Source organism: Motacilla alba, chromosome 7, assembly GCF_015832195.1.
Source record: "Motacilla alba alba isolate MOTALB_02 chromosome 7, Motacilla_alba_V1.0_pri, whole genome shotgun sequence".
NCBI lineage: Eukaryota > Metazoa > Chordata > Aves > Passeriformes > Motacillidae > Motacilla > Motacilla alba.
In genome coordinates this window covers 30556217-30683009 of record NC_052022.1, presented here as the reverse complement: position 1 = coordinate 30683009, position 126793 = coordinate 30556217, and the positions used below count along the sequence as shown (strand labels likewise).

At 40.2% G+C, this 126793-nt stretch overlaps 3 protein-coding genes across 10 annotated transcripts; 1 reads left to right on the top strand and 2 right to left on the bottom strand.

Moving 5' to 3' along the window:
• Nucleotides 1-31644: 31644 nt before the first annotated feature.
• MSTN (myostatin) lies at nucleotides 31645-38289 on the bottom strand. The gene is made up of 3 exons (XM_038143386.1): nucleotides 37788-38289; nucleotides 35597-35970; nucleotides 31645-33521 (listed from the first exon to the last, which is right to left on the bottom strand). The coding sequence occupies exons 1-3, from the start codon at nucleotides 38158-38160 to the stop codon at nucleotides 33141-33143; spliced, it is 1128 nt and encodes a 375-aa protein (XP_037999314.1). The 5' UTR covers nucleotides 38161-38289; the 3' UTR covers nucleotides 31645-33140.
• A 19034-nt stretch (nucleotides 38290-57323) lies between these two features.
• Nucleotides 57324-78396, top strand: C7H2orf88 (chromosome 7 C2orf88 homolog). 7 transcript variants are annotated; one of them, XM_038142638.1, is made up of 4 exons: nucleotides 63054-63251; nucleotides 63624-63772; nucleotides 68893-68964; nucleotides 72918-78396. In XM_038142638.1, the coding sequence occupies exon 4, from the start codon at nucleotides 73077-73079 to the stop codon at nucleotides 73338-73340; it is 264 nt and encodes an 87-aa protein (XP_037998566.1). In that variant the 5' UTR covers nucleotides 63054-63251; nucleotides 63624-63772; nucleotides 68893-68964; nucleotides 72918-73076; the 3' UTR covers nucleotides 73341-78396. The 7 variants fall into 7 exon arrangements, with proteins under 7 accessions (XP_037998567.1, XP_037998566.1, XP_037998568.1 ...); XM_038142639.1 differs by lacking the exons at nucleotides 63054-63251; nucleotides 63624-63772 and adding an exon at nucleotides 57324-57398; XM_038142640.1 differs by lacking the exon at nucleotides 63624-63772.
• On the bottom strand, nucleotides 76741-115423 carry HIBCH (3-hydroxyisobutyryl-CoA hydrolase). Of its 2 annotated transcripts, none has more exons than XM_038142632.1 (14): nucleotides 115210-115423; nucleotides 114098-114140; nucleotides 113136-113276; nucleotides 112062-112146; nucleotides 111104-111184; nucleotides 109071-109123; nucleotides 96468-96546; nucleotides 92153-92298; nucleotides 91427-91513; nucleotides 90219-90277; nucleotides 89406-89487; nucleotides 84762-84881; nucleotides 83571-83604; nucleotides 76741-78628 (listed from the first exon to the last, which is right to left on the bottom strand). In XM_038142632.1, exons 1-14 carry the CDS (start codon nucleotides 115323-115325, stop codon nucleotides 78513-78515), a joined length of 1242 nt encoding a protein of 413 aa, XP_037998560.1. In that variant the 5' UTR covers nucleotides 115326-115423; the 3' UTR covers nucleotides 76741-78512. The 2 variants fall into 2 exon arrangements, with proteins under 2 accessions (XP_037998560.1, XP_037998559.1); XM_038142631.1 differs by lacking the exon at nucleotides 115210-115423 and adding an exon at nucleotides 115031-115196.
• Nucleotides 115424-126793: the final 11370 nt, after the last annotated feature.

Below are 126793 nucleotides of genomic sequence, written 5' to 3'. Positions count from 1 at the left end.
TAATTGAGTATTGACAGTCTTAGTGTTCAGTCTCCAAAACTTCTACACTTACAGAAGTATGGTTCTCAAAAGTACAGTACAAAAGTTTAAAACCTTCAGATCAAAAAAAAACCTGGCCAGTTCCATGAAAGCAGAATGGATGTGAGTCACAGGAGCACAGGTTAGCACTGAAATCAGGTGCCCATGGATGTTTATTGGTGCAGTGCTATACACAAACTGTTTGGGGGTGGGAAACATAAACTGTCCTCCCTCAGGGAGAATGTGGCATAACTAGGGCATAGTCTGCTATATAGAGAGCTACTGATTTTGGTAAACTGGTTCATTCTCTTTCTACCAGAACACAATGTTTACTCCTCTATTTCAAGTAGTGGCCTACTTCTGTAAACCTACCCCATAGGCCTTCTGTGCACAGCAGATGCCTTGTCTCTGGAAGAGTATGTTTTAAAAGTTTCAAGCTCACCTGAAAATTCCTGCTTATCCCCTGCTGTTGTTTGCAAACCATGGCACTATGAAAACGTGGTAGGATCTAGCTTTGCAGTGTTTCTGTGGCTGCTGGGTAAATGGTTCAAGGTTGCTGAAAGGCCCAAGTGCAAGTTAGTTTGTGGACAGGAGTGTTGGACCAGACAAACAAATGTAGTGTTTGAATGTGTAAATCACTGATGCTGAACTGGTGAACTAATTTAAGAAATCACATCACAGCCATACATCACAACATGTAAATTCTAACCTAAAAGGCAATGATTATCAATTCTAACCTGAAAGGCAGTGATTATCTTTTTCACGGAGCCTCTTGCAACAGAGCAAGAGGTCATTGTTTTAAACCAAAGGAGGATCGATCTAGATTTGGTATAAGAAAGAAGTTTTTTACAATGAGGGTGGTAAGGCACTAGAACAGGTTACCCAGACACACAGTAGACACTCCATCTGTGGAAATACTCAAGGTCTGGTTGGATAGGGCTCTAGGCAAGTGGATCTAGTGAAGATGTCCCTGCCCACTGTAGGGGAGTTGCACTAGGTGACCTTTATGATTATTTCTTTATGCCATTAAATTAAGTTTGTCCTTTTCATAAAGAGCAAGGATGATCAAAGGGCATAAGCAGGATATCTTTCCAAGCTTAATGGTAGCAAGGTACAAAATGAGAATGTCACTTGCAAACTGGACACTTGGCTCTAAATGTCACTCAGTGCAGAAGATGTGAATTTTTAGAATCGAAGTGAGAAGGTGGATGGAGATAGAGAAAGGAGACATGACCCTTGGCTCTGATGGGGAAACAAGATCCCAGCCTTGCATGGGATATAGAAGGTTATAGTTTGTTTATTTATATTCTTGTTGGAATACAAATTCTGAGAGTTTAGAGAGGTGCCATTACAGTGAGAAAAGCCAGAAGCAAGCTGCAGAATGGAAGTTTATCTCCTAACTAAGGTTATTGGAAATTAAATTAATATGTGCACCACTTTTAGTCAGTTTGGAGTATATTATACAGTATTTAATGAGATTAATAATTGCTGCTTCTTTTCCGAAAGGTAAGATAGCTATATCCTAATTACACTGAAGCCAGTGCTAGTACCTTCTGTAACACTTGAGTCTATGTCAAGAGGACAAGTGTTAATTGGTATTCAGGCCCTAGGCTGAGGACAAAACATGATTGGCAAATGGTATTCACAGGTGCCAGGGTGGGTTTAGTTGCTATGGAAGCAAATTAGCATCAGGATTTCAAGTGCAGGTCCACCAGGTTAGGCAATTGTGAGCTGGGGCTTCCCTCCTTTCCTTGTTGTGTTTGCTGGACTTACACCTCCGAGAGCTGCTCTGGAGTTCTTCCTTAGGTATGTGTACATACAGTTTGTTTTCTGTCTCTGGGGGATGTTGTGTGGCTGGGTGCCAGCAGTGACTGCTGGAGCACAGCTTTGGAGCTGGAAGTCTGGGTGTTCCCCCACCACAGTACTCGTGGTTGGAACTGTAAGCTGGAACTGGGAGCTGTTCTGCTGGTGGGAGATGGCTTTAGATAGGATAGGGTGGAGGTCTCTCCTTGCTTTATCCAGCGTGAACAAAAAGAAATGCTACTTTCTGTTCCTAGAGGTGTTCTCACTGATGCGTCTAGTGATGCATCCATTTTGTATTCTTTGTTTAAACAATAGAAATACCCCAGTTCTAGGTTTCCAAGTTGGAAGAAGTTAAATGGTGTGCCTGAGGTAGGAGTTCTGGAGAAGGGCTTCTGCCATTGCATCAGCACGGGGTGGTGTTGCTCGGTGAACCCCACGAGGCTCTCGGGAAAGCACACAAAGGCTGCTTTGCCTGCAGCCAGTCCTTTCCAGCTCCGCGGGCACTTTCTTTAAAAGGAAGAAGAAAACCTGAAATGTGCAACGTTGGGTGGAGTTGCACATTGCCGTACTTGACCTCTTCCAGGGAGGAAGAGCTGCGGAGCGGGCCGTGGTGAGTGCGTGTCCCAGCGGCCACCGAGTGGCAGCCACCTCCTTGTCCCCCACGCAGCTGCTTCCCCACGAGTGGCCGGGCTGGGGCATTCCAGGGACTTCTCGTATTTGCGCTGCCCTCTGCTGGCATTTCGGTTTTGTACAATTTGGGCTTAAATTGAGGTCGGGGGCTGACCATGGATGAGCATCATTCCTTCCTTCGCATCCCCAGCAGGTGAAAGCGTTATGGTTTACCTCGCTCCTCGTGGTGTGCATGCTTGCTTTCCTAAAATACGCCAAAGGACAGATAGCAGTGTTCCCTAGGGGAGGGTCAGGAGCTTTCCAGACTCGTAGGAAAACTTCCAAAGCCTTTTGGTTGTACGTAGCTTTGTATTTTTCAGAGGATCGTTTGTATCATTGGTTGAGGCAGGTTTGGTTCTGGTAGTGTGTTTGCAGCTCAGGTGTCCCCTTCACCCAAATTCTGAGAAGTTGCACATTCCTTTAATGGGAAACAGCTGAATGTAAATTTGGCTTTATAAATAGAGGAAAATCTCATTGAAAAGCAGTTATTTTTCCTTGCATGTAAATATGGGTATAAACATGAAATTGAGGTAGTACCTTTTACATATGTCTTTTCTGGGTGTAGTAGGAATCTTATTAAGGAAGTTTCTGTGTCAGTTAACCAGTGTGTGTGAAGGAATTTGGACTATTTCTTGTTTGATTTTTTCCCTTTATCATGAATAGTATAGTACAGAGAACTATAACAAAACCAGAGGAACATTTGGAGTTATTTCAGGAGCACCTAGCAGTCATTGGCAACAGTAAAATCTAGATTATGGAGTTTGGGATTTGTTAGAATGATTCTGCTTTCTTTCCATATTCTGATATGGAATAGTTGAAATACCTATCAATAGGAACAATATTCCCAAGCACTTCATTTAGTTATACAAGCAAACATTCCCTAGTCTCAAGTATTTAATTACTTTTTTTTTCTCCTGCAAACTTACTGGTATTATTTTAATGAAAGTTAACTTCAGCAAACAACTTCTTGGGTTTTTGAAAGGGTTGTAATATTTGATCTTCAGAGTTTGTTTTATCTTCTATAAAGCAGGTCAGGTTTTGGTTTTGTATTGAGGTTTGGTTTCTTTTGCTAAATAAACTTAGAATTCTGAATTTATTTTTTGGCTGCAATAGAATATTGGAGGGTTCTTGAGAATTTTGTTTCATTTGTACATTTAATGTACAGCATTACAGGATGGGTTAGCAATTATAAGAAATCTCAGGTACATCCATTCAATTTTGCAAATGGAAGGCTACTAGAAGTTGCTTTTATTTTTTTCCCCCACTCTCCTTCTCTCTGTAAGTATGGAGTATCATATCTGAAATTATGGAGAGTATAAATGTGGAAATGTTAAATCTTTTGTTAATGGCTTCGAATTAAGCACACATTGTTGCAGATGATTTGGAGGACTTATTTAAAGTAAATATACAATTTCAAGCTCAATTATCATTCATAGCTTAACCGAGCATAGTGAGATATTCAGTCTGTGAATTTGATACAGTGTTACTTCATAATTACGATGCTTTTTTACAGTAAATTTGATATAGAACAGTTGCTAAAGGAAAGCTGCTGAACAGTGTGACCAACCATTTTATGGGACACATCTGGTGCATTAGTTCAGGATGTGCAGTGCAGGAGAACAGAGCCTTTTGCCCAAAAGGAGAAGGAAGCTAACTCCACATGTATACGTTTTGGGGACATGCAGAGACATTAAACAATTATGAGTTAATTGTGTAAGCTAATAGGAGGGGTGTTTGTAATGTCATTTCAGAATAGCTAAGGAGGAAACAGAGGAGAATTATTGTTTTAAAATCTCAAATGAATGGTTTACACCTGTTAATGTTACATTTAGAACAGCTGTTTCTTTTATTATCAGTAAACAGATGCAGAAAGTAATGGAATGTTTTAAAGCAATATGTTAATCCTGTCTTCCACTACTGAATATTCTCATAATGTCATGATTGAATATTAACTGTAATACTGCTGTCATCTGCAGTTAAAGAATATTTACTTATTTTTAATCACTTTTTATCTGAAGTTGTAAATGTTTATCCAAAGTTATTGTAGTCTTTCATCAACCCAGCCTAAATGTTTTTTTCACATCAGTGATTTTATTGATGATTTCATTGGACTGAGCTACTCAAAGTAACCCTGATTTTGGTTTAGCTCAAAGATTATTTCTGTATTTGAAATTTCACCTGAAATGAAACAAGCTATAATTGTAAGGGGTGGGGTGGGGGAATTGCTCTTCAGGGCCCAGTCTAGCACACATTTTATATGAACTCCCTGTGAAGTTGATTATAGGTGAAACTTTTCCAGAGTATCCTCAGGTTAAGCACTGCAGCTGGAATAGTACCAGTTAGATGGTCCAGGAGAGGGTGGGGTTTTTTTGGGGGTTGTGGGAAAATAGCTTTAGTTCATTTATTTTCAAATGTGTTGTGCTGCCTCAGTTTTAAAGGGAAACTATGAATCTGACAGTGTCTTGGAAAGAAAGATCTAAAAACTGCAGACACAATATCGTGTATTTAGAAGACAAAACCAAAGCAAGTATTCCAAAATAATTACAAACTGATGCCTAAACTGACCTGAAGTTTCCTAAAAACCTGAAGTGGCCAGTACCTGCTCAGAGGTGCCAGTAGGAGTTCTTCAACTGGAAATGCATGTCTCAGTCTGGGAATTGCAGGGCGTGTAAGGGTTCTGAAGCGTGCAGCATTGCGGTGGCCCAGCGTGCGTGGAGGAGCGTTACTGAGTGACCCTCGAAGGACGGAAGCGCAGCAGATTCATGCTCTATGACTTGTTTGGCAGATTAGTTTTCAGGAAATGCACAGACCAACGAATATGGCAGCTGCATTATTAAAAACACTGTATTCGAGCCCAGGTCAAATTGTTCATTCATGCGTGGAGTAACTCAGCATTAATCGAATCATTGCATTTTTTACATATTTTAGATCACTGATATTTTTTGCTTCAGCACTTGAAATGCCTGATAAATTACTATATTCCCAAGGGGCAAGCATTTTGACAGGGGAATACTTTATAAAGCATTTATGTGTGTTTGCTCATCAGGTCGTTGCAGTAATGAAAATGCATTGGTAGAACTAAGATTCTGGGTTAATTCTAATGTCAGGCAGTCTATTTTTGGAGGATTTCAAGATGCTTAGGTAAAAATATCTAAAATTATACAAAATAATTAAAAGGGAATGTCTTCCTTAGTTCTTATTAGCTTGGTACTGCTTATATTAGATAAATTAGAGATGTTCCTGATGAAAGGTAAGAGAGTTTATTTTCTCAATTAAAAAAACAAAGGGGGAGAGTAGGGAGAAAGCCTCTCATGTCCATTAAGTAAATTTAAGACTCCTGTCATCTCACTTCTATAGAATGGAAAGGAAAAATCTTTGTGAAATAACTTGAGTTTTCCATATAAGTTAGTTTTTGAAGGGCTAATAATTTCAGCTTGTGAGGAGCAAATCTAGGTATGATTCTTGTTAGACTTTGCCAAAACAGACTAGTAGTAAATAAATTATTTCAAAGGAATGTTTCATTAGAGGTCTATTCTTCCCTAAAGCAGACAGAGTAGAAATATTGTTTAATCAGTTAACATTCCTGATGCTCCTTGATACCTTAGGTGTGTTTAATTTAGAACAAGAACCATTTAATAGTTACTAAGACAAGTGGAACGATAGGAAACTGTTCCCTCATCAGAGGAATTCGCTCAGTTACTCTTCCCTCAAGCGAGTTACAGAACCTTTCCCTAAAGCTCCACACTGAGCTTCAAAATGCCCTTTTCCAAAAGTGGTTGTCCCAGATCCCATTGCCATTTAGGAGAGCCATATCTTCTATGCTTTATTTACAATGACCTTTGAGCAACTGAAAATGCTGCCAGCTCCTTTAGAAACTATGGCTTTGAAATTTCAATTTTGATTTATGTTTGCAAATGAGCAACTGTGATTATGCATCAGCTATAACAGCAATAAAATAGATACTGACCTTTAACAATTATAGTGTTTTATACTCTTAGTGAGCTTCACTGTAGAATCTGAAAATGTTTAATAGTGCACCAGCCACTTGCAGGTTATGGAAACTGAAGAAACAGCTCAGTCAGCCATGAGAGGGATGCAGAGCTTACAAGGGTGAAAACTCCAAATGCTGCAATTCAGATTTACGCTTATATTTTTACTAGGATGAGCATGAACCTAATGTTTAATGGGTGTGTGCAGCTCATTCTTGCCTGATTGCAAACTTGTGGAGTTCTCAATATAATTTCTTACTCTATATGAATCCAAGTCATCAGAAGTTATGCATCTTTTCGTTATTATTGTATCCTGCTGCTTCTGAGTTTATTTAGGTGCTCTATAGCAACAAAGTGTTGTGTTAAATTCCTTAATCATATCAGGTAATGAAGGTGTAAAGCACCATGAGATTTTTTTTTTCTTTTTTTTTAAGCCTGTGGGGATGCAGAACTAATAAAAATCAAGTCCACTTAAAGAAAGGTTTGAATGACAAAATACAGTACAAGAGCTCTCTTGCCAGTTTTCTTCTGGTTACTGGTCTCAGTCTTTTAATTCTAGCTAAGAAATCTGGAGCAAGTATTTTGGCATAGCAGATAGCAGTTTGTTGTAAGGAAGATTTAATAGCTTGTTATGTCCTATTTCTATAAACAGAAGTCATTTAGAGTTCAGCAGATATATTTAGAATCAGCATTTGTGCTGGTAGTTACAAGCTGAATAAAATAATCTTTGAAAAGCTCAATATGCAGAAGGGAATATTCAGATTCAAATTTATCTCACAACACATTCTCTTTTAGGAGACCTAGGGATTTTCATAAATAGGAACCTACAAAACTGACTATCATGCTTATTACTTTATTTTAAATCTTTTTAATAATGAGGTTTTGTTGTGTGCAAATGTTCATAGTTTTAAGAGAACTGTGTGGCTACTGCTGTTCAAGAGGTCAAGTCCTGTACTCTTTACTCTGGCAAAATTCCCTAACCTTCAGAGAGGGACATAGCCCTGTCTCACAGAGTACAGAGTAAGGCCCAGTAAAATGGACAGCCAGAAGCTTTGGAGAGGTCTCCTCTACTCTCAGCTGGTTTGGGACAGAATATTAATACAAGTTTACTCTGAGTGATTTGTAATCTAACCTCTGATTTGTTGACTTCAAGGTATGCGTGATAACTGAGAAACATATGCAAAGTCAGTTTAAGAGATGAGTTTTATAGCAAATAGTAAATTAAAACCATAGTGACCTTTTAGTCTTGCTGATCATGTGCAGAAGGATGTTCATGTGGTGCCCTGTACTAATCACAGTAACAGGGCTCTTGCTCAGGGAACAGCAGGCACAAGCAGTACTCTACTCCTCTACTGCATTTTTAATTGAAAAAAATTTGCAGTTAAAATGTTATACCTTGATGCAATTTTTGCATATTCTGTTCTGAAAAAGATAGCATTTCTTTTCTTATGAAAGAGGTTTTTACACAGTGGTGCAAATTATCATCAATGCCCTAGTTTGAATTTCAGTTGTTATTGCTGTCCTGATTGCTGGTTCTGGCCATGTTTGGTGCAAAGTCTAATGATTTTTATTATACCAATTCTTGTGTAAATTTTGCTAGGCACTCCAGGAGCTTGAAAACTACTAATTAAAAGCATCTTAGATATTTAAGTTAAATATATTTTTCCTCCTGTATTTTAACACAGTAATAACTGCTGTAGTTTATTTTATATTGGGTATCCATGCTTTCAGCATCACAAAAAATTGCACCCAATCATATGATCACCCCATCCTTGAAGAAGTGTCTTGTAAGGATGGTTTTGCAAACAACAAAAACCTTCATTTTCTCTTCTCATATCTAAATAGGTTATTTTTCAGTTTTTATCGTGTTTGGATTCTGATTGTTTCAGTAAGCCTCAGAGAAGCCTTCATGTAGGTGTATTTTTTTAAATGTCAGTGCTGAAGAGAGAGAAAACAGTACTTTTTTTTTTCCTCACGTTTTCATTCTTTACAATGTTGCTCGCTGTTCACCCAGGTGTCAGAAGCGTGAAGTTGTGTACACAAATGATCCTTATGATGCCCCTTTGTCCCCTCACCAAACTGGAGGATTGGGAAGAGGACTGGCAGTGTGGCTGGCTCTTGGCAAGTCTGGTAGCTGAACACACTGGTAGAGTTTGCCCATTTTAACTACACGGGGACTCTACTTTAGGGGGAAATTATATGCTGGTACCAAATGAGCAATATGATGTGCAACACAAAAGTTTTCCTGTTTTGTGGGGGTTTCTATGACATGACCTGTGGGCTAACTCAAGAAAACATCACTGGGAAAGTGCTCCATATACAGATACAAGTGCTCCTATTGATACATTATTTTTCTAAGATTTTGCTGAGTAAAGCTCTTTCCATACATAAGCGTTTTGGCCATCTGCAACTGCTTGTCAGTGAGGCTGGTTTGAGAACACTAGCTGTAATTGTAACCTCAGGAATGTGTGACCAGCTCGCGGCCAGCTGTGCATGCCCTGACTTTTCCCAGGTGTTAAGATACATGGCCACTTTTGTTCCCCTTAACCAATGGGGCAAAATACAGTCCTTGTTTTTCTGCACCTTGTATTAAGCCTAAGAACTGCTGGGGTTTGTTAGTTTTTCACTAGGTCATAGCAAACAACTCCATGAAGTTGTCCGTGTTGTTTAATTATTGGGCATCTGTGACACAGTGTGCTGCATCTGTAGGATAGCATGTATTTTGAGAAATACAAAAAGGGCACTCAGTTCACCACGGCCTTGCTATAAATTACCAGTGCTGACCCTGCAAATCACATAAGTGCTCCTTTTTTATTGTTGTTGCTTGGAAAAGATTTTACTTATGTTTTGATGGCATAGATATTTCTGCAGTTTAAGCCTCTTGAGCCAGACTGAGTTTTGATGCATTTTTAAATTGGTTTTCAATTGGTCTTATTTTAATGATCTATTTCATGTTCAGAGGAACACTTACTAGCTGTTTGCTGCACAGAAACCTAATTAAACTCCTCCTAAATCCAACCTGGAGTTGTCTGCATAGAGTGTTCTGCATTTTGTCATTACCTGTGTAGCACTTTCATTGCTTGTGTTGCATTTAGTACGTTCAAGGTGAGGCACGAATAGCTTAAAAGCAATGTGTATGCTCACAGGTCTCCTCCTTAGAGGTGCTGGGAGGGACAGCATTTCTAGTAATCATGAGGACAAAAATTGCCCCATGGCCTGGGATGCTTTAGTTAAGTAAAAAATGAAAACATGAGATTAATTTATGTACATGATAATTTGAGGGTGTGATCATTATAAAGGGATAAATCCACATCTCAAGTCACTGCTTTTTGCTCTTATTTGCCAACAAGCTGACATGATCTCTCCATTGTAGATATGGAAAAGGAATTAGTTTTTAACTTTGACCATGTAAAGAATTGGTCAAAGTTACACATATCAGCTGTAAAAGTAACCTACCTATTCATATCAGTTTCGATATCCATGGAATGAACTCAGACCTCAGAGCAGATCTGTACTCTGTGATGCATTCTGAGTTCTTGAGTTAGAAATTTCTGCCTTTTATGGACTCTCAAAGCTTGCACTTTTGGGTTTGGTCATCTTTGGACATAAGAAGGGGACACAGATTCTAAATCAGCACTGGAATTTTTCTAAATGCTCAGAAGTCAAGGATGAGCACATGTGACAAGTTTCATGTGCCTAAATGCTTTTCAAAATCTTAGGTTCTTAGGGACTCAAAAAAGATCATGCAGTCTTGAGACTCAATGAAAAATATTAGGCTCCTGAAGAACCCTTAAGAAATACACCAGAGCTGTTTGGGGAGAAGAAGAGGAGCAATGACAAGTTCTTGCTAATAGCTGCAGGGGTATGGAGCAGCCTTGCATGATGGGCTTACATGAAAGACTGGAGGATGTGCTTTTCCCAAGATTTTTCTGTAGTTAAAAGTCCTGGTCTGTGAATCCTCTTTAAAAAGCAGGGGCTGTCCTGGGCTTCCCAGAGTGCAGGGCTTCCCAGAGCACACAGAGCTGATGATAAGACTGCATGATACAAATCACTCATGATTTGTGCCTCTGACTGACGTTCCTCCAGCAAGGACTCCCAGATATGTACGAGCACTGTGAGATTCCTGTAACCACTGGTCTTGGGTATTTCCTGTGAAACTTAAACCTAATGTTGGAAATCTGCATCAGCACTGAACTGTTCTGCCCTTTGTTTTCTGTTCGTCAAGGTGGCTTTGCTAATTAGCATAAATCACAAAGCTCCTGCAGCAACAGTGTTGTCCATGTGATATACAGCATCTCTCCTGTGCCCAAGGAGTATTTACAAGCCAAAGGGCTCTGCTTTGCTTGATTTGGAGAAGACTCTTGTTTCTTCTTTCAGTTTCTCATTATAAGATAAAACAAATAAAGGGCTTTAAGAGAAAATAATGTAGAATACCATGCTACTTTTATTATTAGCCATGTCTGAAGTGAACAAAATAAATCAGCCAAAGGCAAAGGAAATACAACCCTGGGGACATTCACAAGTTTAAAAACAATGAAGTAAAAAAAATCTGCACTACATTACATTAGACTACAATAAAAAAATTACTCTGAATTGTGTGTAACGTAGTTGAAAAATAAGACACTTCTGTGGGGTATGGATGCATAATGTAAACTATTTCAAAGAGTATTTGGCAGTCTCTTAGAATTTGCTCCAAATGCTTTTGGTTCAATGATAGTGAAAAGCCATGCTCCATTACAGCCTCACTTGATATTTTATTTTAGAGGAAAGAAGCTTGGAAACAAGTCTACTTTTTTTTTTTTTTAATTGCTTTAAGGTGACAGTGGCAAAAAAGTAAGATGAATTGCATGTTTATATTTCTTTTACCTACTCATCTTTCTTATTTTCATTGTTGGCTTTACTTTTCTTTCTCTTAAAAATGAAAATGTACATGCATCAGATATATTAGAATAATCGATGATAACTGTTAGTTTCATTTAAGAAACTAACCAATCTGTACATGTGCTTTAGTTTCATGCTCTTTCTCAGAGGCTGATGTTGGAGAGGGAATAGGTGTTTGTGATGTTGTGTTCCTAACCTGTATATCTTTATAATGTTTATTTGTTGTTATACTGTCGTAGAGGATCTCGAGTGCTTTGTGTGTGAGGAGTTGGGACATTTTGGAGTAGGAAACATCTTTTTTTTTGCTCTGTGGCTTTAAAAAGATCAATTAAGAACAACTCTGATTCTGTGCAGTTTTCATTCCTGTTGCCTTCTGCTGCATTTTCATGAAAAGTTGCAGCCTAAGTAGTATTAATCTGCTTAGTAGTTGGGTGGAAGCAGAGAACAGCTAGAAGTTGATTTTCCCCGTTTCCTGCAGCGCACAAACCCAGTTGAGCAGAGCAGTTAGCCTTGCTCCTGAGGGCTAATATAAATTAAAGGTCCTGAGCACTAGGGGTTGTTAAAATTCTCAGAGGGCTCTTTATAAGATGTTAACCCCCGTGGTCTGGCCAGGCTCCAAACGGGGTAATTACATTCTTCCTACCTAAATTCCCCCTGCAATTGCAATTCGATGTGCTGGTATTCCTCACTTCCTCTCCTCTGCCGTGCCCCGTGGAACAGTTGTTGCATTTCATCCCAGAGGTACTTGCTTTCAGTGACTGATGGAGTGATCTGTGTGTAGAGTCTATAAAGCATTTTAAGAGCCTTTTGGATGAAATGTAATTTATTATGCCTAATTTTTTTTTTAATTATCTCCTGTTTAAAATGAACTGGGTTCATCTGAGCCCTGAATGAGTGTGGACTGTGTGCAACAGATCTGGAATGAGAGAGCATCAACAACTGTTCTCATTCCTCGATGAAATTCTTCCCAGAGATTTTTTAAATAAAAATGATAAAAGATCAAACTAAAAGTATAGAAAGCCTTTCTAAAGGGTTTGTTACAAACTAGGAAGAATATGAGCTATATGAAAAGGCTAATGTGACTTTTGCCTCAATTGAAGTATAAATCGAAGTGTATAAATATATATGTGTATATGTAGATACAACATTCCTCCTGCTTAGGCATTCTTTTGTAACCTTAAGAGCAGCAACTAAAAGCTCATGTGCTAAAAGTTACTCTTTTCATACCCCTTTTTATAGTAGAAAAACTTTTTATTATAAACTCTATAATTTTCATTAAGGTATTGCATCCTAATTGTAAGTTGACTCGTGTAAATTTAAGTGCTGCTTATAAGCAGAAAAATATGTAGTTAGCCCTCAGTGTTTAACAAGATAGTGGGGAATATCTCTATGTGCCAAATATATAGAGACTTCAAATACAGTCTTCTCTAAATATGGGGTTTGCATGTCAGACATGTGCAATGCAAATAGGCTAAAGTGTGGTTGGGGGACATCTTTCTGTTTAGTTTAATTCTGGTTTCTCTCCATTCTTGGGGGATCTCATACTAAGCTTAACTGTACTACATAGGAAACCTTTGTACAGATGCTAGCCTGAGTGTGCTGAACCCTTCTTTCAAGAAGTCACTTAGTCTGGTCTAGCAGTCTAAAAGGTTGTTGATGTCAGATATTTGTCTCCTAGAACATTGGCAGATAGAAACAAAAGAACATGTTGATCTGTGCTGTAATGTTCTCACTAATTAAGGGACATGCCTGAAGGTGAGCTACTCTCCATGCTGCACGGCAAGGTGAAGGTTTTGCAGGTGACTTTTCTGGTAGCACAAGAAATGTATTTCCAGTCCCAGATGGGGAAAATCAATGTATGAGCATACACAGATGAATGTGATGCACTTTCTGAGCTCCTGAGGGGATTCTTTTTGTTGCCTTCTGAGTCAGGACGCTTGAAGATCTGCACTGACCCTGCATCAGCCATTTTCTGGTGCTGCTGAGGAAGGTTAAAAACAGCCAATAAAGAAACTGAAAAAACTCTTCTTTACATTAAAAAAAATTAAAATGCATGTCTAATACAATACAGATAGTTTGAAAGCCTGAAGCTTAAAATGTCCTTGCAAGGTCTTCCATCGTGTTTTAGTGAAGAACTACACTATCACAAACATATCTTTCTCTCTGATCTGCGATAAAAGCTGAAATAAATTTAAATATTTGACACTAGGTTTAGCTCAATGTGCTCTGCTGCTTGTTGCTTAGAAAGGAGCCTGCACTAACTACACAGCCAGATATTCTTATGAGCTATACCTATGTAATCCCACTCAGTGTGCCTTTAATGGATTTTAGCTTAGAATAAAAATTTTCGTTCTCTTGTCTGTACTCTATTCAGATATATTCTTATTTAAAAACAGATTGCCATTTAGAATGCAAATTTGTGTCATTTTATTACTGTAACCAATGTGCTTTCTAATTGCAGTGTGTGATAGTAAATATTTGCATAAAATACAGCTGTACTCTGAAGCATTTCTCTTATGATACTTTCTAATTGCTATTACCAACACACTTAAAAATACATTTAGTTTGCAAATATATTACAGAAGGAAATTTTTAATTTTTAGTTTGTTTGTGTAAATAAGTATAAATAGCTTTCTTCACACTGCTGATCTCCTGACAGGCACAAGAGTTCTGTACTCATTCTTCACATCTACCCTCACATGTCTTCCCATCTTCTAAGCATCCTAAAGTGTTTATGTTATTTTATTTGTTAGAGATTTGTCAAATCTGCATCCTTTTATTTTTTGTACTAGGTTCTGTTGCCAAGATGAGACACAAATTGCTGGAAACTTTCATGCAGAAAAAGAATCCATGTATTTTAATACCTGAGGAACATTTAATTTATTGAATCTTTTTTTTTTTTAGGTAATCTGTTAGAATAAGGTGGCAAAGGCTTTATTTAGATGGAAGGCGACTCACAGCAATATCTTGCAGAGGTGCATAAACCATAATTTTGTGCATCTTGATCTTTCTAGCTCTTTTAAGCTTTGTATTTTTTTCTTTGCATGACATGTGCAACTGTTTTCCATTAATTTAAGTATCAAATTTAATTTTTCATAATATCAAAAGCCAATTTAATAAATCAGTCTGTATTTTGAATCATTTTTAATCCTGATATTCGTTCAGCAAATAGTCTCTGCTGTTTGTGCTTTGCCCCTCAAAGCTATCACACTTTTTCTCCAATAAATTCTCTAGTTTGCTCTCCGTTGGCTGTTACTGCTTCTTTCATCCTCTCCCTCTGTAGAGGAGGAATATGCTCTTTTTTCTCCTATTCACCCATAACTTTTTCACTTTCTTTTGCTCTTTCCTTTTGTTACCCACAACTGTCTGCATGTTCTTTTTAAATTCTCCATCTACAGCTGAGTTCCCCGTAGCATTCTCTGGCCTAATTAACTTTAATTAGAAATTCCTTTTAGTTGCACTCTAAATTCAAATTTATAGCACTCAGTAAAAGCTTTCATATCCAAGGTTGAAAGAAATAGGGTTGTTCCTATTTCACCCAGTCTCCTACCTATTTCTTCTCTCTTTTTGTTTTTTTTTTTTCCTTCATTGATACCATTTTCTTCTTTCTCAACCTGTATCTTTAGTACTCCAAACTCAAATATCCTTCTGTGGCTGTATTAATTAAAGACACAATCTAATAATTAAATATTCCAAAATATGTTTAAAAATAAGTGAATTTTTGTTAAGAGGTTTTGTGTTTGTTTGGGGGTTTTTTGTTTATTTTTGTTTTGCTTTGTTGGGTTTATGTAAATAGTTTTCAGTACCAGTGTCCTAGTCTTTGCAGGAAACATACTTGAGAAATTTCAGAAAAGGCATTAAAGTGAATTTTCTCAGAGCCCCAACCTCCTCATACTTAGGAGATTATGTAGTCCACCCAGAATAATAGATTCTTATTGCAATTCATTAGAGTGAAATTGTAGCAGTATCTGTAGCTTCTCCAAAAATTCATCATCATTATGGGATGTTGTCTTTAATGACTGCTCTAAATTCCATTTCTTTACAAGTATTTCGTTAACTTGGTTGTGGAGACAGGTGGATTTTTACACAAAAAATTTGTTGTGCTCTTGGGGAAACCGGCCATGCCAGTAATACTCACTTTAACTGAAATTGAGATGAATAATCTGAGGGTGACTTACTTAAGGTTTGAAACAGTTAACACTCTCTTAGGAGGAGATGAGGAGTAGATAAATGGTGAACAACTGGGGAGCTGGCTCTGAAGGACATGCTCGTGAACTTGGACACCGACTAATCTGTTTTGGCTGTTGCTGGCATGGCAAATAACAGCCTAATGCAAAACCTTCCTGTTTCTTCCCACTCTGGAGTTTTAACTTTCCACTGAGGGCAAGCAGCGGCCACGGGCCAAAGCCTTCACTGGCAGAAGTGGCAGCAGCAACCTCCCTCTCTCCCTGTTGCTCTTCTGGCTCTTGTGCTGACCAGTGCCCAGCAGGACACAGACTGGGGAGGTTTTCCCTGTCTTGGCCAGCCTGGAGTCAAGCTGGGACCTCAGCTAAAGTATATGGCCTGGGAAGGGGTGTAAGCTACAGCCACGTGGCTGGTGTGTGGCCAGGAGCAAAACCAGACACCTGTGACTGTGTCAGGTTGTACCATCTTCTCTGATTGCTCTGGCAGAGCTGTTGGGCTCAGAAAATCACCTGAAGAGAATGGCTAGTGTGGAGATTCAGGATTATCTCCTGCTGTGTTCCTATTTTTTCCCACTGTTAAGTTCTGTCAGGTTTAGGGGTTCGGTGGGTGTTTTTCCTTTTGCCTGTCTATGATGATGAGCTGGCGAAGTGACTTGTTCAAAAAGCTCATTCACTGGAAAGAGTATTATGGGCTGCCTTGCTCTCAGGTCTGATCATCTCCTTAATGGTCCTGTTCTTGCCTTACTAGCACCATATCCCTTTTTAGCACTGCATTCTCTTTTGGCTCTGTCCCATAGAGCATCTAAAGGAAATGTTCACTGAACAGCTTCTCCTCTTCCATTTAGCCTGTTTTGGTGGATTTCTCACCCTCTGCTCAGTGTAGGTACAGGACAGAGTCTCTGCTGTCCTTGTCCTTTCCAGATGCTCCCAATGGCAGCTCTCTGGAAAGCCACAGCTCCATCAGAGTCTGGCAGCCTCTGAGGACTCTCACGTGTGTGTTGTGTCACTGGACTGAGAAACCACCTACCCGCTACTGGGAGTTTTAAATCAGTAGAGTCTTCTCAATGGCTGTTGCCTCAAATTGAAGAGATGTTATGGAAAGTATCTTGTGGAAAATATTTCATATTCTATGTTGTGATAAAATTTAGGTATGTTCTCAAGTTTCTGTCAAAGAGTTTTAGCCTTTCAATGTAACCAAATTATTTATCTTTTTTCCCTCCTCTCAAAGCCCCTGTTTTATTCTGAACCATGCTAAATTTTGTGCTTGCTTGTGGAAAGATTTTTTTTTGTTTCAATGTAGAGAAAAAAGAATTTTCATTTTTTTCCTAGAACTTTTTCCTACCCTCCATGTCTTTTGCCTACTCCATAAAAGTAGTAAGTTTTACCTATCCTGTCCTGATAAAGTCAGCCCTCATCTGTTTCAGACTCTTCTAACTATATTGACTAGCTATCAAATAACAAGGAACGTGTTAAAGTCCTGTTCCTCTGAGGCTCAGACAGTCCATGCTGCTTCCCTTCAGCAGTTCCTTGGAGTTTTTTGGGTGTTGCTGTTTAGAATCAGATTTATGCATGAAATTTTTACCTGTTGATGCAGAACTGTAGAAAGGATTTGTAGTCTGCTCTCTTCAATCTTCAATTGCACTGTTTTGCCTGAAGCTCAATGTAGAATGCCTTTGAATGCCATAGATGAGAGTCTGTGGGGAATAAATTTCATGGATGCTGAAAGTAAATTTTTCATTTATGCTGAAATTTTTGCTAAATGTCATTATGCTTCAAAGTAAATTTGTGTATATTTGCAATGATCACCTACCTCTGTCACCCACCCTGCCCCATCACCCCAGTGAGGTGAAGAAAGATAGGTTAAAAACTCTGAAGTCTAAAAAAGGGCTGTCTTGTTAAGAAAAAACCAAAAGACAAGCAATCAGCCAAACCTCCTGAAGTGCAGTCAAAGCCCTGCTACCCTTTTAAAGCAATAGGGAGGGCAAACAAGGTACAGTCACAACTAAAGGAATATTCATGCCAGGAAAATCTAATTGCAGGCATCTAGCAAATGTGCAGTTTATACAGATCAGAGTCAACAAAACATTTTCAAGACCTATTCCTCTATAAATAATTTAAGGTTTTTCTTAGCACTTCCCAGAAGAACAAGAGATATTCTGAAAAATTAGGGGAAAATAGATTGATCATAGTTGGTAAATGCTGACTGGAATTGATCAGAATCTTGGGGTGGTGAAATTCCTATATTTTCCTTGTTGTCCAATTTGCTCCTCAAATAACCTCCCATCTTGTTGTTGTTTTAGCAATGATGTCAATATTTTGGACTAAGCTTAGCAAAGGAACTCTATCAGTTTTAAGTTTTCCCAGTAGTTCTTTATATCATATCATGGCTCTAAAATAACTAAATTTTTTCAACATGTTTGGTTTATACTTCTGATTTCAATTCCTGAGTTGTGTAACTCTGTCAAAACAGCTCAAACCTGATTCAAACTTCTAGAGCAATTGTGATAATAAAAATGAGAAGAGGGATTAGTGAGTGTTGGCAGAAGTAAAACCATCCTTTGCCTTCATGCCTGTACTCGGAATGATGCTTGTGTAAGTCACTGACTCTGAGGAGTAAGATCAGGAGCAGCAGACAAACCTCAGTGATGAGGTTTCTGTTGGAAAGGGCAGCTAAGAGAAGCTTGCTTATGTATGTTTGGTGCAGGTCAGCAGATGGGTGGCTTCAAAGATCTTCAAGGAAATGTTAAATGAATGCAATTTAGGGGTTCTTTGAATCACAGAAGATTGGGTTTGCGTGGTCTTGGTAGTGGGGGTGCTGCAGTGTCCTACTCTGATTTGATTGGTGATAAATTCAACTCATTTCCTCAAGTCCTGTCTGTTTTGCCTGTGATGGCAATGGGGGAGTGATCTCTTCCTGCCTTTCGGATGATGAACCTTTAATTATATTTTGTATTACATTTTGTTTTCTCTCTCCAGATGAGGAGGGGAGTGATAGAGCAGAATTGGTGGGCACCTGGCATCCAGCCAGGATCAACCCACCACAATGATGCAGGAAAGCAAAATGGCAAGGGCCTCTGGGGGTTCCTTGTCATTGACAAAGTGAAGACCTAAGTCTTCACCTAAGTAAGAGCAGGCATAAAGCAAAGTGAGTCCTGCATGAATGTATTTAATCAGATGTAGAGTCAAGGTAATGATGAATAATGCCTAAATACATTTGTAAACAGGTGCAAAACACTTTTCCCCTGCCTGGAGAGCTGCCACTGTTATATGATAGCTTAATATTTCAGCTAGAACTACAGCTGAAAGGCAATGATATTGAGTGGCTTTCATTATCCATTCGGTGTGGTTGAAATGAACATAGCCATGTAAAATAATACTAAAATAAACTCATCAAACAGACTTTGCAACAAGCTTTGCAAAACTGGATTTTTAAATATTTTTTTTTTGTAAATAATGCATATTTGTGGAAACCCAGTTAAAGAGCTCTGGGCTTCTGAATGAGTTTTCAGGTAACTTTTTTAAACCTGTTTAAAACTCTGAGCTACAGCTATAAAAGGCTTTACCCCGAATTTGTAGCTTCTGCTGCTCTTCTATGTGCCAAGTGGAGTTTGGGAGTAGGTCACTCACCAGGGCAGTGTGATAGCAGCTCGTGATTGTGTTCTGGTATTGCTCTTACTGCACTGGGACCCTGGTGAAGATGCTGCATTAACTTGCAGCAGAGGTGCTGCTCCTAATATGGGACAGATAGGGACAGTTGCTAGACTACAGCTAATTATAAAATTAGCAATAATTTGTTTCAAAACTGCATTTCTTGGCTTTGCTAGGTTCATGCTAAAGGTGTTCATCTTTGGTGAGATCATCATGTTAACTTGGGTTTTTGGTTGTTTTGTACTTCCTTATATTCAGAGCATCTGTTTTTGTGATTGAGCATGTACAAGCCTTATACAAACCTGCAGAGCAGAGACTGTGATAGTCCTGAGGCTAGAAGAAAAGCAAGAAAGCAAAAACATCTCTGGCTAACTGAAGATTACAATTTTAAGTTCAGTATCACTTACATAAGCAAACTTGAATAGAACCACTTGGTTTAAACATCTAAGAGAGGTTCTTAATAATAAATATTTCTTCTAGCCTTGGACTTTTGAACCTGGGAAACAGATGACTTTTCAAGTGCTAAACATATAATGTAGTTCAGCTTTCCACCCATGTTTTTAGTTTCTTAGCTGTTTCTAAAGGTTTGGTTCAACATGTAACAATATGGCCAAAATATAAACATCATCTTTAGAGTGCAGGATATTATCTTGCCTTTCTGAGTTGTGTTTCTACTTGAATAGTAGAATGTCAGTCTGAGAAAGCAGGATATCAAAATGCAACTGACCAATTATCCAGGTATTTAAAAAGCTGTACTTAATTTTGTAAAGCCAAACCTGTCATAAAATCTTATGTTAATAACAGATAATTTATTACCTCGGAAAATCCGTTCTGTATTTTAAATAGGATTACCACTGGATTCAGGAGGATGAAAACCACTGTTGAAATGTATCAGATTATTCATGGCCCATAGGGGAACTGTGTACCATGGAAAAGCAGGTGTCTCCTTTCACGAGGAAGGCTTTCCATTACAGGAATAGGATTCAGAAGGACACAGGGATCTTTGAAGAATCTTTCAAGTTTCTGCTTCCTACCCCTCTACGTGTTTTTCAACAAACTTTAGGAAGGATGAGGGAAAATTGTGTTTTCTGGAGTTTTGTACTGGCATAGCAGAATTGCATTCTCTTTTAAGTAATTTTATTTGGGCAAGCTGCTTCTTTCGGCTGGTGATTTAAAAACTGGTGTGGTTTGGCTTGTTTTTTTACTGTCACTTTTTCATTATGCACAGAGTGTAGTGATAAAACCATGCAAACTTCTCCCAAGTTAACCATATTCAAATAATTTCAGTAGGTATTATATGAAGAAAAGCTGAAAGCAGTAGATCACTGTCGAGTATCTATCAGTGCTCAACATAAGACAAGCTGTGTGTCTTTGTGGAAAGGCAAGAATTATCAAACACTGCATGAAGGCCCTGGAGGAAGGCTAAGAAGCTGGCAACTGTCCAAAAACATGCCTGACTGCTCTTAGGGTAGGTCATGGTGGGTGGTGGTGTGTTGTCCATCCTTGTCCCATCAAGGAATGATTCATATTTGCTAGATATTATTCCCTTTCTTCTGTATATTACATTTGAAAGGAGTAATTCTTCCAGAATTAACATACACCTTTCCTAAAAACAATTGTCCACGTGTAGAGGTTATTCTGGAATGGCTCTCCGGTAATGTTTTATACTGAAGAAGTATTACCAGTTTGTCTTCTTGATGAGTAGCACTAATTCTCTGCCATTGGGAAGTCACCTGTGATGGTGTTCTTGAAGCAATGAGTTGGTTTTTTATCACCCGATGGGCTTTTAGCTCTAGGGATGAAAATTGAAATTCCAGTTGAATGTAGGGTGGTAATCGCCTGGTGACAAAGAGCTTCAGCGAAACGGCCAGATTGGAAAATGTCTGGTGCTCTGTGCTGCGAGATTAGGTGTCGACAGCATTCTTGTGAGGTGATGTGAAGTCTCCGAGGAAACACCCTGGCAGCTTTTTATCCAAATCACAGAGGAGTGTTCAGAAACAGAGCAAATCCTGGGGGAGCCTTCGCAGTGCTATGCTCAGAGTAGATGTAGCACTTCAAGGTACAGTACTGGGCTTGTCCCTGCCATGACTTATTTCAGGTTGCTTGTTTGGACTTTGGACTTCCACAGCTGGGGTCCCCATTGTGCACTGGTGCATTGGCTCTATAGAATAGTTCAGCTATGGTAAACTAAAATGGTGGTGGAGGGAGAAGGAAAAAATGGTTTAGGGTGTTTCACTTTCCTACTGCTTTTGAAGTTAGTTCACCTTCTGGAATAATACTTTCAAAAGCAAACTGTATTTCCATTACTAGTGTATGCTCACTGAAAGGCTTAAAATATTCTAAACTTCTCATTCAGTAGGAAATTTCTTTTTTTCTCAAAGGCATTTGGTGGTGTCAGATCCTTCTGTTATAGGAGTGTGCACATTTAGTAAGGACCCTAATTTAATCCAAGAGTATAGATCTAGTCAAAGCTCCCAAATCTAATATATGCTCTAAGTAGTACATATTAGGAGTTGGAGAAATTATTTAATATTTATATCTTTAGAATTTTCAGTAATCTGAGTGTGTTGCATACCTGTGGTGGGTCTAGCCTAGCTGGATGCCGAGTGCCCACCAAATTTGCTCTATCCCCTCATCTGGACAGGGGAGAAAAAATATAATAAAAGGCTCATGGGCTGGCATAAGGGAGATCTCACAGCTTTTAGAGCTCTGGGCAAAACAGATGGGACTTGAGGAAATTAGTTTAATTTATCACCAATCAAATCAGAATGGAGTTATGAGAAATGAAAACAAATCCCAAAACCACCTTTCTTCTGTCCTCCCCTCTTCAAAGGCTCAACTTCCCTCCCAATTTTCTCTGTCTTTTCCCCCAGCAGTTCAGAGGGGTGAGCAATGAGCCTTGCAGTCAGTTCATCACATTACTCAGGAAAGCATTGGGTGTAGTACATGAAATTGCAGGAAGATGAGGCTGTTTGTGTCCCCCCCATGTCACAGTCATCCCAAAAGAGCAAGTCTGGAGCATGGATTAGCTTCTAACCCACCTTTCACCATTCCATGGTCATGGTAGTTTTAAATGTTTTTATGATTTAGTCTTGAAGGTAGACTTTTGCATAGTTTTGGTTTAAGAGATAACTGGGAATTGAAGTGTGAATTAGGGTAACACAAAGGTTGGCTGCTTCAAATTTCATAACTCTACTGATGGGATTAAGAACAGCTATTGTAGCCAGAAGTACATTTCCAGATTTTATACTGGGTTTCCTGAAAAGAGGAATGGAAAAATCTTTCAGAGACTGTACCATTAGTGTAGGGTTGTCCTAATTTCATTGTGAGTCTTCAGATGGATATAGAAGCTCTTTAACACTTCAATTTTTCATTAAGGTTATTTTTGTTAGTTCCATCTTTCGATTGGTGGTGTGTATTTGTATTTACAATACACATTTAGGGAGGATGGAATTTCTGTTTAAAGTAATTTTAAAATATTATGTACATTAATCAAAATCTATATATCTATTTCTTTGTTTTCAAGTTTTCAATGGGGAAATTATGAGGTTAACTACTGATAAAAGGATTAATATTATTAAATCATTTGTGGTGTTTTGTTTTTTTTTTAATTATGCTTTTGTTTCTTTGTATGGTATTTCATGTGGCTCTACTATGATTACTACGAGCCATGAAGTCTGCTTTTAGCATCTGGCAACAGTCTGGGGTTTTTGAGCAGTGGCATAGGAGACAACAGGGTATCCCTTTGTGAGAGTGCATGTGTATCCCAGTCTGTGGCAGTCAGAGTTCATGCTCACAATGATATGAAAAATAGATTTTTGAAATACACAGCTAATGGTAGTTTTGATTAAGGAATAATCATTCTGCTATATGATAGACAGTTTTGGTGCAAATGTTAGTTATAAGGGACAAATCCATGGTAGAATTTTCTTCCAATATTTATTTCAGTTGATGTGTCTTTCTCATTTCTTCATTTGTATAGCATTAGTTCGGGTAACGGGAACATGGGGTTGTTGTGCTGCCCTTTTTTAGAGCAAGCCTGCCCTGTCCTGCTGAGTGAGGCCATGCATTAGCTGAGAAAAATCTGCTGTACTTCCCAAGGGTGCCAGGTCAACAGCCTCATGATAGGGTCACTTTGTGCATTGAACAACACAGGAGTAAAACTGTCAGAATTTTGTAGTCTTAAGTGTAATTTACTATAAATTATAGCCTGCTCTGTTGAACTCTCAAGTAGTAATGAAACTATGGAATAATGCTGAAGCCAAAGCTGTGTGTTAAAGCCACTTTCTCACCTAAAGGTTTATTCACGGTCAGATAGTCCTTTAAACACAAATATGTGAGATATAAAAAAGCATTCCAAATGTCCAACTAAAAATTGGCCTCTGAGCAGCCAAATTTCACTGTCTTCCCAACAGTGAGAGTGGAACTTCTTTGTTGTTAACAGGTATAGCCAAAGGAAAAGGGGCTAAGATATACACAAAAAATTCAATCAGAAATCTAGGCTCCTGGTTTCTGAATAGCAGTCCAAATCAATGTTTGTGTGTTTCCATTCATTTGCTCATGTGGGTTTCCTGGTATTCCAAAAAAATTCCTGGGATAAAATACATCTATTTGTACTCATCTCTGTAGTTAAAGCAAACCATCATAATGGCAATATTCTCTTACATTCTTTCCACATATATAGAATGAAGATTGCTTGAGTATTTTAGCACAACTGAAACCTGGTATTTAAGACTTTTGTCTCACTTGTAAAATAATGGTCATGAAATTCAGATTCCAGTCCAGGATTTTCTTATTGAGTCCAAGGGGTTTTTATTCATTTCCCTGTTTGGTTCAATATGACCATCTGGGCAGAGTGGGAAAAAAAAATAATTTCTGTGACTTGTTTTAGTAATAATGCAAATAATTCATCCATTTATTCATGCTGGTCAAGCATTATTGGAAAAGGTTCAATATTTTTTAAAAATCATTCAAGAATATAATTATTTTTACCAAAAAAAATTACATAACTTTCTTTATTGTCTGAAATCCACACAGCTCACAGAGTTGGGGTGATTGTTGGGACTCTCATGATCTCCACCACTGAAGAATGGTGAGAGAAGATTTCAAAATTCATTGGAGCAAAGCCTGAAAATAATATTCCTCCTCCACCCTGGTGAATGAGGCTGTGCCATTCACCCATCACCCCAAGTACTATCTAATTATTTATCTACATTAGGGAGTAGTACTTTATCAGGAGAATTCTCCCATAGCTTGAGAATGCATTCATCCAGAAGAAAAGAAATACAGAACTTAGAAGGCTTCCCCATACTTTAAAAAAAACCTCAAGAAAGAGAAAAGCAAACAGAAATGTATTTCTCTATGGAATACAAGTTTAAAGTGAGATGTTTCAGAGCAGTAGGAGAACCAGTGGAACAAAGGCTTTTCAGATCCAGTAAACATTTACTTTTCTGTCATCATGGTGGCAAATAATAGAAAATATTCGCAATTCAAGATGCCTGATTCTGATGTCCATGTTGATGCCACAGAACCCTATTTTTGTCAGAGCTTCTCCTCTGTTATTCTGCCTCCCTCATTTCCTTTGCCCCTACTGTGTCAGTCCCAGAATCACAGAATGGCTGGGGTTGGGACAGAGCAGTTACCCTGGGTCATCACCTCCTTACCAAGGCATAAGTAGCAGTGCCAGTGAAAAGTCTCTTGTTCCAACCATCATCCAGAAATCTCTAGGACTGCTGGTGCTCTGCTGCATTGCCTTTCCTGCAGGTGCTGGGGGTGGTTAAAGTCCCCATGTTAACCTGGAATTGTGAAATTTCATCTAGTTTTTTAAAGGAGGCTTCCTGATTTCCTGGTTAGATGTTCCATAGTAGATACCCGTCATGTCTCCCTTGGTGGGGACATCAGTTTGATCCCAGTGGCTCTGCAAATGCCTGGAAAATCCGAATTCCTCCTGCATGTTTATCTCCATGTATGACTTTGTGGTTTTGGCACTTTTTCTTGTGAAATGCAGTGTCAGGTACAGCTACAAGAACTCGGTCTCATGTGGCACAGCATTCCACCCTCCTTGCGGAAGGGAATCATGGGCAGGATCTAATATGGATAACTTCCAAATTGTGGTATAAGCAAGCTGTGGGTGAGCTGCAGACGTTGGTGTTTGCTGTAAGCTGGTGGAGAATGTGTTGCTAAATCTCTGAGTGAGATCCATGGCAACGCTGCCAAGGAACAATTGGCTTCCAAACCAGAATTAGGGTCCGTGGGAGCGGATCTGGAAAAGCCTCATGAAGGCTGCGTGGCCAAAACTGAGTAATTGCATTTTGTTGTAACTAAGCTCCTTCTTAATCACAGTCAAGAGAAATTTGCGGAACCAATTTTCAGTTGTTTTTCAACTGAAGACCTGAAGTTTCTTCTAGCCATGTCCAACCCAAACAATGGGTGCTGAGGATTACCCTGTGCCTTCTATGGACACGATTTGTTTTATCCACGAGGATTGTCATTTGTGTTCACGTGGTAGTAGCAATTACTACAACTCTGTTCAGATGAGGTCTTGTACAAGTGCAGTGGGTGTAAATACAGAAGTGGGCAGTCAAGGACAGCTACAGATTTCTGAAGCATTTTGTTAAGGCCAGTCATCTTCTCACAAGTAAACTGATAAAAGTGAGACATCAGGGGTATCACTGTGATGAAAAGAAAATTGTGGTAAAAGGCCCCACTTGGTGTAGGATCCATTTCCAGAGCAATACCCTGCTAAAAATAATGGTTAGGATGAAAAAGTGCTTTTTTGAAAAATACATTTTCTAGTTTTTTAAAATGTTCCTAAGACTGCAGTTTTAAAATATAAATCAGTAAATGAATCCCTAAGATTTGGGCTTATGATTTTGTGATAACTAGAGCTTGTGTCTAGATCTGTGTTGGTTGAAAAGTTGAGAGAGTTGTTTGGGAATAAGAAGAGGAAGATGCTCTTAGAAAACAGACGAGAGTTCTGTGAGTGTGCTTTAGTGGTATTCCCAGGTTTGGTAAGGTATTGGAGAGCTGAAAATACAGCAGTACAAAAAATTGTACAGCAGTACAAAATAATAAATAAGTCACAAGCTATTAAAAAAAAGAGTAAGGCAAGTATGCTGAGACTATTTCAGAGACAATACAGTGGCCTCAAGGGAGAATATTTTGAGTAGCTGCCTTTTCTGTCTCCTTAGGAAAACGGTGCAACTGTAAATGGGATGTGCCATGGCAGAAAAAAACAGGTTAAATAAATATTATTAGTTTGATTTATCAAGTTTGTTGGCGACTGTTGATACATGGTGTTGTGAGGACTCAGGTCTGTAAGATCTGGCTGCAGGTCAGCGTATAAAATTCTGATGCTGCATGTCATGATGAGAGGAACACTTCTGCCTTGGGGAAAAGCCCAATTTTAGGGTGCCCTTAGAATAATTCCTTCCTAAAAGGAAAAGACTCCATTATGATGTTGTGCTGCTGTTTATCAGAATAACCCATGTCCTTGGTACCTCTGGGCACACAGTGGTCATGGCTGGAATCCCATGAGATTCGTTGTCCCACCCCACGGCGGGTGAGCAGCACAAGCGAGCTCTGGCCAGCCAGCAGCACATTGTGCTAGGTGTCACCTACAGCAGCGAAGCCATGGGCATTTTGCCCTGGACCAGCACCTAGGCTGATCTTTCCCACATGACAGCGGCATACAGTAGGCAGCTGAGCTCAGCCTGAAGGCATGTGTTTGCCGTGCCTCCCACTCCTCCGACCACCTGGCGCTGCAACCTGATGCCATAATGCGTGACAGCCAGGTGTTCCGTTTGCTGCTTCGGATGTCAGCGTCGCCGGGTTGGAGGGATAACAACGGGGGGGAATGATGGTGAAAATGTTAGTAGGAGAGAAGATTGCTGTTTGAAATCAGAATAAACCTCTTCTTCAAATGCACAGATGCTAAAGAGTAAACAAAATCTTTGCTCTTCGTGCTGTTGTGTATGATGCTTAAGAATGCCTAATTGGATGCCACAAAGTGCCCTGAAATAATGCTCAAACTCCCTGATACTGTGGCTTGGTTGGGAAGGTAGTTGCTCCTCTCCTAGGTAAAAAAGAGTGCATGAATCACGAACCTTAACTGCAAGCTATTAGCCAAGATATGAGTAATTATATTTTGGATAGCTACATATTCAAATTATGATGCAACAGGTTATACTTTAGTTAGATTTGCTGTAAAACATTTTTTAATTTTGGCAAAGAGCAGACCTTTTCAGTTTAAGCATTCTTAAGATAGAGGAAGTAAAAGTTTAGCAAATGCCTTCAGTATCATCCTGGATTTGGGAAGATAAAATCTTTCTTGCTCCCTTGGTTACATCCCTTAAATTATTTAACTGCTTTAAATTTCACTTTTTATATTGCACTCAGCTCCTTGACAAGCATAGAAGCTGACCACTGTTAGCACATGACTGCTTTACAATGGCTGTTACACCTTACATGATTTCAGTATATTGTCCTGTTTGTGTTGCAGCTCTCTCCCAAACTGCTTTTTTTTTTTTTTTTTTTAGGTTTAATGAAAGCTGTCTACCAAGTAATGCCTCCATAATGGTTTCCCAGGTATTCCTCCCTTACCATCATAACCTTTAACTGCTCCTGGTAATTTTACTGGTGAAACATGGAACATAATGCCCAAACCAAGCATTTTTATTCTTTCCTAATCAGAGATGCTAACAAGATCTCACCCAAGACCATACAGGCTTCGTCAGGAGTAACAGGAAAGGCACTGCTGAGCCAGGGCTTGTTCCTCTGCCTTTCCACAGGTGGGAATCACTTGAGATGAATGCTTTCAGCTCTTGAGGGGTTTCTTGTACAGTTGTGATAAATATAATGGAAAAGCTACAGGTTTGAAATCTAACTTGGTTATTGACTTGTAGGTGAAAGACATTTCTATGTGCAACAGCTTTTAGGACCACTGACTACTTTTGATTTATAATAAGATTTAGAGCACAGAGAGCCTCTAGTTAAGAGCACAAGTTCAAGATCACAAGCTGACTCATGGACACTAAGCTATTTTGTATTTTCTGAAAGCACTGTTTTGAAAGCATGTATAGTGTCAGAGTTATGTCCACTTGTAGAGAAAAGGAACAGTTTTTCCTGTAGCCTCAGAACCTCAGTGGCTAAGGCTGGTGAGAATTAGCCAGACTTACACCCAAAATGCTGCAAGGCTTGTTGCTGCTCTTGACACCTCATCTGCAAGAGGGCTTCATTACTTGTTCTCATCTATATTCTGGAGCAATAAAAACAGGCAGGTTTTTTGTTTCATAGTCACTGTAGTAGTTCTTCATCCCTTAAATTCACTGTCTAGCCATCAAAGAGAATAATTCCATTTAATTTATCAATACACCTAGAATTAGAGTCATTCACTGTTGAATGAGCTGTACATTTGCACTTCTCCATTTCCTTTTTTGTTTTGCAAGATTGCTACAACAGATGTTAGCCCTATCACTTTTTTTTTTAGATTATTTAGAAGTGGCCAAGAGTGAACAGAGCTGTACTTCTTGCCTATTCAAATTCAGAAATTGGCCTGTAGCCCTAACTTTTTCCTTTGGATTTTGTCAGGGCTTTTATAAACTAAATTAAAAGAATTGCAGCTTTAGTGTTTCCAGACTTTGTTAACATTTTATGGATTCAAATGTGTTACACTTGCATTTCAAGCCAGAGTTATAGTCTTAATTCTTGCAGGGGAAGACTTGACAGAAAAGCAGATGCAGTTGCATTACTGGTTTTGTAGCTGGTGTTAAATCAATGTATAGATATCTACTTGCTGCAGTTAAAATTGTTGGGAGGAGGCTCAAGTGGAAGCACAGAGCTAACTTGAGTCAGTTAAAACACATTGCTAAGGTTCTTCCTGACAATTTTGCTGAGTTGCATAGGTACAGCATTGTTTGTACAGCTTGAAGCACAACTTCTAGCTTATGCCTCCCATAATGTACTGTCTCCTAACTTAATTTTTTTTTTTATCAAAAGGTGCTAACTAACTTTATAATGTGAGGTGGGATATTTTGGTTTTTAAGTTTGTCCATCCAGTGCTTCAGATTATAATAACCTGCTTTGTTATACTGCAGCTTTAACAAAATCTGTCTGCCTGGACTGAGCTGTCCAAACCTAATCTCCAGCAGATTTATTTTTTGAGACGTTTAGCCAAAATAGGTCATTCGCATCCAAGGTCTGATTAAAAAAGAAACCACCCAAAAAAGCCTTCAAAAACCCCCAAACGCCCAATGAACAACCACAAACCCCAAACCTAGACTCCGCAGAATTGAGGAAAAGCTACCTAAAGCTATGAAGGGATTTGGCCTTTAATTCTTCCTTTGAAATCTGCTCATATTTAGCAAAACAGCCCATCTGTGAAGAATTGCAGTGCATTTATGCTTAGTGGTGATGACTTCTGTGTTCAGCTGTTAAATTCCCCACAGGCTCTGTTGAGCACAGTGGAAGGTTTCTCCCCTAACCTCAGCTTCCAGCAGGAGCAGGATGCACTGGATCTGCTTAAGGGACAGGAGGGCAGTACTGCAGGGGGCTGTTTCCCCTGCAAAAGGGGCTGCAGGGCAAGAGTCTGGGGTGGGATGGCATGGGAGATGCTGTGTGAAATGAGAGGGGAAATGCTACTCAAGTTACAGTGTAACTGAAGCTGGGTAGGAGGTAGGGGTCAAACAGCCCTGGAAAAGGACTGGCTCATGTTGGGAGGGAAAGGGCTGGGCAGTAGAGCCAAGAGGAAGAACTGAAGCAGTATAGAGATGAGGAACTGCCCTGTTGCAGGTGTGCATGTGCATCTTGGGGCACTTGGACACTGCCTTGGAAAGCTGGACTCTACCTGGTTCATTCCTGTTGGGATTCTTAGGATGCTAGGCAAGGAAATGATACTGTTTCTTGCACATCATCCCTCACTGGATATTTTCCTTTTTTTTTTTTTTTTTTGATTCTGAATACACAGCTTAACAGTGAGGTTTGAGAGCTGTACAAAGTATTCACAAATGCTGCTGAAGTCTCTCAGACCTGAGCCTTGCAAATAAAAGGATATAACAATAAGAACAGAAGGAATCATTGACATCTTCAATTGATTGTCAATAAACACATTAATAATGAACTATCCAGCTGCTAAATCAACAAGATCAAAGCCCACAGCATGTTCCATGAGTAGCCACTTATCTGTAAGGTCAGTATTAAATCACAAGAGCCAAAATTACTCTATGATCATTTCAAGTTTGGCAAAATATAAAAGACGCATACTGCATAAAATTTATAAGGAATAAAATTTGTCTGAGTGTCAAGATGGGGTGCTGGTTTGAGTAGATGCTTTTTGGAATTCATACTACTTATTTTCTTGCTTTAATTTTGCTGTCATTGATTCCAGAAATAAAAAATTCCATTCCAATTCACTTTTGCCCTGCCTTTGTGCTGGGTACAGTTATTACCAGGCAGCCAGTGATGTCACTTGTGTGGGGGTAAATGAATTTGCATTAGCTTTACTTTACCTATCATGAGTAAAAACAATCCTGCAGGTGTTGTGACTGGACTTTGGTGCAGACTGGGAATATGTTTTGTTCCCTATCAACTGCAAAATCCAGGCTGCTGCATCTCTGCAGCTGTTGCTATATGAACTGGCCCAATTAAAGCAGTGAATGTTTAGCTACAGGGTATATGGAAGTTAATTGGAAGTCTCTGAATGGTTTAGGAGCCTCACGCAAGGAGATGCTATTGATAGTTCACATGAGCAGGATGGCACTGCTTGGTGCCTGAATGTCACGAGTTAAAAGTCACAGGGCAAAAGGTTGGTCTCCATTAAAGCCAATGGAAGTTTTGCCATTGACTTTAACAAACAGAGGATTTCTCCCTTAATTCTGGACCTTTGTTTAGGAAGGCAGTTGTGTTGTACTTTTAATTCTTGTGGCTTCACCAAGAGTCTGTATTCCAAAAGCTTTTTAGATTTTTTTTATTTAGTCTGATGGTGTTTTGTGGGAAACTAAATTGAAAGTGTGTTTAAGGGCCCCAGGGACCTGCTCTGGTGAACTGCATCAGGAGAAGCTGAACATCTGCTTGATGCCTGGACACAGCTTTAGCAGAACTCCTAATCATTCAAAAGAAATTGCAGAAAATCTGTTTGCTTTTAAATTTCAGTCCTCATCACTCAAACTTTAAGTTTTAATGTCCTTACATACAAATTTTTTAAAAAAGTAAAAAAACTCAATACAAAATATTTACCACCGAGGCAGAAAATATATAAAAGAGAAAGGGAAAGAAAATCAAGCAGTTTTGCAGTTTTAGGGTGGTTTTACATAAAGGAAAATTCAAAACTGATTTCTGGCATATAACAAAAACATGCATCATACTAACATGAAGATGTTTTAACAGTGATTGTGTTGTCTTAACAAACACCTGGTTTATGAGTTCTATTTCACATGTGAAATAAAATGGACTTTATAGTAAATAGAACTTTTTAATTTCAATTAACAATTTTTTTACTATAAGGAAAATGTACAGAATTTGTGTGGAAATCCATGTACTATGTTTACTCAAATACAGAAAATATTTTGCTGCAAACTTTTAAATATAATAAAATGCATTTAATAGCAATCTTTTGTGGTATCATCATTATTTATGAACATAACATTCAAAATATGGAAATTCAGTCGTGGATCAAAATAACCATAAAAACAGTAACTCAAAGAACCTTATAAACATGTCAACAGCCATCATTTATCCTAGATGGCTCATAACAATGTAAAAAACATATAAAATGTAGAATAATTCTCAACATATGGTTTACTTTGTTGCATTGTTCCTACATATTATTTGTGTTAAAATCCAGAAAATTATATTATGAAGAGAATATTGGGGTTTGTTTATTAAACTAAAGTACAGGTTAAAGTAATTCTTTTCTTGTGATGAACATATACCAACAGTGATTAAAAAATAAACATTTATTTACAAAATATTGATGCATACATATTACACAAGTCAGTTATATCAAAGTGGTTTTTAAACAATATCTGTAGCAACCAACTATTTGCATTGGTTTACCATAGTGCAAACGGTAATGTTGCAAAGGCAGGTTAAAAAATGTGGGATTGCAATTTGAATGTTGGATTTCTCTGCTGCCTTCTCTTTTTCTATGTCTAGAAAACTATTCCTTTGCCTTTAAAAAATATCTGTTTCTTGAGAATGTTGAATAGTGTACCTGAGGATAGGGCAAATTCCTTATTAAGCCTAAATTCTTTCACTTATATAACTATCTTTCTATTTACTCAGCCTGCTTACGTAGCACCATTGCCATTGATTACTAACATACTAATGAGAAAAAGGAATGGAAACACTCTAAATACACTATGCCATCCCTAATTTCAGGGTTTGTCCATTTATGTGGAATTTCATCTGATACATTTCACAAGTCTGCACTATATATTCAAGTGTTTAAGGATGATTCTGGTGGTATTGTGTAGTGGTGTATATGTTACCGGTATATATGTTCCTGTAAATATGATATTAAGTGAAGCTGTGAAGAAAGGAACCTAAAAGCCTGCTCCTTCTGTCCTCAGGTGAGAAGGAGCTTGCTTTTGATTACCAATGTGTACTGAAACCTGCATATAAATTTGCATCCAAATGACTGAATATTGATTCCCTCATAATGTAAGAACTTTGTGGATTAAATCCGGCTATTTCGATTGCAGCTTTTCTCTTTTGCTGGCTCACAAGCAGCCATCAGGTAATTACACTGTCCTTTAGTTCACGTTCTGTAACTGCTGCTGGTAGCACACAGGAGGTCGGCAATGCCTTGTGCACGTAACTTCACAGTTTGAGAGACTGGTGGGGGGTATAACTTTCTATTTTTCTCCTTTTTTTTCTTTTTCTCTTTTTTCTTTTTTTTTTTTTTTTTTTGGTAGCTTCCACGATGTGTGAAGCAGTGGATCCAGCGAGGATCTCATGAGCACCCGCAGCGATCTACAACCATGGCTGGTATCTTGCCGTAGATGATTTGTTCTTTGCCATTGAAGTACAGCATATTGATGGGGGACATCTTGGTGGGCGTGCAGCAAGGGCCCGCCGAGCCCCTGGGGTTGGCTTGGTGCACCAGGTGGGTGTGCGGGTACTTTTGTAAAAACACAAATTCACATTCTCCGGAGCAGTAGTTGGCTTTGTATCTTTTAGGAGCGATAATCCAATCCCAGCCGAAAGCTTCGAAATCCACCGTCAGCGGGTAGCGGCAGCATCGGGATTCTGTCGAGTGCTCGTCACAGTCGAGACCGAAATCTCTGCGGGACCGCTTTGGTGTGTCTGTAACTCTGACCTCTAAAAATGGGTTCTGTGAGAAGAGGAGAAGGAATTGGAATCATTTCTGTGGTAAGCCCAAGTTCTCTAAAAACATGCAAACAGTATTTCTAATGTGGATGTTTCAGATTGATATTCTGAAATGATGTTTGCAAACAAAATTTGACCAGCAATTCTGTTATAGTTATCTCTGCATTTCCCTGCTGTTTCTCTATACAGAGTATTTGTCCCTGAAATTACCACTGTCTCAGTGCTAACATTCTTTAACTGCTATAAGAACATTTCAGAAATTTGGAAGATGCTGGATTTTTACTTTTAATGTGGATTTTTTTAACTTTGTTTTAAACTCCATAGTAAGAGCTTTTGTGAGTCCTTCTGAAATTCCCTTCATTAAAATCATATTGAATTCAGGCTTTCTGGATATCAAGGAAAGTTTTTTATCCAGACCACAGAGGACAAAAGTTGCTCCTTTATTGCTGCCATGCTTGAATGACTCTGACTGAATGAATTTGGAGGGGCAGCTAGATATTTTGACTCCTGGAAGACTCCTGTGGCAAGGAATGTATTTTTGGCAGATCCCTGAGCCACATGCCTCCTACAGAAGGTGTGTTTCCACAGTCACCAACTGAGACTAGAAGGAAATTGCAACCTCCACAATTGTGACTTTGAAAAAGTTCCCAAAGTTGCTGCCTTCCACACGCTGATTTCTGCCCCGTGTGCTGGTTTGGCACTGATGGGACCATCCCATAGAGACCATTCCTCAGGAATAACAGCTCAGCTAACTTTGTTGCACAGGTTACGCTCTCGAGCTGTTTCCCTGCGAGCTGTTTCCCTGCTGGAAGTGCCCTTTCCAAAGATAAATTATATGGGGAGGTGTTTGCTGAAAGGATCACCCCTGTACTGGAAGCTGCTGAAGAGGAGCTGGGGGAAAGAGAGATTTCCTCTCCCGTTATCAGCTGTGCCTCTAACCCTGCTCTGCCGCTGAAATGTTTATTTATAGATGATGATCGCCGTGGGTTATCTGTATGTATCATCATTTGAATGGATGGAGGTGGTGAGGACATTCCTGATCATGATATCCAGCTGGCCTGTTTCAAATGCAGGAGATCCACATTTATGTTGGATGTACAATTAAGATATCACAGAGTTTTTCTTTTAAACACTTTTAAATAATACTATACTGCTGTGAAATTAAATGTTGCATAAATATGGTTGGACACCATGGTCTTCTCCAACCTAAATATTTCTAGGTTTCTGTGATCAACAGATTCATCTAATACATAGAAGTAAGAGTAGAATAATATTATTCATACTTTATTCAAAAGGAGGTATCGCTTGATTGTGATAAGTTTAGAAATTTGTATAGATTGTAGATGATTAGTGATCTACAGAAACTAATAGCAAGGAAAATGCTGTAGTTTCACTTCAGGTTCACTTCAGGTGTAGTTGTGGGTACATTTCAGATTTAATTTGTTCATCTGTTCTTATAAAAACAAACCAGATAGTGCACAAAATAACTTTCTTATCATCATGACTCGATTATTGTATGAAGCAGAATTTCTCTATTCAGACACTTCTGATAGGTAGAATGATGCACTCTACCAAATACTGAAATGTAAAGAACTTAACACTATGAAGAAGATCTGTTCTCATTTTCATAAAGAGACAAATTTTGTTGTTGTTAGTAGAAAATATATGCATAGAGAGTATGTAGGAACTCCCTTGCCTTCTCAGCAATATTGGAGGCATCTTTCCTAACCAGTGAAAGAATCTTAAGACTATTCTTTAACTTTATGTGAAATAGCTGCTTATTAAGCAGTATTTCCTCTCAAAATTGAAAACAATGTTACTTTGATGATAGCATCATCCATCCATAATTGCCAAAAACTTTTCTAGTTAATACCTTGCAATGTCTCTCTGAAATACAGCAATTTCTCTCAATTTTTAGATGGGGAAATGGAGGCAGAGGAAAGCCTCTGAGAGCAAAGAATGAAAGAATTTGATATGCAGAACTTTTTTCTTCCATTCCCTAAACAATGCATTGATTTTATCCTTAAAACAGAGCTTAATTGCTTTTCAATGAAATGGGATTTTTCTAAATAGACTTACCAATCCATCTTCCCCCGGTCCTGGGAAAGTTACAGCAAGATTCCGTCCGTTCTCATCAAAAGCTTTTATTTCGATGCCTAAATTGGATTCAGGCTGTTTGAGCCAATTTTGCAACACTGTCTTCACATCAATACTCTGCCAAATACCGGTGCCTGGGTTCATGTCAAGTTTCAAAGATCGAATTCCAGTATATCTTGTACCATCTTTCATGGGCTTAATAAGTCTCAGGATCTGCACAAACACCGTTGTAGGTTTTTGGACTTGCCTCAAGTATATCCACAATTGTGCCTTTACTACTTTGTTATATTGTATTTTAGAGCTAAACTTAAAGAAGCAACATTTTGGTTTTCCCTCCATTTGTACAAGAAAATCAGCTATAAATGAATGGAAAGAACAGATTACTGAACAGGGAACAAGAAAAAACGCGTATATAAACCTGACTATTTTTTTTCAGACTGTATAAAAAATATTACAATATGTTATAAAGAGTACCAGTAACAAAGTGGATTTAACTTAATTAATTTTCTATGGTTTACATTCTATAGCAACTTTAGTGGATGTCAACAAAATTACTCTATCACCTACTACCAATTCACTTCTGCTGGTCACCTCCTGAGGACCTTCATAAAGCATGCAGAATAGCAACTTTGCATAAGCTGACTCAACACGTGTGTGGTGATCCAGCTATTTCTAATTTACTCCAACGTCTCAGCCTGCTGCAGACCATACAGCCCTGGGCAAACTGCACAAACACATTTCTTTTCTCAGTGGGAAGAAAATAATTGAGGGGATTAATATAAGGATCATTTTGTTTTCATTTGAATAATATTAGAGGAAAGTCACGTGCAGTGCTGCGTTCCTCCTTCCTGTAGCCTACGATGCAGCTGTCATACCTAGTCATGGCAGTATCTTTCCATGCCAGGATAAAATGGGTAGTACTAATCCTAAATGGTGCAGGACTTTAACGTTCATAAATCTCATCACTTAAGATACCTGTCTCTTTAGTGCATTTAAAATAGCTCAAGGGCTTTTTATAAGAAGTAGGAAATGAACTCTGAGCAATGAAATACGACTTTTCTTCTGTCACTGCAAATATGTAGCAGTTTGAGTAAAAATGGTTATAAAGCCTTGAACATAAAAGTCTGGAATAAAAATGCAGGCAGACCTCAGCTTTGTTATAAGGCTGCAGTAAAATAATGCTATTAAGTTCCTATCTTAATAATTACTAAGTTGAAAAATTTCACTGAAAAATTTACTTTTTCATCTGTGGGTTCATTTTTAGCTGGTGAGAGCAGCTGATATTATTCTAGTCTGCATATCATAATGATATCTGTAATTGCTAACATGTCTTATATGTCCTGTCATATTTTTCCTTTTTGACATCATATTCATAAGTGTTATTTTAAAAAACAGCTGCCATAGTCGAATACTTTAGCTGATGAAGAACATAAGATACTACAGTATTAGCTGTGCAAAAGATACTTGATAGGAGGCATAGCAGATGTTTAGCACTCAGAAGATAACTCAGAATCTGCTCATTCAGTAAATGCCTTCATTCTTCCTTGGCACGATTACATGAGCTGATTGCTATAGCACGGACATTTTTACATTTAATCTGTTACACACATATTTGCTTTAAATATATAGTTTTAACTCTGAGGTGGGTGGTGCTAGTTTATGGGATCAGCAAAGAGGCAAGAATTTAACTCTCTGCTTGCACTTGCTGTAGCATGTTGTAGTTAGGTAGGTGTAGTGCTCTAAACTGCATTTCTGTTGATTTCTATTGCTTCTAAAAATACTGACCAGTGAAACCTCCCTCACAAAAATTTTATTCTCTCATTATCTGCACTTGTACTTTATATTTGCGAGAGGAAATACCCCGAGTGCTGCAGATAACGAAGTTGACTGAACTGCAGATCTCCCTTTGCTTTCTAAGGCAATGGGCAAATCCTAAGTGCTACGGGGCACACACATTATAAGGAGCCAAAAACCGAACAGTAAAACAAAGGATCGCCACACGGTCATCTGAACCTGGCTCAAATTCTTTAGAAATAACGCTCTCCTCCCTCCCTCCAGCAGACTTCTGCCAGCAGCCTGTTGGGAGAGCCTGAGGAGGAGTTGTGTGGCTCTACAGCAGGGAGACAACTCTCTCGGAGGGGCAGTGGGAGGCGAAAGAAGCAGGGTTACTTACACTCTGTAGGCATTGTGATAATCGTTTCGGTGGTGGCATGATAGTCATCATCTTCCAAAGAGCCATCGCTACTGTCATCTCTCTGCACATCATACTGATCAATCAGTTCCTGCAGTGGAGGAGCCTTGGGTAAAAGTTGTTTAATAACATCCCTGCTAATGTTAGGAGCTTGTTCCAGACGCAGTTTGCTGAGGATTTGAATTTTTATGGCTTCTATTCTGGAAGATTTTGTATTCTGTCTCCACGTACAAGCATTGCACAGTCCGTCCTTCTCAGCGTTCTCTGTGGGCTGACTACTGTCATCAAGAGCCACCGGATCAACTGAAATCAGCATGAACAGGTAAATAGAAGCATAGAGCACTAGCTTTTGCATGATCTCACATTCAGTGCAGCACTTTTGCCTTCTTTTTTTCCCCCTCCCCCTTTCCCTTTCCGTACTAAACAGATCCGTGAAAGCAAATGCAATCTGAGAGACAGCTTGCCACACTGGTGTACCTTATATATTCCAAGGGGGCTTTTTATACTCCAACTTTGATTAGGCTCATGTCGTCAAACCCGACGATTGGTTGCTGTCCCAACAATGAATCTGGCTGTCAGAGGGTAAAGCCCTGTCGATCACAAGTCACTAGACAGCATTTAGTTACAGCCAAGGGTGAACTGATTTATCTGGGTACTTCACAGAGGATATGCCTTCACATTCTGAAAGGATATATTTCCAAGTATTGTGGGCAGCAGTACTGAAAGACAGCACTGTCATTCTTAAATATTATACCAACTGTGTACTTGTACTATGAATCAAGAGAAACCTTGCTCTAAACTTGCCTTAGGCTTCTACCAATCTTTCTGACTTGAAAGTTTGTTCTATTTAAAAGAAAACCCTGAGGAGTTACTTTTAGCAGGCAGGAAAATTATACTTTAGAAATGGATTGCAATGAGTACTAATTTATGTTGTTCAATAACTGATATATATTTAGCAGTTCCTTTTTCAGAAAACCTTACTGGGTTTTCCCAGACACTAGCTAAAGCATTATTGGAGATTTTGTGCATATCTGACACTATGCAAATGCCTTTCTTACTTGTTTACCCTTTAGCATACACCAAAATCCACAGAACAAATCCTTTACTGAATTAACAGTCAGTAATGAAAAATGAGTCTGTGCCCTCTTCATGCTGTCACCAGAATTCTGGGCAGTAAATTAAGTATCTTTAGTGCAAAGGTATTTTTAAGGAATATCTTTAGCTAATCACTCTAATATTAAAAGCAAGTTCAACTTACTTTTTTCATTATTAGTGAAAACACTAAAAGACTTAAAATATTTAAATCTCTACTGTGTATCTATCTTCTTTTTCCACTTAACCTTTTATTTCTCTTCAAAATGTCTCTATTATGCCAGCTTAAGTGATATTTCTGTGCTTTATAACTTTCTATTCAAGTACTTTGAAATTCTCTTATGTCCTGTTCTTATGTTAAAAAATACAGTTTTAATATGCTTTCTGCTTAAGAGAGATATATCTCTGTGTGATTGCATAGGTTGTGGCTTATAAAATCTTACATTTGATCTTAAAATTAAATGTAGTTCACATTTGATGAGCTGTTAGCAATAATTATGGAACTCACACTTAGTGAGGGGGGTGAGTGGGTTACTGCTCAACACAGGCTGCCTGTCACAGCAAACAGAAACCCTGGAATTGGTATGTATTCGATATATTTGTACTTTTGGATCTGTGTATTACAGCAAAGGTAAACACTAGCATTTCATGCAATATGCCAAAGTTTGCCTAAGTTAGGACTGAATTTTCAGTTTCTCACAGTTTCTTTTCTTTTCCCATTCTGAGTACTCCTAAAAATATGTCAGACAAGGGGTTTTGTATGTGTTCATATAGAATAAATGTGGACAGAACTCTCAAAAATTTTTTTTTCTGTCTGGTCATTCATATTCTTTTTGTATCACCTTTCCAGGGCATGCAAATTCATGGTATACCACAGAACTGAGCCTAACATTCAGCTCAGAACCAGTGACATAAATCACAAGTATTCAATTGAAATTGGTCGTCCTGCCCTGATGTAAAGTTGATACAAGTGATAGATGTATCATGCTCATACATTCCAGACATAAAGCTTTAGGGTCAGATCCTGATACTCTGATTTTAACCAAAACCCATGTTTAAAGCAAGCAGTTTGCTGCCTTAGCTCCTGAGCATTTGATTTTCACACAGAGACGGTGCAGCTACTTTCAGCATGTGGTAACACAAATGGGCCATGGTTCACTGGAACAAGAAACTGCCTGCCATGCCTTTAACATCTTTAAAACAGATTCTTAGTGCATTTCAAGTGATAGAAATGTGTTTTTATGGAACATGCATAGGATGATTCACAGGAAGAATCTTTCTGAAAAACACTGACCTGTTAGTGACTTTTGGGGGGATTTAAGTTAGGTGTTGTTTACTATTTCTACAGTTAATGTCATAATAAAATTATGTTAATTATTTCTTTATTTTAAACTAAACTTAACTATATGGCTATAGAAGGGAATCTACCCCAAGTGGAAAGTTGAATAGGTACCAGGTTGCATACCAGAAACAGATGAAGATAATGATCCATCAGTAATGATGGAAATAATGATGCAGTCATCGATATGAAAGTAATTCAGTGTTCTGGCTGACCATGGCTAAAAAAACATGGCTAAGCACATCTCTTGCCCCTCTCATGAGGGAGAGGGGCAAGAGATGTGCTTAGCCAAGCAGTGCCTCAGCACTGTGACCCTTTTGGGCTGTGCTCTGCAGCCACACTGGGATCTTGCCTGCTCTTTCTCCTGCCAGTCCTCCTGCTCTGGCTGGCCATCACAAACATGCAGAGCCTCAAGGTTCTTTTCCCAGTCTTCTGCAGAGAGTCCATTCATCTGCAAGCAAGAGTCCCTTTGCTCCTTTCTGGGCAGCATTTAGTTATGGCTGCAGGGCCAAGGCCTCCTCCTGTAAGCCCAAATCCCCAGGGAGCTCAGAGCAAGGGCTCAGGTGACACGTGGTGGCGAACAGACCCTGCTGAGCATCGCTGTTTAGGAGGCTGCAATAGCAGCTGGAGTGGTGACACAGGGACTGGAGGTGACAAAAGCATCCCAGAATTCACCAGCAGCTGCATAACAGAGCAATATTTCCATTTCCCTCATAAAATGCATTTCATATGTACTGTGAATAACTCTAGGCTGTTAGTAGTTTCATCTTTTCTGGTTGCTGGCTTATTCTTTTTTCCTCTGTAATTGTAAGAATTTAGGAAAGAGCACAAAGAGTTGCACTTGATCAGGAGCTATTGAAGGATCTAATTTATTTGATAATAATAATAGAATATGTGACTTATTTTTCTGTCTGACTGGCATTGTAGTGTTTTTGGAAAAACTGTGATGACTACAAGTGATGAAAAGTGATGACTACAGAAGTAGGTGATAGAAGAGAAAAAAAATAAGTGATGAAGAGACCAGGTAAAAGTTGCTCTAAAATTTATTAGGCAAAAAAATATTTAACAAAAACCCCAACAACAACAAAACCCTAACACATTATCACTAGCAAAACTAAAGAAGAGTTAAAAATGAAATGCACATCTTACTGAACTTTATGGCATTTTAATATTATCTTTGGGATTTGTGTCATTCTACCCGTTGTGCCTGCCAATAGTGAATAGTATTCCCAATCCTGACTATGCGAAGATCATGGCTCAGGCCCCCAAAATCAAGCACTGCAAGAATGTTCCTTTGAAAAGGAAAAAGGCATACATCTGTCTACCTGGCAACTTCCCCTCTACTTTCCCCGTTCCACCATGTGCTTTTGGAAAACCTTAAAAAAAAAAAAAAGTTGAATAAAAGGGAAAAGAAACCAAACCCACCCCTACAAATTTGATAAAGAGGTTTCAAAGACATGCTGTAACTGCAAGTTATGTGGAAAAACAGTGACTGTGCAGAGGAAAAGGCGATTACTAATGGCCTCCCTGAGGAGAAGGCAAGCAGAGCCCAAGCATTACCCATCCTTTTTGGCAGGCTCTCGTTAGGCAGAGAGCTCGTGCTCCCTCGGCAGCGCTCAGCACGCCGCTCGCCCTGCAGCATCCGCAGCCTGTCACCCCTGCCCGGCCAGCAGCGCCCAGGGACAGCCAGCTGAGAGCTCAGCTTGTTTTGGGGGAGGACCAAACAGACATGGAAGGCAACCAGGACATTTCTGAGAAAAGGGAGAGTTACAGGAGTATGAAAGAGCTGCTTTCCTGGCAGGGGAGAAAAGGGACATGGGTTATAACCCTGCCAGTAACTGGACAACTTCATCCTGCTGCGGGCTACATTTTCAAACACTTCCTTACAGCCTGCAGGACCAGAAATTCACTTTTCTTTATTCTGTTGTTTAAGTTAAATGAAATACTTCTCATAATTGATTCACCTCAGAAGGCAGAACTGGAAGAAACAAAGCAGGTGTTACAAAATGCACTGTAAATCTGTGATTGCCATTTACGTTGATGTCAAGTCCTACCTCTGAACCAGTTGGCTTCTCTCCCTGATTTGCTTATAAGGAAGAGATAACATTCCTTCTGAGCTGCTGAGGAAGGTACTAATTGAGTAACCTTTTCTCTCACTTTTGTCAGCACAAAGCCTAAATCCCAGAATAGCAAAATGAAACAGATAGAAAACTCCATTTTAAATCTTTTTGGACTCATTTCTCCCTTTACTGCTATAAGCTGGAAATAATGTTTGTTTGCAATTATTTTGTTTGGAACAGTTAAATTTGAGTAGAAAAATTCAGACATATCATAAAATGTATTGGAGTTAGGGTGTTTCAAGTGCTTAACTATGAGTCCAGCTCACAGAGGGTTTTCTCTTAGCCCTCTGAATCACAAGATAAATGCATTACTTTGAACCACAACACAGATATAAGACCATGCCAATGAAACACCTAGAAAGAGCTCTTGCAAAAACAAAATGCCTATGGAAACATCGTCCCAATTACATTATGTAAATTCATCGACTGTAAGGCAAACACAGCCACTTTTAAACTTATTACCATGAACTAAAATATGAAAGCTGTAACTCATGTGAGTTCTTGCTCTGGAACAAACGGCCTGAAAGAATTTGTCCTTTGCTATACATTTTTTTCCCTAAAGAAGTAGTCATACATAAGCTTCTAAATATTCTGCTGTATCAGGTACTGAAAGTCAACTTCATGGATGTTGATAGTATGAATATTTAACTCCCTCAGCTTACCAAGAAAGAAATCCATATTGATTTTATCAGTTCTGAGTTCTAGATATCCTATTTCACATAGGAGAAGAGCAGATGTGGCTCAGAGTATGGATGCCTTGGTACACTGGCATCTGGATGGGGTATCCTGCAACTCCTTCTCAACCCCTGCTGACAGGTGGCTTTCCCATGAAGACCAAGATGTTCAGGGATTTGGGATTTTGAGTGGTCTCCCCTGAGGTGTATTTGGGTCTGTGGTTTGAGTACCAGGACAAAATGGCAGATGATTTCCTCCATTCAGATGCTGTGGGTGTTGCACTACTGAGTCCTGCCTGCTAAAGAAATGTCTCACACGCCATGGTATGCACTTGTGCAATGGATAAAATGGGGGAAACGGGTAAAACTGGTGGCAGAGGGCTGCTGTGGCCATTTCAGCCCATGAGGCACCTCTCAGCTTGCCCAAGAGATGCTGCTGAACGTAGGCTTTTGGGAAGTTGTTACCTTCAGCTTCTGGCCATCTCTTCTCTCCCTGCAACTTTTGTGTTGCCATGCATAATTGTGCTTGTGGAACTAGGTCCACAATGCCCTGTTGCTTTTTTCTCTCCTGCATGTTCCAGTGCACTTTGCTCCAGAACCAACCTGATACAATAGTTGAAATGAAAAGTACATTAAGTTCATTAAAAGCTTTTAAGGAAGAAAGCAGTTGTAGTGAAAGCTTCCCGTTTTTCCAAATTCTTTTGCATGCAGGATTTTATTGTGCTTCCTTTACTGTGGTGTTTAAATATTGTAAAAGAGCCCTGTAAGGGTTCTGCCCTTCTTAAAGAATGCCATCTTTTCTTTCTTTTCTTTACAGTTGTACATTTTCTGCTTTTACCCAAAATTCCTGACATTCATCCTGACTTTCATCTTCAATGTCTTTTAAAATAGCTGCGTCAGCTGCTGCATCGCTGATGGGAAACCTTGGATTCCTCTCAAGAGTTGTTACCGTGCTTGGAGAAGTTTCACTTGTGCATTTGCACAATCAAAAGTGTTTGAAATACCAAAATACTTTGTCTCAGCATCACTAGCTACAAGAATGCTTTTATTTTCGCGGAGGCACAGCTCTTCGGAGGGGATTTTCACTGCAGGAGGTCAGTGATTTTGTGTGAGTGGCCTGTCCTCTGCTGGGTTCTTCTGGAACAGCAGCTGCTGGAAAGTCTTTTGGCTTTTCCTGTTTCTTTTTCCTTTCCTTTTTTTTTTTTTTTTTTTTTTTTTTTTTCTTTTAATACATAAGGGGTTTACACTCTCTGGTGTTCCCATCTTGGCTCCAGTCACCTCACAGTCCCCTGGCTCATCTCTGTAGACTTCAAGTGTGCTCCAGCACAGCCAGTGTGCCCTGTAGCCGCCAGCTCAGAGCTCTCACTTGCATCCCAACCCTCTAACCCTGGCATGTCATCCCACAACTTGTCATTGCCAATCCTGACGTTATCCCCTCTCCCTTCAAGTCTAGTTCAAAGCTATGTCAATCAGCCCTCCCGGCTCGTAAGCAAAGACCTTTGAGGAAGGTGAATGCCATCAATAAGATGAAGTTATGGCAAAAGTAAGCTTTTTTCCTTTCTGCCATGTGCTGGTCTATGGTCAGCTTTGACAGGGTAATTTGAGGCAGATGTCACTAGGATTGAAGGAAAAGTGGTGGTAACATTCTGCAGGAAATCAAGCAACATTCAGATCTGCAGTCATCCAAGAAGGCCTTTGAATCTGGCACATTCATCAGCAAAGGTCCAACTTACAACTTAGAGCTGGGTTACCTGATTCACCCCTGGCATTAAAAATGCTGTTAATGTAAATGTTAATAACCCCATAGAAAAGATTAATCAGCTATTTTCTTATGATGAAATATAACACATTATAAACAGATAACCCTACAAAGTCATTTAATGTCATAAGTGTATCATGGGAAAAAGCAGGCACAAAAGGCTGTGGCTTCTGAGGAAGCTGCTTTTTTTAAAGTAAGACCCTGAAGAATCAGATATTTATGAAAACCCTGGTACAAAATAATGCAGAGACAGGAAATCACATAAGCTGCTTTAGGGTTTTTGAAGACAAAGAGCAGATCAGAGACTGTAAAATTTCTTGATGTATTTGATTCTCATTTGGAGGAAAAGAACATAAATGCTGAGTTTTTAAAATAAATTAGGTACCTTTGAAGGATTTTCACATAACTAGTACAACTGTTTAAAGGTATTGGGGCATCCAAGAAGAAACTCAGCTTTTACTCCCCCTGCTTTATTCATATCATTCCTTATTTGTTGTTCACTCTCTGCTGAGGCAGTAAAGATGTTCCCTATTTATGAGTTCCATTATGAAGCATCACATAAGAGTATCAACTGAAGGAAAGCTGCCTATACTGGCTAAAGCTTTAGCTTTATGCCCTTTTGTCTTGGCAATTGCCTCTGGCTGCTCCAGCAGACACTTCCAATTCCTAACAATTTTAAAGGCTAATGCCTTAAAAATTTACAATTTTGCTTTTGAATTTTGTTTTTTTTATCCTTGGGATTTCAAGTTTTTCTCTCCCACCGTTCTGCTAGTTGGCAGCATTAGCTAACTGGTTGATAGGAAACAAGGATAAACCACAAAGGAATTGACTGTTTGGGGTTTTTTTTACCTTCTGTAACAGACTTTCAAACTCCCTCTACCATTCTACAGAGATATAAAACTGCTTAAGAATTCACAGGAACTATTGCTGTATCCATGGCTATATGCCCTACACTCATGGAAATCATGTAAAGATTTTATACTCTCTGTTGACTATGCAAATGATTGAAAGGATGCTTAAAAACTGGATTTCACACAGGAAATCTGAAATTGTTACAGTGGCTGTTGCTTCAAAGTGTAGTTTTAAGGTGTCCTTGCATAATGAAGGCTGGAGAATGGTTTTTAGTGGGTAGATCTGGAAGAGTTAATGGAGAAAAATATTCCATGGATACCCAGATTAATGGATACAGAGTTATTTGTTTGCTACTGACTTTGTGATAACTACACAAAGCATTTTTTATGTTGAGTGAACTTTGTACCAGGGTTTTTCCAGTACATAAATCTGAGGAACTTCACAACTGCTTCTGAAGTTTTGAGAAGAACAAAGACTTGCTGCATACAAAGCTGAGGTTATGATCAATTAAAAATATAATCACTTGGCCAAACTTAAGGCTATCCAGGGCATACTAATAAAAGAGATTGATGGCACAATTAGGAATGCAATGCAAAATGGAAATAAAATTGACTACATCAAATTACTTTATTATACTTTCTACAATTTACTGAAGTAGCTCAACATTAAGAAATGGAAGCATTTTGTCATTTTTTCCAAAGCCTCTGGAACAAAGGGAAATTAATGAATAACTATTGAATTGTGCAGTTGCCTGCTTTGCTAATTCTAAACCTTAATTGATGTATCTAGTGATTTATATGAGTAACTCTGAGAAAGCAGTGTGGTAAATTTTAACATCCCAGTAACAACTTGGTAGAGAGAAACTGTTTCTCTAGATCCTAAATTTTTTACTACCTGTAAGTAGTTATAGGTTTGGGTCCATATATTCCACATAAATATGTTTAATTAGACATTCAAGTGAAAGAGCAGTTTCTGCTCAAAAGCCTTCTCACTACACTGGCTGGTTTGAGAAATGAGATCTCCTTTCTGTAGCACCCTTTCTTCACATCAGTCAATCAGGCATTAGCTAGGGGATCATAATGGCACAAAATACTTTCCACAGCTGTGCTACCTGATGAATTCTGTATGTTTCTTACAAGAAGAAAATAATGTGAAGGAATTACTTATCTCATTGTGGATCTGGAATGGTGTAAAATGTGTATTTACAGTTCATATAGGAATAATGCTGTACTTAGAAATGCTAATTATTTAGTGATAGGAACATCTTGCACTTTGGGCTAACATTTAGAGTCACCTAAAATTGATATAAATTAATAATATTTACTAACAACTCAGATTAACAGGTTCTGGGTTGTTTTTTTTTTTTTCATTTCAGCATCACTGTTGAAATAGGGCTAAATTTCATGTTCTTTCAGCCATTTAGAACTAATAAAGAGTAACAAGAAGAGGAAAGCTGTTAAGCAATCAGCTTACCAGCTTTCTTCTGTAGCCTCTTCTGTGAGTAATTTTGCAACAAGCATATTATTGGGGAAAGGATGTTAGTTTTGCATTATGATGTGCTGTGTTTCAAGAAGCTCTTTGAATGCCCCCAAGCTGTGTTAGTCCAGAGTGAAAGAGAACAGTGCAGCAAGTACAAACTTGGAGGAATACCAGCAAATACCACTGCAGAGCACAGATTTTTATTTTTATTTTCTAGAGAGAATCTAATTGAAAAGTGTTTTTCAGTATAATGGTGCAATTTGTGGTTTGCAGACAGGGAGAAAGTCACATCTGTCAGTAATTTCTCTATACAGAAAGGTATGAAGTGTGTTCTTTTTAGTTAGCTTATAAAGGATTAGAGCCCCAGAATGCTGAGTGTTTGCAGCATTTGGAAAGAGTTTTAATGTCTGAAAACAGCCATCTTCCTGAGCTGGAGCATTGGAGCCAGGCATTGGGGTTGAGCTGCTCTTTGGGAGCTGGCATTAATATGCAGTTCTACAACACACCCGTCATGCTTTATGCACCTCTTCCCTCTCAAATGAGTGTGTTTGCCATCTGCAGTGTATCAATCACAGTCAGCCTTTCCCACATCCTTCTTCCTTGGGAAAATACCAGGCACTGGGACCAGAGTGTGGCTGGCTGGATGCTTGTGCTGGAAGGAAGGGCAATCAGGGAACCCACACCCTTACCAGAAACACACCAAAGGGTCACCTCACATGAGAAGGGTGGCCTGGCAAAACCTTTCCTCTTTCTGTGCAGAATAAGAAAAATCAGCCAATGGTTTAGGGGGGGTGTTTCCACCTCAGTTTTATCACAGCACTGTCCCCATGGAGTTTCTCTTTCAGCACAAGCATTCCCAATCCTGGGAATTTGTAGAGGTTAAGGGAGGACCAGTGTGCCCTCTGCAACTGCCTGGTTTGTGAAGTAACAGCTATGGAGCATGGGAATGGTGGCTCCTCTTCTCCCAGCTGCAGGTTGTGGTGATGCTAAACAAATATTTTTCCATCTTCCAGCAGTGAATGGAACTTGGAGTGTATTATTGGGGCTTTAATTTGAGGGAAGTCAGATTTCATCTGAAGACAAGTACATTTTCCAGCTTTGCCTTGAGAGACACCTTCCTCACATTTTTTATTCCTGAGAAGTGCCAAGAAGGGAACCAAAGGCAAGGGCAATAATGAGGGCCTGGAACCAACTTGCCCAAATACACTGGCGCTGGCTCAGCTCAGCTGGTGATGAAGGTTGATCTGAGACATGGCTAAAGAACTGAAATAATTTTTGTCTTATCTACACTGGATCATTTGCCCCCCACAGCACAGGGGAAATACCCATCACAGTTTGCATCCAGGTACTCCATTCACAAATTTCCAGTAGGCATTAAAAAATAGAGTGGATTTGGTTTGGGGTTTTCCTGGAAAATCTCTTTTGGCACTCTACAGATGACAGAGTAAGAGCAGGTGTTTAAATAGAGAACCACAATAAAACACAAATCTTCTTAATGAGTTGTAATCAACCAAAAAGCTAACGGGATTGGGGCAGTTCTTGTGAGTGTCTGAGGAGTCTCTGGCCTGCAGAGCAGGCTCTGCATTCATATGATAAAATCCTTGGGAGCCAGGAATTCAGGTTGCTTTCATTCCCCTTCAGACAAGCCTGGTAGGGTTTTCTGCTTTTGTAATGATGTAATGCAAATATCTTTTCAATATCTCATTGCTGACTCTCAGGGTTGTATTCTTGGATCTAATTCAGCCATTTAGGTTCCTGGGCATTAACATTCAGTTGATTTATATTTCTGTGCTTACTAATTGCTAATTCCTTAAAATTTATGGGCTTATTTTCCATCAGATTCAAGGTATGAATGGTAGGTATGAAGGGAAACATGGCTACAGGGAATGCAAACATTGCTACTTGAGCTGCTGTTCCCTCTATCTTTCCATTCTCTCCTCTGGTTTTCACCAGTGTCTTTTGCTTTCCAGGGAAACTGTCTTTAAGCTGCCTGTTCTATGAAATATGTACTTTTCTGTTTTCTGCTATTTAATTATAGTACCTCACCAATTTTGACTGTGAAATCAGAGATTACCTGTGCTTGTTTGAATATAACCAGGTCCTTTGTTATATTACCAAAATCATGGGTGCTAGGAAACTGCATAATCCTCAAGGAATCTCAGCAAGCCTGCAAAAGAATCTGCCATCTCACACCTTGAGCTTTGCTAAAGGCTGGCTTTAGTGTCAAAGCATGAGATCAAAAATCCCTTCCAAGCTTTGAGGTGTACACTGCAGTAAATCTGGGTGCTCTAAATCCATTATAATGGTGGCATCTCCTATGAGCTCATTATGTATTAGGTATTGTCTTTTTAATCCTTGTGGAGTCTCTTTTCTTTCCATTCCATTATATGCCGTATTATACCCTTTCAAAAAATCTATTTATTTTTTATGAGAAATCAGTAATTTCTTATCTTCCTTGCCTCTTCCATGCATAACTTTAGATAATTCATTTTGTTCTTTTTTTTTTTTTCTATAGCAAATGGCTCTGCTTTTTAGGTATTGGTGCTTCAGCTCTGTATCATTTTTGTCTCCCTTCTCTAGGGTTACACTGCAAGAAGTTTCTTTCTCTGAAGATGGAGTAATCAACAATATTCTGCAAATGTCTACAGTATTTCTGGCAAGGTAATATAGATTAGACAGATGTAGCTAAACCAAGGCTGTCCTATATTTACTCACTCTACACACCAGTATGTGGAAGTTACCAAAAAAAAGCAACTGCATGTTGCAGAGAAGTATTTAATTAAGCTATCCACAGTGGCATGCTCATCAAATAATAACAATTTTTTAAAAGACTAATAAACATGAAACCCTGTAAGCTTTGCAGGTAGTTCAGTTGTTCCCCTGGCTGACTGAGTACTCCCAGCTGAACAGTTTGGTCCACAGGTTTGTCTGGCTGGAAGGCAGAATGAAAGCATTTAAGCATTTTTCTCAAAGTGCTTCCCATTTAGCTATGGCCAAACATCATGAGAACTGTGGCTCTTAAAAAGCAGCACTGAACCACTTTGGGAGGTTGTGGCTACTTCTATAATATGGGAATGTCTTGAATCTAAAACCAAATTTGCATAGGTTGGATTCGTGCAAACAATGCATTATTAAGTTTTATTTAAGTCATGTAATAGTTTTAAATACTGCACTTGAGTTTATTGAGGTGCTAATTAGAATACTAAATACTTTTATCAGTGGCATCCCTTAAATATAATTTAGCAGTGGATAAGAACCCAAAATTTTTCAAAGACAAGATTTTATTTCCTCTAGAAGATCTGAAATGTACTTTCCCTCACAGGGTAAAAGTAAAATGTAACATTATTTTTACTACTACCCAGTGGTGTATCATGCAGCCAGTGTATACACCACCACCTGTGATTTTGCCTGCTGCATGCTCAGTGTTCAGGAAATAAGCTAGAATAAATTTATTTTCCATCTGCTCTATGCTTGAGTGTAGGAGCAGCGTGACTATATTTAAAGAAAATTCATGAGGAAAAAGAAGTGTTTCAGAGCTTAAATAAACAGAGTTTGTTCACTTGACTGATGCTCAGTGATGGCTTTTGGAATTGGCTGAGAACCTTCCAAAATGGCTTTTCATGGCTGTAGGCTGAGCTTGGAGGGTTTTGATTGTGAGGAGGAGGGTGGGATATGGATACTATTGCAGTGGAATGGTATCATCATCAATGTACCTATGTAAACATTTCTAACACCATCAAATTCACTGCAGGGGGGGGCACAAAACCTTGCTTGTTGTTTTCTGCTAGGGAGAACTGAGAAGCTGTATCAATACCTGAAAGGATGCAGACAGCTTTTCACTAAATTCTTTATTCATGCCTATAATGCAGAGTCCAAGACAGAGATATCATAACATGAAGTGGCTTTCTTCTTTCTAAAGATGAAATAACAGTACATTTGAAGCATGGTAAAGGTACAAGAAAGTCACAGTGCTGGTTGAAGAGATAAGTCTTGTGTACAGTTCTGTTCTTTGAGAAGCACATACACAAAGCCATGAGTAAATACCAATAAAACCTGGCAAAATATCACAGAAGACAAAATATTCCAAAGGCGATGTTATCAAAATCCTTTGAAACTTAATTAAAAGATCATATGGACTTGCAAAAGCTGTGTGGATCAGGGCCCAAGAGAAGTCAACTCTAGACTTTAGTTTCCAGTGTCCTTTGCCCTTTTGCATCAAGCAGGAGCTTCTTCCAAAAATAATTTCCTGAATGCAAATGACCTGTTATAGCACTTATTACTTGGGGTATAATGTTCGAAGCAGGAGTGACCCTTAAATTAGTTGAGGAACACATATGAAACTTGCAACTTCTAATAATAGTGAGGCAAGTCTTCCATATGTTGTTATAAATTTCAGTCCAAGATGATTAACGTGGCTCACAGGCTACTCTTGTAAGATGATAGAAGAGATATTTTTGCTGCCTCTCCTGAGAGGGCTAGTGTTTCAAATTATTTCCAAACAAGCTTCTTCCAAGTGAGAGATGGTTCTCATTTTTTTGTCACCTTAATAAAAAGGTGATGAACACTCTCTTCTTAACTGTGCCCTTATATGAACATCAAACAAATATTGTGACAGTCTGATGTGATAACAGTGTGTATGTGCCAGCCATGGAATAATGTTCTATTCATAAATACAAATCATTAATTTATTGTGCCTGTCGTTATGTTTGGAGCAGAGTACTTGTATTGTAAGCCTGCAGGGAATCTCAGAAGTGAATTCAACAGCTACATCTTCATTCAAAGTGATTTTTACTTACAGCAGGTCTCTATCTAGTATATTTTACATCAATTCTGTCCAAAGACTTCAGAAGAAAAAAATGTTATGAACTCCTTTGTTAATTAAAATCAAGGCAATAATAAATAGGGTAGGAAAGTGTTCACAGCCATAAACAAGATGGAGTGGCCTAGGATCTTCTTTTCTGGTATAGAAAAAGGTGACTACTGAAGCTCAAATGATCCTATTTGGTCATTTATTTATTTATTTGTGGGTTATTTATTTATTTATTTACTGGTACTGTGTGATGCTGTTCCTAGATGAGATACATAAAAACTCTAAATGTTCTTGTTTGGCTGAAACTATTCATCCTGATTCATCCTCTCTGATTCAGAAGAAGTGAGGCTTGAAATGCCTGTCTGTCTGTGGATACTGTTGACGCTGGCTGCAAAGAATTTGTCAGACTGTGTGTGTTTGTGAGCTCTTAGCTCTGCCTCTGAACAACTCCTTTAGTTCACTAAATGCAGGCTTGTTTTGAAGCTAAGTGACACAAGTTTTGCTGTGGAAACTGCATCCAATTGTTGGCTTCTCATCACAAAGGCTGTATTTGAGTAAAGTTTTCCAGCTAGTAAGAGGTCATGCCACATACAAGCAGGATCTTGAACTTTGAACTGTGTGAGATGAACAATCTTTAATTCAGACATCAAAAAGCAGACTTCTGACTTGAGGGAAAGGGGAAGAAGGGACAGCCAGAAAGAGAGTGAGAAGTTATTCAAGTTAGTATTAAGCTATAGGGTTGTTGGCAGATCACCTGAGATCAAATGGCTTCTCTGGGTTTTTTGTAGTCCATTTGTCTCTCAGAGATTATATTACTTTCTTATATTAACTACTTTTTAAAAACATAACTATATAATCATACTGAAAATCCTTCCAAAGCACGTTCTTGTTTGAGGAGCTACTGAATTATAGATTATTAGGGTACAAAACTCCATGTATGTGTATGTCTGTCCTTATTAAAACTCAGAGCCACGTCCCAAACCAATGTGATACAGGATGTCTGCACCCTAAAACAGCTAGAGGCTGATCCAGAGTGGCTTGATTCTCATGTAATACTCATGACATTTTCCTCATATACACTTCTGCTTGGATAACAAAAGCAGGCATCAATTCATACTGCCTGAGGTATGCTCTTTTGTAAGCCAGACCTGGCTGGAAAATGGATGGAGATTGGAGCTCCTGCCATTAGACTTCCCCGGATAGATTTTGTAGCCTTGGTGGTTTTTTGGCAGGCTTCTATAAACAAGATTTTGCCTTAGATCCAAGTTTTCGTCAGCCTAAACCCTATTTGTCTTTGCCTAACCCAATGCTAAGGCATCACTTCTCAGGGCATATTGGCAGTGTACTTGTGGATGTTTATTTTTGCTGTCTGACCTGCCCCTGGCTCCAGCCCTGGCTTAGCTCAGCAGCCTCTGCCAGTCCCAAAGCTATAGGTGCACCCACCACCCATCCAAGGTGAACACTGTATCTCAATTAACACTAAAACTGAGGTATTCATCCTGGTGTTATTCCATCCCAAAGCTTATTCCACAAACCCTTTACTATTCAAATCTCACTTTCTCAATTTTTAGATCTTTTTAGCAGTGTATGATCTTAAGCTTCAATGGCCTGTTTAGAATGATGCATATTAACAGATCAAATACTTTGAGTCTTTTTAGTCATAAAAACTTTTCTACACGCACTCAAGATTAGCTTTTCTTCAAAGCCCTGCCTTAATGAAGTAAATGTGTAGCAGTCTTATGCCATCTAACTCCCTATTCCAACTGAAATATTCTTTCCACTGCTGTATTTAACATAGGAATGGCTATCATAAAATTAATGAGAAATTGGGAAAAATGAGACTCGAAGCAGAACTCTAGTCCAAAAGCACTCCTGAAATGTGAGCTCATACTCTGTTGAATCCCTGAGCATTGAGTAACTGTTACACAAACCATCCATAACTAACATTATTTCAGCATATTGCTTATATAGACAGTTGTCCCCCCAAATAAATGACTTTTTCCCTATTAAAAGGGTTTTTTTACCTCTTGAAATCAGATGCAAAATTATGTGTATAGGGATCTACCTATAGCATGAATGAATTTTGTTATTTTCTTCTTTGCCATTCTGTGGTTATAGGTAATATTTCTAGTTATGACCTCCAAAAACTATTATTGCATCTTTCTGTTTGATCTATATAATGTCATAAATTTCCCTGTGTACAAGAGTTCTGATTTGAAGATGATGCAGCTGAAAAACCTCATGATAGAGTGGAAAGGACATTTAATATTGGACGGTATCTCAGATAAGATAATTAGATCATTTGGGTATTGAATAATGTCTAGAGATATCAAAATATTTATTATTTGAGGTAATCATGATAACATTGTTGGTAACTTAGACTCTTCTGAAAATTAATTTCAAATTTATCTTCTCATTTCAGTGACAGTTGAAGTAATTTTGTGACTTTATAAAGGAATTTATTTGCCATTTGTGCTGCAAAAGGTGATGTTGGTGTATGAGAAAAAGTACAGAGGGCTTGAGTTCAGCCAGCAAGGCAATTTAGGGAAATGGAAGTTTTCAGCAGCAGCAATAGCTCAGATTCAGTCACCCATAAATCTCCTCAAGGGATGCAATTCCTCAGCATCTGTATCCTTCATTCCCCTGTCTTTGCTTTAATGTATCCTCGGAATCACTCCCCCAGCTTCTTTCTAAGGCATCTTCTGGCTCATTTCTTCTGGCTCATTTGAAAATCCATTTGCCCTGTGCTCGAAGGGAGCCAGTGTTATTGCCCACCCCCTGAGCACACTGACCAGTTCTGCATGGCAGAACAGAGTCTGTGGTGCTCTCTCCACGGGCTGCCTGTGATAGCCCTGAAAGTCAGGGGGGATGCAGGCCTGCCCTCCAGGAGCATTGAGAGAAGTGGGCCAGGCTCTTGAAGCAGCAAAAGCCATCGCCACCGCTCTCATGGCAGCAAGAGTTCACCCTTTCACATGTTTGTACTGCTTAATCTTTCAAGGTGGAGAAGCTGATCTGATAGAGAAAGGTGGTTTGGGGACTTACTGTAGGTACAAGAAAAAACTCTGCATTTCACACCCATTCATCATCTTTGGCCTTGTCCCCAAAAACACCCTTAGTTCTAAGGGGCAGAATACCTTATTCTGAACAAAGCTGGGATAAAACAATGTGGTGGCTTGGGCTCAGTTAACAGCCACACACCCACCTGGCTGTTCATGCCCTCCCCTCTCCTGCTGGATCTGAAGAAAGGAGGAGGAAGGAAAGATTTATGGATGGACATCAAGATAGGCAGGTGCAGCCAAAGCGAGCTGTGAAAGCAAAGCTGAGGAGGAGGAAAAGGGAGGAGTTGTTGCTCATTATAATGTTGATCTCAGTGTGAAAATTGGAGATGCAGACGTGGGTACACAATTCCTCTGAAACACATGACTTCCATACATTAAGCACATTAATGTCCACAGATGGCACAAAATTGGTAGGAGCAGGGTTTTAGTGTGTCACTGTTCTGCTGCTCCACAACCTCGCCTGCAGTGATGTCTGTCTTTATCTCTGCTGGGAGGCAATTTCCTGTTTAATAATTAATTTTAGTATCATTTTGGAGCACAAACTGACAGTGATTTTTATTTTGGAGAAGGAAACGTTATGGTAAGATTGAGCCTTAAGTTCCTCTTACTTCTCTGCATTGTTTCCTTTAGTATGGCAGTTTTTGTACAGCTACTGCTTTGTTGCTGCCCTCAGGGCTCTTTGTTTTAGGCATGCCAGCAATCATATTTCAATGTGATTCTTGCTTTTTTCCAGCTAATATCTGACTGTCACAAAGCTGTGATTTTCAGTGTAGAAAGGAAGTGGCTTTGTTTGCAGCTCCGTGTCACAGGGAAGCCTGATTGGTTGTTGTATTGCAGTGCACATCCTGAAGTTTAGGTTTATTCTCGGAGACATCTAAATGCAAAACATTTACCCACTTTCTCTCAGTCCAGCTTCTCAGCTGACTGTAATTCTGGTGGGTGGCTTTTCAGTCACAAATCTCTTTTGATCCTCTTTGCAATATTCTAATGCCTCATGTTTGGTTAATCCTCTTGCTGTGCTGCTGCCTGGGTTTTCCAGGGCTGCAGTTTGCATGTCTGCCTAGGCTTCATGCCTTAGTGCTGTTGGGTACTGATAAAAAAATTAAGTAAAAGAGGACTTGCATATAAATCAGGAATATTTCTGTGGCTGGTATACTGCCTTATTTGAAAAAAAAAAAAAAAGTGAATAAGATTTGGTACTTATTCTGTCTATTTATATTTTCCAGCCCTGCACATGGGATAGGGATGGTCTCTGCTCACCAGGAGGTAAGTGCCTGAGTGCACAGGCTGGTGCAAACCACACCAGGGCTGCTGCTGGGCCCTGGGGGTTCATATTGCCTCTCATAGCCCATGTATGCTCAGACTCCCAGCTGACCTCCTGCCAAACACAATACTCAGTTTCATAAACAGACTGGACAAAAGCTCTAGCTGCCTCTTGCCCAGACAGAGCTCCTGGTGGGGTTATTGCTGCTGTTTCTGTTTTGCTCCATGATGAATGTGCAGTGCTGCTGTGGTGATCCACAGAAGGAGCCATCATGCAGAAAGGTTTCTTAAGGAAAAACAACCCTGCTTCTTGCTATGGCCTCGAGATCAGCCCTGGACCCGAGGCCAGTGTGAACAGGGGAGCAGGCTGCACTCCTCCAGGTCGGGCTCACTGCAATCTCCCCCTGCTGGAAGAAATTCCCCCTCCTGGAAAACTGTCATCTCCAGTCAGAATTAATAGTCAATTTCTTGTCTGCTTCTGAATTCCTTGGGTGTCTTTGCTCTGGGGTTACTCAGAGACAGTGACCTCACTGCCCTTCGGGAGAGTTTGGAGAGTCCCAGGGAGTCAGCACCACTGTCCATTCCAGGACACAAAACCTGGAAAATCCCAAGAGCAAAAATTTCATTTTAAAGATTCCTAAAATTGCCCAAAGAGATTTCTATTTTCAATTTTCTAATAATTTCTGGATTAATTACATGAATTGAAACAAAAGCATCTAACAACTATTACACTCAGTTAGATAAACATTTGTGCTGTGTAGAAATGTGTCTTTTATTTTAACCCTCTTCTTGATTATCTTAGAAGCTTCCCAGCCTAAATCATTCTGTGATTCTGGTTTCTTCTTTTTCACTTTGATGCTAAGTATAGGCTGTTCTATGGGAGAAAAAAATACCCACATATTCCATCTCATTTTTTTGAGCAGAGTGCCTTTATAGTGTAACTTTGTTATAATTATCTTCTTAGCACATTTTTAAGCATCTAGACAAATTCTAAGTAGATAATGTTGGGTTCTTTTCCTGGAAAATTTTGCATATATGGTGACTTAAGCAGTTCTAAATATCTTTGCACAGGTGCTGCTGACTGGATGAAATCAATTTCTGCAACTCAGCCCCTCTCCAATGAAGTCCTGCAGGACACACTGAAGTGTAAGTACATGAGTGAAACTGAGCATGTTCTTCAAATTCTGCTGCTAAATGAGGTATTTTATCATTAAAAGAAAAAAACAAAACAAAACCAAAATCCTTCCCCAGGTGTCTCACTGTGATAATCACAAAGTGCTGGGAGTTCTTTAATGGGTACAGAGTTCAGTGCACACACTGATTTCATGTTTTTCCTTTGAGTTATAGCAGTATATGCACATCCAACTAACACCAAAACAGAAACATGTTAAACCTATTTTAAATACTCAGGATCTCTTCATACAAGAAAGTGGAATTAGGCTTTGCATCTATATTCTGTTGTATTTTAACGTAAATGTAAAAGCGATTAAACCTTTTTTTTTGAGAGCAGGAGGATGGGACATTCCAAAAATAATCGTGATCTAGAAATCAATGTTGTGCCCTAAGGTTTGGAGCAGTCGTGCAATCCCCCCTGTCATGTACTTTTGGTAGTAACAGAGTTGAAAACTAGGGCAGCACTGAGGGACTGCCATGGCATCTGCTTGGGCATCCTGCAATCATATTTGCCCTTACTTTTAATCAACCTGGTTGCAAACATCAAGGAAATCTTTTAAGACAATAAAAGCTCTGAGAAAAGGTTGTGGTAAATCTCAGTTGTGTGTAGAACAGCAAGAGCAGCTGAGAGTGGTGTATCTGAAAGAAGAATTAGGTAAAAAAAAGAAAAATCCATAGCTGAGGAAAATAACACCTTTCCCATGCACAAAGTTTTTGAAAATAGAGCCTTTATTTAGATGGTGGTTCCTTAGTCTATAAAGCTGTGTTGCAGTGACCTCCTTTGCATCATGGGCTTGATTTTGAAACTCTACCAAAGTACTTATTAGAAGGTATTCACAGCATATCAGGTACAACTTCAAAGCTTTTGGATTATTAGGAGGTTTTAGTCAATAACAAAAATTTTCAGGGCTTTATAGCTCTTTAGACTTTATATTGATTCTTCTCAGACTATGCAACTTATTCCAACCCATGCAGTTAGTGGATTACTGCACATAAAAATAGATGTGGTAAAGTCACCCCATGGCTGTGGGCATGCTGGGGGAGCTCCTGGGGCAGAGAGTGCTTGTCATGACTTCCCTTTAACTCTTCCCTTTAACCCTTTAACTCTAGCTGAGTTAGAAATATGTGCCTCAGTGAAGTCCTCCTTAATACCAGGGTCTGTTTCTATAGATAAAAAATTAATTGAGAAGCAGAGCAAGAGTTTCAGCCAGTGACCTCTGACTAGGGACTGACTTGGTGGTTGGATATGGAGAAATTCATGGAGTTTTGTAGTCCTTTTTTCAATGCCACATCGGTGGGTTGTCAGCAGGTTCGTAAATAAGCTTAAGCACTGCTTGGGAAAAATGATTGTATTTTCTCTGCTTTCTGTTGGAAAGGCAGGGAGAATCTGACCCAGCATCTGTGGTGAGCAGGACTGATGGACTGAGCATCTGAGCAGCACCTTGGCAAAACCTGAGCAGGTGCTCAGGTTGGTCAGAAGATGTGGAAGAAAGGTTACTGGAAATTGGGCACTATTTACAGGTGAAATAGGAGGGAGCTGAGGCAGAAAAACATGCAAGTAGTCCAGAAATGAGAGTAGGATATTGTGGCTGTGTGAGACACAGAAGAGGAACTGAAGGCTTGGAGAGGGGTTCACAGATGTGGAGGAACTGTGAAGGGTAGCAAGGGCAGGAACTGTGAAAGTGTGTCAGAGGGAGGGAGAAACCAGATTTCATTTATTCTGTTACCCTTGGACAAATTCATTAAAACTTTGCCATCTGGTGCAGAGGTTAAGTGACAAATTTTAACCCAAAAGAAGTAGGTTAGCAGTTTCTTACCCAGGTTCCTCTGAAGCTTCGGCACAGCTGAACCATCCAGTCTGGGTACCATTCCAACAGTTCCAATGCTAACATCATTCCCTGACTCCTGTGGTTCAGTTTGCACTAGTTTGCCCCGTTGCAGCTGTATTGATGCTGCATCCACATCACTCTGGGGTGAGCACATGCACACAGAGCAGGGCATGCCAAGAATTTAGAGGGTTTGGACTATATTATAGGAAGAACTAGCAAACTCCAATAAGCAAATAACAAGTAAAAATAGCTAATAAAATAAATACCAGGTCTTATGACAGCAAAAAGTCAAACTTGCTTTAAAACTATTTCTTCTGGAGGAGAGAGTGCCTTCCTTACCCCTACAGAAAAATGCTTTCACTGAAATTTGGGAGATGGGTGCAAGAGGCAGCATTATCTGGCAAGCTGAGTTGCAGGAAAGGCTTTGATGCCTGTTCCCTCCCAAGCTAGTCCATGCCCAGCAAGGGTTCCTGCACCCTGGTACAAGGTGGGGACCTTGAAGCCCCACTGCCCCACTCCCTGGGCAACTGCTGTGCCTCTGAGGCCTCCATGTTGAGGGCTGGGGCACCTCAGATTTGGGTATTGTGGTTTTCAACATCACAGCACCCGTGTCTGGCCCCAGCCTTGCACACGCTGAAATGCTTTTCAAGCTGAATATTTCATCAGCTGCCTAGCCCGTGCCTGGCTGTAGTGATTTCAAATGGATGCTCTGCATTTAAAAATGCTCACTGCTTTGCCTCAGCCCAACATAATCAGCTGTCTTGCAAACTCCACAGCTAATGAAATATTAAATCTGTTTTGGCACCCAGAAATAAATACGGGCTCAAGATTCTCATCACATATATCTCCCTCTCCGTAGCTCCCTGTCCCTGCCACATCACACTGAGGTGCTGCTCAGGACAAGGCTTGTTGTTGGGTGGTGGCACAGGAGATAAGCAGTGCCCTAGACCAGACTGTTACCTATTGGGATGCAGTGAAGTGATCCAGTCAGGCACCAGCTGTGCTTGCAGCCTGTGGAATGTCTGCCCCACGGCACCAAGTTGCTCAGTGGGAGCTGCATTCATTTAAAAGCTGAAGATAAAAGTAGAAACTCGCATTAGAAACCAGGCTAGAATAATAAAGAGCACAGTAGGCATAAGCCTATACAAAGATGTTTATAATTTAGTTACAAAATTCTTTTTTTCAAAACAGGATGTAGTTTAAAAGTCACTGTTGTAGCAATAGCACTGTGTTAATGCAAGGTGACCGTGCCTTTCCAGTACTTCATCTTGTTTTAATTCTCAGGGCTAGGATTTTATTTGATTTTCTCCCCTGGCCACCTACAGATGAGCTAAAACAGTAATAAAACATTTGCACAAGATCTGCCCAGGTCAGCAGATCCCAAGTCAAAGCTCCTTGAAATCAGAGAGCACAGTGTCACCAGCTTTGGCAGGTTTTGGGTCGAGCTCCTCAGACCTGCCCCTGCAAACCCTTGCAGCACGTGCTGAGTGCCCAAGGGGCTTAATCCTGCCTGGGGAAGTGTCACTTAAAAATCACACGTGTGAGGACCTGGAGCTGATGAGGCTGAGGTTTCCTGCCCTGGGAACTGCTGCTGAGGGTTGAGCTTTGGTCTCCTGTTGCACCCCACCCCAGAAACTCTGCCTTTGGTCTCTAAGGGAGCATGGTTCCCATTAGAGCTGGATGAAATGACACAGCAAACACAGTGTGTACAAGTCCTGTGCCCAGCACTTGGCAGCACAATGCCTTCTCCAGGCCCCAAGGCAATAATTAGTAAAATATGTGGGGTTTTTAATTCACAGGTGGACTGTTTGCAAGTAGTGAGTGTAATATTGTGTGCAGTTGTTGGGTGGTCACAACAGCTGTAGCAGCAGTCCTTTTGGACAAGGAGCTGCTGCATTTTGTTGATGGTGGCTGCCTGCTCCCTGTCTCCCAGCTTTCCAGGCTAGGGAGAGGTTCCCAGCTGCTGGAGGAGCAGAGGGATTTTGTTTTCATTTTTGTGTACCTATCCATCCCCTGGCTCTGCTGGCCCTGCACAGCCCCTCCAGCAGTGCAATGGGTAATCTGTGACCAGCAGCTACAGTTACAGTGGTGCTTCTCTTGACAAATGCTACCAGTGCAGTGTTTTCTTTGGCTTTGAGAGCACTGTTAGAAATTCCTTGGCAAGGCATTGACTGACTGGAAATGTGTTAGAAACCTAGTTGACAACTGGAGACCTGCTTGGCAATAATCATTGCGGTGCTGCAGTGTGTCCAGGAGCAGGCAACAGAGCTGGGTGAAGGGGCTAGAGAGTCAGTCATGTGAGGAGGGGCCGAGGGAGCTGGGGGTGTCCAGTCTGGGGAAAAGCAGGCTCAGGGGAGACATTATTGCTCCCTAGAGAGATGTTCTGGCCTCTTCTCCCAAGTAACAGCAACAGATCCAGAGGAAATTGCCTCAGGTTGTGCCAGGAGAGGTTTAAGGTTGGATGTTAGAAATAATTCCTTCATCCAGAGGGATAGCCAAGCATTGCAACAATCTGTCCAGGGCAGTGGTGGAGTCACCATTCCTGGAGGTATTGAAAAGCTGTGTTGATGTGACACTAAGGGATATGTTTTAGTGGTGTGGTGGACTTGGCAGTGCCAGCTTATCAGTTGGACTTGATGACCTTGGAGGTCCTTTCCAATCTAAATGATTCTCTGATTCTATAAAACCTGCCTAAATAGATGGGAGACTTAGCCAGAGCTCAGCACAGACACTGCAAGTGAGATGGGCATGAGGACAGTGCCCAGCCCTGCAGCACCTCTGGCTTTTAGCCTGTTTCTGAAGGACAAGCTAGGGGCCAGCATGAGCCTTGTGTCCCCAGGCCTGTCACCATCAGGGCCAGGAGACTCCTGCAAGTCCTGGGGTGCTGTTTGCCAGCCCCAGCCAGGCATGAGCTCTATGACAGCCTCCCAGAGGGGATGCCCAGGCATGCTTGTGTGTATTGTACAGTAGTTTGGGTATCAAGAACTCCCCAAAAGCAGGAATGCTTTACCCAAGGTGTCTGTTTGCAGCTTCTCTTACAAAATAGTTTTCAGTTTTAGCATAGCTTTTATTTTTGAAAATTTGAAAATGCTATTTTAGTTTGCTCAGCTTTCAATCTGGAAGCTTTCTTTTGGAATGGGGGTGTTTCCTAAAAGGCTTTGGTATAATTAATACTTCTCTGCATTTGTGCATGATTTGATGCTGCCTGACAGGATAAAATCAGAGAAGCATCACCCAGGCCTCTCCCCCAGTCTTTTCCACAGTTTTCTTTGCTTTAAAGCTCACCAGTCCTTGTGTGCTCAATGTGTTCTGGCACCTCAGTGCTGTCCCAGGGCTGAGGGAACACGCAATGGTGATGGCTCCAAGCTTTTATATGGCAACTCCATTCTTTGAACATCTTTTCCACATTTCACAGAATCACAGAATTGTTAGGGTGGTTGGAAGGGGCCTCTGGAGAGCATCCAGCCCACCCTTCCTGCCAAGGCAGGGTCACCTGGAGCAGGGGCACAGGAATGCACCCAGGTGGGTTTGGAATGTCTCTCGAGAAGCAGACTCAGTGACCTCACTGGGAAACTCTTCCAGTGCTCTGCCACCGTCAGTGTAAAGTTTTCTTCATGTTGAGGTGGAACTTGTTGTGTTTTAGTTTGTGGCCACTGCTCCTCATCCTGTAGCTGGGCATCACTGAAAAGAGTCTGGCACCATCCTCTTGGCACCCGCCTCTGAGTTATTTACATGTAATGATGAGATCCCCTCTCAGCCTTCTCTACTCCGGACTGAACTGGTCCAGGTCCCGCAGTCCCTCCTTGTAAGAGAGTGCTCCAGATCCCTCATCATTTTTGTGCCCTCTGCTGGACCCTCTCCAGCAGCTCCCGGTGTTTTTTGTACCGCGGAGCCCAGACCTGGACCCAGCACTCCAGATGTGCCGCGCTAGGGCCGAGCAGAGGGGGAGGAGGATTTAAAGGACGAGAAGCCAATGAGAGGCGGCTTTCCTGCCTGGGTGATTTTCCCCCCTTTTCCCCTTATTTTGGATGGCAGGGCCGGTGCCGGCGCTGAGGCGCGGCAGCGCTGCCGTGCCCGGGCGGGGCCGGGGCCGCTCGGGGGCTGCGGGTCGGGCGCAGGTGCCGGCGAGGGGCCGGGTCGGGGCCGCGGCGCCGCTCCCGGGCTCGGCGACGCTCCCGCCCCCCGGCCCCGCCCGGCCCCGCCGCCGCCGCCCCGGGGAGGGCGGGGAGCGCCCGGCGGAGCGGCGGGAGCGGCGGCGGGCGCGGGGCCCCTCCCGGCGCTACCTGTGCGAGCGCCGCGGGGCCGGGCGGGGGCCGGGAGGCGCTCCCAGCATGGACTTTGACGGTGGGTTGGCGTCTTTGCCGTTCAGGAGCCTGGAGGAGGCGGCGGCGTCGGTGGGACGAGGGCCGGATCCCGCGGGCACCGCCGGAGGAAGGGGCAGCCCGGCGGCCGGGGACCGTGCGCGGCGGGGCCACGCTTCCAGCATGCTGCTCGCACGGACACCGCCCCGCCGCGCCGGTATGTGCCCGGCTCCGTCGCCCCGAGCCGCGCCGGGGCCGGGCGGGAGCGGGGATGCGCGGCCGCACCCGCGGGGCGAGCCTGGCCGTGGGCAGCGCTGGCCTTCAGGCGCCTCGGGCTGCCGGTGCCGGAGAGCGGGGAGAGAGAGCCGTGCTCTGAGGTGGGGTTCGTCAGGGCAGCCGGCGGTGCCGCTTTACTCCTCCCATCGGCTCGCAGCGAGGTTGCCGGCCACGGACTCGTCCGAACTGAGCGAAGCGGAGGTGCCGCTGCCGCTGGGCGCCCTGAGGAAAGGTGGTGCTACGGACAGCAGTGGGAGTGATGTGGAGTGGGAAGGTGAACGGCGTGGCTCGTTCTCCCCAAGCGCTGTTCCTGCTGTGGGGAAGGCGTGAGGCTGCTGTATTTGCCGGCCGAGGTGATGTGAGGGTCTGTCAGCCCCTGCTTTGCCATGAGGACCTTTCCAGGCGTCCACACTAACCCTTATACAGAGCAGGTTATCTTCATCTGGCCTGTTATAAAATACGGATTTAATAATGCAAGACCTGTCATGGCAAAAATTCTTAAATGTTTTGAAATTTTTATGCTTTCTCATAGTTCAGTAAGTAGCAGTCCAAATTAGCTTTCTAAATATAGTAATTTTAAAAAAGGGAAAAATGCATGGATTTATCCTGTAGCCTTAACAAAGTGTCATTTTTAACCTTCAACTACATACAAATTAGTTTTTCTTCTGAACATCACGTTCTGCTGAGAACGTTCTTGCTTTAAAATCACCTTGGTTTGTACAAGTTGCCCAAGGGGTTGGGCAGAGCCTCAGGACGCTCCTGTCCTTGGGGACGGGGCGTTTCCGTGGGCAGGGTCCTGGGGGACAGCGGGCTGGCAGCAGTGCCAGGCTGTGCAGGCTCGGCTGCCTCGCCTGGCTGCCGGCCTTCCCACTTCCCAGGCGCGAAGGCGGCAACTGCTGGAAGTAGGAGCTGGCACGCTGGGAGTGATGGAATTCAAGGAAACAAATACCGGGGGAGAGCCGTGAGACAGAGTGGTTTTTAAGGCTGACATAGTTCTTTGCTGCAATTCGGGGCAGCTTTTGTACAGTTGGAGCATCTGGTTGTAAACTCCTGGCTTTGTCCTCTTACTCCTCTGTTTGTGCGAATCAGGAGTAACGTAGTTGTGATTTTAAAATGTGGGGCTGTCTTTCCTGTGCCTTCCTATGTGAGATGTGGTTAAATGGCTTTCCTGGTGCATTCCTAATTGCCATTTCCCTTTTTATAATTGGCTTCTGGAGATTAAAGAACAGAATTGGGTTATGTGCTGCCTTTATTGTGCTCTTCTGTGGTTGATCTTGGGCAGATCTTGACCGTCTCCTTCCTTCTGACTTTCATTTGTGTTAATCCAGTGGAGCCTTCAGCTTCCTGAGGGTGTCACAAAGGCAGGCAGTGTCCCTCATTCATACCTTATGCTCTGCAGCTCCATATGTTCATAGTTGAATCTTGTGACAGCCACTACAATAAAACCCGACCCTGTCAGCCCGAGACACCGATCCGCTGCTTTAGCTGCTGCTGCTCCTCAGTTCCTGCTGGCAGGATCCCCAGGCTGGGCAGCAGCCAGCAATAGCTGCAGGAGGGGCTTTTCTTGCTCGAGAAGATTTGTGCATCCCTTTTCATTGTCTGCAGCTCTGTCTCTGCCAGGCACCTGTGGAGGACAGTAATGCACCTTTACAAACCAGGCTAGATCCTGAGCCTTAGTCTGACAGTCAGTAGCTTAATGTTTCAATGGGATCTTGAAGAGGACTGTTAGTAGGAAGGCTGTAACTCCATAATTGAGTTGTTGGGATGAAGCTTTGTGGTATATGTAGGAAGATTCCTGTTTCCACTCAGGTTCATTGCAGTGTTGGAGCATTGTAATAAACCAAGAGGCTGCTCTGTCTGGGCCCAGTGCTGTGCCTTAGAGCAGTCTAACCTCAGTGTAGGGCTTGACCAGTGTCTCTGACACCTTTGGTGGTGTGCCTTGTGTTTTCCCCTGCTCTGGTGATGGTCTTCAGACCGTGGATTTGCAGCTAGTACAGATGGGAGGGGGTGATAATTGCAAGAGCTGTGAGCTTTGCTGACAGAAGTGTTGAACCTGCATCCTTTGGTGTGATGCAGGGCAATGAAACAGCTGTACATATAGGTCAAAATATTTATATTCATTTCTGGTATTTTGTTTCTGTTCACTCGCCAGTTTTGAGCATTATTTTGTGTTTGGGGTCTTGGAGAATTTTAGATCTCCACTGTCACTATTAGCTTTCCCTTCCAAAGGAATTCATCTATATATTCTGTAGTTGGGTTCCTTAAGTCTTGGCTAAACTTCTGGAGATGGAGTTTCTGAAAAGCCCTGAATCTTCTTTATGCCCTTTTTTCTCCAGCCTCACTCCAAGGCCTTAACTGCTAAGGAACTGCTAAGGTTCATGTTACCCACCTAGAAAACGGGCTTCCATCAACAGTAGGCATCCTTCTCCTGTTCCTGTGGGGGGAGTTAAGTTAATGTTCCCTCTTGTCCATGGTCTGGCAGAGTCTGTACTGGTGCATGCTTGTGTTCTGAGACACTGGGGGAAAACCATCAATACATTGTAAGCATTTCTGTCCAAATTTGGACTCACAGCAGTCTGTACAGCTGTTCGGACAAGTAGCTGACAGAAAATACGAACAGAACCTGTAAGAGGTTTTTAGCACCATGTTCTCCAGTGGCCTTTGGGCTGCCCCCTGGGCTGTGTTGGTGAACAGGGGCACTCCACACTGTGTGTGCAGCTCTGGTGAATAAACTGCTGCACTGGAGGGAGGATTTCAGGACAGGCCGACTGGGTACAGTTTTACTTTCATGAAATTAGACAGCTACCAAGCACACAGTGTTCTTTGCTTTTAACAAGACTTCTTCCTGGATGAAGAATAACACTGTGGCTGCTGAGGGCTGTACCTACTGGCATTGCTGTTCTCTGAACTAGTGGTACTTTCACCCAAAGGTTTCTTTTGGTATTTCATCTTGGTTTGCTGCTTCCCAAAGCTTGGGTAAGATTGCTAGAACAGTGCAGAAAGCACTTGTTTTTGTTCCTGGCTTCTGTGGTTGTGTGTCCTGGGGAGGGGGCAGACTGTTTCTTGATTTTGTGGGGGCTTTTGCCTTTACTTATTTTTATTTTAAGTTAGTACTAGTTTTAGATTTCCAGAGTTTGTCGGCATAAAAACTCACATTGACACAGCTGTAATATTTAGCAGCAAAAATACCCCACTTGCTCTGTGCATGTAAATCATAAAGTGAAGTAAGAAGAAACATTTTCTTCTCTCTTGTTTTTCCCTCTAGTTTTGAAGATTTTCATGTTCCTTAACTGCATTGCTAAAGTGCTTGAGAGATGAAATTTGACATGGAAATTGCCTCCATTAAGTAACTCCGTGCTCTGACAAAGGAGGTTGTAGGCAGGTGGGGCCCAGTCTCTTCTATCAGGTAACAAGCAATAGATCCAGAGGAAATTACCTCAAGTTGTGCCAGGAGAGGTGTAGGTTGGATATTAGCAAAGATTCTTCACTGAAAGGGTGGTCAAGATTGGAACAGGCTGCCCAGGATGTGGAGATGTGGCCCTTAGGGACAGGTTTTAGCTGTGGACATGGCAGTGCTGGGGTAATGGCAGGACTTGATCTGAAAGGCCTTTTTCAACCAAACCAAATTTATGGTTCTGTGATCAGCTGTGCTCTTTTTGAAAAACCTTTTAACATAAACTAGAGGTCTGCCTGATTTGGAAAAGCAAATGTGTAATTCCCCCATTCAGTTACAAATTGGCTTAGAAGCCTGGAAAAGCTTTGTCGGTTCTGGCCATGGAGGGGAAAAAACCAAGCCTTTGAAAAATTCCACGATGTTCCTTGAGAGAGATAACCGGGAGACTTTCCCTTCCATGCTAATCCTGCACAGCAGTTGTTTGCAGTTGCTGCATCCAGCCTTTTCCAATCTGTGGCTCTTATCTCTTGTTGGCACTAAGAGACAGGAGAGGGAGGGGATGGCTGTGAGAGGAATGAGGGCTCCATTTTTGCTTTTCATGTCCTGAGCTGTTCTGGGATATTTGGGTATCAGTGATTACCTGAGGCAGCAGAATCTTTGGTATTGTGCTTGTCTTAAAGTAACTGTAGCTGTTTAAAACTTCCTTTTCCTATGATTAGGATGAGTTGCTGTAATAAATGTTATGCAGTGCATCTTCTCTGCAGGATTTGCAGGAAGCTGGATGTTAAGGAGAGGCAGAACTGAAAGCCTGGTGGGTTAGACTGCTGTGGGAGCCCCTGCCCGGGGCTGCTTTGCACAGGGAGCTCTGAGCCCTGCAGCATGGAGGGGATGCTGTGCACTGAGTGAATGATTCATCCCTCTGCCAGTTGTGTGCCACTGCTCTGCTCGCAGCTGCACAGGATGCAAAGGCCAGTGCCACTCAGGAGTGCTCCTGAGTTACAGCCCACCTTGTTAGGGAGAGGGGGTATTCTGGGTTTCCTCTCTGCTATTACATGGAAGGTGTGAATATTTTAATGATTGGGTCACTTCAGAGGTGCAGATGCCTGAGTGCTGTTTTGGTTACCTCTGCAGGTGGGTCACCTGCCCAAACTCCAGCTTTGAATAGCTTTGTTCCAGAGTTTATTGTTTCCTGATAATGGCAGCATGGGATTGTCTGACTGTTCTTCCTGTGTCCTTGGTTGATCCAGGGCCAGGTCTCCGTAGAAACTTTGAGAAGTAGAAGGGAAAATGGGAGAGAACTTTTGAGATTAGACAACAGTTGGGCACAATACCCTTCCCATATCCTTGCTGAAATCCTCCTGACCTGTACTTGCTGTGGGAGGAGGTTGGCATCCTAAAGATGGTCAGGAGCCACTTGCCCAAGCATTGGCCCCACTCTGAGCCCGGCTTTAGGTGCTGTGTATAAATTGTTGCAGCCTGTCATTCAATCTAATTTATTAAGTGCTGTATCATCCTTTTACCTTCGTCAAAGTCAAGTTCTGTGTGGGAGAAAAGGCAGGCAGGCTTGTGCAAGGCCAGCACTACAGATTCATCACCCTGGTGCTGAATACTGTGCACCTCTGACATCCTGGAGGGTGCTAAGCTCTGTTCCTGGGTTCCCGTTGCAGAGTCCCAGACGTGAAGCTTCTGTGCTCTCCTGGGGACGAGGGGACAACCTGTTAGAAGCAGACGTGGTTCTGGTAAGTGGCACTCTGAGCTTCTCCTGCAGATACCCAGGGGAAAACTGAAAGCCTCTCTGCTGGAGGAGGAGGAGTCATGTTTGAAGCAAAAAGTTTGGCTGTGTCACAGCAGGAATTACTTGCTGCCTTCAGCTGGGCAAAGCTGCGCATTTTGAAGCTATTTTGAAAACTATTACTTATTTTAAATCTGGTGACCACTGTCATATAAAGTGTTGCAGAAAACAGTTTCTTATAGCATAATATTGAGCTTCAGGGTTTTTTCCTGAGGTTCTCATGGATGGAAAACGTGTAAATGATAGCAGGAACTTACCTGCTTATGGTGGCTACAGATGTTGCATAACAGCAAACCGCTTGCTCCTCTGCCTGTTTTCATCATATGATGGTGTATGGCAGAGGCCAGTGAAACCCTTAATTTTTGATATTGCACATTTACCTTTTTGCTATTATTTTTTATTCATTATTTTAATGCTTTAAAAGATGCTATTTGTTTTTAAAAATTGCAGTTATGTGATCTGTGCTTTTTTTCTCTATTTTATATTGTCTAATAGTAAATTGCAGGCATCCTTTCACCATTTTTTGTTTCCTTCAGTAGTTAGAAATGAACTTCCCTTGGCAGGAAACACTTTGCCAGGCTGGCAAAGAGACTGCTTAGCTCTCGTGTGCCCAATGAGTTCAGCTACCACCCCCTCAATATTTTCTCTCTCCTAGTATTACCACAGTAAATAAAGTATTAGGTGAAAAAGCAGCTGAACTTATCCTTGGGAACTTCCAATTCCAATATGGAATTGATTGTTTTCAAGACTTCCATTAAAGTCATACACAGTGTTGTGCTGAAGTTAAATGAAGCATTTAAAAACATTTTGACTGTACATCCAGTAAAATCGAGCACAACTAGTAGCCTGTATTTTTCAGATGAATAAATCAGCATTTCACCTAGTGTAAAATCTGTCTCTAAAAAGAGAAAAGATGAGTTCTGGTTTCTGATGGTGCTGCTTTAGCTCCTGGTTGAGAGTGAGCAGAGCAAGCAGAGCTCGCTGACCTCTGGCTCCAGCTAAGCCCAGTGGCTTTGTCACGTGAGGAACTGCAAAGCTCTTGGCCTGAGCCCCAAACCATCTATGCAGCGATGTCTGAGGCACAACTGGCCACAGAGCAGAGCTTGGGCACTGACAGAAACAGGCTCCTATCACACAGTTTTGCCTTGTGCAGTTACAGGATGCAGCATCGTGCTGGGAGTAAAACGAGCTGCTCTAATTGGTTGAGTTTTTCCCTCTCAGGGTATGAGCGTTGCGAGGAAAGGTGGAGATGTTAAAATCCCTGTCAGAACTAAACACTCTGGAGATGAGTTAGAGAGAGGATTTAAACAGCATTTCACCATGTGTGTGCAGGCAAAGGCTGTCAGCAAAACAAGGAAGCAGCCAGAAGGTTGAGGGCAGCTTCATTTGCAATTATTTCTGTGCCAACAATTATTAACTCCAGTAGACCGGGCAAACTGTAACACTCACTGCAGTGGCTTGGAAAGTACTGAGCTCTGTAAAGAATGAAACGAGCAACAGGCAAGAATTTAAACTAGGGTCCATAACTTGGCTTTGAAGCTCAACTGATTGGGAACAGTTGAATTGTACTGTGTGCCTTGCTGTCTGCAAGCTTTAGACACCCTGTCCTCTGCGTAGGACAGTCCCAGGAACGTTTGACTTGGCCCAGATGAAGAGGCAGCGGTGGTGAGTTCTGCAGAGGAAGATGCTGACCTTAGGGAATTTCTCCCTACCTGCTTTAAGGAGAAGTTTATCCTCCCTCTACTCACATTCTGTCCTCTCCATTAGACACTAACATTGATAAAATCCTCACTAAAGATAGCGTCTATTTAACAGACCTTAAAAAGCTTAAAAAAAAAAATAAAGGAAAACTATAGCTCCAGACTTGGATAAAAAAATCCAAATCTGAATAGTCTATTTTAAGGAAAGTGTCAAGGTTAAACTCTGATAAAAATACACTGCAGCTGTGTACTACCTTGGCTGGATCAAGGCTGCAGCTTTCAGGCATCAGCAGGGCTGGGTGGTACCTGCTGTTAGTGATTCTTTACCATGTACTTGGATCTACATATTTATCCAGAACAGCAAGTGGAAGTGATTAGTATTAATGTTTTATTGATGGTAAATATTGAAATTAGACATGCACAAGATATTACTATTAAAGCTTTGAATTATTCAGCTGCCTGAATTGCTTTCAGGCCTCTCCTTGGCCTGTGGTCTGGAGGCATGGTAAGTTTGATCAGTGTATGTGATGGATAGACATGGGTGTGAACCTCCATAGGGATAAATGTCCTTTTTTGTGCAGTGAAGGGAATCCTGCTGTTTACACATCCCATGACAAGTTATCCATGCAGTCTTTACACATTTAATGACGAGTTTTGGAATAAAAGTTTGGTAGATTGGCTCTCCTCTGTGTTGGGTAAACTGCAAGTAGAGGTCAGCCCTTGGCAGCAGGGTTTGTGTTCCAGGCCTGTGAACTACAGTGCCTGTCCCAAAGCACTGGGCATGTGCTGCACAGGTCAGTGTGCACAAAGGAGACTCACTGAACTTCCCTGAGATGGTCTACAAACATTCCTCTACAATGCTGAAGTGTCCTGCTACAAAGCTAAAGGTGTGGCAGTGTTTGTGTGGACTTGGTGATTTCTGGAGCCCTTTTGGACTCACTTCCTGCCGGGAGTGCCAGCCACTCCTTCTGTGCTGCACTTCAGCCCTACAAACAGGTAGCAGTGGTTTATATGAAGCAGTGAAGAGAGGACAGGAACTTGTCCCAGGAATCTGGTTCTCCTGAGTCAGCTGCTAGACTGGGGAAGTCCCATCCTACCTGTGAAGCACCATTTGCCTGCAAATGGGATTGATTTCCTCTGCAAATATTTGCCTGTGATTAGGTTACTGGATTGGAGCCCCTATTTTCTCCACTGTATAAAGGAAATAAATAAGGCTTAACATCTTTGCCATGATTGTGTTTTCAAAGGCTATTTACAAAAAATCTTTAACTTTGGCTGACCTTAGTACAACGTCATTGGGTGAAGCTGTAGGGAACAGTTGGTTTCTGTGCTGCGCAGTCTTTATTTTGGCTGGCAGTCTGTTAACTCTGATAAGTGGGTAAGTGCATGCCAAGCAAAGTCAGGCGTATCGTGAGACTCTGCTTTGCCTGAGAGGAAGTAGCCCCAGAAACAGCTTTGTAGGCCAGTAAACAAAAACCCATATTTGGAGTTGACAAATTCTTGAGGACTTCAAAAGGACTCTGCCAGGTGTTTTGTTGGTCACTTTCCCTTCTCTGGGTGTAGAGTCGTCCTGCTCTAGTGCGAATGGTGCTCTGACTCTGTTGGAACTGCCTTGATCACAACAGGCTGCTGCTGCTTTCCCTGCCCTCTCCAGGGAAAAAACAAAAACAGCTCTTGTTCTTCGTGAATACCTTCTGGTGGCTGCCCTGCTCCAGCCTCCTTGAGCAACAGCAGAATGACACTGGGAATTAGTGTCATTGTGCCCAGAGGGCGTGTGACAGCCATGACACGGGACTCTGGCTATGGTGGTTGTGTGGTGCTTCTGTGGGATGGTTTTGGTGTTTATTTCCAGCAGCAGCAGTCCCTGGAGCTAAACAGCATTTGTTTGCAGTTTCAGGAGAAGTGTGTAACGCATTGTCAGCTTGGAAGAAAACAGACTTTATTTTTTTTAAAAAGACTTTTACATTCCTAGATGGCCTACATCCTGTACTGGGAATTGCATTCAAAGGCAGCGTGAATTCAGGTCAAACTTTGCCTACTTGTAGTAGATTGATGTTACTGATAAAAACATTTTACGCACGCTGGGCAGAGATTTACTTAAGCCGCTTCTGCAAGCGCCTGTAGTGAATTTACGTTTCCTTTGAGCTCACTGAGAATGGTAGCGTATTTATTGCCTCTATATGAAACACTGTTTTGACAGATTTCCTCGGAAGAAGCACAAAAGGAGATGTTCTGTTCTTTGAAAATAACTGGAGCCACTGGCAAGAAGCAGCGACGCTGCATCGAACGAGGGAACCGCTTCCAGGTTATCAAACCATGCTGCTGAACTGAATTTTGCAGCTGCATCTTCCAGCGTACCATGGGATGCATCAAATCCAAGGCTGCCTTCCAAGGTTCCAGCGCTGTCCAGGATGAGAGGATCGGGGGAGGCGGCGAGGGGTGCACCGGGGAGAAGTCGTCGCTGCTGGCGGTGCAGGCGGAGGAGAAGGGCCCCTCGAGCGCCATCGTGCTGGACTACGCGCACCGGCTGTCGCGCGAGATCCTGGAGCAGGCCGTCAAGCAGTGGGCGGTGACCGAGAGCAAGTACAGCGACATCCCCTTCATCGAGAGCGACGTGCCCTGAGCCCTGCTGCCGGCACGGAGACGGCACCCCCAGCTGTCCTCTGAGCATCGCCGTGGGCAGGTGTCTGCAGGGAGAGCCTGAGAAAATCTGCCTTTTAGCAGGGATTGCTAACAAACTACTTGGATCGCAGTAGATCCGGCTCATCGAGCGTCGTTCGTTGTCAGCCACGTGTTGAGTGTACCGTCTCTTTGTGCGTGTCGGGTGTGAGCAGGAATTGGCGTTAAAAGGAGGATGAGAAGACTGTGGCTGCCCTGCACCTCTACAAGCACTGCCACAGAGGACAAAACGTGGATTATTTCTATGTCCTGCATAAAAGATGGGAGGTCTGTCTGTAGGTGAGATGAACTCTCTGTGCTTGGTGAATTTGTCTGCGTTTCGCTGAAGTGAAATCAAGGTCTGCATGTAGCAAAGGTTACTGCTATCATAAATTTTACTTTTGGTTCTGTGACCTAACTAAATCTGTAAAATCACAAAATCATGAAGGTGATGGGAGGCACTTTGTAAACCCCAGTAGTATTCAGGGAGCCATTTGGATGATGATGCTATTCACCTTCCAGTGAAGTGAACCAGTGAGAAACGTGCCAGTGTCAATAAGCAGTGCATTATCATTAACAGATGCTTCTGTAAATGCATGAGAGCTTGTCTCTAAAACCCTGTAGTAAGATAGGTTAATGACATCTGGTCGCTGTGATCAGACCAAAGCTGTTTGGTTTTTTTGGTTTTGTTTGGGGTTTTTTTGTGTTAGGGTGCCAGTTTGGGAGGATTTGGTTTTGTCGTTTTGCTGTAACCCAGAGAGATGTGCAAAAACTACTGACGGTAACTAGTGAGAGGAACCTCCAAAGGTGTGGCAGTGCTTTAGGACAGTTTGCTTCACGGCAGCTGTGGCTGCATTACACTGCAATTCCACTCTGTAGCACCACCCTTGGGACAGGACGTCTTCCTTCAGCTTCTGTAGGCTGCTGCTTCCCCATGGGAAAACCTGTTGATGGCAATGCCAGCAGGATTCCCAGCCCCGAGCAGTGCCCTGAATGCAGAGTTAGGGACTGAGCCTTAGGCCCAAAGCTCAAGGGCTGTGTTCCTCCCCCAGTGCATCCACACACAGACTCACAGCCTGAGCCACTGCCCTCACAGCTGGCGTTTGACACATCAGGACACCCATGGATTATTTTCATTCACCCCAAAGGTACAATGTTGCTGATGTTTTATACAATGGAAAGGCCTTTTAACAGCTTGGCTTTTACCACTTGTTTGTTCCTTTCTCTGTGATGCCCAGTTTAAAAGACATCGTTCTTTTTCCTAGATCAAAATGTTTTCCATTTTGTTTTCATTTTATAGAGAAATGCTTTCCACACTGGCTAAAGCTGTTACTATTTTTAAAAAGTACACATAGTTCTAGTAAATGATCCAAAGCATGATTTTTCAAGCAATGGGAAGCAAGCAGAAAGAGGACCATGTCAAATGCTGTAGACACTCTATGAATTGAGCTGCTTTGCAAATGTTGCGACACAAACTTAGGTATTTGAAATTCACCGATATGGGGAAGTGATTTTATCAGGAATGAAGGGTGAAAAATGCTTCTCTGTGACACAGCACAAGGCTGCCATTAAATCCCAGAGACCAGACTGGATTCCCAGTGATTCCCTGCTATTAAGGCTGTTCTCAGGCTTTTGCTGGAAAAGGGAACAAAATCAGCTTATGCTGTAATGTCGTCCTCTTTGAAGTTACGTAGTCGTCTTCAAATTCATTTGCAAACTGGGACTAAGGTTTTATGGTTGACTTAAATTCTCCTGCTAAGAGTGATGTTCCTTCAAGTTCTACAGCATATGGAGCATTTGATCACACTCTGTTTGCTCTAAAATACCTCCATATATTAGTGTGAGTTAGAAAGCAAAGCCAAAACACTGATCAAGTCAGTACATATCAATTGGAAATTGCTTCAGCACAGTATTAAAAAGATTCATATTCTTATTCTAGCTAAAATAACACTTTTTAACAAAAAAGAAAAAAAAGGGCCAACCTTTCTAACACGAGTGTGGGCTTGAGAATGTGAACACTGCTAACCACAGTAATTAAAATTAAAAAGCCAAAGCTGCACAGCCATTGTTGGCCAGGCAGGCGAGGAGCAGGTAGAAAACTGCACTCACTGTCAGAGCACCTTGAGGCGCATCTGCGCTGGCCCTCGTACAAGGCACTCACAGGCAGCGAGGTGTTGCAGTGCTTCCTGTAGCCACGCCTCAAATCCTTCCTCTGGATGCAGCCTTAGCACCTGGCACTCTTCAGGAATATCAGATGCCCTTTTGGAAGCAGCTCCCCGCTGGCAGGCTGCCACCACATGATCCATCAGCAGGCAGAGTTGTAACGCGGCCTGAGGTGCCACCACAGCATCCCCTGTGATCAGCACTCGCATTTCCTTGGAGGAGGGGTCACCCAGGCACCCTGAACGTGCCCAGGGACTGCTCCCCGGTGGAGGGGCTGCCCTGCCTGCCCCAGAGCTGCCCCCAGGGTGGCTCAGCACCAGCTGCTTGGTGGCACAACCAGTCCCTCACCTGCAGCCAGCAACCTTGGCCCTCGCTGGTGCCTGATGATTCCAGCAGCTCCAGAGCGGCCCAAGTGCAATTCCAGCTACTTGAGCAGCTTTCCATGACACTGGCACTTCAGGGAAGGCACGCAGCAAATGGAAAGCAAACAACAGGGAGACGGCTTCTCACCAGGATAATCATCTCTTTTACAGGATGCTGTCCTTATAAATAATGCACTTACCCTTAATAGAAAGGAAATCTGTTCAGTGCTACTGTCTGGTGAGAGATGGAGGGAGATCTCTCTCCAGAGCTCTGCTGTACATTTAATAGGCACAATACTAATACATTGTAAAAATAAAGACTTCTTCACCAAAATAAATTCATGCTAAGCTGTGCTAGAGTTTTAGAGCCACTGACAGTGAGTTTCCAGCTAAGTTACCATTGATTCTTTGACTTGATTTTGTGTAATAAAGGCACTCCAGTTTGGGACTGGCGTACTCTGCAAAACTGTTTTACTTCTATTTAGGAGTTAAAAATACATTTGCTTTATATTTTCTCCAGGAAACAAGATTAATCTGAGTGGGTATGATGTGACTGACTTGGTATTCTAATAATGGTTCAAAAGACATTAACTGCAGCACAACTTTGTAAAGTTGACGTTTCTGGACTAAGGCACATCAGTATTCCCAAATAAAACACACTACAGTATATTTTTACAATATTTTTTGTGGAAAATATTTTCTTGTGGACCAAATAAAATTCAACTTGCCATCTGCTTGTATGCCTTTTATTTGAAAAAAACACAAGATTGCAAAGATTGGACAGGATCTCATTACCTTGAGCTTGGGATAATTCCTGTTCACAGAAATTCTGGAAGCAACTGAACATGCAAGTCAAAGTTTATTAATGCATAAGTATGTTCTTCCTAAGATCTTGTACAATCAGAGCAGCCATGAATCCCTACTCCCCGGGAATCACTGTGTTTTTCATTTAATATAGTTGGTTGAAAATTGCTCCTTTCATACAAAAATAATGGAATTATTAAGATAACAAATCTTTTAAAAAAATTTAAAATAGCATTTTTTTATGAATGTAAAACATACAAAAATTTTAAATAATACAGGGCGAGGTTTGCACTTCTTATGGGACCAGCTTGAGGCAGAAAGTCACGTGACACTTTCAGAATTACCCCAGAGGTTTTAATGAAATCTCAATTTTGGAACTACACTCAAGGACGGTCCCATAACAAGTATGTCCACAGTAACATACACTTGCAGCTGAAATTTTAACAATTTCATCTTACAAGACTCTAGTGCCAAAACAAGGTGCCATTTTCTCTTGATTTGGCTCTCCATTTGCTCACCTCTGATTTTTTGAAAGTCACTCTTGGTAGTTCACCTTGATGCCTGAATTTCCTGGCCTTTGTTTCCAGGCAACAGCTCCTAGAAAGGAAGGAGCCTTGAGCCACTGCAGGCCATTGCTGTTGGTCATAAAAACTGCCCAACGTTCAAAGCTCTGCAGTGGTTCTGCTGCAGCTCTGACTCTTTGATTCCCCAGTGCTGGTTACTGACTGTGGCATTTGAACAGAAGTTTTCTTCCTTTGGTCTTCAGAGAAGCCAAAATTTGTACTTGTGACCTGCATGTAAGTGTAGAAGTAAGCAGAAAGAAACGCTGCGGTGTGATCTCACGAAGCATAAAAAAGAAGGCGTAATGTTGAAGAAAGATTGTAGCTGTCTGTATACAAAAGAAAAAATCATTTCCCTCCCACAAACACTTGTATCAGGGGGTTCTGGTTATGTTGTGTAACTTCATGTATTATCAGCATCAGAACCCCACCACCTTGAGTGCACTGGAAACTGCTGCTTGGTGTTCACAGCAAGGTTTGAGGCACTTGTTTCTTCACCACTCTAAGACCAAGAAAAACCAGCAATTTTCTGAAATGGTGAAATACTGATTATGCAGTTGAATCAGACATAATGACATTTTAAAAAGTGGGCTATGCAAGCAAAGAGAAGTGTGCTTCAGGCTCTGGCAAGATTATCACATTTGAAGCAATGTTTACATCACACAGCAAGGCTGAAAAATGAGAAACGTTTAATCAATAGAACAATTTCTTGTTCTCAGACTAATAATGTATCATTCTGAGCTTTTATTTAAAAGGATATTTAACACCATGGATTCTGTCTTGCATTTTCCCTTGTAGCTCTGACTGCATTGAAGGTTTAACCATATTTTATTTTCATTGTACACAGAAGAATCTGTGGCACAATCCCAATTTACCAGATCAGTGACAGAGCCAAGAACACAAAAGGTCCCTTGACTTTTTGCTTATTAGGTCACCCCTTAAACTGTGCTCTTTTCCCCAAGGGCTCCTCCTAACCTAAGAGTTGATGCAAAAAATTAAATGTTAATCACTGTGTAAAGCAGTAAAAATAATGATTTGCCTTGAAGTGATTTTTCCCATTATTAATCAGAGGTACAATTATTTTCTCATTACAGAGAATGTTCCTGAATGCAAAAAAAAAAAAAAGAAAAAAAATAGCCTTGTGAATCACAAGCTAGCTAAAAAAGTCTTGTCCAAATTGATCACACTGCAGTTATTTTTTGTATCACAGAACTAAGCAGATAGATAAGGTGTCAACAGGTTTGTTCTTTACAGCTTGAGATCGTCGTTTCCCAGTGGTTTAAAACAATTGTCCACAAATTCATCGCTGACTTCTTCTAGAGCAGCTGGCTTCCATTTGGGGGACTGGTCTTTGTCAATCAGCACTGCCAGGCGAACAGAGAAACACCAAGGTTACTCATAAACTTCCCTAATTCAAGTGACTTAAGATTGCATCAAGACAGATCACTACAGTGATTCCATGGGGGAGACAAATCTGTGTGCTCTGGAGAGGGCAGAGTTTCTGTAACACACACGTTTCTACTCTAACAGAAGCTCCTGAGTTGTGACCTGCCCAGAGATGCCTCTGGGAGTTGCTGGATGATACGAGGAACAGTGAATCTCTTCAGAGCAGCCCAAGATTTGAAGGAACAGGCCTGAAATGAGTGGTTTAGTCAGACCTGCCACTCTTGGCTGACTGACACTTCATGGGAGCCTGTGAACGGCATTTTACAGTGCTGCTTTTGGACAAGGCTTTCACACCTCTGTGCAAAATGTGACTCCTGGGAGAGTACAGGAGATGACTCAGTGGTGCTAAGTGCCTAAAGCTAATTTAAACACGTCACATTAATAATGAAATAACTGACGAGGAGAGAGTAAAGCAGGGTATCTTTGTGGGAACTGAGGGTGTTTATTTGTAAATACTGACAGCTCCTGAGGCCTGGGTAGATTTAACTGTGACAATCTGAATAACCTTAGTACACAGACTTTATGCTGCATCCTGGGAAATACATCACTGAAGATAAAAACCATCACTGAATGAATCACATGTAAAAGGCTAACAAGAAAATGCCAATTCCCAAAGAACATTCCCTGTAACACAGGAATGTTGAAGGCATGTCAGCAATGGCTGCATTAGCAAACAATGAAACAAGAGGGAGTTCATTTGTGTGTAAAACTGACCAGTATGAATAGAATTCCAGAGCATCCTTCCAAGCACCTTTCAGGCATTAAGAAACCCACAAAGGTATTATTGAAAACGTGAAATTTTTATCATTTAAAGAAGAACAGCTGTAAGAACTGTGGCTCTCTAGGATGCACTGACTTCCAACAACCCTCATTCCCTTCAGGTGAGTGAGATCAGCAACGGATTTGGAGATGCACCTGTGGCCTGGGGGAACCTCCTGACCAACACAGCCCACAGCATGTAAGAGAGGATGGGCAGGAAGAGGGAGCACATTTCCAATTTCTCTCCTGAAAATGGCTTTTATTTGTTTGTTTTCTGACAAAGAGTTTAGAGGAGGATGGTTCTAAAGGCAGGTGAACTATGACACTCACAGAGACCAGATATTTCCAAGAATAACAGCTATTTTTGGGTAAGTTGTCATGTTTTTCTAAACTGAGTTTGTTCTTATTGAGTGAAACAAAAATATCCAAGATGAGGAATGTGTAAGAAGGTGGAATGTTATGTTCAGGGAAAAGAATACCTACCTAGAGACTGTGTTTATCAGAAAAACAGGCATTATGGTCTGCCTGCCAACTTGTAGTAAAAAAAATGTGACATGAAAACTTCTCTTTAACTTTTCTGTCTTTAACCAACGGTTGAGAATGGCTAGAAAATACACACCATTCAAATGACACCTGCACTAATTAGTATTTCTGTAGCTGAAGATACACAGGCACCACAATGCTTTAGCTTACATCCCCCCAGAGAAAGGCGAATCAGAGCCCTACACCTATTTACTTGTAAAGAGAGAACTAAGGACTCCTTAGAAACAAATTAATTGTAAAAGGTAACCCATTATATAGGAAACTGCAATTCCACTGCAAACAGAATCCATGAGGACAACTCTTCAGAAGAAAAGTCCTGTAAAAGAGTGCTTTTACTATGATGTTCAGCTGGGTAACTTACTGACAAGCTGTGATCTTGCAGGGTATTTCTGAACATGGTCAAACCATTGATTGGCTTGGGTCAAAAGATGTAATTATCCTAAATCAACTATATTTATTCCATTGGAATAAATATTATCTACAGATTTTCTTCAGTTTTAGTGGAAGTTCACAGTCTAACTGTTATCCACAAAAGTCAACACTAGAGATGGTTTAAATTAAAGAGGACAGAAGTGTCTATGTGTATGTTACTACAGCTTCCCCTCTGCCATGCTGTGCAAGAGCTGCCAGTTCTCCACTCCAGGGTAGTGCTGTCTATTCAAGTTCATCTTTCTGTTTGGATCTGTAGCCAGTTTTACTCTGGTAAATAAACTCAATGCTCATAATGGTCTCCCCAGTGAAGTCTTCAGTCTTGTATGAGTCAAAATATTTGTTTTCTAGTAGTATCATGAAAATAGTCTCTTTCTGCATTGACTTCTTTACATCTGGGATCTCTCCTGCTTGAGATCAATCATTAAGAAAACAGAAATTCTGAAGACTTCTAAGGTAGGCTAAGGGAAATTCATTATGATAAAAGTAACTGAGCACAGACATCGTGTTAAGTGTTTGTTCTTGTGTTTCACCTTTTTTAAATCAAAATCCCAAACCCCTTCTGTTCAGTAGCAGTGACTTTACCAGACTTCAGTTAGTGCTCTGTTGCTGAGCTTCCTCCAGCACAGCCAAGGTATCTGGTATTTCCAAGCCCCTGACATTCTGTTTGCTGCCATAAAATCTCTCAGCTCGTGCTGGGCCCTGGGGTGTCCAGGGTACAGCTCACATCTGCCTGCCCTGCAGGGGAGGTGGCAGAAGCTGCACAGAAATATCATCTTTGCAGCATCAGCAAGATGTAGGAGACCTTTACAGTTCCATTTCAAGTGCACATTCCTGCACAGAGTTAGGAGGGTGAATTAACAGATATTTGTCCCTGAGATTTGCTGCTGAGATTGTAACCTACCTGGATGTGTTTGAGCACCGACTCCAAAAATGACCACTTTTCTTAGGCAGTAAGATCTGAAAAACAATTCTTGGCAACTACCCAGACCTACACATTTCTTAGTTAAGATATTATTCTATTAATCAAGGTGAAAATTTGATACCTAATGTGTTCCAAGTCCACATTTACCATTTTATAGGAAAATATGACGAAATATGATCCATGTGTTTTACACTTTAAGAGTTTTGGCTTTTCTTTAATCACTCCAATCACAAGAACCATAAACAGGGAAGACTGCCACAGCAGATTTTCAGGTTGAAAGAAAACTGGCTTAAAAAAAAAAGAAATTTTGACCTCAGGTCAAAGCAGGTTTAAAAAGCTTTAAAACTACTCCCTAGAAAGCCTTTCAAAATTATGGTTTGAAGCAGATGAAAGGTATTAGTAAAACCTGACCTGTGGCTGTTGGCTGCCGAGAAACATTCTTAAACTGAAATCTGATTGTTGTAACTCAAATTTTTTTGATGGTAGATCTTTTTGTGGTAGAGAGGGTCAAGAGCTAGCTCTTAAATGCTTGTAATGTAAGGCTTTAAGAAAGAGAAAGCTAATATGCAACACTTTTATCAATTTTATTCACAATGGTTGGTCCTGTGAAGTACTTAATAATCTCCCTTCCTGTTAAAAAGGATGCTCAGCACATTGATGGATAATAATTTTTATGAAATTACACCAAACTACAAAAGTGATCTTGAGTCAGATTCTACCCTCCTCTGCAACAAGGGAAACAATGCTAAGACTGAAAATCTGAGAACAAGATCTATGCAGTAAGCAGAGAACAAAAGTGCTTCAGGAACAAATAACTATTATAAGTAATCCCCTCAGTGCACTTGGATCTTTGGTGGGTTTGTCTTTTTCCTTTCCCTGATATAGTAAAACTTTTGCTACATCATCCTGTATAAAAGAGAAGTTTCCCAACTGCTGTTCCTGCAGCCTCTCTCTTTACAAGCAGTTTGTGTATTTCCTGGCCACACTGACAAGGGATTTGCCTTTCTACTGTACTGCAGTCCCAGATGGTTTCATGACCTTGTGCCTTGCAAGGAGAATTTCAGTTGGTATTCCTCTGACTCTCAGACTTGGAGTTTGTCGCTTCCTGAATAACTACATTTCAGCAGTTATTTGCTGATTTAGAATCTATCCCAGGAACAGTATTTTTAAGGTAGCCTTGTCCCCATTATCGACATAATGAAAACCACTTTCTCAACATGTGTGGTAAATTCTTCAAAGGAGTGTCTGCTAATAAGTGCTAAAGACTAATTAATTAAAGTCAGAAACCTTCCCCATGCTGTATGAATAAATTTTGCATCTCTCACCCCAGGCTATCTTTAGTACAGTGTTCCTAATAGCAGCCACTCCAACTGATATGCATTCCTCAAGTGGAGTTTAAGCTGCTTTATAAAGACAGATATAAAACAAAGAGGAGGAGGTGATAATACTTGAGTATGTAACTGTGTGAATTGAAAGTCCAACCAAAAGTTATCCATCCAGATGCCTTGTACTGTAAGCTCCTTGGAAAAAGCCTGTGCTTTATTTCATCTCGTGATGAACAGTACATAAATAATTGCTACAGCTCCTAACAGATGTGACTTTGGGTTTGACAAACTGCACAGTGAATCAGCAGCAGGATCAAGGACAGGCTTGAAGTCTGTCCCCGGGATGAACTTGCTGAGCCATTGCTCTACTTTTACCTCAACTTCTCCTGACCAGTGCCTTAAAATGCTAAATTAGTTTAAGTTAAGTTTACATATATAGTTTTTTAGTAGTAAGACACTTCCATTCAGAGATATTCTGGACATGGGGGAAAGTAAATCTTTGTTCTAACAGTTATTTTTGATTTTGAGTCTCAAAGCATTGTGTAGCTGGCTGAACCAGCTCTGTGGCAACCCTAAACCTGGACACAAGTGATGCATGCAGCTACTCACTACTGTCAGTGTTAAATGTGAAATGGTGCAACCAGGTGGATAAACAATGTTAGGGAACTGAGACTGCACAAAGGAAACAACATGGCTCTTGTGCTTTGGAACAATAATAAATTCTGGGCACACAGAAGTCCAATAAGCAAAACCTATGGAAAGTTGGGAAGTTTCTTCTGGGCTGTTGCTGTGTGCACTTGTAGTGATTTCCAAAGAAGCAGCACAATTGTGAATTTGTGTGCTGTTAGCTTGAGGAGTGTTTCTGGTGTGGCTACTTACCTGCTCGAACCCCTTCATAGAAGTCATGGCCTTTCTGAAAGATTATTAAAAAAAAAGCTGTTAACATGACAAGTTCTATTTATCCCATCTTTCCCTATCCCACTTCTGCTTGAAATGCAAGTTCTCAAGACTCAGTTAAATCCCACTTGTACTGTTCTTTTCCAGGCCTAGTTTGTCTTTACTTATTAAAGAGCTCTGTATCTTCTTGCTTCAAAGCAGCCACATGTCTTACAATCAGTCTGTTGACCTGTAGCTGACCAGGCACTGTGCCACAGTCCAAGTCCTCTCGGTGTAACACCTCAGATCTTTTTCTAAAGAGGTTCACATAGTGGGGCTAAGGTGTGTAGTGTCAGAAATTCTTTTGAGAAAGGCCAGTCTTCAGGAATTGTGATGTATTCTGCATACTTGGAACACTCTGCAGTTAAATGGAATTCCGTAAACATCCAACTCTTTTTTAAAAAAGGAAATGTAACACTTAAATACCTAAGCATGCTTCATTAGTAATGCAGCCACAATCTTAGTTTTAGTCAGGCATTAGAACATCAGAATTAGACAGATTTTCACTTCTTTAAGTATTTCCTTTGACTAACACAAATAATGTAATTGGACACATAAAAACCTTATTTTAAAATGTGACAAAACCAATAAAAAGGATGCCATGGCAAACTCTGTAAGGCATTTGTTCAGGTATTTTAGTTAGCAGCTCTGTTCCACTGCAAGGATCACTTTCTCAGATGCTATCCAAGTACTCAGCACTTAGTACAAATAGCACTAAAATCTCTTGCTGTGATAAATTTTTCATAGACAACCTCTTGAAAGGCAGTGATAAACAACTATTTGCACCCTGCTGCTGAGAACTGAGGCACTGAGGGCTAAGTAATTTGAATAGAAAACCTGTTCAAGAACACCAGTTTTAAAATTACAATCCAAATATGAAATTATCTATATATTAAATGTTTTCATAATTTTTAGCTGAAATCTTCTACATTCCCATCTGACCATCATTAATGTAGTGTCCTTTGTATTCCATATAATAACATTAAACAAGAAAAAAGTGACAGCCTCACTAACACACAATATTGAAAATTAAAACCTATAAACTCTTGATGAAATCTACATAAAATTTTAGTCTCTAGTAAACTGTTCCCCCCCTGTGGCTGGAAAGGGACAAGGGGCTCAGCTGTTGCTTACCATGCACGCTTGGCTCAGTCTGTATTCCATCCGGAGCACCTCCTGTAAGCTCATGGAAGCTCCTTCTCTGAGCTGTCTGAGAGTCAGCTTTAAAGACGTAGGTGACATCTTATTAATAGTCTGGGGAAGACATTAACATTATTTTTAATTTCTTCAATTTGGACACTTTTGCAAGTCTGTCTTTTGTGCATTTTAAACTTGGTGAAGTAAATGATGGCTCTCTTCTCCCTGAGCTCCCTCTGTGACACCTATTCCTCCTGCTCCCTCCCACCAAGATGTCACATTAAATGAACTTCCCTGCATAAGCCTTGATCAGCAAGATCTCTGGGATGTGTGCCATCACTTGTGGAAAACCTAGAACTCCTAAGGTCCCATCATTAGAGATAAAATTACTACTAGCCAGAGAAATTACTGTAGTTTGAAAGACATTTTCAAGGAGAATCTTTTGATCAGTGAAGGCAAATGTTACAAGCAATTATACTTTGTTTTTGAATATCATATATATATATATATATATATATATATATATATATATATATATATATATATATATATATATATTTAGTGTGAATTACTCTTAGATTTACTGATATTGTAGGTGATATTAGTATTGCTTTTTATTTGGTACAACAGAGCAGTAAGGTAGTAATAGAGAGACTGGCAACAAACTTCCAAGTCGTTGCTTCACGATCATTGGCAAAAACCAAACGATATGCAAAGAAGAAATGTGTGGAAGAAAATATTAGCATAAACCTAACATATTTATCCAGATTTCTTGTCTAAGATCAACAGATACTGAAGTAGTTTAGCCCTACATTACTCTGCTGATAGGAAGCTTGGAGGTCTTGCCTTACTTCTTCTGACAGGAGCACAGGCTATAAATATTGTGCCTCAGACAGGATTCTTTTAAAGCACACAAACAAATGCTGTGAATTTGGCTCTCAGGAGTATCTTTTGCTGAACTGCATGCCAGTAAACAGTAGGGGAAAGTGGGGAGAAAGACAAAATCCTTGTTAAGAAAAAAGATCTGAGCTTTAAAGGTTCATGGGGTTGGGGGGAAAAGGAGCTAAATCTTATTGTAGCTTATCATTGTTTTCTTACTCTAAACACAATCCTCCCTTGTCTGTAAACCCAAATAAAAGATATGTATCATTCATGGTACAACAGACATTTCCTGATAATTAGGACATTTTCATCACTATTAAAAAGCAGCAGATGGTAAGATTTGCCTCTTTACATTATTTTCATTGCAGACGTTAGGCTCCTTACCACAGCCTGAAATGGCAGGTTTCCAGTCATCAGCAGCAACATTTTTTTCTAGCTCCCAATTACTCTTCATCCCTCCAGACACCAGCTGATGCAGCAGTGACCCATTTTGCCTAGTTAAGCTGGAAAACATGTGATTGCTACACAAGCAGGAGTGTGTGGAATTGTGCCTTCAAAGCACTGGCTCTGTCGTTCTGTAGCTTGCATGTAATCACTGTGCTTGAGAGAGAAGCTGGCAAAGAACGAGCCAACACTGGCTCCAAGTGCCAACAGTTCCTCAGTTCTGGTCAAGCTCTCCAGCAATGAGCTGCCTTTCAGCAGATTAAGAGATCTGCTGTACCTCTAACTACATCACTCTGTAGGTCCCAAATGGCTGGCAGCTCTTAACTGGACCCCTTATTTCCTGTAAGATGCTCTTGCTGGCCTTATCTTTCAGCTGGACCTTTCCTCCTTTCAGTTCCACGTTCTGTCATTTAGATTAGGAAGTCTTTGCTCAGACCAGGTTAAGTGCTATGCATGGTGTAGCCGGATGGCTCCAAGGGTGAAATGGTCATGGCAAGTTCTGGTCAAAGCAAGCACTGGAATGGGGAAGATCTGAAAACAGCACTTAAGGCAGCTGCTAGATGCACTAGACTGGTTATCTTGGCATACCAATGAGGCTGAAGGTGGAGGAGGTACTGACATAAATCAAGCTGGAGGAAGAGGAACACGGCAGGAAAATGGGTAGGTGTAATTGCAGAAAAATGAGTCACCAGTGTAGCTATAAATACATTCCCTGTACAAAGAGGAGGGGATTGGTGCTAGGGAACAAGCCTGAAAAAGAGACGGGATAGGCTGGAGTGGGGAGTACTAAAATGCAAAGAAGTCTTCATAGAAGTATTTGACATCTATTCCAGTATCTTTCAAACCATCTTGATTTTGACACAATGATCCCAAAAGCTCTAAACTGAATTTGCAGTAGACTGAACACCAATAAAATGCTAACAGAAGGTGACTGAATTAAGAGGCACTGACACAGCAGATTTCCTTACAAGCATAAAAGTGGGAATGGTGACTTTCTTTCACTTAAAAACCCCAAAACCTCTGAGGTCCAGTGCATCACTCCCCTTGCAATAGATGAAGACATCCATCACTTACTTATGTGAAAAGCAAGTCAAGTATCTGATGCTTTTCAGGTTTAGACCTTGCATTTACTTCACCCCACTAGAAATGGCACACCGGCCCCTCAGATTAAAGCTTTCTGGCTCATGTAAATCCTGAAAGCAAAGTAGCACTACAAAGTTAAAGGTTTGAAAACTACCGAGTTCAAAGTGTTAGTTGTCTAGCTTTCTACCTGTTTGTGGCTGGGTTCAAAATGTGATGTAAATCATGGAGTCATTCTCAAGTAGAATTTTAACAACTTTATATTCTTCCTCATGCCATATTTCAGTATCAGGTATGTGACAGCCTGCCAAGCAGGCATGTTTGGAAAGTAGAAAGCAGGAGTACTGTAGGTCAAAGAGAACAGGATACTTGGGATAGCATGGCTCACAGCACACTTGGGTTATTGTAGAACTAGGAGTTCCATTTTATTAACCTTGTTGATCCAAGGTACAAGGTGGAGGTAGCAAGGGGTACCTCCAAATTAGGATATATCTATTAAAATTTCAGTTAGGGCTTATCCCATAAGCTTCCTTATACATATAATAAATACAGGAGCAAACAAGGAGAGTAAGCACAGACATTGCTGTTACTGAATCAGCTGGTATGATACTTATCAGGTGGATTTGCTGTTGTTCCTGTACCTGGACACTAAAGTGAAACTTTGGTTTCACAGCCTTGCCTAATCCTACTGCTTAGTACAGCATGTCTGCTGTCAGAAACTCCTCTAAATTTAAGTATTTGTTCACACTCAAGTCTTGCATCTGCTATAAAATGTGGGATTTGTTTAATGGGGTTTTTCCCACGAATTTCTGCATGGACTGAAGCAAGTCATACCAACAGAGTCTTATCTCTTGAACAGAACAGACAATTGTTCTGAAACTCTGGTCAACTCCAAGGACATTCATTTATGAATCACATGAAAGAAAAAGTTGTTATAAAGTCCTATTAAAGACATAAGAGAACTGAAGAAGCAATAAAATATCCCTTTTTGCTGTTGTTGTTGTTTGGGAATTTAAAAAATCAGTTACACAAAATCATAACTTTGAAGTAGATGACCTAATTTAGTCATCAATAGATAACTTAGTTTAAAGTTCTGAACTGAAACTGTTAAACAAATGTACTATCATAAACAACAAGGAAAAAGAATAAATAATTCTTTGTTGTTTTCAACATCCACTGAACCTAATCAATATAATATGAACAGATAACATTTTTATTCTGGCACCAACTCATGTACTGCTTTATGCAATGAAACTTGGAATAGTAGGGAAAAATCAGCTTTCCCTTGTATTCAATTTTGCTTTTATAAGAGAGATGCTAAACTTCTTGCAGTGTACTAGATGTACTGGTTGGCACAAAAATAGTCTTAGAACTTCCTTTCTCAAAAACTGTTTGATAGTTCCAGTGACAATGTGTTACATTTTGAATTAATTTTTTTTTAAAGTCACAGGGTGCCTAATGTGAATACTACCTTACAAAATGCCTTCTGCTCATATCAAAGTCAGAGATGATGGATGTTTTATTTCACTATGAAAGGAGGATTTCTTCTGTGAGCTGTAGCTAAAGTTAAAATGGCCCTTTTGTTGAAGGAACATTTCAGTTCTATCCAGTTGGAATATTTCACTAGCTCCAAACAAAACTTTTACAAGGCACCTGATACTTCAAAGGAAAAAAAGAAAATACACATATTATTTATAAATGAATTTAAGTTGCTTCTTGCTTTTGAGGCTGAAGTATGAACTATGTTTGTAGCATTGCTGTATGTTTTTTGAGTAGTGACTACATCCCAACACTCAGAAATGCATTAGAAAGATCAAAACATACTTTGTGATTCTCGTTTTTTTTGCCGTTTACCCAAATGAGATATCTGGAATGGAAGAAAAACAACAACACGGTTCTGGCACTGTTTTATTCCAAGCCTTGGCAATATAACCAGAAGCTATAAAGGGAACAATTGTTCCCAAGACCCCCCTGACCATGGGGAGGGGAAAAGAAAGGGGAGTTTGGTTTTTTAGCTAAATTACAATTTTATGCACCACATGATGGTGCTCACATTGTGTGATTTTAGAGGAATACCCTTGTCTGAGCAGAACTACTGAGAATCCCTCAGGACTATGTGTGAGAACCTGAGGCTCTCAGTCCAAAGCCCTATGGGGTAACTAAAGTCTGCCCGATGATAAGAAACCATAAAAGCAGACTTAAAATCTCTAACAAAAATGACATAGAAGACTTTACCTCTAGCTGCTTCATGGCAAAAGGAGAACCATCTTGCTTTAACTTTTTAACAATTTCTTCCATACTATTTGCTGAAAAAAGACTAGAAGAAAAAAAAAATCAGTTAACAAGCTGCTTCAGTCTCTGTTTTACCTTTGAAGGGATGTTAGAAACAGAGCACAACCAGCTGATTTGACTTTTCTTAGCCATGTCTTCCATGTTGTTCAGTTTCAAGTAACTCAGGCATCTCCTTTTCCTTTACAAATCTCTAGTGTTTCAATAAACCTTACTAACAAACTCTGGTATTTATATATAAACTTCAGTTAATACCATCAGTCCTAGCTGTATTTTTATAACATAGTAAATCTTTAGCTATCAGCTCCATTCTACTGGTTTGGTGTCAGCATCTTTTATCTCTAAATGTAGTTACTGCCATCCTTCTTGCAGAGATTTAGCTCTTTCTTATCACTCTCACTTATTTCTCCTTTCCTTAAGTTGCAAGCTACCATTGGCCTTTACCCAATGAGTCCTGTAAATGTGTTAGGTAACAGTTCCTGTTCAATGGAACAGTTATTCTCACAAATTCTCATCCAATACCCACAGAAAATGTTCATTTTAATGTGCCATAGGCTACGAATCAGGTTACTTTGCCCAAGTGTTTAATGTACTGATGAGTGAAATATTTAATGAGCTTCAGATAAAGCTCCCTAAAGACAAAATGTTACTTAAACTTGGAGGTAATTTCTCTCACCTTATCTGTGAAATACTGTTACTAGATTTAACTTCATGTTCTCTACACACAAGAATTAAAACATTTAAAAGATTACTGAATACCTGTTAATCTTCTCCATGTGTTCGTCAAGTGCAAACGCCTTTTCTTGATCAATTGTGCACTATTTCAAAAGCAAACACATATTTCACTTGGTTATTTTAGACTGAAAAGTGTATGAGTACCAAAAAATTTGAGAGACTCGTGTTCCAGAAATATGATGTCATAAATAAACACCCAATGTTCATAAGACAGTGCAATTTTTAATGAATTAAAATTTTGCAGTGTGTATATATGAACTTGGCACTACCCTGTGAATGTTAAAGATGTGGCCTCATATTGCAGTGCTTGCTCTGAGCTACGGTGTATGCATATTTGTCTGGGTGGTTATCTTGTACACAAGTAATTCTGATTGTTCTATCAAAACACTTCTGTCCAATACACTAAGAAAGTCAGTGCAGATAAATCTACTCAAGAATCAGAGATTGTTTTTAAAAACAACCTTTCATTTTCTTTAAAAATATACAGGCCTATGTTTAGGCCTTTTTAATGACCAAAAAAAGGCAATTCTCTTCCTTCTCTTTTCTATGTCATTTAACAAAATTTTGTTTAGACATACAAAGTGTGTGATAGATCCATTGGCCTTCTGTGGGAAGGCTGTCAAATGTTTCACATCTTGCATTTAGGGGTTTGGGACATAAGCAGATGTTTCAGGAACAGCAGCTGGAGCTGAAAAGGTTCCCTGGCATTTCAGCTCTGATAACTAAAAATACACAGTTTCCTTTTGCATTCAGTGTAATCTTTTAAAGCAGGATACTGCAACATATAATCACTCCTATTTCACAGCATTCTGTTTTGTCAAAATAATCAGTACTATGATGTAAATTAGCTTATCCCATTAATTTTTCCAATTAATCTTATTTATGAACTTAGTAATTACAAAACAGCAACAACAAGAGCAGAAACAGCTCATTTTAAAGCTGAACAACAGCAGAGTAATTGACTGAGTAACACAATACTACTTTGACTCTAGAGGTTTTCTTTTGAAAGAGAACTGCAATGCACATCAAAAGAGTTAAAATAGCCACTGATTGTAAAGGCAAAACCTTTTCATGCCCATTGTTACATGGGGCTAACACAACTATTATGGAGAGAGTGTAACGAGTTTGGAAACTCATTATTTTCAAACACAGAACAAGATAATCAGTAACATGGATAAAAAATGTCTACATTTATTTAAGAATTTTGCTTTATTTCAGTCATTTCAGATTACCTTCATGTGGTAAGAGTTCAATAAATCTGCAATTTTCTCTTTTGAAGGAGATTTCAGTGCTATCAGGTCTTTCTCCAAGGCAGGTAGCTGTTAAAAATAAGATTTAATTACAAGTAAGTAAAACAAAACATACTTGTGTTATTACTATGGTAATAGTAGGATATACATACATAAACACCCCCTTATCCTCCCCAACTTTCTGACAGACCCTAAAGAAGTACAAAGCAAACAACACAAGGAGACAGTTCATGTGTCAGTGTGGAACCACCCCAATATAAGTATGACTGCAGTGACCAAAGACCTGCTTCCCAAGCAGCCCCCCAAAGCAGTGTTACAGCTGCACCAGCCTGAGAGGAAAGACTATTTTAAAGGAGTGTTACCTTCACTGTAAACTTTGCAGTTGTATAAACCTCTAGTTCCATACACTGTTGTCTGAACTGCACAATTTTTCAAGCAGCTTCATTCTGCTGAGCAGATCATGCCCTCCCAACAGCGGAATTGGAAAAACAGCACCATTTGCTCCTTCCTTCAAGCAAAGCTGTCACCAGCTGGCAAGTGTTAGAAGGACAGCTTGAGAGTGTCTCACCGTGCCTGTTTGCAGGGCACGGCCAGCTAAGTGCACCTCTGCAGACACGGGTGTTGCTAACAGGGTATTGGGGTGCTAACACCCCAGAGCTCTCAGCGTGGCTGTGGGCTGTGCCCTGGCCAGCACTGCTGGCACGTTACCTTTTCCGATTCCACAAAATGCGTGGCGATGCCAGCCTTTAGCACATCTCTTCCTTTCAGCCTGCAGCCTGTCAGTGCGAGGTAATAGCCAATCTTTCCTGAGAGCCTTGGCAAGAAATACCCTCCACCTACATCAGGGAAAAGGCCTGCAAGAAACAACACAAAACAAAAGTGAAGGGAGATCTTCTACTAATCATCACTAGCAGCAATTTTTTCTTGTCTTGTTTTCATCTTCCTTACACAAGCACAGCAACCTTGCCCAAATTTCTCCTTGACTTGGCTTGAATTTTCTGGCATCAAAACCTTTCCTTTTAAAAGCAAACTCTTGAACACTTTCCAAACTTCATCCTTTCCACTGGCACATACTTTACAAACATATACCAAAGAATATTTATTCTATTTGCCAACAACTTGAGACAATTTTAGATGCTTGAAAAATCAAGTGTGTTCTCAGCAAGGAAACAGAAATGACCCAAAGAATTGTGAAGTCATTTGTGCAAGCTCAAACTGGATGCTGCTTCTTCACTGAAATCTTTTATTATGATAAAAATATTAAACACTGATGAAGTGCCTCTTGCACAGCTTAGTTTGAACAAATTTGGGGGCTGAGAATTTAATAATAGTTCAACAATATTACCAGGGTCTTCCTGAAGGTGGAGGCACAAGATGCTGACTTTGTACTTGGATCTTTGACAGGATTGTGACTAAGCTAAAATTTAAAAATAATATTAAACTCTCCAGTTTAGTAACTCTCTTACATACTTTTTTAAATCTACAGATTAGGGTAATTTTTTTTAAAGAATTTAAAGCTGTGACTGGAGTTTCAAATACTTTTTAAAGTTGTATTGGAAAGTATCTGCCTTCTGTTATATACATTGATCACTAAAAAACAAATTTAGACATCTTTTTAAACGTACTTAAACTTGAGAAAACTTTAGCTATTGATTTCAGTATTGAGATTGATTTCAGTATTTAGTCTTGGTTTCAGAAATCTGAATGCATAGAAGCAGGGTCCAGGTACTACCTTGAAATTATGCCAATGGTGCATTCATGAAACTGAAGTCTTCTACAGAAATTAGAGGTGTGGTGAATTTTTTTTTCACTTTCAGAGAATGAATCAAATGAATCATGAAAACAAATGAAAAATAATGCAAATGAGCAATAAGAAACCTGTAAGGCAGTTGCCAAAGAAGAGCTGTTAACTGGGAAAATTCAGATGTACGTAAGGAGTTTAAATGGGGTTCTGATAGAAGATGGCAATTTTTCACTCACATGTAATTGGTTTAATTCACATCAGTCAATGTAGGTATTACAGAAAGACCCTATTCCAAGTATTTTGAGACATGAGAAATTAGTCCTCCCGGAATATTCCTTCCCCTGGATGCAATAAGGGGAGGTTTCTTTCAGACAGCTGCTCTTCAGTGTTTCCCTGTTAATAATCTTTCTATCTAAACCTATCTCAGCTTCTCCTCTGGTTCCCTCTTGGTCTTCTTTTTGTTCTGCTGCTTCGACTACATCAAAAGGTTGGGTTTAGGAGTCACTTCCTATCAGTTACAGCTGTAGTATTCTATTCCCACTGATGTGTGTGCTGTCATTAATTGATTTATCCCTCATCTCCCAGGCTACTGAGACATACAACTCTTCTGAAATGCTGAATGCCTTGCTGATACCCTTTAAAAGCCCTAAGCTGTATTAACTCAAATTCATCACTTACCTTTTTTTCATCTGTACTCACATTCTCAAATAGTCTATTCTACATTTTACCTCCTCAGCTTGAGCCATCACAGCAGTGATGCCAAGACTTCTATTTAGTTTTATGTTTCTATTCATCTGTCTCCCCTTGGATATCCTTCCACTGCAATAAAAAAAACCAAACCCAACCTCATTTGAAAGTAATACCTATCTTAAAAATGCCCTCCAAAGCAAAAAGGCAATTACATTATTCTCTCCATCCACCAGAACAACAACAGCAACAATATTTTTTTCTTTTTGCTATACTTAAAATAATACTGACGCTGGACTACTGCTCCCCCCACACTCCAGCACATTTCCAGAGGAAAAACATCTTTCTATTTGGATTCATAGTGTCATTCCACTTGGCCATACATAGGAAATCAGTTCTAAATAAACTGTGAAGTTGATTAGCTTAAGTAGCTTTAGAGGCAAATAAACCTAAATAGAATGAAGGTTTCTTTAATTAAGGAATTTAAAAACAGGATTATTGAAGGTCTACCTAATCCACTTTAAACTTACTTGGTTGCACAGTCTGCTATAGCTTCTACTGTATCCTTTTCAATTTTCCTGTCTTCCTTTTTCTCTTATAATTTTACTCCTGTTGTCCACGTTCTACATACTCTCCTTCTCTCAGTAACATTTCTCATATGTTTCTCTTTGCTGCTGGGGTTCTCTTAATGTATTCCATATCTGATTTCGGGGGTTTTTGTTAGCATTTAGCGATCATTTCTCAATTTCAATTCTCAACCAAGTAACAGTAGAGCTGTGTTACTGCTGGGCTGCCCAGGCCATGAGCCTCTGCCTGTACTGCTGACCTGCAGTCTGTGCTCTGACACAGGTGCAACTCTGCATTTGCCAAGCAGAAGAAAGGCACATTCTTACCCTGCCTGGCAGAGAGGGTTGGGAATTTATTAGCATTGACTTCTAGAAAGCTAAAAACTTAGCAGGGATATGCAAAGAAGTATCCATTCTTGTGTAACATCACCCCACAGCCCATACTTTATACTTTCATCCTTTGTTCTCCCCACCAGCGGTTTTTCCACACCTTCCTACTTCTGTGCTGCTTTCCAGTGCTTTATCTCATCTATGTCAAACTCCTACAGTCTAGAACAGCCTTTTCTTTCTATTTGCTAAGTGGCATATTTATCTGTATCCTTTTATTTATGGTGCTGTACAAATGCAGAATAATTGTGTGAAAACAGAGCAGCTGAATGAATGCTTTGTTTTCGTTTCACAGCAAAGGTGTCATGCCTACTGAAATAAGTGAGCACATGAAAAAAGCAATTAATACAGTATCTAGAGAGCCAGACATTTTAAACACACTACACAGAGATCAAAACAGCTAAGCCTTTAAATCCAAACAGATTTCAGTGGTTTTACTTCTAAGTGATCCTAAAAGGGGTTTAATTACTTTCTTTCCTAAGCAACTTCTAAGCTTCGTCTTCACAGTCTATTTTTGTTTAAATAAGTCCTTGTCAACACAAGAAATCTGTGTAAAGTACATAGTTCTTGTTAATATAAAACTACTCATATCTTTCCCTTTGAAGAAGAAAGTGAAGGTGCTTTTATTATTAGAATAATTTCATACATCAATGAACCTCTGTTTAGTTTAAAAAATACAAATACAAATTGTTAAATTCAAATGGTTTTCATGTACAACAACTGATTATTAACTTCAGAGCTTAGAAAACTCATGTTGTATTAAAGTTTAAGTTTAGTTTACTAAGTTTTTCTTCAGCAATGAAAAAATACTTGGAGGTCTGAAGTAGTTTTTGGGTTTTTCATCCCAAGTTGACTTGTTCAGAAAAATTACATTACATTTATCAGCTAGCAGGAATTACTCTAATATTTCTCTCAGGAATTAAAATGGTAATGAGCTTGCTTGTATTTGGGCGGTTTATTATGCTTTATTGTGCTTGACAGCTGCATCAGGAGAGTTCCCTTTAATCTGACTCATTTTTCTTGAGCCATACCTGTATCTTTATGTAGCTCTGGGATACATTTCTTTTTTGAAAGCAATTTTGTCCGAATTGACAAAGAAATTGTAGGATCAAACATTAGAAAGTACAAGGTACATATTGCTGTTTAAAACAAGAAAAGGGTGACTCTGAAGACACTGTGATCTTGCCTAGGCACAATCTGTGCACAGTTGTAATTATTAATGTACATTAATAATCTACAAGAATTCCAAAACCTGTCTCTATAACATTGCAGAGCAGCTTGTGGTACACCCAGTTTGACTCATACTGAGTTCCCAAGGTCAGGCTGCTGTACCTCCACTGGGAGCTTCAGACTTTATCTGCCCCCATCTGCAGCAAGACTTAGTTCTTTCTAAACAAAGTTTTATCCTGACAGCCTTTGTGTCAGTCTACACCGTTAAGAGGCTCAATGATCAACTCCCAGAACACCAATAAGTTTCTGATCATTTAACAGAAAATACTTTCCACATATGGTTGTCTCCAATTCCCTTTTAAAATTCTTTCCCTACCACCAAAGCATTTCAGTCCAAGACGTTTCACCCTGATTACACAAGCAGTGAAACCCTAAACACGTTAACATTTGATAATTTCTTAAAACATACCTATTGCTGTTTCTGGCATGGCAAAAACAGTCTTTTCTGTAGCAACTCGAAAATGTCCATGGACTGAGACACCAACTCCCTGTGCAGGCAAAGGACACAGTTATAAAATTACTGGTAAAAATAATCATAACCACAATTATGGTAACGATTAATCACAAAAATAACCATAAAATTAATAATTCTATGTAACATACCTCTTGCTTTGCTTTACAACTTAAATAATACTAGATTTACCATGTGCAGCTCAACAAAATATTAAAGGGCCTTTTATGGTTCAAACACTAATAAAGCATGATATTATCTTCCTCATTTGGCTGAAATAGCTTTTTCTATGCTTTGAAAGATGGCTGAGTCATACAGAGAATAACTTCAAAAAGCCATGAGTGACTCTGTTATCTCCACTGGACTACTAAGGGAGTTGACATCCTTTTGCTAATGTTATTCCATCTATAAATTTTGCACCTACTTCAAATAACCACAAAAAAAAAACCCAATACTTTTGAAAAATACATAAATTTCAGAAATTTGTCATCCTAATACTTTCAAAAGAATTAATAATTAACTGTTCTTCTAATGTGATAATTACCTACATTATAAACACAGAAGTATTTCAAGCAGAAAAAGCCTTCAGCATTATTGATTAAAATTCAGAATACATGGTTAGAAACTAATTTCTTATCCTGGGCAGTTTTGTTCACCAAGTCAGGAACAGTATTCACATTTTTAAGTACCTACCACAATTCTCTAGCAGCCTGTAATGATGAAACCCTTCCCTCAAAAGCAGAAGAATTTCTGGTGTTGTCTATGCCATATTTTTGGATTTAGGTAGTAAGCAGCAAGTCCCAATTAAAAAAAAAAATCACTTTACACAAAATAAATTTAATTTAGATAAATCTTCAAGAAGCAAACTGACAAATAAAACAAAAATATTCGATGTAATCCAAGAATACTTAGATTACAGGGCATAACCACAACATCCATAATGAGATCTCATTTCTCAAAGGTTACCTACTTGTCAATAGAAATGTGTGTTTGATCCTATCTGGAGACGAGACCCTCTGCTGAGTAATTCACAAGTAGTTATTTCACACAAATATTCTCTCTTTCATCCTTTCCACCATTTCAGTTTACCTCCCTTCCTCACTGTAATTTTCCCTTTACTCAGACCTTCCAGCCATCCATGTTTGATGTTAAAACTAAGATCTCTTAAAAATCATTGGCCAAAAGAAGCCAGTGTCTGATGAGGATACAACAGATTTTATAGAACATTTTAAATTGTTCAAATACTAGAAAAAGGGTACTTTACCTGACTAAGGCTATTAGTCTGCACAAACAGGTTGACAGTATTTCATACTTCCCATCAAAAACACTGGGATTTAATTGGGTGATACTCCCTTGGACAAGCAGTATGTATTGGACAGGTTTTCAAGGTGAGAGTAGAACTTATTTTTCTTTAGTTTATCTACAGAGATCTTTCATTGGTTTTTATGTCAAAAATGTTTTAAAGTTATCTCAATTTAATATAAATTATATTTCCTCTCACCCCTCCCTGGCCCGAGAAGAAATTAATTTATTCCATTAGGTTGATACACAACTAAATCTGAAAATATTTTCAAGTTTCCTCTGTGTAATGACTATCTGCCACTCTCAGGTTTTGATATAGATGTATGAAGTTTTTAAGATTCCAGTTTAATTTCCTGAGAAATGCACCCGTAGGGTGAGTGGTTATCAAACTCAATTTTATATTCAGGAACTAAGCCAAATGTATTCACATGAAGCACTGCTGTTCCAAGGAGGCAAATGGGATTTGAGCAAACATCTGAATCTTATTTGCACAGGGGTAAAACCTTATGTCTCACCCCTTATCTGTCCTTTCTCTGAGCACTGGTCAGATCTCAGCAGCAGCAAGAGCAATGGGCCTGTGTTTAGCTGTCCTAAAAATGCAATGCTGTGTGTAAAGCTGCCTTCACTCCTAAAACAGCTCCAGAACTCCAAAATGAAATGGAAATGTGACTTCATCGCTTCCAACTCCTTTAATGTCATAATAGCATATTTTCACTGCATTAAGTAAAGCCTGCTGTTATTTTTATGCCTTTTCAGCAATAACTATGACTTTTTTCTAAAGATAATGAAATAACAATCATGCCCATTTTGGTCTTTCTAATGCTTAAATTAGTATTTTCTAATCCCATATCTAAAAATACAAATACCATCTATCTCAAAGCGTTTTTTTCTGGCTTGTTTTCTTGGCAATGAGAATTTTGTTTAAGGATTCAAATTTTTGGCTTGAGTATTAAGTACCAAAGATTCGAGTGTGAATTCCATGAAGGGACCTTCTCTTCCAAGCTTATTCTTTTTTTAGAGTGATAAAAATAAATGGCGGGTTCTAATAATAGAAAGCTGAAAGATGTAATTCTCTTTAGAAAGAAGTAATTAAATCAGATTTCACTTTCTCAAGTGCTTTAGCCATAATTGGATTTGTTTCTAGATAGCCTTCAAGTTTTGTACAGCCTTATTTCAGATGTATATTTAAGAGAACTAAAACTATATTTTCTTTTTATTCATTATAAAGAAATAGGTGTAAATATGTTCTTGCTTCTTTGAAGATCATTTCTAAATAATCCAGTACCGAGATAAAAATTTGAAAGAAAAATTAGTTACTGGCGCAAATCCCAGTAACTTCTTTACTGGTGTTGATGTGCTTTTTTCGTTTATTTGTGACTTCCCAAGTGGTTAACGTACCACTGCATGTTAAACCTTCTAGATCTAACACAGATACTCATTAGTTAAATACATCCTGTGTAAAGAACAAACCAGTCACAAGCTTAAATGCATTCCTCCTCCATTTCTGGATTTTCTAATTTTATTTTGTTTTCATTTAGCTGAACTCTTACATAGCTAGAGTTCCCCTTAGGAGGCCCTTCACACCATCAAAAAATCTTTTGTGTTCGCTTCACCAGGTACTTCCAGCATTTACACATACAAGTCTTAACACTATAATATCTCTATTAAAATACACTTTATTCTGCATTGTCAGAGTTCTGCTTTTCATGATCTTATATACTAAAGCTGATGTCTTCCTTCAGACTTCTCCAGGGTAATACACTCCCATGGTCAATCAGGCTATTACTGCTGGAAACTTCTTTTCCCACTGACAGCTGAATTTTATAAAGGGTACTTACAGAATGAGACTAGAACTTAAGGAGAATAAAGAAATTAACAAGCAACCAATTTAAACTACTGGACTGGTTTTGGCTGAGATAGAGTTGGTTTTCTTCACAGTAGATCTTCATAGCATGGGGCTGTGTTAGTCTCAGCATACCTCAGGGAGGCACATCATTATACAGCGGTTCAGTCTGAATTCACCAACAAGCTTACAGAAAACAATGTAGAGTATCTGAATTTTATTTCCCATACAAGACTGCCCACTCAGTGCTGTATTTCAAAAGTCATTATGTGACTGTGTATAGAAACTTCATCACTGATTTCCATTTTTTTCTCATGTTGGATACAGAACCTTATTACAAGTATTTTTCTAATGAAAAACAATGTGACCAGCAGATGCAGAAATGAAATACAACTACTGTGACTCTTTTGTGTCCTGAATGCTGTATTACCTTAAATTGAGAATGACCCACATTTAGTAAATCAGAGAACTTAGAGAAGTTATTCAGAAATTGAGGGCCAGCATAACAGAGAACTATACAGAGGGAAATAAATATTCCCTTCCTGCTCACACATAGAAAAGCAGACCTGTGTCACAGCAAAACCATGCATCACACTTGGCTATTTACTAAATAATCTACTCACACTGTAAAGGAATCACTGCCTAGGAATGCTTAGGCAACACAATAAAAGAAACATAAAATAGAAAAGGTCTTCAGGGATGTTGCTTGCATTACCTTCACCAGGCTGGTAAATAATTTTTAGCTGTTTGAGTAAGCAGTGTTATGAAAATACCAATACTGACTGCAGTGAATGTCCTTTTGTAACAGCTCCCATCAAGAGACTACATTTCCTACATTTTTAACTGCATGAGAATAGCTTCTGGTAGAGCTAGAACCAAAAAGAAATGTAGCAATCAACTGAGCATAACTGAGCATAACACAACAAAGGGCAAATATGTCTGCATACAAATGTGCAAAAATAGCCAAGGTGCAGCAAAAATGTTTTTAAAGGCAAAGCAAGTGAGTGGAATTGATTCAGGAAGCAGCAGGAGCTTATAGCTACGGTGATCAAAAATCATGGATGTAAGAGCATTACCCCCTGCACCCAGACACAATGAATCTTAAACTGAATCAAAATTAATCTTTGTTTATCATTAATGCTATGGTCCACTCCAAAGAGTATAATCCATTTTCATCTGTAGATACTAACAGACAAGATGACACAGTGAGGCAGAGCAATGCAGTGTGACAGATCAATCTGGACACAGAGTATCACCTTCTTTGGCTGCTGACATATAAATCAACTCTATACTAGTGTTTTAAAAATATCATTAAAAACAGAGGGTATTTTGAACGTTTCGATAATTTAGTGTGCTATTTTAAAACATAAACTATTGATGTTATATAATTTAAATATAAAATATTTATTTGCATATACTGGTTATGTATTAGAGAGTCCCAGTCCAAATTGCTACAGACACATAGAAGCACAACAAGCTGACTGGAGACAGATCATCTCTGGTAATATCTGATGTCTCAGACTTGTTCTTCTGACCCCTAAGTGTTTAAACAAATTGACCCAACTACATGGATAGTAATCATTTAGGTCAGGTTCTTCTTGCAAGGAAACTCGGGGAAAAGACACACAGGCCATTCTATGCACCCATGCTGCTACGTGAGTGTCATTTATCAACCAGATTGAGATTGACTTTTTAAAAGCCCTAGTTTTCAGTCAGCACAAACAATTTTTCCTAGGGTAGCTATCATAATCTGCACAATTTTTTATGGACACGAGACCTGTGCTGCAACAGAGAGAAAAAAGATGTAAGAAGACCTGGATCTGAAAAGCCTATTGTTCTGAATTAGAAGAAGTGCAACTTTTTCTAGTTTTACATTTTGAAAGCATTCTTTTCATCCCAATTTTGTTTCTTTATACATAACTGGCCGTGTGTATTCAGAAAAAAAGACAGCAAATGCAGCTTTTTTATTGTTTCTAAAATTCTGGAAGAATTGCACCTCTGTATCACCTAAAAATGTAGCTACTGCAAGAAATTCCTGTGTCCAGCTCATCATGTCTTGATGTCTGCATGGAGGACAGACACGTGGGAGGGAACCTGTTCCAGCACCTTGCATCAGCGCATAACTGAGCTTTTGGGTTTTATCTTGAAATTGAAGAAACACTTCTTGTTCTTAAAGACAGGTATATGCATCAGAACTTTATTTAAACAGTGGCACAGTTATTTGGGATAACAGGAGTGAATCCAGAGGATTTTTCTAATGATGTTCTATTTAGCTGAAAAAAGTGCTTGGAAAGTGTAAGACTGATTGAAAGTCTTACAACTCAAGGAGAAAATGAGCACTCAAATTCCTCAGGAATTGAGGAAAATGAGCAGATATATGAAAGGATGGAGAAGCAGGCAAAGATAATTCCCTTTAGACATTTACTCCTTGATCTATAATAAAGGGAAGGGGAGGGAAATAATGAGATAACTCTCAATATGAGGCTAGGTAGGTACACAAAGGCCTAGAATTAGAGAAAAATAGAGAGACTTTTAGCATGCAAGAGTCTGGCACTAAATGGAAAGAACAAATCTGTGCAGAAGCCAGCAAAAATCTCAGTCATTGTAGAAAGGAGAGGGAGAGAAAAGGAATTTTAGTTACTGTACCAATACTAAGCTATAATTTAAAATACTTGTATTCAAGACAGTGCTTTATGATTCCCTTTGGGGAATAACATCATGTGCAAATGACTGAGCATTCAGTAGTTCTTTTTGTCAATGACAAGAGCTGCTGACATTCTAGTCCGATTAGCCCCAAAATGAAGAGCACCATTTATCCCTGGGATCACACACCAGAGCCAAGCAGGCAGAGCAGCGTGGCCAGATGGCAAAGAGACTGGAACAGCAGCAAGGAGTGAACCCTTTCTTAGGATTGCCTCAGCATTGTTTTCAACACCCCATATTGCAGGAGGTAAGCAGTGCACAAGTCAATCTCAAAACTATTTGTTTGTACTTGCAAAATCTGTGTTGTATTTCACACTAAAAGCTCCCTTCAGCTTTGAAGCACTGGTGACAAAACAGGCCACAAGCTTCTCTGTGGTACACAGGCGAGGGGGGAGGAGGACAGGCAGAGAGAGGACTGGAAAGCAGCTTATCTAGGTTTAGGATGACAATTACTTTTACTCCAGGGCAGATTTTAGAGTGTAAATCGAAACAAAACCAAAGATGTTCCAGAGCATGATGGCTGACAAGAGGCATGACATACTTACAAAAAAGGAAGAAAAAGAATAAGAATTGGGAGAAGTCCCAAGAAGTACTGACATTTCTAGGTTCCAGTTTCCTAGCTTTACAAAGGCCTAAAGGGGTAGTTATGTCCATTACAGTAGAAAAGTACTATGTAAAATCATAGTATTTTGTGAGCTTTCATATGCTGCAGCTAGTCAGCCCAAGCCCCATATATATACACATGTATGTGTATATATATATATATATATATATATATATATATATATAAAATCTATTAAGCAGTTTTTCCATGATGTTCAATAAAATTTGCACCCCAAATTAAACCATCAATGAATAGCTTTGATAGCTTTGTTCTGTGGGCAGTATCCACTTGTAAATGCACATTCCTGTAATTAAAAATTGCATCACACGTGGGCAAAAAAAGTGAGATTTTATAGATATGTTTAATCCTAATGTTTCCTAGTTTTTGAATGTTAGTCTCAAATGCTGCTATCTACACTTCTGAGTAGAAGTTACACGCACACAACTTATATGACTAGATTTATGTTGATAGTGTAAGGAACATTCCTGAAGAGTTACAGCTGTGCAATCTGGATAAAAATGGGGCAGGATAAAGACAGTTATTGGTCAACTCAGCTCCTTTGTGTTCTAAAATCTATTGACTAAAATGGTAACATACAAGCTGCTTATGACATCACTACCAATTTACTTGAGAACAAATATTAATTTAATAAGGATTGTTGACCAAATCCTGCTAAAGTGTAAATGTAGATGTTTGTAACTATTGGTAGATGTGCTGTCAGGTCCTGAGATCTGATTTACAAGGAAAGGCAGATTCCTCTAGCAATGTCAGCATCTGGAATGTTTTGCTAAAAATGAAATGGCAGTAATGTGAAAAAGAGCTAAAGTTAAATATTGGGTACTGAGTTTACTCTTCTACTGCAACACGGATGCAGTAATTCTGATTCCGTGTTCCAGAAGAGAAGATGCACAGGAAGATGAACAATAGAACTAATATTTCCAAACCATGGAATAGGTTCAGGAATTTGGCTGCAGGTATTTGTCTGGAACACCTGCATTAGCCCTTGATTAAAATGGCATCACTCATTAAGCAGCATTCTGAGAAAGCTTCATATTTCAAACTGCAATGTTTGTGATGTCTCCCCATGCACGGCATTGCTTCCTTTCACAAGCAAGCCAGGGAAGCACAGCCTAGATGTAATCACTGGGAAATGGAGAGCACCATCCTCTGAAACAATATTAAGAGTTAGCAACAGTTTGCAATAAAACTGAGAGGGTACCCCAGCTGAGGTCATGCAGAGCCAATCATCAATGAAACTTCATTTGACATCTTCATCATCTGCTTGGATGATGAAGTAACAAGGATTTCTGTAATTCACAGTTTACTTTTGGGGAAGGCAAACACTCTGAAGGGCAAGATTCAAAACCATCTCGCTTTGGAGGAACTAACAAAATGAAAATAACTGCACTTAGGAAGGTGTAATTCAAATACAGAGATGGTAAGTGTGCTTCCCATGGAATAAATGCCTAGATGCTTTTCAGGGGTTTACAGCAACCATGTAATTAGTACAAATAAGGCAGTGCTGTTGTGAAAAGAACTCCCAAAGGTATCACACTAACAGCAGAGTCTGCAGCAGCAGGCAGCCAAAGGCTGAGGGGGGAACACTCAGCCTAGGTTCACTACACCTGGGCAGCCTCATCAGCCCAGGGCCACCTCATAAGGCACCCAGGTTTCTTGGAATTCAGAGAAAAGGATTATTTTCTTTTCCTTCGTACTCTTTGAAGAAAAGGGTGACTCTGCAAAACTGACTCTTTGACAAATGAGTTCAGTTCAAGGAAGAAGATTTTAAATTGGTAAAAGGTAAGCAATAAAGAAATGTACTGTGATGGAAGTTTATGTTAGGCAAGGACGAAAGAGGTGACAGTAACAGTTTTGGGAATAAGTAGAAGTGGTGTCCTCCTAGGACTGGATGCTTTCAAAACTGCTATTTACATATATTATTTGTGACAGAATATCTCTGTAATATAGGGAGGATAATTATTCTGCTCTACTTGGTGCTGATGAATCCTCCAGCTAAAATATTGTCTGGTTCTCTGGCAATAAACTGTAAAGCACACAAATGGGAGAGATTCCAGAGGATTGCAAGAAGACTAACAGACTTAATCTATAAGAAAGGCTGAATAGCTATCCTTATACCAATTAAAGAGAGAGGACTAGGAGCAAGGAGTCCAAGTATCTCAAAATGTCCACAGGGAGCTGTGATTAAGACTGGAATATGTTGATTACATGTACTGAAGACTTACATTAGACACCAGGGAAACCAAGCTTGAAGGAATAACTAAGCATTCAGGTGGCATCTAGAAAAACCAGCATTCCTGCTGTTGGAGAGTTCTGAGTGCATCAAGTGAAAATCAGCTAGGCAGTCATATAGCTGTACTTAACCCTAATGCAAGTGCAAAAGAATAATCCTGATGCTCCTCCCAGCTCTAAACATCTGTGTAGTCTAAAGCTTAACTTATTTCATATTACACAAGAGAGTAACACTCAAATAGTTCTTAAGAAAATCCTACTGTCCAATAGTCACCCTAAGGAAACTCAAAGTAAATAACTTAGATGTAGACTCTCAGTGTAAGTAAAAGACCTTGCCTAAAAACCCATACTGCCAGGTGTGGCGACAAAACTAAAGGAAAGCCACTCAGGAACCCAAAGACCCAGTCACAGGTTGATATCTTCTTCTCCCAGTCTGTACTCCTGAGGTCTTCCTCTGAGGAAAGATTAGAGGAGTCAGTCCTGTGTACTGCTATTGCTCTCACAAACTGGGCCCCACAATTTGAGGGAGTCAGAAATGGAAATCTGGTCGGATTTGAAACTACATTAAAGAAAAACCTTCCCATTAATCCTCCTAAATGTGAAGATTGGAAAATAAGATGCTGGAATAATTCAAAGCACAGTGCTTTGCAAAGGATTTAAGATAGTTAGCAATTCTACCAAACTTATTTCTGCATTCTGAAAATGTTGTTTAAATGTAAGTTAAAGTTAAAACCTACTTCCCGCACATGGAGATGTTGTCTCATCCTAAAACAAAAAGGCTACATTTTCAAAGCAAGGCTAAAACAAACTTAGCAAATATGTTGCATAGGAGACCCGACTAAAGGATTAAATCCTGTAGAAAATTGTCCAAGGCCAAGAATCCTGATGTTTGAGCAACACTCTTTACTCATCAGTAAAAAAAATAAGCATTAGACAATAGGCCTGAAAGAGCAACAAGTCCCTTTTCACAAAGCACAACATTCAACTGTGAAATCTGAGGCCTTTCTGAACAGCAAGCCCACTTATTGTCAAAAAGTATGAGATGTACAGAGAGGTGAGTGTGACCACTGATGGTTACTTAGCACTGTGGTTCTGAAATACAGCCTGGCTCAGGAAGTTTCTAAATCCTGCATGCTCTAGAATATGATACTACAAAAAAGGGCACTTCATTCATGCTGCTACAGATTCTTCTATCAACTAAAAGTAATGGCCTTTCCTCCTGAAAATGTACTTCTCATTTTGTAAAGCTACTTAGGGTTTTTTTGCAGATTTTTAACTGTATTAAGTTATTCCAGTGACCTTGACCATTTTCACCAACTTCCAAAGTCTATGCCCAGTTTGTTTTTTTTTCCCCTCTGTCAAATAGTCTCCTTGAATTCCGAGCCAAATCATTGATTGAAGAGCCACCACTCAGACTGTCTAGTGTGCTTTATTTGGCTCTGAAACAGGTCTCAAAAACAATTTTATGAATCTTTTTGTCTGTTAGAGAGAGTATCTGACGCAGTAACTTACTTTGCGCCAAAGCCTTTTTTAATACTATAGCTTTGACCTGATCTTATAAATCACCTATATTCATCTCCAAAGAACTTAAGACAAGACTGTGACTTTTCTAAAACCAGAAGACCAAACTTAGGATGGCATTTGCAGACAATAATATTTTTTAAAGCCTCAAACTTCTGAATTTCTTGTCAACTGTTCGGGTACTTAATTTCAAGGAAAAGAAAATTTACAGCCAGAAATTAGCTAAATCTGAACTAGTTTTTAGCAATGTGAGAGTGTGTGCCCAGTGTCCCTTCCAACAGAGCACATCCTTTAGCAGTAAATGTGGTACTTATAACTCATTTCACTATTTTTTAGTAAACTGCAGTCACCTTTGCTTCTAACAGATTTGTCTTACAAATTTCAACTTACTGCTCCAAATAATTACAAAAAGATTAAAAGATATATTTATACTGAATATCAATTTTTGATGAACTGCAGGAGAGCAGACAAGGTGCTGAGAACAAGCTCCACAGCCCCATCTGTTGGTTAATGAAGCTCCCAAAACCATCTACCAGCCCCTAGCCAATAATGAAGTAGAACCAGTTCATTTTTTGGATAAAACTCTAGGTTTTACTATCACAGATCTGTGGCATCTGTGCACCAGTAGCAATTTTTCCTATCCAAGCACATAGTATCTGAGTATTTCTAACACACTTCTGTGATTTTTTTTACTTATTTCCCCTAAATGAGGCTGCATACTTTCTGAGTCAAAATCTAATCCCCTACCCTCAAGTAAAGATGCTACTTCTAGGATATGATACACAAGCTAAGTTGTCATTCAAACCCTAATGGCAGTTAAACTGTGTCACAGTCCCACTGAAATTTGGCTATCCAGGCACTAAAATTTGATTACCCAAAATAAAGTTTCAGGCTAATTGCTGTCTTTTAAAAGCTCTTTAGAGGGAAGTGAATTCATATAGAATCTTAGTAATACAGGATCATCTGACTCCATTATGTTCTTTTCAATCCAAAAATACACTTTCCTTTCAATGGACAAAAGTCTGTTCCTGCTCAGGCCACAGTCATAACAAGCCATCTGCAGGACCTTTTAAAAGATATTGGCTGCCGGGCAGTTTTGCTCATTCATAGCTTTCCATCCTATTATTCAAGAGTCTATAAAATAAATGGACTCCCTATCTCTTCTCTACAAACCTTCAGGACTCCTATGGTCAATAAAGCACTTTCTCTGCAAGAAGAGCTACAGAACGAGTGGCCTTTATGCTGGAAACAATGTAAGTACGCTAGGCTGGGGGGAACGGCTCTCCAGCTGAGATCTTTGGGGCTTGGTAGCAAAGAAGCAAAGGGCGAGAGAGCTGCTGTGTGTTTCCATCAAAAGCTGAGAGGACTAAAACAGACAATGAAATGCGTAAGGAAAGATGAAAAGGAAAGAGTCATGAAAGGTCATGGATCATTTAGTGTTCCACTTCTCATGTCTATCTTTGAGAAACTTTACTTAAATAGGCTCTACTCCCGTATCGTAGGGACATGCCAGAAAACAATACAAATCTAAGCAGTGACATGGCAGACAGGCTTCATGGTTAAACTCAGTGTTAAAAATAACTGAAGATTATTTTAATCCACTCTCTGATGTGGTGCAAATATATCCTACAGATGTGAAACTCACTAAAACATAATTCTAGCATGTAAAAAAAGCATGGCATTGCCCTGTTAACTATCTACTTATGGTGTTCATAGACAGCAATTGCTGAAAAATTATTAACACTGAGTATAACTAGCAATATGATGGAGTCTCCTCTATGTTGCTTTAGTAATAAGGTGCAGCCCTGGGTGACTAGTGTGTGGAATCAGTATCCCACAAATGATGTTTTAAAAGTACTACGGAGGTGAGGAAGTAGATGCATTTCCATATTGTTTGTTGGAAAAATATGGAACTCATGAATGTCTGTTGAGGTGTAGCTTAGAATTTTCCCCATTTTTCAAAAGAGCTGCTCTTTAAATGTATTTTTATATAATTCTGTTTTTAATACACTTAGAATGGAGAACTATTCACAGATTTTGTATGATATATAAACTCCCCCTCGGTATTCTGAGAGCCTTTGAGAGGGCTATTTCCAGCAGTGAGCGGATTCTGTTCCGTTCCTGGAGAAAGCACTTGCACTAGCTATCCAGGAACAGCAGAGGCCCTACAAGGGCAGCAGTGCAGCCAGACAAGCAAGAGATAAAGGTTCACATTATGATGTTTGTTCTTCAATGGACAGGGTGGAAATGCCTTGTGTGCACTTCATTCAACTCACAGACACAACATGAGATGACTTTAAAACAATCTATCAGGTATCAGGTAAGGTCCTTAACTCACCCCTCCCATTGTAATGCCATCAATAAGCGCCACGTACGGCTTCTTGCAGGTGCCTGTAAAAAACATCAAGGAAAACAATCATCCCTCTTTTTCAAGAGCGGACCTGTGACTAGCTGCCACATGACAGGTTTCCCTACATCTTATTTCAGCAAGACCAGCAGAAAATAAATGGGAATTTAAGCAGTAATCATATTATCATCTTACAATAAAGGTACCTCATGTAATGAAAAGAAACACCAGTTTCTGACTGACTGGATTGTGAGTGTTGTAAGAGAACATTATACAACTATCAATCATTGTTTGTTTGTTATGTGAGTACCTGACAGTTTAGCCAGTGTAAATAGCTTTGTCTGATGTTGGGACACAGCAGATGCCCTTTCACCCCCTCTCACAGTCTGGATTAAGGGCACAGGGTGTGTTCCAGCCCTTCAGTGCTTTATTACAAAGCCAGAAGTATGGATGGGCTCCAGCCACAATGTGACTATAAATTCTGCAATGCTGGCATGTTCTGTCATGGCAGCTCTTGCATACAGCCCTCAACGTGGTGCAGGCAGGTTCAGATGGCAATGTCCTGAATTACACACTTCATCTGCTGGGCCCTTCAGAAGGCATAAAACTAAAGCCCCAATGCTTTCAAATACCATTCATGGAAAGACTCAGAACTTCACTGTGAATGAATCAGCTGCCTTGTATTCAGTGTTTTCAGGTGAGACTTACAGTCCAAAGAGGTTGCTGATACAGGTATCCCCTGCAACCATGTTTTGAGTTTTTCTGTAACAACTATATAGAGCCTTGTTTAAAAAAAAAAACTCTTTTAAAAGGCAGTTCAATCCCTCAAATCAGTAGTTAGAAAATGTTAAGAGAATAGTATTTTGAACTTTATTCTTACACGAACATACAAGCTAATGCATAGACTGTAGATGCTACTCCCTGAACCAAATTTCTGTAGCAGCAAGCCTTTCCCATTGCAATGCTGTGATGCAGCAGCTCCCCGCTGTATTTTTAAGTTGTAAAATGTAAGATAAAAATAAATATTTTTGGCAGAAATCTCAGGCTTAAAGGAATACAGTCATACTAAAGGTAGCAAAAATCTAGATTTTCTAATTATATGCATTAGAGACACTGAACAGCTAATAATTTTAAAAATTTAAAAATAAGAAAACAGACTTTTAAATTATGTACCCTTGCAAGAGAATTGTCATCAAGTTCAACTGGCAAGGTAATACTATTTTTTCCCAACTATGTGAAACCTTAAACTATTTTTTTGCCTTGTATTGGTGAAAGAAAGAAAGGCACATGACAAGCATGCTCAGTCCTGAAACTGTCAAACAAAGTATAAGCAACTTTTCAGGAATTACTCTAATAGCTGCGCTCTTCCATCAAGCCAAGCAACAGTACCTCTCCTCCTGTAGTGACTAATACAGGACACTACATTTTAAAATTCAATTAAAATATGTTTGGAGTAGTTTCTTCTCATCAAAACCTTCAACTCTTGACTTTTACCTTAAAGAATTTATATCCTTTTTTAATATGCTTCACTTCAGCAAACTTCACCCAGTGTCTTTGCAATAAACTAAGGCAGCTCACTCCTGAGTTATGCAGCCCTACTCTTTCATGCAGTCTATTCAAATGGAAAGCCTTGATATAATTTAATCTTTTGCTTTCTGACTGAATATTAATGATTTTCCACACATCTATTTTTACCTCAGGTCTTCTTTGAAGCAGATCAATGATACTTAGGGCAGAACTGCAGTGTCTGCAGCTAAAACTAATTCTTCCACAGAGGAAATAGAACTAACAAGAACAATGGGATGGGATAAAGTGGCTGTCACAGTAACTCAAACAAAAGAAACACATTCTGCATGCAAGGTGTAAAAATGGGATATGTTATATTACTGGTATTGAACTTGGTAAAAAAAATCACTACTTCTCTGATGTTACCACAGTCTTTAATAGATTATCAAAGAGATAAATTTACATTTGAAGCCAGTGTTATGAAAACTGTACTGTTTCAGAAATTGCTATTAACATACCAATGGCATTGTTCAGCCTGTATTCTCCTATGAAGAAATCTTGTATCAGTTTATCTCCAACTTTTCCCGCTTCTGTGATGGCTTAAGAGAAATAAAAATTCCAAAGATAACTGTAAGTTTAATAGAAAATACAAGTAAAAGAAAATAATGCCTCATAAGTTGGGTCTTTTCCTACAGCAAATTGAGACCTACTTAATCCTGCTTTATTATATTTGAGAAAATTTGCTCAAATTTAAATGCAAACATAAGTCTCAAATTTGATTTAACTGTATTTTGCTGGACACTTTGTCACATACTTGTGAGAGTATGGTCCATTTTCCAACCCCTCCTAAAACTCATTTGTGATATTTTTCATACCAACATCACTTAAAACTGACTATACTGAAGACTCTAAATAATGAGAAGCCAATTAGAGCATAACATTAAAATACATTGTTATTACAATAACCTGAGCTGCTTGCTTACCTACAGTTTACAACAATTTTGCTAATTTTGACACTCTGGAGATTTCCTGCAGTTCATCGCTAAAAAATAATCACAGATATATTGATCACCCTTGACAGATCTGTATCTAGCCATCTAAAACAATAGACACAAATTATCCAATACTATCAGAGCTACTTGTTAGGGCCCTTCAAATTTCTTGGAAAGAGGCTGTCAGTAATGAAAATCTGGGAAGAGAAATGTAGGGACAAGAACCCTCACCTCCTGGAATGACTGGCTGCTATAATCAGTTATTCATAAAAATGTAAATTTTACTCTTTTATACACTGTCCTGACAGTTGTCTCCTGACAAATACTTGAATAGCATCTGCACATCAAGGTGTCCTAAGAGTCAACAAAACTGACCTCTTACTTTTGTGTAGCAAGATTTTGCTTACCCAAGTCACAGTAAACAAAGGAAATCAACACCAAGTATGGGAAAGACATCAAACATTTAAGTGAGGATAGTCCTTACCTCGGATATCACCCCCAGCACAAAAAGCTTTTCCTCCAGTTCCCTTTATAATTATTAGAAAAGTTTCAGGATCTTGCTCCCATGTCTAAAAAAAGAAGTAAATATTTCCACATAAGACTAAAATCTGTGTAAATAATGCTTGCTCTGTTTAGTGTCTATAACTCTTACTTTACTTTTTCAAAAGCAAATCAAACCATACTTTAAAATAAATTGTCATAAACTGAAGTTTGAAATCTAAATGTCTTTCTGCCACTTCTGCATCCTATTCAACCATGAGAGCAGAGATCAGCAGAGCTGCCTTTCCTATTGCAGAAAAACAACTGTGCACAGCTCTCAGCCTCTGAAGAAAGGCAGCACCCCACAAAACTGACAGAAATCAAAAACTATGCCATCTTTTTCAGGCTGTGCTTCAAAAATGTCTAATAAACACCAAAAGGCATCAGACAATTATCCAACAAATATTGGTATCTAATGAATTTGACTCTGTGTGTATGATAAATAGCATCATTAAATTAAAAGAGACTATTTTTGTGCTTAAAATCTCATGGTACTTCACTGGCTTGTAGAAACAGTGCCTGCAAATCCATGAGTTCTCATTTAAGCAATGACACTGACCCCCTGCCTCCTAGTGGCTGGTATCTTATTTTCAGCCATGAAAATGGTACTGCACTCTTGATGGAGTGTAATACCACACAATGGTACTGCACTCCATCAAGAGGCAACACCACTGTATGGGTTGAAATTTGTGCCAACTGACCAGGCGGGTGCTGCCAAAAGGAACACACAAATGCTGAGCACTGCTTGCTCTTAATTCAGCCCTGGTATTAACATGGATATGCATTTACCTATGAAGATGCTAAATTTAACTCTGTCGGATAGCCTGTTCTTTGATGTGTCTCCCCTTTCTAACTTGCTTGACACTGTCTGGTTTTTCCCATGCTATAGATCTGAGCTCATTGTACTCACACAAACTTTCATCCTTTAAATCAGTACACTGAGAAGTGTCTAACTGCATTTTAAAACTGGTTTCAAACAACATATGTATAGTGGATGGGTAGAAGTGGAGCTACTAACCTTTATTTGAGGATAAATTTTCTGGATCATAGACAGATTTAGTGCATTGAGAGCCTTGGGTCTATTCAGAGTTATTACTCCTGCACCTCCTTTCTTTTCCAACAACACTTCTGCTGCCGAATCTGTCTGCTTAGACATTTTCTGTGCACGCAAAAACAAATAAATAAAGCAAATGTCATCAGTCAGGTAACTTGGGTAACATATTTACAAAAGGGTTTAGGGAAATATATTCTCAAAACACACTATTTAGGATGAGAAAACATGCATTCTGGAATTGTATGCTAAGTTTTTCCCTCTGTACTTCTATTTGCATTTCCTAAACAGTTCTTTGGAAACCACTTGGAGTCCTTCAGAGTAATACAACTCTGACAAGTTTTTGAACCACACATTGTTTTACAATAACATTTTGAGTTCAGTTAAATAGAATTTACAACAGAAACACACACACAAACACAAAAAAACAAATGAAACAAACGAAAAATTCCCCACCCTACTAATAAAACACAAACCCATGGTTCCTTAAAACTGACATTCTGAAAATGCAACAATTAGAACAATGACAGTTCCATGTATCCTTACTGGTAGTTTGACACTGCAAACCCAAATGTACGCCCTGCTTTGTCTTCAAGTAACTTTTAACAGTAGAAAGCAAATCCCCTCAACTATTTTCACACTCACATTGGGATGACACTTAAGGAATTTACAGAAGCTAATACAGAAACTATCTATAAATTAAAGAAATATCTATAAAGTAAAGCCAAAAAAAATCAAGCTTTAATTTACAGTATAGACAGCTGTAACCATGTGCTCAAAGATGTGGGCAATACTGTGCCTGAGCAATGAATGTCAGAGTTCAGAACCACTGTGTGCAGACACATTAGAAGTTGCATGTGCTGTGTGCCTCAGGGCAGTTAAAGAGTCCTGAAAGCTTCCAACTCAGTCAAACACGATGCTGTCCTTACCAAATGTTGCAATATTACTTGCAGTCTGTTGAATGCCCTCAGCCTGAAAAAAAAAATAAAAATAAAAATCAGCTAAAACTATTAACCAGCCACAGGATTCCCTGAATATCTGACTGCTGGGTTAAGCAAAGCAGTGGCAGAAAAACTTGGGAAGCAAAGCAGTGGCAGAATAACTTGGGAACACAACTCTTTTACATTCTCCTCGTAAGAATCAATTAAATTAGGGCAAATTTTGTTATTGAAACAGTTGGAAATTCTTTGCAGATACCAGTATCAGCTACTAATGTTTCTAAGTTAGGACAACCTGAAAATACCAGGACAGAGGGACTAGGGATATGATTGACCCTCTGTGTCTTCCAAAGATTTACAGCCTTTTTGCTGTATGTTGACATTTAAAAAATGTTGACATTAAAAAAAAAAGCCTCGTCAAAACCTTCGTCTATTTCCAAAAGCTTCCTTAACACAAACCTACCCTCGTGTGTACACATTTCACATACATTTACTCGGGGTTTGCGTAAGAGCTCTTGCTTCTCTGGGTGACAGGAGAGACCCACGCTGTCAAACTTTGTAACACGCCACTGGTGTTGAGCAGTGAGGCTGTAACTTATTAATTTTGAGGCTGTAATTTATTAATGGCCACTGAGGAAGGCTGTGCTGGCCACACAGCAGAGCCAGAGTGAGAAACTTCACCTTTCAGCCACTTCAGCGCACAAACCCAGCCAACTCCACGTTATGCGTTAGTGCCGCGGTACGCTACGCTGGCTTTTAATCGCATACTTCTTTTTGAAGGTGAAAGTTAGTGAAGGCCTAGCTGATCTAGGCCCAAACTATAACTCGCAGCAGCTGCGGGGCCGCGATCCCCGGCCGGCTGGGCCGGCGCTCCCCTCGCTCCCCGCCGCCGCCGCCGCAGCCCCTCAGGGCGGCCCCCGTTACCTGGGCAGCGCCTGCAGCGCCCGGCCCGCCATGGCGGCCCCGCTCCCTCCCCGGCTCCGCGGCGCGGCACAGCGCGGGGCGCATGCGCGGCGCTCTGAGGGGCAGCGGCGGCTCATGAGGGGCGGCCGCCCGCTCGCCGCCATGGGCAGCCTTTGCAGTAAGCAAGGCAGATGCCTTACCTGGGCAGGGAAAGGGTGCTGCTCCCCGTCCCGGATATGGCCTGGTGCTGTGAGGGCATTGGGAGATGCAGCTGCTTTGCCGGGGAAGCGAGCAATGCCGCGCGTAGCAGTAACATCAGCCGTGGGGCTGGCTGCTGAAGGTGGGGAAAGCTCGCATTGCCAAACTGCCCTCAGAGCTGAACGTCGTGCGCCGCAGCTGCATTCAGGCTGGTTTTTATTTCCAGCAGTAAGACTGGTTTCTTAATTCCTGCCCTCCCGGCTTGTCTTCACCCTATGCGCCTGAAACACCAGGCACACCTGTGCTGCCCTCGCAGCTGCTGACACACGGACAGTGGCTGAGGTGGGATTAAGGAGCCGCTCTAGTGAAACATCCCTCCAAGAACTGCTTATCCGTGTGGTAAATACGTGGAGAACATCTATTTATGTAAATGTAAATACATGGAGAACGTGTATTTACATTTGCATCTAGAACTAGCACGGTTACTGCCTCAGCAGTAGCTACAAGCGACGGTGAGCCCAAACACAGCCTGTGCGTTCAGCATAAATAGACTCAGAAACTGCAACTGTGAAAATTGCCTTTTAAAAAAATATTAAGGCACTTGAGAATTTTTCACGCTAGGAGTCAATAATACAAAATTCACTTTGATTTCAGTAACTCAGACCATTCCGTGACTGTTTTTTTCAGGCTGACACACAGCAATATGAGACTGCTGTTGAAAAGACGTGATGAACCATGGAGTAAATGACATTAGGTTGAACTGTAGCTTCATCATATCTTGGTGTAACAAGTTCTTAGCATCAGCTGCCTTGACTCACATTTGTATTTAAAAGAAAAAAAAAATTCTTAAAACATTTTAGCAAATTTATTTTGTGGAAGGAAAAAAAAAAAGTCCTAGCTCTCAGAAGCACTTCTAGAGAATCTCCAGAGGGCAACCTTGCTCTTTATTTCTAAAGTGATTCAACCCCTGCTTCTATCAGCGTCATCTGTGTTGGCATTTCCGTTGCAGTGACTCTCAGAGTATATTAAATCTGGTTGTAAAAATTTTAATCAAACTAAATAGGCACAAAAAAAAAATACAGAACGTTTCTCTATTAACGCAGTCTCAGTTTTCAGTCTTGTACAATGTGAACAAAAAATAACTGGGAACAGGACATGAGGTGCTCTTGCAGGCACTGGGGGACTGTCTACTGCAAACTAATTAATTGCAAGAATTCATTAGGTCCTGACTATTCAAACTTTCACCTACACGTTATATGATAATCAATGATGCAGCTTATTGGTGTCATTTTGTGTGCAGACAGCCCTATGTGCTGCATTGTATCAAGTGCCATGCAATTAAATCTAAACCAGGCTAAATGACACCAAATTATCACAGTTGGCAAACCTGAACCCTGACTTAGATAATTATTTTTTAAAAAATTTTTGAGGATAACTCTGCAGCTCTCATCCAGGCAGTACTAATTAGAGGGTTTGATAAGCAGGGAACATTTTTGTTTCTCATTTCCTGTGACTGAAAGTCTCTACATTTCACGGACAAATATGAAAAGAACTTTTCTGTGGGACAATCTCTTTGTTAGTGTTGTTGTGAAAGTGAAGAGATGAGTGTGCAGAAGCTGACCTTGGGTAAGAGCAGGTGGAGGCTGTTTGAAAGCCCTGGAAATCTCCTAATAAATTCCACCTGCACATGGGCAAGGCTGTGATCAAGACATGATTACACGGGATGTCTGTTTCTGGGGGTCCAAAATAGAAGTTGGTGATCTGATTCATCTTTTACTTATGCTGGTTTTGATCTGTCCTCCTGTCCTCAGTGTAAGTAATGGTGTAAACCCTTTGTGGTCTTTGTAGGTCTGATTTAGGATACAAGTGGGCCTACTCCTTTGTAAACAATGAAGTAACAGCAAGCCTTGCCTTGAGACAACTACTGATTTCTCCCCATGGTGCTGACATTCAATTTATACTTAATATTTTCTTTTAAATCTTCCCCTTTTCTTTAAAGTAATTTTAAAGAAGACATTGTAACAGAAGAGCCATCTTCCTTGAGGCTTCATTTTTAAAGCTGCTGGTGATGGCTTGAATTTACCTATAGTTTTTTAGGGGCAGAGGATTCATAAGTGTTAGAAAATTTCTATTTTTTCACAGCCATTTACCTAACTGCAATCCTGTCCAAAAAGCAACTCAGATATCCTCAGATATCCTATTTTTCAATAGTCCTCCTGCATACCCCATTCTTTTCAGAGTGGAATATCAAAGTGAAAATACTTTCTAAAATGTAAATAAAATACTTTTCTAAGTAGGTGGTGAAAAAAGAGTGAAAATAATGGAGTTGCCTGAGAATGAGCAGAATGAGATGACCTTTAACCTGGGAGTTTATGGATTATTTTACTATTGGCAAAGAGGGCTGCACAATACTGGGCCAAGCCAGGAACCGAGAGTGTGTAAGTGCAATAGCCAGAAGGATCAGCAGGTTGTAATTCCTCCCCCTGGAGAAGTTTCCTGGCAGCACCTTCAGCAGGTTTGAAAAGAGAAAACAAGTTGCAGACTGTAGGAGGTCTGTGGAGTTGAGCAGATGTTTTCAGGTTTTGTTTCTGGTTTGGGTGGGTTTTTCTGGGGTTTTTTTGTTTCTTTTCCAGAAAAACATGTAACTTTAGAATGTGGGAGCTCCTGCTCTCAAGAAGGATTCCAGGAGCAGCTCAGCTGCATTCTGTGTGCCACCTGTACACCCCTAGTTAACCATTAATTTGTGCCTCACATTTGCCTCTGAGAGCTCCCAGAGTATTTGACCAAGACCAGATAATAAATGGTACAAGTACTTCATCATGTCCCATGCTGCTGTTTCCAGGTTTGCTGTAAATTCAGTCTTTTCCTCTGCTGGTCTAACAGCTGGCATCTCATTTCTGTGTGTATGGGGAGTAAGCGCATCCTTACAGCCTGTGAAGGTTAAGGGAAAATGAGTCTGTGAAGGTTTGAGGAACAGAATGGGAAAATTTCCAGTTCATGCCTGCTAACTGGTTATTACTGTGCTGACAAGCAGTGCTCACATTGTTATTTCTCAGTCCAGACTCAGCTGACAGCCCTTGAGAACAGCTGACACGGGCTGAAATTTCCTCGTGCCAGCTTGGGTACCCAATAGTAAAGGCTCAGGTCTGCAGTAGAGTCTTCCAGGGACATCACTGAGAGCAGTAGAAGACTTAAAATAAGCGGAAAACAAATCTGTTTCTTCACTCTCTAACAGTAGGCCAACCCAGGGAAGGACTGAAACACCTGTGTAATATGGAGAAAAAAAAATTTGCTTTTGTCTGTAACCTGAGTCATCTCATGTGAACAGCCTGCCTTCCCCAGGGCTTTTGGTCAGAGACCTTTCAGATCATGCATTCCTACAACATCTGCAATCAAAGATTTGGGATGAGGCCATACAGCTAATGGCATGCAGTAGTGAATTTCTCCTGTAACAAGAGAGTGTGTGAGGGAGGGGGGAAAAAATCAACTTTTCTTTTTCTATTTTTTTTTTCTTCACCAGTTAATTTGCGTCTTATCAGTGGGGAACTAGAAAGTGTTTGGAAAAGGCTGAAAGCAAATCCATAATGAAACTGTGCGAGCGAAATAGTTTTCATTTTCTTTTGGCCTCAGAGAGCACTGGGGAAAGTGTGGGAGTGGCTGTGTGCTGCTGCAGATGCTGCCGTGTCGATGAGACGACGAGAGAGGATCCAAGAGAGGTCCATCCAGCAGTGAGTTCCTCTCCTCCCACCAGCCCGGCTTAGACATAGCACTCGTGCTGTAGCCACCCTGCCAGAACCCCCTGGGTGAGACGGGACCCTGGGCAAACACCCTCCTACATCTTTCTTCCCTGCTGCCACAAGCAATCTGTCACTCCTCTCCCCGAACCACCCTCCACCTACGTACAAAGCCATAACTGTAAGGAACGCCCTCTTCCCTCCTCCTTTTCCTCCCCACGAGCCTGTTCTCCGTGGGTGCAAAATGCTGTCTTCCCAGAGATCTGGTCACCCCCGACTTTGGCTTTGAGACCCAAGCTGTTTGATACCTTTTAGGACTGGAGCTTGGAAAGCTCTGCTTGCAGATCTATTGTGTGCGTTTTTCAATTGCATATAATTGCACATGTGCGGGTGGGAAGGGGCTATTTGCTTCCCACTCGCTTCAATACGCCTCCCTTCCTAAGAGGACCGCTTCCTTCCCTTTCTGCTCTCAGCCTCCCACGCATTTAGCAATGAGAAATGCTGCAGAAAACTGACCAGCTACCAACCCGCCCACCTGAGGAGGAGGAGCACCAGCAGCAGCACCACATTTCTCTCGCTCTCAGCTTTTTAAACACAGTTAAAAAGAGCTGTAGCGTGGGTGGAAATAGCTGTAGGGAGTGTGTGTGGGAATGGGGCTAGAGGAAAGTGCATTTTTTCTTGGTAGGACAGTTAACTTCTGGTGGACCAAAAAAATACCCCAAAGATACCTCACTGCTGAGGGTGTCTTTGGCTGTATAATTAGTTCTTGAGTCTCCCAGGTCTGGAAAGGATGAAGCAGGGAATGAAACAAGTGATGGCAGGGAAGCTTGCCTTCCAGACTTCAGGAGTCTGTTAGGAAATGATATCTGTATTGCATCTCGTTGTGTCATCACGTCTGCTGTTCTGCTCTCAATGTGTGTGCTTGATTCTGTGAGAGTCAGAGCTGCCTGTATGTAGGAAGAGAAAAAGGCATGTGGTTTTCACACCATGTGGGTCTGTATTTCAAAATACTGTCCCTGTTGGACCTCTTGAAATAGCACTGTCCCAGAATATCAGTTAATTCAAGACTTACTCGGCGTGCTTCTCTACGAAATTAAAATCAAGCTTATTTGTGTTAACTGGTTGTTATTTGAGGTGCTTTGCTGGTATTACATGAAAATAGCAGTGGAACTAGTAAGGAACTGTACACTGGTACAGAGTGCAAAGTGGTAGTGCTGTTTCTTAAGAAATCTCTCTGATAGACTCCAAGAACCAAGGGTCCTCAACAGCTGTGAGTTTCTGACTTGGTTTGACTTAGCTAGCTGAAATACAGATTTTTACAATATGTAATTGTCCTCCTCAGCATTGTTCTCACACAAGTAAGCTGCACACATTCTTCTCAAGCCAAAACTGTACCCATGCATTGGTTTTGACTAGATTTCTCACCAGCATCAGACCATATATATTACTGATGCAGAATCCTATATCAGGATGCGGCCTTTAATGATTCACAATAACAGTGACAGCAATAACAGCCAAATAATGAATTTGACTCTGAAAGTACTGGAGATACCTGGAAAAAAATATTGTGCAGAGCATGTAGTTTTCTCCTAGTAGAAGCCTCACGCCTGGGAACTGGGCTCCCTGACTTCAATGCCTTCCTCCACAGCCTGTCTCCTGCAGCTCTAAAAATTTTACCTTAGCGTTGGAAGGCAAATGTAGGCATAACTTTTAGGCTCTGAAACAAAGGAAGTTATGAATAAGCCTAATTAACACATTTCTATGTGACACAACAAATCACCTGATGGACTTGTGCTAGCAAAAGGTAGAGCCCTATCAATGGAGATGTAACTTTAATGGAACTAATTATCCTGGTGTTTTAAAAGTCTTATTTATGACTGGTGAACAATATTTTAAATATATCCTTCTAACCTTCTGCTGAATCTTATGTAGCTCGTAATTATAATCTACTGGAATTACATACCCAGCCTGAGGAGGAACAATATTCCAAATATTAAGTTCATGTCACTTGACTCATTTACTTTAAAACATTGCAGCAATTCCTTTGTCAGTAGCATTTTGAAGCACTGTTGGCTCGCTTGTAATTCTACCTCATATTTAGCATTGGTTCAGTTACCTTTGGAGGTAGTGCTTTTCATACCTTTTATATCAATGAACGTACATCAGATTTTAAATGCAGATTATATGCTTATCTTGCCAACTACCATTAGCCTGAATTTTTTCTTGTATGATCTATCTGTTGTGGTAGAATTATATTACTTGAGAAGCAGGGAAAAAAAAAGGAGGAAAAATCACCCAAACATTCAGAATCATTAAAAATCTATTTTAGGAGCTCAGTCCTGTATGTAAGATTCCTCCTGGCCTCCCTGTTCTGTCTGTTGTTCAGCAGGAATGTCACACACTTTGGTCTTGAACCATCTTCTTCCTTCTCGGGGGTTGTAGTGAATGACTAGTTACCTATTTTGTCTCCATCAGAATCACAGTGAATTAAGCACAGAAGTATTTGATGCAAATTAGTAGCTTTCTGGCAGACCAGGGAATTGAGCACCTCAGATGTTTATTTCAAGAATTTGTTACTCTAATTTGAAGTGAGGCTCTTCAGCAGTACAGTTTGGCTGACAGTGTGACAGTAAGTATCTTATTAAATGGATGTGGTGTATTCAAACCTTTCTGTGTTTCTAGTCTGGCACATCACACGTGTATTATTTTCACTTGAAAAGATCTGCATTTTGTTTTAAAAGTCAACATTAAGAATATTTTTCAAAATTTCTTTCTGTTTTATTTCATCCTGGAGTACAGTGAAAGCTGTTTGTAAAATAATGACTTGAACATTGCCTAGGGAAAGAGATCTCATTTAAGGCCACAAATGATGCAAAGGACAGCAGAGCAGAGTGGAAAAACTTAATAATGAGGGAAAAATAGGTCAGTAGAATAAACAAAGGCCTTTAAGCTATTAAATAAGCATCTATCACTCACTGCTGCAGATATATTCTGTTCAAAGTATAAATTATTAGTGTCCAATATGAGGTAATCATGAGTTTCAATACAACTCAATTTATCAGCCCTGTGTATAATGATTAACCTGGCAGAAGGATGCGTAGCAAGTCAGAAGGAGAAGTGTTTGTCTTTGTTTTGGTTTTTTTGTTTTTGGTTTTTTTTTCAAGGAAGAAATATGGTCACCCTGGATCATAAACTTGCAATGGCAGTGACAGGGACGGAGTACTTGGTTCCTTGAGCACTTATTGAGTGGATATACTTCCCTAGGGATATAGTGCTCAGTGAAGAAAGGCAGTGGCAGCTGTGGCAGGGCACAGCATAGATTTAAATTGTTCCAAAGCAAATACATGATTTCTAGTCTCATTAGCTCCTCTCTGTAATCTCAGTCTTGCATCTGCTCCAGGGATTCCACGGTGCCACTGGTTCTCCTGTCCAGACCCAGACAGTCCATCACTCTGTGTCTCTGCAATAGCAGGCTGGAGCAGAGGCTGATGCTACTAACAGCTCTGCACGGGAATATATATATAATTACTTCAGAAATAACATGGAACTCAAGGTGATTGAGTCATACTTTGACACACCTCTGTCTGCCAAGAAAAATGCAGGCACTCCCTCTTAGAGCTGTTGCTAAGAGCACTTCTTCAGGCTCTAGGAGTGAGAAGGTGCTTTATTGTACAGTTAACTGCAGGAGTTAACAGCAGGGTTTCAATCTGGGACCTGCACATAATTAAAGCATGTAATTAAAGGCTGCGCTTCTGCCTAGGAGAAGTTGGACCATGTAGAATTAGTCTGAGACACTATTCTGTAAATGTAAGACCTTTGAAAAGTGATTTTATTGGCATTTGTAGCCTAAAAAAAAAAAGAAGACAAAGTTCTGGCCAGCACTAAGACAAAACATCTTTTGTTTGTTTTATGCTAAATTTAAATAATTTCATAAGAAAGCAGAGACTTTATGTAAAAAAAAAAAAAAAAAAGGAGAGAGAAATTCATTTTCAATTTGAAATGTAATGGAATTTTTCTCCCCGTGACTGAGCAGGAGGATCGTGGAACACATGACCTGTGCATTTGCTTTCCTGTGTAACCACTAGCATCCCTTAGCTCTTGTGAGCCTTTTGGAATATTCACATTGCCCAGTTCCCTTCCTAATAAGAGACAGCTGAATTTTGCAGGTACAGCTCTCTGTCACCTCAATTACAACAGCAACATACCATTTTCAGCATATTTCAAATAGTCTGAAGAAGCAGGCAATGAGAAATTACTTTGTTGCTTTTTCACTCTTCTATTTTAGTTCTCACTTCTGTGAAGTAAAGAAAGTCTTCTGTTTCATTGTAATGTCAACATTAACCTTTTAGTTGACACAGTAGGACACCATACACTGGTGATAACAAATGGCATCTTGTCACTGCTCCTATTAGTAAGCTAAAACATAAATATAGTTTATCTGTATGTTTGCTGTGCACGTACCAGTAAAAAGCCACACAGCACAATGACCCAGGATTATGGGATCCAGAGGAAGAAGGTTCAGATGCTTTGAATTTCTGGCTTGCTTTACAAATCAACACATGGAATATATTTTCCAGTTATGTCTTAAAGAAAACTGTTCTGTGAACTGTTACAAACTTATATTTAAAAGGGTCTGTGTTACAAGGGATGTCTGCTTTTTCTTTCCAAGCAAATAATTTGACCATGGCTTCACCTGTGAGCCTGTAACTCTGCCACCTGTTACCCAGTTCTGCAGAAGGCAGTGAGCCTATTTTTTTAGCACAGGACAAACAAATCCTCCATGTACTAAAATGTGCTCACTCAGCCACACTCCTTTCCACAGGACTCTCTCAATTTATCTTTTCTTCTGAGGAAATTTCCCACCTACCTAAGAATTTCCCACCTTCTTTACTTTTTAAGTAAAGAAAAAAGCTTAGTGTTTATATTTACAGAAGTAAAAAGCCCCAAACTCCATCACGTTCCCCAGAATGTCATTTCAGGTGGTTGTAGGATATTTGCAATCATCAGTCTGTTTCCTAGGGACTCATTTGCTTTTGTTAGTTATTCACAGCAATCAGTCATAGTGCTTGTAGGTACCATAATTACTCACCACAGAATGACTGCAGCAAGGGGTTGTGACTTTGTCACTGCAGAGTAACATCCAGAGCAGTTCTCTCTGGAATATGTGTCATCATTCTGGGAGGTGAAGGAAAACATTCTCCCTTCACTCCGTGACTTCAGTACCCAGAAACTTGACTGCAGTGACCCCCACTGTGTGACCTTCATTCTTCCAAGAGGAGGAACTCTTTGCAGATCTGTTAGAATCTTTCACACCTATCTAATACTTAGAATGTGAGTACTGTAGACTTATCTCAGAAAAAGCTATAGTTCAGATGTGTTTCTAAAGAGCTTTAGCTCAGGAAATAGCTAAATTGAAACTGTAGTTTTGGTGAATTTCTGTCTCCCTTTCCCGAATAGGCCTGGGTTAATTAGTAACCAACCTTCCAATATCCATTTCCTGCTCTTGCACCTTTTCTTTATGAGCTGTGTATATTTTGTTCAGCCACTGTTGTTGCAGGATCACCCCCACTCTGCTCAAGTCCAAAGGTTTACCAGTTTTGTTTAGCTCATAAACTTAAAAATCAGTAAGATAAGACAGGTTTTGTAAACTAATTACTGCATTCTGTTTTATTGATACTGCATTGACTTAAAACTTGTTGCTGCTGAACCAAAATTTAAAATATATTGCAGTCTGAAGTCTTTGAAATTCTTTTCCAGTATTAGTATTTGGAATGCTAGTTTATGCTTAACTTACTGATTTAGGAAGTGAGACATACGAGGTAGACAGACAACCTATGTGTCATGTACATTAGTGTCTATCCGCATTTTCATTTTTGCCAGTGAAAATTATAAATAACACAGTTTCCTGGAGAATTCTCAAGGTTACAAGTCTTACTTGTGAGAGTGCTGTCTGAAGGGTTTTTAGGCATCAGGGGAGGGCTGATTCACAATTGTACTCCACAGCGTTTAGTTTAATTGTTTAACTTTTTTATTCCACTTCAACCTGAACAACAAAACCCCCCTACAGTTCAGAGCTGATGGCATTTGCACTCTCTGTAGTTCTGTTATTCAGCACACATACTACAAAGAAAGAAGAAACTGAGACCTTAGGCTTTCCTTAACATTCCCTGCTCTTCCTGCTATCAGTGGCCAAGGCTATGGAAGACAGGAGGAACATTTGACTACTGCTTTTCTGACTTAGATACAGCTGATTATGAGGAGGGGCCAGCTGCTGATAGCTTGCTCTGGCTTCTCCTTCTGTCACTCAGATAGGAAATGCTTTAAATAAATAAGAATGGAATAGGAAAAATTCTTTCCCAACTCAGTACATCTGTAAATTATTTTTAAGGCAAAGTATGAGGATTAATGCTATTTACTACATGGTGGCCCAGGGAACTGCAGGGCTCATGAAACCACCTGTGGCCCAAAGGAGAGCTGCAAAACCTTGAAACATTTCATTATAAGGATGTAAGATATTTTGAAAAACTGAAGGAGAAATAAATTGTAATACAAAATTTTGGAGAACTATTAATTTATTGTTATTCTGGTACCTTTTAGCTTTCCCCCAGAAGATTACAGGTCTTGGAAACAAAAAATCCAGTATCCTGGGGATTTCTCTTCTGTGCATGTTCCTTTGCTGGCACTTGACAAACCTTTGGCATCCACAGTATCTTTGCAAGTTTTAGACAGGTTTCATTTTCCATGTATGAGAAGAAATAGTAAATGAATTTGCCTCCTCCAGTTCAGGACTTTCTAGATCTGTTATATCCCTGCTAATTAGCCTCTTTATCTGACTGGTGAATACTAGATTACTCAGCTGTTCCAGGCAGAGAAGTCAGTCTAAACTTCTAAGCATCCTTCCTGGAATATTTCTAACACTAGCATATTCTTTTTGAAAGGAGGAGAACATCCTGGGTTTTTTTCCCTGTAAATCTTAAAAAAATCTATGTCCGAATTTCTCTGTGTGTGAAAAAAAATAAAGCCACATATTATGCTAAAATAAAGTTATTCCTTACTTTGCAATTGGTTTTGCACATATAATTTTTTTTCCCACCTCATAGGTGCTTTGACAGTTTTGAACGTTCTGGTAACAAAGAGTTAACAGCATGCTGTAGCAATGCAAGAAGTCCTCAGGGAGCTAGGTTGTACATCTGAAAAGCAGATAAAATCGTCTAACTGCAGGCAGCAGGCCTTTACTCAACTATTTATAGTGCTATTTATAGGGGAAGAGAAGGGAAAGAAGAAAAGGAATTAGTAAATGACTTTAAAAAGCACAGGTACTTAGAATTCATAGTTGATGTGCTGATTTAGGAAGTCAGGACATATGACAGAAGAAGGGTAAGGAATGTTAATCATGTTACATAGACAAAGACTATTTTTTTCTACTTTTGTTGCCTTCCTGTGTTTTGGATTTTTTTTTTCTTTTCCCACCCAGCCATTTCAAAGGCATATCCTTGCAATGACACATCAGCTTTCTGTCTGCTTGAGGTTTAGAAATAGCTGAGCTGTTATAAATAGATCGCAATCTGCAAGAGACTAAGACAATGGAAATACTGTAAAAGCTTCACTGAAAAATTTAGAGGTGGATTGAGATTCCAGCTGTCTCCTAGAGTAGCAGTGCTCCGTTTGAAATGCTTTATTAGGCACTGCAGAGGAACCCGTGCTCTTTGTGCAGCAGCAGGGAACAGCCAGGTGGAATCAGGTGGCACTTTTGGTCACGGTGCCAAGCACAGAGAGACGTCCAGCCCGGTCCCTGGGAGCTCTCAGCTCAATGACGTGAGAAGGAGGCACTTTGCTGTTCCTCACTGCAAAG

Coding starts and splice junctions, on each gene's coding strand:
- C7H2orf88 (XM_038142633.1), top strand. CDS start 63,586: ATGGACTTTGACGGTGGGTTGGCGTCTTTGCCGTTCAGGAGCCTGGAG. Junction 63,773..72,917: donor GACACCGCCCCGCCGCGCCG/GTATGTGCCCGG, acceptor CTGTTTTGACAG/ATTTCCTCGGAAGAAGCACA.
- HIBCH (XM_038142631.1), bottom strand. CDS start 115,173: ATGGCGGCGAGCGGGCGGCCGCCCCTCATGAGCCGCCGCTGCCCCTCA. Junction 112,147..113,135: donor AAATTTATCCTCAAATAAAG/GTTAGTAGCTCC, acceptor TTCTTTTTTTAG/ACATGGGAGCAAGATCCTGA. Junction 90,278..91,426: donor TGAACTCTTACCACATGAAG/GTAATCTGAAAT, acceptor CTTTTGAAATAG/TGCACAATTGATCAAGAAAA.
- MSTN (XM_038143386.1), bottom strand. CDS start 38,160: ATGCAAAAGCTAGTGCTCTATGCTTCTATTTACCTGTTCATGCTGATT. Junction 35,971..37,787: donor TATCACAATGCCTACAGAGT/GTAAGTAACCCT, acceptor ATTCATTTATAG/CTGATTTTCTTGTACAAATG. Junction 33,522..35,596: donor GACCGGGGGAAGATGGATTG/GTAAGTCTATTT, acceptor CTCTTCTCACAG/AACCCATTTTTAGAGGTCAG.